This window comes from Siniperca chuatsi, linkage group LG22 (assembly GCF_020085105.1).
Source record: "Siniperca chuatsi isolate FFG_IHB_CAS linkage group LG22, ASM2008510v1, whole genome shotgun sequence".
Classification (NCBI taxonomy): domain Eukaryota; kingdom Metazoa; phylum Chordata; class Actinopteri; order Centrarchiformes; family Sinipercidae; genus Siniperca; species Siniperca chuatsi.
Window position 1 is genome coordinate 19371702 of NC_058063.1, and position 121896 is coordinate 19493597.

At 40.4% G+C, this 121896-nt stretch overlaps 9 protein-coding genes and 31 non-coding genes across 46 annotated transcripts; 5 read left to right on the forward strand and 35 right to left on the reverse strand.

Annotated features, from left to right (window-relative positions):
- Positions 1-5277: 5277 nt before the first annotated feature.
- On the forward strand, positions 5278-12155 carry LOC122869697 (Fc receptor-like protein 5). 5 transcript variants are annotated; one of them, XM_044182932.1, is made up of 5 exons: positions 5278-5455; positions 7092-7355; positions 7718-7780; positions 9176-9301; positions 10543-12155. In XM_044182932.1, the coding sequence occupies exons 1-5, from the start codon at positions 5425-5427 to the stop codon at positions 10593-10595; spliced, it is 537 nt and encodes a 178-aa protein (XP_044038867.1). In that variant the 5' UTR covers positions 5278-5424; the 3' UTR covers positions 10596-12155. The 5 variants fall into 5 exon arrangements, with proteins under 5 accessions (XP_044038867.1, XP_044038863.1, XP_044038864.1 ...); XM_044182928.1 differs by having other exon boundaries at positions 5279-5455; positions 7092-7367; positions 7520-7780; XM_044182929.1 differs by having other exon boundaries at positions 5282-5455; positions 7092-7367; positions 7520-7780; positions 9179-9301.
- On the reverse strand, positions 7908-7980 carry trnar-ucg. The gene has a single exon. It is a non-coding gene; the product is annotated as a tRNA-Arg (tRNA).
- Positions 11176-18339, reverse strand: LOC122869701. 3 transcript variants are annotated; one of them, XM_044182937.1, is made up of 8 exons: positions 18198-18339; positions 17139-17292; positions 16334-16386; positions 15235-15579; positions 15013-15093; positions 13709-13840; positions 13488-13603; positions 11176-11274 (listed from the first exon to the last, which is right to left on the reverse strand). In XM_044182937.1, exons 3-7 carry the CDS (start codon positions 16377-16379, stop codon positions 13530-13532), a joined length of 678 nt encoding a protein of 225 aa, XP_044038872.1. In that variant the 5' UTR covers positions 16380-16386; positions 17139-17292; positions 18198-18339; the 3' UTR covers positions 11176-11274; positions 13488-13529. The 3 variants fall into 3 exon arrangements, with proteins under 3 accessions (XP_044038872.1, XP_044038871.1, XP_044038873.1); XM_044182936.1 differs by having other exon boundaries at positions 11176-13603; XM_044182938.1 differs by having other exon boundaries at positions 11176-13603; positions 15000-15093.
- Positions 18340-20992: 2653 nt separating this feature from the next.
- LOC122870697 (mucin-2-like) lies at positions 20993-28637 on the forward strand. The gene is given in 6 exon segments (XM_044185059.1): positions 20993-21076; positions 22349-22689; positions 23437-24966; positions 25095-26510; positions 26513-28228; positions 28425-28637. Coding segments are annotated over 5 exon segments (5205 nt in total). The 5' UTR covers positions 20993-21076; positions 22349-22359.
- On the reverse strand, positions 28268-38839 carry LOC122869696 (low affinity immunoglobulin gamma Fc region receptor II-c-like). Its single transcript, XM_044182927.1, has 6 exons — positions 38792-38839; positions 37238-37501; positions 36311-36559; positions 35899-36012; positions 33424-33495; positions 28268-32303 (listed from the first exon to the last, which is right to left on the reverse strand). The coding sequence occupies exons 1-6, from the start codon at positions 38820-38822 to the stop codon at positions 32251-32253; spliced, it is 783 nt and encodes a 260-aa protein (XP_044038862.1). The 5' UTR covers positions 38823-38839; the 3' UTR covers positions 28268-32250.
- Positions 38840-42096: 3257 nt separating this feature from the next.
- LOC122869699 (myelin-oligodendrocyte glycoprotein-like) lies at positions 42097-46464 on the forward strand. Its single transcript, XM_044182933.1, has 5 exons — positions 42097-42264; positions 43524-43901; positions 44151-44243; positions 44992-45101; positions 45268-46464. The coding sequence occupies exons 1-5, from the start codon at positions 42168-42170 to the stop codon at positions 45280-45282; spliced, it is 693 nt and encodes a 230-aa protein (XP_044038868.1). The 5' UTR covers positions 42097-42167; the 3' UTR covers positions 45283-46464.
- A 2460-nt stretch (positions 46465-48924) lies between these two features.
- tmem185 (transmembrane protein 185) lies at positions 48925-59325 on the forward strand. Its single transcript, XM_044182922.1, has 7 exons — positions 48925-49153; positions 50277-50453; positions 51972-52179; positions 53169-53252; positions 53477-53653; positions 54668-54791; positions 55506-59325. The coding sequence occupies exons 1-7, from the start codon at positions 49116-49118 to the stop codon at positions 55754-55756; spliced, it is 1059 nt and encodes a 352-aa protein (XP_044038857.1). The 5' UTR covers positions 48925-49115; the 3' UTR covers positions 55757-59325.
- A 2757-nt stretch (positions 59326-62082) lies between these two features.
- On the reverse strand, positions 62083-62243 carry LOC122870802. Its single transcript, XR_006376690.1, has one exon. It is a non-coding gene; the product is annotated as a U1 spliceosomal RNA (small nuclear RNA).
- A 502-nt stretch (positions 62244-62745) lies between these two features.
- Positions 62746-62909, reverse strand: LOC122870789. The gene has a single exon (XR_006376677.1). It is a non-coding gene; the product is annotated as a U1 spliceosomal RNA (small nuclear RNA).
- A 498-nt stretch (positions 62910-63407) lies between these two features.
- LOC122870798 lies at positions 63408-63566 on the reverse strand. The gene has a single exon (XR_006376686.1). It is a non-coding gene; the product is annotated as a U1 spliceosomal RNA (small nuclear RNA).
- A 490-nt stretch (positions 63567-64056) lies between these two features.
- Positions 64057-64215, reverse strand: LOC122870804. The gene has a single exon (XR_006376692.1). It is a non-coding gene; the product is annotated as a U1 spliceosomal RNA (small nuclear RNA).
- Positions 64216-64715: 500 nt separating this feature from the next.
- On the reverse strand, positions 64716-64873 carry LOC122870806. The gene has a single exon (XR_006376694.1). It is a non-coding gene; the product is annotated as a U1 spliceosomal RNA (small nuclear RNA).
- Positions 64874-65371: 498 nt separating this feature from the next.
- LOC122870799 lies at positions 65372-65530 on the reverse strand. The gene has a single exon (XR_006376687.1). It is a non-coding gene; the product is annotated as a U1 spliceosomal RNA (small nuclear RNA).
- A 497-nt stretch (positions 65531-66027) lies between these two features.
- Positions 66028-66191, reverse strand: LOC122870800. Its single transcript, XR_006376688.1, has one exon. It is a non-coding gene; the product is annotated as a U1 spliceosomal RNA (small nuclear RNA).
- A 500-nt stretch (positions 66192-66691) lies between these two features.
- On the reverse strand, positions 66692-66854 carry LOC122870783. The gene has a single exon (XR_006376671.1). It is a non-coding gene; the product is annotated as a U1 spliceosomal RNA (small nuclear RNA).
- Positions 66855-67348: 494 nt separating this feature from the next.
- Positions 67349-67506, reverse strand: LOC122870805. Its single transcript, XR_006376693.1, has one exon. It is a non-coding gene; the product is annotated as a U1 spliceosomal RNA (small nuclear RNA).
- A 497-nt stretch (positions 67507-68003) lies between these two features.
- Positions 68004-68167, reverse strand: LOC122870811. Its single transcript, XR_006376696.1, has one exon. It is a non-coding gene; the product is annotated as a U1 spliceosomal RNA (small nuclear RNA).
- A 499-nt stretch (positions 68168-68666) lies between these two features.
- Positions 68667-68830, reverse strand: LOC122870823. The gene has a single exon (XR_006376707.1). It is a non-coding gene; the product is annotated as a U1 spliceosomal RNA (small nuclear RNA).
- A 501-nt stretch (positions 68831-69331) lies between these two features.
- Positions 69332-69493, reverse strand: LOC122870801. The gene has a single exon (XR_006376689.1). It is a non-coding gene; the product is annotated as a U1 spliceosomal RNA (small nuclear RNA).
- A 497-nt stretch (positions 69494-69990) lies between these two features.
- Positions 69991-70151, reverse strand: LOC122870790. The gene has a single exon (XR_006376678.1). It is a non-coding gene; the product is annotated as a U1 spliceosomal RNA (small nuclear RNA).
- A 500-nt stretch (positions 70152-70651) lies between these two features.
- On the reverse strand, positions 70652-70813 carry LOC122870787. The gene has a single exon (XR_006376675.1). It is a non-coding gene; the product is annotated as a U1 spliceosomal RNA (small nuclear RNA).
- A 501-nt stretch (positions 70814-71314) lies between these two features.
- On the reverse strand, positions 71315-71475 carry LOC122870791. Its single transcript, XR_006376679.1, has one exon. It is a non-coding gene; the product is annotated as a U1 spliceosomal RNA (small nuclear RNA).
- Positions 71476-71973: 498 nt separating this feature from the next.
- LOC122870792 lies at positions 71974-72134 on the reverse strand. Its single transcript, XR_006376680.1, has one exon. It is a non-coding gene; the product is annotated as a U1 spliceosomal RNA (small nuclear RNA).
- A 500-nt stretch (positions 72135-72634) lies between these two features.
- On the reverse strand, positions 72635-72795 carry LOC122870795. Its single transcript, XR_006376683.1, has one exon. It is a non-coding gene; the product is annotated as a U1 spliceosomal RNA (small nuclear RNA).
- Positions 72796-73293: 498 nt separating this feature from the next.
- Positions 73294-73455, reverse strand: LOC122870786. Its single transcript, XR_006376674.1, has one exon. It is a non-coding gene; the product is annotated as a U1 spliceosomal RNA (small nuclear RNA).
- Positions 73456-73956: 501 nt separating this feature from the next.
- On the reverse strand, positions 73957-74117 carry LOC122870785. Its single transcript, XR_006376673.1, has one exon. It is a non-coding gene; the product is annotated as a U1 spliceosomal RNA (small nuclear RNA).
- A 503-nt stretch (positions 74118-74620) lies between these two features.
- Positions 74621-74781, reverse strand: LOC122870797. Its single transcript, XR_006376685.1, has one exon. It is a non-coding gene; the product is annotated as a U1 spliceosomal RNA (small nuclear RNA).
- Positions 74782-75282: 501 nt separating this feature from the next.
- LOC122870803 lies at positions 75283-75444 on the reverse strand. Its single transcript, XR_006376691.1, has one exon. It is a non-coding gene; the product is annotated as a U1 spliceosomal RNA (small nuclear RNA).
- Positions 75445-75939: 495 nt separating this feature from the next.
- On the reverse strand, positions 75940-76101 carry LOC122870788. The gene has a single exon (XR_006376676.1). It is a non-coding gene; the product is annotated as a U1 spliceosomal RNA (small nuclear RNA).
- A 497-nt stretch (positions 76102-76598) lies between these two features.
- Positions 76599-76761, reverse strand: LOC122870784. Its single transcript, XR_006376672.1, has one exon. It is a non-coding gene; the product is annotated as a U1 spliceosomal RNA (small nuclear RNA).
- A 509-nt stretch (positions 76762-77270) lies between these two features.
- On the reverse strand, positions 77271-77434 carry LOC122870779. Its single transcript, XR_006376667.1, has one exon. It is a non-coding gene; the product is annotated as a U1 spliceosomal RNA (small nuclear RNA).
- A 504-nt stretch (positions 77435-77938) lies between these two features.
- On the reverse strand, positions 77939-78101 carry LOC122870794. The gene has a single exon (XR_006376682.1). It is a non-coding gene; the product is annotated as a U1 spliceosomal RNA (small nuclear RNA).
- Positions 78102-78604: 503 nt separating this feature from the next.
- LOC122870780 lies at positions 78605-78768 on the reverse strand. Its single transcript, XR_006376668.1, has one exon. It is a non-coding gene; the product is annotated as a U1 spliceosomal RNA (small nuclear RNA).
- Positions 78769-79264: 496 nt separating this feature from the next.
- Positions 79265-79426, reverse strand: LOC122870796. The gene has a single exon (XR_006376684.1). It is a non-coding gene; the product is annotated as a U1 spliceosomal RNA (small nuclear RNA).
- Positions 79427-79913: 487 nt separating this feature from the next.
- LOC122870781 lies at positions 79914-80077 on the reverse strand. The gene has a single exon (XR_006376669.1). It is a non-coding gene; the product is annotated as a U1 spliceosomal RNA (small nuclear RNA).
- A 501-nt stretch (positions 80078-80578) lies between these two features.
- On the reverse strand, positions 80579-80739 carry LOC122870793. Its single transcript, XR_006376681.1, has one exon. It is a non-coding gene; the product is annotated as a U1 spliceosomal RNA (small nuclear RNA).
- Positions 80740-81233: 494 nt separating this feature from the next.
- mus81 (MUS81 structure-specific endonuclease subunit) lies at positions 81234-93253 on the reverse strand. The gene is made up of 17 exons (XM_044182911.1): positions 93126-93253; positions 92702-92852; positions 91205-91334; positions 90377-90462; positions 89270-89401; positions 89078-89158; positions 88822-88910; positions 87765-87968; positions 87512-87682; positions 87184-87311; positions 86370-86482; positions 85692-85811; positions 84947-85042; positions 83999-84127; positions 83688-83791; positions 83043-83126; positions 81234-82594 (listed from the first exon to the last, which is right to left on the reverse strand). Exons 2-17 carry the CDS (start codon positions 92840-92842, stop codon positions 82528-82530), a joined length of 1875 nt encoding a protein of 624 aa, XP_044038846.1. The 5' UTR covers positions 92843-92852; positions 93126-93253; the 3' UTR covers positions 81234-82527.
- LOC122870782 lies at positions 81235-81398 on the reverse strand. The gene has a single exon (XR_006376670.1). It is a non-coding gene; the product is annotated as a U1 spliceosomal RNA (small nuclear RNA).
- Positions 93254-95779: 2526 nt separating the features above from the next.
- On the reverse strand, positions 95780-104891 carry ovol1a (ovo-like zinc finger 1a). Its single transcript, XM_044182923.1, has 5 exons — positions 104331-104891; positions 98220-98449; positions 97397-97609; positions 96595-96739; positions 95780-96501 (listed from the first exon to the last, which is right to left on the reverse strand). Exons 1-5 carry the CDS (start codon positions 104428-104430, stop codon positions 96161-96163), a joined length of 1029 nt encoding a protein of 342 aa, XP_044038858.1. The 5' UTR covers positions 104431-104891; the 3' UTR covers positions 95780-96160.
- A 7362-nt stretch (positions 104892-112253) lies between these two features.
- cmasa (cytidine monophosphate N-acetylneuraminic acid synthetase a) lies at positions 112254-120141 on the forward strand. Its single transcript, XM_044182920.1, has 8 exons — positions 112254-112620; positions 113637-113779; positions 114961-115116; positions 115789-115922; positions 116204-116298; positions 116804-116975; positions 117063-117228; positions 118144-120141. Exons 1-8 carry the CDS (start codon positions 112400-112402, stop codon positions 118353-118355), a joined length of 1299 nt encoding a protein of 432 aa, XP_044038855.1. The 5' UTR covers positions 112254-112399; the 3' UTR covers positions 118356-120141.
- The last annotated feature ends 1755 nt before the right edge of the window (positions 120142-121896 follow it).

Genomic DNA, 121896 nt, shown 5'->3' on the forward strand with positions numbered 1-121896 from the left:
CACTGACTCATCTGGTATCAAATTGGTCGTCATTTCATTTACTAATGGTTCATCGCAGTGTTCATATCATTTGTTCCTGGTTGCATTTATCTGCTCATTTGTGTGTCTAGTAGTCATTAGTTGTGTTTGTGTAGTCAGTAGTTTATTGTGTGTGTGTAGTTAGTAGTTAATAAACTTTTCATTTATAAAAGAACTTGGTTATTATGTGTTTGTATGTGAAGCATTCCGGTCCCTGTACACGAGAGAGAGAGACTAAATAGATTATTAATTAATTTATAAATCATTATAATTGACTATGAGATTTTTTCTTTGTAAAAGAGTGGTGCCCCCGAGGGGAATCTAACATAAGTTAGATTCAGTTATTTAATGTTAACGCTCATTTCATTCTGTTAGCCGGAAGTGAGCCTAAATCTGCTCCTTCCTCTTACCAAATTAAAGGTCATTCACTATGAGAATTTTAATGCCTTTTAAGCCTTAATTCGCTGTAGCCATCACGTATTTACCGTGATATAGAAAGAGGTCATCAGGATAATTGTAGGGGGTAATGTCATCTGGTCAAGTTTGACACAGCTGCAGGGCTATTCCCCCTGTTAAAAATGAACAAATCACTGAGACAGAGTAAAGTAATAACTTTTTCACATGAATGAATCTACATAAAGGAACAGCAAAAATAACTTGTATGGTTTAAAGACCAGAAACCTGAATCCAATTAATTGTATGGAGACTTTTGAAAGTCTTTGACAGGAAACAACCTTTTGTTCACAGTATGTGGCGCAATTTTCAAATCTGCAGAAGAACTGCTTTTTAAGCATATTGCAACAGGTGAAACATTTTCATGTTACAGTGGCTCATGGGTACCAAGCATTTTGTAAACATTTGTAATGCCAACTATTTGTATGAAAACCACACAACTGATGTGAGTCGTTCACCTCAGACTTCAGTTTCACCGGTCACATTTCTGTCCCCACTGTGTGAACACCAAAAAAAAAAAAAGTTCTGTTAGCATTTGCTTCATTCCTGACATTTCTGTTTTGTCGCTATACATTCTCAAACAGGACAGAAATAGAATATATTATTGGTAGCAGTCTGCACAGTCACACTCCTTGTGACGGTGAAACATCCGCTGAAGTCCAGACCACTCTTCGGGTTTTCCCTGTTCATCAAGAAATGTTATCTCATTCACTCCACCATCCCCAGCTGGCTCAGAAACTGCACCTAGAAAAACAAGAAATAAGATGTGACCTTTGAACTTTACATCCAACACTTCTGTCAAAATTTGTAAAAAATAAAATAACATCAGTTCAAGTCAGTAACCATTATCCTCTGAAATATTCAAAGTTCTATATTTCTTCTATCTCCCTGTTGACATTAGGCAGTATAACTCTGTTGGGACCTTTCAATCCAAACTTAAAAGGTTCAGTTAGCTGATAATTTTTGTACCTTGTACCTGTTACCATTACCCTTCCCGTGGCTCAGTCTCAGTCTCAATGAATCTATTAAGTACTGATAGTCCATGTTTTTCCTGCCGACGAGAATACTGTACAATTTCTGGAACTCACTGCGTCTCTTTAACCCTGTTTGTTTGTGTCTCACAAGCAGAGCTCTGTGTGTGTTTCTCTCTCCCTTGTTTCTCCTCCTTGTCCTTTCTTTTCACTCAGGCTTCTCTGTGCTGGACCTGGCTGTCGGTGCCTCATTCCTGATGTTTTAGATCTGGATCTTTGTCCTCCAGGAGATTCTGCCTCTCCTCTTGTCTCTGTCTGTCCCTTGAAATTTGTCTGTTTCTTTCTCCTGCCTGTGTGAATGGTGTGCGTTGTGTGTTTGTGTAGTCTGTCTTTAAATTAGATGATTCATTCAATTATTTGTTATTATTTAATTGGTGTTGTAATAATTTGGATATATTCTAATAACAGTTTGTGTTTTTGTTTGTGGTAGATTGAATGTTTTTTTCATCTTTGTTAAGGCTGCTTCATTTCCTGTCTACATGTGGACCCAGCATGAGGCTGATGACAGGTGTGAATTTGTGTGGGTGTGGAGAGAATGAGCTGTATTTTCATGGTTTCATGTTCACTTCTTATTCTTATTTTCAGGTGATTATACACTAATGAAAACATACTTATGAATATTATATTCCATTTCTGCCAATAGCTCCTCCTAAATGTTACGCACTGGACCTTTAAGTCACAAAAATGTATGAATTTCAAAAAGCCTGTTCTCAACAAACACTAATAATACTAAGTAACATTTGCATTTTGGAACAGGAAACAGAAAACACATTCAGATCAGCAGGGTTATCTAAGACACTGAGGTGATTATCAGAATGATCAAAAACACTATATACAAAAACGAACTTTAAATACTATTTACAATATGTGCAAACTGTGAAAAGTGAAGGGTAATGTTACTGGAGAGTTGACATGAAGTTAACAGACCTGCAGTTCAGAAAACACTTTACTTTAAGTCACACTTCATTGAGCAAGTAGAGAATTACACACACATCACACGCTGCCACATATATTATATACAGTGGTGGAATGTAACGGAGTACATTTACTCAAGTACTGCACTTAAGCACAAATTCAAGGTACTTGTACTTTACTTAAGTATTTCCATTTTATGCACTCCACTACATTTGTCTGACAGCCTTAGTTACAAGTTACTTTTCAGATTACAATTTTTCAGTCCAGTGAAAACCATTTAAAACCATTTTAGATGATTTTGAATTTGAGTGTTTCTGATCAACTAAAGGACAAAGTGTTCCTTTATGGGTTAAGGAAATGTTCCTCCTTCTTAAGCTAAACAAACAATGGCAATCCCCCTTGCATTAGATGGAAAATGCAAGTGGTCTAGATGTGAAAATGAAATTGCCCTTTTTTTTCATTTTCAGAAATAGTAAAAAGGTTTCACAAATCTGAAACTGTGTTTTATAGAATCTTTAGCCTCTCTGGGATAATCTAGTCCAGATTTGACAAGTCTAGATATGGTGGTTTTTAGGGATGCCCAGATCGACCCATATTTAGTAAAAATATGCCAACGGGAGATCAGGATTAATGCTTTTTAGTTGCCAGTCACGAAAACCGATGGAGGACATTACATTTGTTTACTACCCCTCCAATATGGCGACTGTGCAGACGCATATAGCAGCAACATTCTCTCCACAGGCTACCTCCCAGTCAAGATGGCGGTGAAGCTAACGAAAACTGAGACGTATTCATCTAGTATGGTGTCTAACTTTAGTGGCTCATAACATATCGGGTATTGAATTAATCTGCAGACGCTCCGGTTCAAGATGAGACCAAACCTTTCCATGGATGTCGGTTTTTGAGGCAAAATGTGGCCTGCAACAGACTAGGTAAGCCTCGTTTTGCCTGAATCTGCCTGCCTTTAATTGTGATTTTGAACAATGCTAGTTTTTTAGCTTTTTCCTGCCTTAACATAACCTGTTTAACCTTTTGGTGTCCTGTGTTATGCTTGCTGACAAAGTAAACTGTTTTAAGTTTCTGTGTATATGCTTTTTGATATGCCCCTATATGAAAACATTTTTTTCTAACTAATGCAGAAAGAAACACTTATGGTACTATAGCTATGTAAAATTAAACATTACAAAATTAATCAAACAGTTCAGTACAGGATGAGAAAGACAAGGCAGCTGTCAGTCACTTGTTATTTCACATGAGGGACAAGCTCCCTAGTCATCACTGTCTAATATCTCATTTGAAGTGTCAGTAATTAATTTAATACTAATTTCTAATGTTTTTATTGTTTAATTTATCAAAATATATAAATATCTCAAATATCTCCAAGGGTGTTCCAAGTAAGCCCACTTCATGATTTGTTGATAAATATATACAGTCTATATATATATATATACACACACACACACACATATAAATCTTAACAATACAAACTTGTTTTATTCAAATCTTTAATATCTTAGCTCTCGATAGCTATTTTCCTTTTGTGTTCACTCCTATTCTATGGTCTGTAAATTGCATTTGAAATAGGCGTGACCAGATTTTTTGCTGTGTTGTCAACGCAGAAAAAGCTAAACGTACAACATGTCTTCTTTGTAATGTAGCCAAAAAAATATTTACGAACAAAATCAAAACTATAGTGGAAATTATTCTCCAATACTTCTATTTTTCAGTATGTGTTGTCATTTTGTTCAGTTTCAGTTTATTTACAAAAAAGTTAAAATACAAGTACAGTCATATAAGACATAATGGACATGTGTGAAATGGGACACCCTGATAAGCTATCTGAAGCTTGAAAATAGGGGCCCAGACAATAGGCAGATAGTATTTAAAATATATGTTTAGACACAATTTCAAAGGGCCTGGAATCCCACACACCAATCACAGCAGATTCTGAGCGCACACCTCTTCCTCCCCAGTTGCTATTGGCTATCACGGGGTTTTCCCCTCCTCTTGTTATGTTCTGCTTGAGAGCAACAAGGCTTGGCAAACTGCAAAGCATTTGTCTTCAGGGAGATTTTAGACATAGCCACAGCGCTGGCAGTTTTTTTTTTTGTTCATCTGCACACAAGACTTTGGACATCCCTGCTCTGAGGAGAGCTGCACGGTCATTAATATGCTGAATCACACAGGGTTCTGATTAAGAATCTCATGCACATGAATAAAAGTGATATTATTATGTATTTACTATGAATTCCCACCACAGTTTACAGACACATTGTCTAGATGTGATAGAGTGCATTTATTATACTGTTTATTTGAGCTGTACATTTACAAGCTAACCAAAGACCCGAACAAACTGAAAGCTTTAGATCCTAGATGTGTTTTGCCAAAGGTCAGAATATGTTCATTTCTTGCGGTTTCATTTTAATCAAAGAAACAATGAATTCATGATCAGAAAGCAACACATGAACATTGGTCATGTGTGAACACCAAAAAAAAAAATGTGTGAAAATAAATGTAAATCAAATCATAGAACATTTTCCCATTACAATAACAACTCTCTTCATAATCTACTGCAGTATAAAACATTCTGTATAAAATATTTATCTTACATTTAAAATTGCAGTCAGAATCGGTCTTACAATATATCTATAATGGTTCTTTCCCACCTGTCTACATTACTGACAAACTTACTGCATGTCTGCAGGCACTGGACATAACCCTCAGTAACCCTCTGACATTAAAAATGAATTGAAATGTGACACAATCTAAATGTAATTATGTGATTAGAATAGTTTGAAACTTGTGATTTGGCCGTTATAAATTCATACACAGTGAAACATTTGAAATTTTAGGAATGAATGTAATTATTTGCACTGTAAAAATCTGCTTTGGAGGACACAGCAATGGCTCATCTTCACTTCTGCTGGTTTTAGTTTTGTTTTTGGTGATTTCATTTGAAGTCAGGATGTGGGCTGACTACTGGCTTTAAAGAAGACATTGAGACAGGATGGAGATCACCTCACTCTGCCTAATGCTCTGTAAGAAATTTAACTTCTTAAAACAATATTGCCTCCTGCTCTATTTTTCTCACCTGTTCTCACCCTTTAAAAACATCTTTTCTTTCAAATGTAATGTAAATGCAGTTGTGATTTGAAGAATAGGATCCAATCAGCTCCATTCAATCAGTCAACTTATGGCAGATTTTGCTTGTGGTACTGAAAATGTCTATTTGATTGTTTCTAAAATTCATAGTTTGCAGTTAGTTTCCTCCATTTTTCTGTTTCTGTAATGTAGCAATTGTGTGTTCCAATCACCTTTGTATCTGGTTTAGGGACTTTTACAGCTATGCATACATCCTGATTTGCGATAACAGTTCTCTTATTTCAGTTTCCCTTGCTCTGTTCCTGACCATTGCATTCAAACATACCAACAACATGTAGTTAAGAATAAGAATAATTCATTCATATTGTAATGATATACTAAGGAGTAAAGTTTAAAAGTGTTATATTAAAGCAAAGTCTGGACTCTGGATGTAATAAGAGCCATTCAAATTCTGCTGAAACCTTTTGGACTGATTTTAGTGACAGAGAGGGAGCCAAACAGGGCCAAATCCAGCAGTGATGTGTTAAATTGAGAAACTGTGGGCAATTTAGCTGCATTATGTTGAAATGATTTGTGCTTTTTGCAAAAAGATGAATTCAACAGCCAATTACAACGTAGTATAGGGAACTTTTACGACCTGCTGATACTTACGTTGATGACTTGATAGCAGCAACAATAGACAGCAAACAAGCTGGTGACCTGATCCCAAGAAAAACTAACCACAATAATTTAATAATTGCAAGATTTTGCAAGATACTCTCATCATAAAACCATATTATATTGCTATATTAATCTTGCTATCCCCTATGAAGTTTCAAGTATTCTTGCTAAAGTTCTGTTGGTAGTTACTGCAACTACTGGTAAGATAATTGCAGGCAAATCAGATTTCCAGTCACTTAAAATAAACTTAATATGTATTTTGGCATGTAAGTTTTTTCTTGATTTTTGGGAACAGTATGTGTGACCAAATAATCAAAACTCAAAGGTCCACTTGCTAGCTTTTGGAGCTTTCAACCTTTAGCTCACTTGTTATCATGTGACCAAAATGCAAACTTAGTTCATGTGATGAAACCCGAAACAGCTTATTTATGAAGACTGTGAGATGCAGTTAAAGCTGGTAAGTGTCTCAAGCTTAGATTATTTTGTCACACATAATTGTAGTTGTGTGTTTTGTAGTTTTGATTGCGTTTAAAATATTTTTTGTAACAACGCCCATGATATGCTTGCTTTTAACTAAATTAACATTGTGCATGTTCTCAAAAATGCAGTTATGTCAGCAGCAAACTCTAAACAAATGGCAACAACAATTGCAGAAAGTTTTGAAGAGAAACTAATCTATGATGATCTCAACATTAGCAATATAGTAATGTGTACTTTGTGCACAACTGGAAGTTCTCAAAGATGTTGGCCAGGGAAGATTCGGCTTAGTGCTTCTTGATCTGTGCAACTGGTGCTCAGATGGTTGAGTGGGTTGCAGCAACAGCAGCAGATCAAACACATTTGCCTCAAAGAGCGATGCTATCTGTACAAAATATAATCTGATGGTTTTACATTTGTTTTCATATTTTTCAGCCGCACTGAACATCTATCCCAACAGATCTCAGTTCTTCTGGTATGACTCCATCACTCTGACCTGTGCAGTGGCGGGATACTCTTGTGGCTGGACATTCAAGAGAAACACCTCCTCTCAGACTTCTGAACCATGCAGCTCCGGCTGGGGGATACCACATGAGTCCTCCTGCACCATTGAGGATGCCTATCCAGCAGACACTGGAGTGTACTGGTGCGAGTCTGAGCACGGGGAGCGCAGCAACACCGTTAACATCACCGTGACTGGTAACTCCAAATGTGCATGGAGCTTTTATCTATTTGTATTTGATGCTGACTTTATGCTGTGCATTTTTGACAAGGAACAGAAATGATTTATTTGTTATTTACCTGAACAATCTAAAGATTAAAATGGAGTTCATAAGAACAATGACAGCATGGTTTGTTTTTAGATGGTGTTGTGATACTGCAGAGCCCTGCTCTTCCTGTGACAGGAGGCGATAACGTAACACTTCTCTGTTCCTACAAAGAAGAAAACCACAGAAAACCCACTTCCGATTTCCCTGCAAAGTTCTACAAAGGTGATGTTTTCATTGGGACTGAACCTGCAGGAAACATGAGCTTCTTGACTGTTTCCATGTCTGACGCAGGTTTCTACAAGTGTGAACACCCAACGAAGGGAGAGTCACTACAGAGCTGGCTGGCTGTTAGAGGTGAGGATGGTATTCTGTGCTTAGCTTTAGTAATACAAGTGAAACATACATTTTGAATAAACACCATTGTAAGTAACAGTAAGAAGTTTCTTCATATCAGACTACAGCTAGTTCCTCAAATCACTTTCAACCACGAAGGGACTCGAACCCTTAATCTTCTGATCCGAAGTCAGACGCCTTGTCCATTAGGCCACGTGGTCACACAGACCTTTCCTTTTTGACACCTCAGTAGTGCTGTGGTTTATCTGATAAGTAGGCGAGTGCTAACCTTGGGCCAAAAAGGCACACTTATTTATGAGAGAGTTGAAGATTTTATTAATGAAATTTTATTGGTAGCCTTCTACTACAATGACACCATTCAAGAATCCATTTCTCTAATGCAAGTTGGGTGATTTTACATGTGTTTTATTCAGGACTGCAGTTAAAAGTTTGGTGATGTGATATGTAGCAGGGAATGGAGAGATGTATTGATTGCTTACGTTGACATCAGCAGGCAGATCACAGAAGTTTTGCTTACATGTTGCAACAGCTACAGACTTTCACTGTCCAGTACGGGAGTCAAACTCAAAAAAAGTATGGGGGTTGAACCACCACACACTAACCATCTGAGCTAACTGGCCTGCTCTCGAGGATTTCTTTTTGAGAGGCAGCAGACACACACACACACACAGAATTAAATTATTAATGTCAAGGAGTCATGAATTGAGCTTCTTGGGGAATAAAATGGAGATGGAGTGACATAATAAGACAAACAAAATATACACAAACCACAGTGGAGGTCCAGCAGCTCTGAGTGCAGCAGGTGGAGGAGACATGGTGTTGATATATATGTAAAAAAAGCTAATGCATTCAACCCAGAGTTACGTGTTTGGTCACAACGTTGTGTTACGTTTATATTTGTTGTGTTTAATCACCTGATATGAAAGGCTTTCCTGTCGTATGCTATGCCAGTCTGCACCAGTGGAGAATAGTTGGTTACTGATATCTGGCAGTATTTTTGGGAAATATCCTCTCTTCTCCTTTTCAGGAATCCGTTACTTTACCACTCTTTCTTTTAGCTGATAAAAAGTACTAAGTAACTGAGATGACAAGTACAAACTTCCCATTAGAGCCATGTAGGCACAAGTGATTTAAAGCTTTGGCACCAGGGGGCGAAATAACACAATGAAACATATTTAAATACATCTATGAACTTTTTGGCATAAAAATGTTTTACAGATAATTTCATCAAGGCCTGCTGTTTATTTGATTCAGACATCACACAGTTGGCAATTGGTGGCACTACAGTTCTTATAAGCTTAACTTGTATTTGGATGAAAACAGAACTAGTGGTGGTTGAATTATCTATTTAACCAATTTTGTATTTTGTTGTTTTGTTTGTTTTTTTCTTCCTAGCAGTCAGAGATGATCCTCCTCCTCTTCTCATGTCTGTGCCCAGGCTGGTGTGTACCATCCTGCTGATTGTCCTCTACACTGTCATGCTTATAGTGTGTGTGAATGTATACAGAAAGTGGGCTAAAGGTAGGGGGAACATCTATATCTAACATCTACATCTAACATTTGGAAATCATAAATGTTAAAATAAATGCAACCTTAAACAAAACGTTAACCACATCTTAACAAAATGTACAGTATGTGTTAGCAGCTCCATTTTTTATTTGACATAAATATAAATGTATTGTATTTTTACAAATAGTAAAAGGGGCATCACTTCACTGATACACACATTTATATGTTTTATTCAATAGGTATGAACTGAAGTTGGTGATGTTTGCCAGTCCCATAAGTTTCATTATATTTTTGATACCAATAATCTCTTATTCGTCGGGATGTAATCAGTGTCTTGCTCAAGGACACCTCAGCAGGTCAGAGAAAACTCACACTTAAAGTAGTTTTACAGGAATCAAAAAGAAAAGCTCCTTCAAGTTTCTCAGAAAACAGGATAATCTGTTTATAAAACGGATGGATGGATGTGTGGGGAAAGTCTTTAAAGGTGCAGCTTGATGCACATACTGTATGACAACAGTAATTCTTATCCCAATAAACACAGGAAAAAAAACAGGAACACACCAAAGCTTTACACATATTTTTAAGTGTAGCTTCTTGTGTCTGCATTTGTGTTCAAAACTTTGCTCAAGATTGGCTGTTTACCAATACTAGGCATGTTGTGTAGTCTTTTTTGGGGGGACACTTCAGTGTGGTCAAAGAACAAAGCTAAATATTCACTGAACACTGACACCCCCCACCTGAACCTTAAGGTATATTACAGCACATTGAGATGGCTGACAGGTGTGGAAAAGCTGGGACTTGACCACATGCTGGGGAGAATCTCAGCGAACAAAACAATGGATATGCTAGACAGCAAGGAGAAGAGAGATTTTTCTACAGGGCTTTAGCCAGGATTTTGGAAATGATCACAGGAACTCCCACTGACGAAATGTATGACTTGCCGCCAACCAAAGTCTGTAAAAGTTTTATAGTATTTAAACAAATGACAAAAATTCACATATTAGTCAATTTTTTTTGTCAAAACTTTATCGCTCTACACTACGGTCTAAATGTTGTGTCAAAGCCTTTTTCTACACTGCCATGTCTGTAAATCTGGGGTAGACTTTTTAGTCAAATTTTAAGGTACCAGAGGATGTGTCCTCAGTGGTATTAAGCCCTGGATGCTTATCTGGATTTAAATTCTTGGACATATGACAATTATTAATTTAAATGATGGCTCCTCTAAAATGCTCTCTGTTCTCCTCTTCCTGCAGCTCGAGCTGAAGCAAAGAAAAGAGCTTCTGATCGTCCCTTATCAGAGCAATGAGTCTTGTTTCCTGCTGGGATGAAGAAAAAGAGCAGCTGTACATGTTGTCACTTTTAATATGATGTTTATATATGACCAATATCTCCACAGGGTGAATTTTTGTTACAACCGTGACCTTAAAACCTGATCATCATGTAAAAGAGGAATAAGAGATTTCTTTGAACATTGCTTTTCAGAAATGCATGAGACTGTATTTTTGGTACGCCCAATAACCAAATGCTAATGTCAGAATGCAAACATGCTTACAATGACAATGTTAACAAGGTACAAAGTAATTTATTTATCATTTTGCAACACAAGGTTGTATAATGGAATGAAAGTTTGTAGTCCCTTCATGCTACACACAGAACATAATTCAATTCAATAAAATGTTATTTATATAGTGGCAATTCATAACAGAAGTTATCTCATTGCACTTTTCATATAGAGCAGGCCATGCCCTTACTCTTTATTAACAGAGACCCAACAATTCCCACCATGAGCACTTGGCGATGGAGGCAAGGAAAACCTTCACCTATTCAGGTGAAGATAGGGCCAGAGTTATCAAGCCAGTGTGTTGTAGAAAACAGGATGCCTTAGGGAAGTGTAGTAAGTCCAACTTTATTTTCCATTATGATAAATGATATGTTTGTAAATATTCCAATGGATATGGGAAGAACACTGTTTGCAGATGACAGGGCTGTGTGGAAAAGAGGGAGAAATGTTGAACACATAGTTAAGAAAATGATAAGGATTGGAATGGGGATCTGATGTTGCATCTCTGAAATATATTTATGTAGCCTTAATAAGATCAAGACGGAAGTATCGTATACGGATCAGCAGCAAAATCTATGCTAGCAGACCTGGATGTTATGCAAGCCCGGGCTCTAAGACTGCACTCCAAGACGAAGCAGGGGTTATGTCATTGGGGTTATGTCGAAACAGCTGGTGGCCAATTACTGGGATAACCTCCAACAAAAAGGGTGCTGCAGACATGTTCTACTCTCACAATAAGAATATCCCACTGTAGTTTTTACCTATATACAGTCAGGCTGCTCCTGGCTCATTCTCAGATGAGGTACCTCTAGAGTGTTTTGGAGCTTCTCACTACACTCTCCAAAGGTGCTCCACTCGGGTTATCAGGCCCGATCTGAGCCAGATTAGCTTAACCACTGCTCCTCTATCGTCAGCCACAACAATACTGTCTCAGCCTCCAGCCATGTCAGATCTTCTTCCTTCGTTTGTGCTCCTTTAACTCTCAAGAATATGAGGTGCCCTCCATCGTGATTGGCCTGGAAAACCTCTTGCCCCAACTTCCACTAGTAGGCACTTCACCTTCCATCTGTTGTCAGTGCATTCCTCTACCAGTGTATTTTGAGAGCTTTTGCTCAAAAGGTTTCTTCCGTCCTCTCTTCCCATGGGACTGTCAGCATAGATTGCTATGGCAGCATGCAAGTGTAAAGGTAGCAGAGAAACCTCACAGCCATAAACCATATGTTTGACCGAGATGAGCTTCTAATGACGATGGGAATGTCATGAGTTTGACAAAAAAAAAAAAAAAAAAAAAAAAAGAGGGATTGTGATAAAACGCACTGATAAAAACACAATCCATCCATGTTTCAAAACTTAAAACAGTAACATAGTAAGGCATACTATTCTTTCATATTGTAGAATAAATAAAAATATAGAATAGTGTGATATTTTATGTTTGAAAGCAAAGTTACTAAGTGCTTCACAGAGTTAAAAAGTGCTTTGCAGAATACTAAAAACATTTACTGTAGTTTTAGAGACAATTTAAAAAGCAGAAATAACAAAAATAATACACACACAAAGTAAATGAAAGCTTCAGATGAGGAATTTAAGGGTTCTGCAGCTAAGCCCTGCAGGTTTGTGCCCCCTGTGGATTTCAACAAATCTGACAGCCCATCAACATCAATCGTCACAATTTTTTGTGTTGCAACCCTGTTTACAATTCAATTTTATTTATATAGCGCCAATTCATAACAGAAGATATCAATGCGCTTTTCCTATAGAGCAGGTCTAGACTGTACTCTTTATAGTATTAATTACAGAGACCCAACAAATCTCACCATGAGCAAGCATTTGGCGACAGTGGCAAGGAAAAACTTCCTTTAAGAGGCCAAAACCTTGGACAGAACCAGGTTTACAGGGAACACCCAAATATCATGGTCAGAGGTGGGGGCTGGAACTGTGGTGCACAGTCTCAAATTTCAAGCAGCTGCATGGAAGGAAGTAAATCGCTTTTATAAAAAATATCCTGGGGTATTCTCTTAGTTTAGGGTTTAAGACACCAACCACAAACCCCAAACACCCCCTATTGGAGTCAGGTTGCAGCTCTCTCATTTCCTTTAACCTCTCTACTGTCTGTAATACAGGCATACAAATGCCCTAAAGTACTTAAAATATTCTGTATTAAATATATGAAATAAATACAGTAGAATATGTAAAAAATCATGTCTATACAATTACAGCATACTTAATAAAATAAAATAATAATAATAATAATAATAATAAGCAATAAAATATGTGTGATTAATAGTAACTTGGCTAAAACGTTCAGAAGTGCTAGTATGGAGCACAAGCTTGTTTCAGTGCAGTATGAGAATCAACTTGCAGAGACTTGCAGTAACTTAATTGACTTGTATGTACATCACATTTTATAAGTAGTTAGGCAAATATTTCAAGGTGATTCTGTATTATTGTTGCGATTATAGGTGTGGCGCTGTCAATAGTAGTGAAATGGAGCGGAGGAACTTGATAGACAGACAGAACACGTCACTTAGGAGGAAAATGGAATTAGGGGTGAAAGTATTTACAACCACTAAGAAACCAAACTATCGTAGCAGCAATCGACAGACAGAAGACTGTCCGTGCTGCCAAATGTCCACTCACTGCAGCAGTTTAGGATGGGGACGTAAGTCCAGTTGAATCAGCTCACTTGGTAAATAACTCCTCCTTGTTCTCGAACTCAATCGGGAGCTCGATGTAGCATCCATCCTGGTCTTGATCTGTATGGTTGACATGATACAACAGGAAGTGCAGATGAAGAATTGGCAAAAACAAATCAAAAACACACACCTTTTCATTAAAACAAATAAGAAAAGCAGACATACGTTTTCGTTGTTGATCTCCACAAACACATTCTGCCAGATGTGTCCAATTTGCCCAAACTAGAGCTACAAAAACTACAGCTACCAGTGATACTGGAGCTTTCCATTCTGGGCTTCCTGATGGATGTTCTGCACCTGCATGAAGACACAACACCAAAAACATTACAACAACTGAGGGAAGGTTGGAAATTAAGGGCAAATGCTTTAATTTTTATTTTTTTGCAGTAAAAAAAATACAGGTAAATATTCTCTTCACATAGGATGTGTGAATTTGTGAATGTGAAAATTGTATTTTTTTTTTTCTCTAATCTTTGCTTTGTTTCATTAAATACTGGATAATTTGACATTTGGGCCTCAAACAGTTATTTAAATTAATAATCTGAGAAGGTTAGAGGGAAAATGTCTCTTTAATGGAACGGATACCTCACAGACATCTGAAACATGACAAGGTACCACAACTTAATCATCTTATCCTGTGTTTTTATGTAAAATCTTTATCTGACAAGTAACTAGTAAATGTAGCTGTAAAATAAATGCAGCGTAGTAAAAAGCTCCACCAGTCAGTACTATTAAATGAGTTTGCAGAGATTTGAAAATTGGTTGAGAAAGTCAATCTGTCACAAGTAATATGTAGATGTATTTTTGCCAGAGCTGCATTATAATGCATACTACAGTGGTTAAAGAATAATTCCGGTTTAGGAAACATCGGATCTTTTGTTTTGTTTTGTTTTTTAAACACAAACTGTCGTTGTTGTAAACATCCATTACAGTTTACAGACCCACTTCCTGGTTACATTTTGACCCACCACACTTACCGGAGTTGTTTTCTCACACTTTTCCTGTGCAATGAGGGATCATTACCAACTTTTGCGTTATACCTCCAAATAAAGAGGTTTAGATAATCTGGCTAAACTGGTGGCTTTGTTTCCAGCCTATCTGATGGTCTGACTGCTCCTGTTTGTTGCCCATTCTAACGTCTTTTAGCGACGTTCCCGTGTTCCCAGATCTCAGCATTTAACTTGTTGAGTACAATGTTGTTAAAACTGGTAGACTGATGGACAAAAACTACAAAAATAAGACCCAAGTTGTAATAAACATGAATTCTTCTTTAATGTGGTTAAAAGAAGAATGTGAAAAAGAAGCAGCTGTGAAAATGCATTTTTGCCTTGAAATCAGATTTGAGCATCAAATAATAATAATAATAATAATAATAACAATAAATATTAATAATAATGTAAATTTGATGCATTATTTCTACATTGTTACTTAATGAGTAATCATGCTCACAGCTCACCATGTTGACCTACCTTTAGTAGGTGCCAGTTCAGGCTTTGGTGTGTCACTGTTCTCTCCATCATTGGTCTGGGCCACGTTCAATACAAAACGTTCTATGGGGTAAATCTGTATTAGTATTACAGTAACATTTCCAATCTACAGTAGTACTGCAGTAGGACACAGACAGTTTTCCTTTTAACCAAAGAACTCGATATGGACAATAAGTTCTCATACGTTCTGCTGAGTCAGCTTACCAGTGGTCTCTAGCACCCATCGTCTCATGATCTTGTCATAATTAGCAGCCAGATCACACCAGTAATGTCCAGAATCATCAGTCGTGACTCTGGACAGATGAAGTCTGATTCGTCCTTCTCTGAGGGCGTCTTTGTCACACTGCACCCGTCCTGCAAACTGCTGGTGCTGAGACTCTGGGACCTCAACGCTGTTAACAAGTTCGTACAAACGCTTCAGAGGCTCTGACTGGAGAAAACAAACCAGGTTGGTGGAAGACATGTCCGTTTTGGTGCGACTGTCCCATCTGATGGTGATGTTATCGTCCTCCTCTGCCTGATAGAAGGTCCTTTTCACAACAAACGCCCCTGTAGACGAGAGAGAGGGGAAAGAGAGGCACACAAAAGAAATTATGCAGAGTTAGACATCAACCTTTACCTCACTTCAGTGGGAAACAGTTGTATCTAGGAACTGACTGTTTATGGGAAATTATTTTAAAATTCAACATGCCAGAAGAGGCTCTGCTTGATATATCTGAGCAGTAAAGATGATTCTGCCACTTGAGCGTTCAGTCTGAACTAATGCAGTGCTTTAGAATCCGTGTATTATTCGTTCTTTTCATATTCAACAGGGAATCCAAAATCGGAAAATATAACTATTTCTTTATTCATTTATGAATCCAACACAAAAAAAAGAAATAACGGCTTGTTTTTTGTGCTTTCGATTTTTTTGCTCAAGTAAAAAAAAAAAAAAAATAGGAAATGAAAAAACGGGCCATGGACTGAATTTGATTTTGATATTTAATGTGTCCGATTTGTGTGACCAGGAAGTTGCTGACTTCTTCGTGTCTTGCACTTTATAAACTTGCAGCAAATGCACTTGGGCGATGGCGGTACCTGATTTCATGTAATGAATATTGTTAAATATTTGCTGCAGATTAGCAGTTTGTCTTCATAATATATAAAAGTGAATGAAATAATTTCTGGCTTTGGATTGTTGGTCGAACAAAACAAGCACTTTAAGGACGTCACTTTTTTTAAACATTTCATAGATTATTCGATTATTCAAATCATCAAGAAAATAATCTGAATGAAAATAATTGTTAGTTGCAGCCCTACTAACCACAGATGGAGGAGGTCAGGCCGGCGAGCAGAAGGATCCAGATCATCTTTTCCCTGTCAGAGAGGAGACAGTTTTATTAGAGGAAGAAGTGTTGGATTTTATTTTATTAAAAACAGGACAGATTGGTAAATCACTTGTATCCTGAATGTACTAAAATTAATCCTCATCATGAATAAGATCTTCCTTTAAGGTTTGTAATGTTTACACATCAGTCAAAAATGAAATTAAAGGCCACAGAAGAGCATCTCGGTGTTTTAGAAGTCTGCATTTCGGCTGTATAATTGGCACAAAATCTTTTATAAGTCAGAATAAAAGCACTCTAAAATATTTTTTTATTCTCTTAAAATTCAAGTGGTTGAATATTTTCTCAGTATTATATCCCACGTTCTGGCAGATCAAGTGACAGACTATTAAGTATAAGTAAAAAAAAAAAAACAATATTAAGGCTCAACAATTATTCATGTAATTACCACAACTGATATATTTCAGTTCTCACACTTTGTCTTTGTGTAGTATGTTATCATGACTAATTTGTTCAGTCTGCTTAAAGGCAACTGTATAATTTCACTCCTCGGATAATGTTTAACTACACACGTGGCTATAAATAATTAATAAAAATAAAATGTGTTAACTCGTGCTTATGATGCAATTACAACCAATGTTGTGTTTATGTGCTAATTGTTATGCTGTGCATACTGTGAGCTACTGAAGCACCTGTTAACATCAGAGTGCAGCGCTTTGTTTCATATAATCTCAGTGGAAATTTATTGCAGTTGGCAGTCTAAGTTTTAAAGTAACAAAGCACCTGTTCACGTGTTTGTGCTATAGGTGTATTCTCTGTCAGCTGTTCCCAGGAACCATGAGCTTCTCCAACAGTGCATGGACGAGGAGGAGCGAGGGAGGATGCAGTTTTCCTGAAGAGCAACTTGTTGGGTGCATTGCATCAGAGAGACGCGGACCTGGAAAAGAAACAATGTTGTTTACATATTTTCACTTCATCTTGGTTCAACTCTTTAATCCTCAAACTCATGTTTTTAAAAGACGCTCTAATCAACTTCCCATGAACACCAAAGACACAACATGCACATCAATGGTTGGCATCATCTGTACTGACAGTGTTGTTATTGTTGATGGTGTTCAGGTCAAAAGAGGAACTAACTAATGAAGATTTGTTGCAACAGAGAAGAAGAAAACGAAACACAACTCCACTGATGGTCACATGGCTGCACTGTGGACATCAAGGTCATGTCCTCACTCCTGTTTCTGGGAGTTTTTAGACAACAAAGTCATCAGATTCTGAAATACTGAATATGTTCGTTGTATAGTTAAAGGGACCTAAATCACCGCTGTTGTACCTGTATGTATTTCCTTGTTGCGCAATTTATAAAAACTCAGCAGCCACAAACTTCCTTCTGTGGAGAAACTGATTGCATCATCTATCCAAACAAATATCGACAAAGAAGCGTTAAAACAAAGTAAAAACTTAGAAAGTCTCTACGTTCTTCTCGCTTGCTTAATGTGTTGCCTTGTCAAGGAGTTGTTAAGAACTCTGAAGTTCAAATCTTGGAGGAGGTTTTCCAGGTTCAGATGGAAGTTCAATAAGTTAGATTAGATTCAACTTTATTGTCATTACACATGTACACGTAGGCTAGAAGACAACGAAATGCAGTTTATGTCTAACCAGAAGTACAATAAGCAAGTGCAGGAACCGAATTTAAAAACTTTGGGCCGGTTTGAATCAATTTTCTGGACGTTGGATTAATATGTGCGTCAGTCATGTTTAAACAATTAACAGTTAGGCTAAATGTACCGCAGTTGATCACAATTAAAAACACAACACAAATCGTAGGTTTTCGTTACTTACATGTAGGCGAACTGTCCCACTTTACGTTACCTGAACGACTTAACTATCACCTGAACAGACGAACTGTTCTCCTACGTTAACGTTTCCGGATATGGAGGATGAGGAGACACGTGGTTACTTTATATCATCAGCTCGTGACAACTCACCTGAGGGGGCGGGGCAGTGCTGCCTCCTGGACCAATAGCGCCGTATCAGCGCCTTAACATGGATGTACTATTAGAACTAATTGAGGTATGGTGGTATTATCTGTTCATCGGAAAACTCCGTAAATCACCGAGCGTTGAGGCAGAGCAGCCAGAGGACAGAGGGCAAACCACAAAATACTTTCTCCATAATATATGGTCCAGTTTCACCAGAAATAGTGAATAAAGTTGTTGTGTTTTTGTACAGTAACCAGAGAAGCCCGCCCCCGCAGAAACACTCTGCTCCAGGGTCTATCATTTTTGATAAACAGTAAATCCATCAAATTCAGTGGTTCTTGACAGGAGAAATGAAACTGTAGAAGAACCTTCACCTCCCCCACTTTCTACATAGCCTGTCTGTCTGTGCTTTAAATACAATTATCTGAATTTGTGCTGGATCTGACTTCTAAGCATATAGTTTCATTTCTCTCAACTAGAGATGCCACAGTTCATTTTTTCTGTGACCCCATGTAGCCTCAGTATAATGTTCCACTTTTTATGGCTATTCTGAGAAGACTTATTAGTCTTAACTTTGTATTGTGTTGTTTTAACTCCTCTGTACAGCACCTTGAATCTGCCTCTGTGTATGAAACATGCTTTATAAATAAAACTGCCTTGCCTTAAATGCAAGGGCGTAGTGTTTTGTCCCCATCACTTTAATTGTTTCAGGTTGATTTTCTTACTTGAGTCTCTCTGAACATTGTTCTCTTATTGTCTCCTTCAGTTATTACTGTGCGCTCAAAACAATGAACTTAACAAGCAGCAGAAAGTAGTGCAGCCAGCACTGAGTGGACTTTTTTTGCCATGACTATAGGTAAAGTTTGTTGGTGCTGTATGCAGCCTGAAATGACTACCTGCAGACACTACTCAGGGCTGAATAAACACTGCCATCATGGTTAATTTTTTTATTTACAGTTAATATTTTCCTTAAAAGAAACTAGTAGTGAACATCAGAGATAAGACAGTAAAGGTCATAGCTCTTTCTAGTACAGATGCAAACTATCTATCAAAGCATCAGGTATCTATAAAGGACACTAAACTTGATTTTAAGTAGAGTCAGTGCATTAACAACATAGAGGCTTACACAGCATTTCCATGTTTTGTTATTCTACCATTATTATGGAAAGCACAATAACCAATTTCACATCATTTGTTATTTGCTGGTTTGATTTAATGTATATACATGCAGGAAATAAATAGCATATATATATGTATATTGTGTCCCTCCACTTCTGAAACCACACCTACGCCCAATGAAATTGCTGAAATGATACAATTAGTTATTATACAGCATCAAAATGGTTACAGTCTGCTTAAAGGATTGAATTAAAGGTTGTTTTTTCCCCTGTTACAACTGTTTTTGTCTCCACAGGGTGAATTTTTGTTGCAACCATGACCGTAAAAGCTGGTCATCATGTAAAAAAGGAACAAGAGGTTTCTGTGAAAGCTGCTTTCCAGAAATGCACGAGAGATATATATTAAGCTCTCACTGAAGAAAACGATACCAGTGATGGGATGGGACAAGCATTTTCATATTTCTTTGAACTGGTCTCAGTTTCAATAAATCAGAAGATTAGTAATCCATCACAGTGAACTCCATGTCTGCATTTAGGCTATTGTTAAAGTAACATTATCATTTCATATTAGAACAATTTAAAGTATGAAAAGTCTGCATTTTGTTACCACATAATTAATAATGGAGGGGTTGAAGTGTTTCCTGTTGTGCTTGAAATGTAAAACACAGTAAAACAAAAAAAGGATCATAATGTCCATAGGAACTTTTTAACAACTCCGGCTGCATGACCTTCTCTTCGAACACTCAAAATTAGCCAAACTATAAAAACACAGCTTCAATTTGACACTAGCATATTAGCTAGCTGCACGCAACTATGTCAAATAATGTTGGTCAAGAGTGACTAGCATAAACAGCTAACTACATTAGCATTAAATGAAAGGTGTGTGTTTAGTCATATTTTGACATGAAAATGGCAAACTTAAAAAAAATAGCATTTTTGACTGAAATTGTCATATCTGTTGACATGGTGTCAACTTGCACTGCTATAAAGACGGCTTTCCAACAACAAATCCATCTCCACTGATATTCTGTCCTGAGGCGGCAGGTCCTTCTCCAACTCTTTCCATATATATATATATATATATATATATATATATATATATATATATATAAATAAAACTCTATAATCAGTTTTAAAGGTGTGTTTTGAAGAATTATATATATATATATATATAATTCTTCAAAACACACCTTTTAAAACTCATTATAGAGTTTTATTTTATGTCCAGCACTGCCAAGCTTCCATGGCTGTTTATCATGCTATTATTTTAAATGTTTTAGTTTTTGTGTTTTGTCATTTTATTGCTTTTTGTTGTGGTTTGTTTTTGTTTTCTATGCATGGTGTCTTTGAGTATCTTAAAAAGTGCTCAGTTAAAGGCTGCAGTCATCTTGAATGTGTGAATGTGAAGCACAGTGCTGCTGAGCTCTGTCAGCCTTCTCCGGATACAACAATGTTAATTAAGAGTAAACTTAGTACTGCTGGTAAGAGCACGCCCACTTTCATACACTGCTGAAGATAAAAATTCTTCCTCCTTGACATTTGAGGAAGACAGTCTTGTTTCCAAATGCTGTGTGAACCAAAGGACACTAACTTAACTGATTTTCAGGAAACCTGAAGAGCGGTAAGCTTTTCTTGGATTTTTCACCCCCCATTACATTTTATTCATCTTTGTATTTGAAATTTTAGTGAATACAAATTTGCAGAAAATACAAAACAGCACACATGTTTGTTTTGTACTAATAACAAGCTTCTTCAAACATATTGATTTAAATCTCTCTATGCACAAATAAACTGCAGTTTACAACAAATTTCCCAACTGCTACTTTGCTTATTGCATCTTTAAGCTCCAGTAATAATCATATTCTGAAATTTCCCCATAGCTAAATGTAAATTTAAAAAAAAAGATTTTACAAAGTCTTATGGGAATGTAGTGAAAAGTAATATATACATTGATGTGGACACATTCAAAGTAAACTGATTCCACAATATTACCACAACTCATGGAAGTAGCTACATCCATCCATCCATCCATGTTAGATATTTTAACTGTAAAATAGATGTAAGATAGATGTTTAGATGAGATTAAGCGCTAGATCGAAATCCATCAAGTTAAAAAGGAAATTAAAATTTTAATCTATTTTATTAGATTTTGCAAAAACTATTTTTAGCATGTACCTAGTCTAGAATCATTTATGCTATTTTCAATACTTTATAATAGTTTTCCTGCATTACATTTTCTTGGTTCAGCCTATTAGTCTTTTAAATTTGTTGAAACCACAGTGTAACAAGAGAGCATCATTATTCATTTCATATTGTGATTCTGGTTGCAGTAAAAGTGTAAGATACAGATTACTCATTTATGCACATAGCGTGAAACAGCGGCGGACTCAGGCTGTCTGAGGGGCAGGAGCAAAAAATAAATAAAAAGGGCACCAGCATGCAGAAAGTCGTGAGGCATTTATAGTGAAACAGTTACAAACCCGGGTTATAATTAAAATGGTTTTATTATGTGACTCATTTAAATTTAAAGATTTATAATATAACTATTAAATACTGCTAATATTCTAGCATGTCGGGCAACTTATACGGCACTGCATCACATTTTCTTCACTGGAAGGGCATCCTAGAATGCACTTAATCATCCACCAGGGGGGAGAATAACCCAGTTTTAAAATCCTGGATCTCCCCATCAGATGATAAAGCACCTGGATGAGTAGAGAAAAGTCTTCAACTCTACAACTAAAATCCAGTTAATTTATTTTGACTTGCAATGCAACAGTTAACTTTTCACCATAGTTTAAACTGAAAGAAATCAACTGGTAATGTAACTGCAGTCTCACTTAACTGTGATGCTTCATCATTCTTTTTGTTCTCTCCTCTGACGTAATGATAGAGTGTCTGACGATGGCAGTACTGAAGACGTGGTGCCTCCTGCCCCTCGCTGCTCTCCTCCTTCTATCCATCGTTACAGTCACAGTAGCTGAAGTGGTGCCATCGATGTCAGACTGTGAAGACTTTCTTCTTCAGCAAACTCCACCACATGTTCCAGGAATCTTGGAGGGAGGAAACATCCTGGACCAGAACAGATACAAACCCATTTGCCAGACTTGGAATAACATGCAAAGTTTTGTGACGCTCTACGACACCTACAACAAGATCCCAGTGTTTTCTGCTTACAAGTACAGAGGGAATAACAGCAACAGACCCACAACCAAATGGAAGAGAGAACCACAGGTAGGCTTTATTAAAAAACTTTGTTACTAACTCACAACTAAAATATTGTGTTTTTGGGTGATTTCTACATACCCATGCATAACAGTGCATCCACATCCATACCAGATTCCTCAGAACTGCTAAGTTTTTAACTAGGCACATTTTGCACAATATTTCACTAGTTGAAATATTATTTTTTTTAAACTGTGATGATACTGCAGTACTACATGGCTGAAAAAAAGAGTTATGTACTACTGTAAATCTGGTTACGCTGCTATAATCATCAACTGGCCACAGCGCCTAGTTGACTTGACTGACCCCTACCCGCTGTATACTGCCACTTCAACTACTACTAACAATAATCATAATAATAGTTGTTACTTTTTACTTTCATTTATTGAGTGCTCTACAAGTATTTTACATTGTATAATATTGTAGCATGTAAGGCCTGCCACATTGCCAAGGATAGTTCCCTAAATGACAATAACCTTTAAGCCTGCACTGACTGAGTTTGGCTAAAAGCTGATGTTATCACAGTCATTTAACTGGTGTCAATCCAAGTTTGTTTTGTAAAATGGAAATAAGCAGAATCTACCAAAATAAATTATAATAAGCTTACTGCCTGAGCTTGCCCAGTATCGTGTTCACATTGCATGAGATTGTGCAGTAAATTTAAAATTATATAACTTTTTTGAACAAATTGGTAACTTTAATATACTTTACTACTACCCTGCCCGCATCAGTAACTGAGCTTTCCTATTGTTACAGCTTGAGAACATACATGACAACAGGAACATGAGGAATGTAGCCAAAAACAGTATCTACAACCACCAGGCTGGGGACATTGATTACAAAAACAGCATGTATGACAGAGGGCATTTATTTCCAAGCTCTTATGCAAGGACCAAAAATGATAAGGAATCCACCTTTACCCTGACCAACGTTGTTCCACAAGTACGCACATTCAACCAGGGAAGCTGGAGTAGAATGGAGAGCTGTATCAAATGTGTTCTGGATAAATACTGCATCAACAACAACAATGATATTGAAGCCTTTTTGGTAACCGGAGCACAGCCCAGCACAGACAACACTCTCAACAACAGGATTAATATTCCTTCCATGCTCTGGTCAGCATTCTGCTGCTACAGTCGCAGTGAGATGAAGTGGCTAGCAAGTGCACACTGGGGCGAAAACATTCCAGATCAATATACATATCTGCAGACCAAGACCTTGGCAGAGCTCCATAATGTACTGAGAACAGGAAACAATTTGGCATTTGTGTTTCCTAGAACACAATGTCCTCTCCACACCACTGTTACTCAGTTCTACCCAAATCTTAATAACTGCAAATGCCCACCACCCATTTCAACTACTTCTGCCCCTTCCAGTACCACATCGTCCCCTCTTACTACCACATCTGCCCCCCCCAGTACCACATCTGGCCTTTTCACTATCACATCTGCCAGTTCCACCCCTGGCCCTCCCAGTACCACATCTGGCCCACTTTCTACCACATCTACTACCACATCTGTCAGTACCACATCTGACCCTTTTACAACTAACATCTGCTCCTGTCACTACCACATCAGTCCACATCTGCCCCTTCCAGTACCACATCTGCCTCTCCCAGTACCACATCTGGCCTTTTACTACCACATCTGCCACCCAGCCCTCCCAGCACCACATCTGGCCTTTTACGACAACATCTGCTCCTATCACTACCACATCTGCCCCTTCCAGCCAGTCTCCAGCACCACATCTGGCCCTTTTACAACTACATCTACTCTTCTCACTACCACATCTGGCCCTTTAACTACCACATCTGTCCCTCTTACTACCACATCTGCTTCTCCCAGTACCACATCTGGCCTTTTTACTACCACATTTGCCACTTCCACCTCTAGCCCTCCCAGCACCACATCTGGCCCTCTTACTACCACATCTGTCCCTCTTACTACCACATCTGCCTCTCCCAGTACCACATCTGACCCTTTTACGACAACATCTGTTCCTATCACTACCACATCTGCCCCTCCCAGTACCACATCTGACCCTTTTACGACAACATCTGTTCCTATCACTACCACATCTGCCCCTCCCAGTACCACATCTGGCCTTTTTACTACCACATTTGCCACGTCCACCTCTAGCCCTCCCAGCACCACATCTGCCTCCCCCAGTACCACATCTGGCCTTTTTACTACCACATTTGCCACTTCCACCTCTAGCCCTCCCAGCACCACATCTGGCCCTTTTACGACAACATCTGCTCTATCACTACCACATCTGCCCCTATCAGTACCACATCTGCCCCTCCCAGCACCACATCTGGCCCTTTTACAACTACATCTACTCTTCTCACTACCACATCTGGCCCTTTAACTACCACATATGTCCCAATTTCTACCCACATCTGCCCCTTCCAGTACCACATCTGGCCTTTTACAACCACATCTGCCACTTCCACATCTGGCCCTTTAACTACCACAACTGGCCTTTTTACCAGTACTCCATCAACTACTGCTACTACCACTTTGAGCACCACTACACCTACAACTACAGAAACACCAACAACTACTATTCTACTAACTACCACTCATCCAACCACCACTTTTCCTACAACTACTAAACCACAAACTACAAACATTCCACCAACAACCACAGTCCCCACAACAACCACCACAACTACTACTGTTACAACAACTACTTGCACTACAACAGTTACCACTCCAACCACAACCACCACCACCACCACAACTACAAAGAAGAAAGATAAGGATGAAAACAAAAAGGAAAGTGAGAAGGGAGGAGATCCAGCTCCACAATTACCTATTGCAGACAGTGGATTGCCTTTAGGAAGTCTAGGACTTGGTTTAACAGCATTTTTTAGTGGAATTGGAAGTGCATTTTTAGGAGTGGCAGGAAATTTGGTTAAAAACTTCCCTCCAATCAATCTGCCTCCTTTTGTCGTTGATCCTAAAACTACAACTACTCCTCATCCAAACTACAAGCGTTCTATTGCCACTACTGTTCCTAACACTATTACCACTCTTTTGTCTGTTATAACAACTCCTCGCAAGGTTATTTCTACTGTTCCTATCACTACCACATCTGCCCCTCCCAGCACCACATCTGGCACTTTTACAACTACATCTACTCTTCTCACTAACCCATCTGGCCCTTTAACTACCACATATGCCCCAATTTCTACCACATCTACCCCTGTCAGTACCACATCTGGCCCTTTTACAAATACATCTGCTCCTATCACTACCACATCTGCCCCTTCCAGTACCACATCTGCCCCTTCCAGTACCACATCTGCCCCTCCCAGTACCACATCTGGCCTTTTTACTACCACATTTGCCACGTCCACCTCTAGCCCTCCCAGCACCACATCTGCCTCTCCCAGTACCACATCTGGCCTTTTTACTACCACATTTGCCACTTCCACCTCTAGCCCTCCCAGCACCACATCTGGCCCTTTTACGACAACATCTGCTCCTATCACTACCACATCTGCCCCTTCCAGTACCACATCTGCCCCTCCCAGCACCACATCTGGCCCTTTTACAACTACATCTACTCTTCTCACTACCACATCTGGCCCTTTAACTACCACATCTGTCCCTCTTACTACCACATCTGCTTCTCCCAGTACCACATCTGGCCTTTTTACTACCACATTTGCCACTTCCACCTCTAGCCCTCCCAGCACCACATCTGGCCCTCTTACTACCACATCTGCCTCTCCCAGTACCACATCTGACCCTTTTACGACAACATCTGTTCCTATCACTACCACATCTGCCCCTCCCAGTACCACATCTGGCCTTTTTCTACCACATTTGCCACGTCCACCTCTAGCCCTCCCAGCACCACATCTGCCTCTCCCAGTACCACATCGGGCCTTTTTACTACCACATTTGCCACTTCCACCTCTAGCCCTCCCAGCACCACATCTGGCCCTTTTACGACAACATCTGCTCCTATCACTACCACATCTGCCCCTATCAGTACCACATCTGCCCCTCCCAGCACCACATCTGGCCCTTTTACAACTACATCTACTCTTCTCACTACCACATCTGGCCCTTTAACTACCACATATGTCCCAATTTCTACCACATCTACCCCTGTCAGTACCACATCTGACCCTTTTACAACTACATCTGCTCCTATCACTACCACATCTGCCCCTTCCAGTACCACATCTGGCCTTTTTACTACCACATCTGCCAGTTCCACCCCTGGCCCTCTCAGCACCACATCTGGTCCTTTAACTACCACATCTGTCCCTCTTACTACCACATCTGCCTCTCCCAGTACCACATCTGGCCTTTTTCCTACCACATTTGCCACGTCCACCTCTAGCCCTCCCAGCACCACATCTGCCTCTCCCAGTACCACATCGGGCCTTTTTACTACCACATTTGCCACTTCCACCTCTAGCCCTCCCAGCACCACATCTGGCCCTTTTACGACAACATCTGCTCCTATCACTACCACATCTGCCCCTATCAGTACCACATCTGCCCCTCCCAGCACCACATCTGGCCCTTTTACAACTACATCTACTCTTCTCACTACCACATCTGGCCCTTTAACTACCACATATGTCCCAATTTCTACCACATCTACCCCTGTCAGTACCACATCTGACCCTTTTACAACTACATCTGCTCCTATCACTACCACATCTGCCCCTTCCAGTACCACATCTGCCCCTCCCAGTACCACATCTGGCCTTTTTACTACCACATCTGCCAGTTCCACCCCTGGCCCTCTCAGCACCACATCTGGTCCTTTAACTACCACATCTGTCCCTCTTACTACCACATCTGCCTCTCCCAGTACCACATCTGGCCTTTTTACTACCACATTTGCCACTTCCACCTCTAGCCCTCCCAGCACCACATATGGCCCTATAACTACCACATCTGTCCCAATTTCTACCACATCTGCCCCTCCCAGTACTACATCTGGCCTTTTTACAACCACATCTGCCACTTCCACATCTGGCCCTTTAACTACCACAACTGGCCTTTTTACCAGTACTCCATCAACTACTGCTACTACCACTTTGAGCACCACTACACCTACAACTACAGAAACACCAACAACTACTAATCTACTAACTACCACTCATCCAACCACCACTTTTCCTACAACTACTAAACCACAAACTACAAACATTCCACCAACAACCACAGTCCCCACAACAACCACCACAACTACTACTGTTACAACAACTACTTGCACTACAACAGTTACCACTCCAACCACAACCACCACCACCACCACAACTACAAAGAAGAAAGATAAGGATGAAAACAAAAAGGAAAGTGAGAAGGGAGGAGATCCAGCTCCACAATTACCTATTGCAGACAGTGGATTGCCTTTAGGAAGTCTAGGACTTGGTTTAACAGCATTTTTTAGTGGAATTGGAAGTGCATTTTTAGGAGTGGCAGGAAATTTGGTTAAAAACTTCCCTCAATCAATCTGCCTCCTTTTGTCGTTGATCCTAAAACTACAACTACTCCTCATCCAAACTACAAGCGTTCTATTGCCACTACTGTTCCTAACACTATCACCACTCTTTTGTCTGTTATAACAACTCCTCGCAAGGTTATTTCTACTGTTCCTATCACTACCACATCTGCCCCTCCCAGCACCACATCTGGCACTTTTACAACTACATCTACTCTTCTCACTAACCCATCTGGCCCTTTAACTACCACATCTACCCCTGTCAGTACCACATCTGGCCCTTTTACAACTACATCTGCTCCTATCACTACCACATCTTCCCCTCTTACTACCACTTTGAGCACCACTACACCTACAACTACAGAAACACCAACAACTACTATTCTACTAACAACCACTGTCCCTCTGACCAAAACATCTATCGTATCAACTACCATCGATGCAGCCACAGCTACGATTCAAACAGCCATCATTTCTGAGGAAAGCACTTCTACCCAACCATCTATAGCTACTGCTACAGTTTCTGCTATGCCTCAAACTGCCATCACCACTTTCAGTGGCATTACTGTCACTTCAAACTCAACTGATCCTCAAGCACCAGCAACTACTTACCTTGCAAATATGACTACTGAGCCATTAACTTCTCCAACATCTCAGAATCGTTTGTCTGTTCCTTCAAGCACCACTGTTACCCTTTCAAATACCACTTTTTCTTTCAGTTTTTCTCCTAATCAAACAAGCACATCTGCCTTTCAAACCACGAATGCTTCTCATTCAACATTCAACTCCACTAGTCCTCCAACTTCAGTAGCTCATCGCATCATCTCCACTCATAGTCCGCTTTCCCCTTCAGCTCATTATCCAACCTCAAACCCTCCAATGATGTCTAACTCTCCTTTTCCCCTTTCAAATTCCACCATCCTGTGTCCTCTTACACAAATATCTATTTTTCACCATTACCAGAATGTCCTTGCCTACTACCAATTGTTATACCAATACCAGAATAACAACTAGCAGGTGTTTTGTGCTCAAGTATTCATATGTGGCATTACGCCTCAATCAAGCATTGATTGTACCAACTGTCTCACTTGGAAATGTGACATCTATTCTCATAAAATTAATGTTGACATAAATATAAATTAAAATACTAATAAGAGAAAACATACTCCTCAGATTCTCTTGCATGTCAAAATACATCTAAATGTGTTGTCAATGAAAATATGGCTTTGTATCAAAAAATTACTGTTTAAAATCTTTTACCACTGTGAAACTTTTCCCTCCTAAAACTCTCCTTTTTTAATTAAGGAAAAAAGTGTCTTTGTATAGCTTCAGATAGTATAGGGCCTCAGTACCTTTGTTACTGACTGAAATGTGTCTGTTGCAACTTGCACTGTGTATCAAACATATACAGAAAGTTGGCATTGAATGCCTGGTCATAATCTTCAATCATAATCTTGATTAGTCATTCTTTGATCAATTTCCTGATTTAAATTGTAATGTTTTCCAAATTTTGAACAGTATTATATTGAGGTGCTGATATTGAAACATTTCAAACAATGCAGCGGAAGTCAGTGTAAACTCACTGTGTTGGCCCATGTGCTTACTGTCTATGCTGCCATTTGTTTGCCGCACCTGCCTCTCATATCCATGCATTGCTTTCAGTGCTGTTGCTGCCGATTTCCATACGCAGTTGTTTGTTGGATGACTTACCTTTTAATAAATTACATTTTTTTTTAAGTTTATCTCTTGCACGGACTTTGAGGTCTAGGTAGTTGTGATGGTGACCCTATTGTAATGAATGGTTTGCTCATGGTGCTTTCAATCAGGTGCTTGAGTCTTGAGCCTGTTGCTTTTTTTTTTTTTTTTTTGCCCGCAAATCCTAATGAGGAGAAGAACGAGGAAGAGGTGAGTACTGGGAAATAATTCTCATTTATAGCTCAGCGTACTTCTCTTGGCTGTTGGTAAAATTGCAGAAAGAATCAACTTGAGTCCACAACAAAAAAACTACATCTGAATTGTGAAGGTTTGTTTTTTTACACAGGCAGGATGGCCAGTCTCCCTCTGCTTCCTCAATCAACATCTGCAACTCCAAACAATAACACAAGAATGCTTAAAATATTCAGTTAATTCAATAAAGAATTATAAGAATTATATTGTAAAATATATAATATATACCAATTCATCATATGAGGTTACATCAAGCCAGTTTGTGACAAACATCACCAAAGAGTTACAGTTGAAAATGTATTATTTTGTTTTTTTTATTGTCAATTTGTTCTCCTTTTGTTTCTAAATTCAGCACACACATCCATTATATCTGTTTTATTATATTTTGGCAACAGACATCTTTAATTGGAGTACCTCATTATAGGTATGTAGATCAGAGTAGGACAGTTGTCACAGTATAAAATGAAAGTGGTTTAGATCAAAATATCCACTAGGTGGCATAACCATCTCCCATTTGAGGACAGCTCCACTGAATCTATGGCACACCTAACTGGCCAAATTGCCCTTTTCACACCCATCAGTGCCAGCAGTCAGTTTGTGGGTTCACATCTTTGCGTGACCTCTCTCTCTATTTATCCTCCCAAAATACAATTAAATGGTTAAACTTTTGAATTGTCATCACCTCACAATAAGAATATACCACTATAGGAGCATTTTCATTCAGTTTGAGAACATTACTAAATTCAATTTAGTTGTCCTCTACTGTTAGCATTTGTATTGAAAGAACTTTGTGGTGGGGCTACTATTTATATTTTGATCACAGATTACACTTTTCAATTGAAAAGATTAAACGTTTTGATACTGAAAACATTGCTCATTATATTTTCCTAACTACCTACATCCTGTTGAGGGTCATGGGAGGGCTGGAGCCAATCCCAGCATGAACTGGGCAAGAGGCACGTTACACATAGGACAGAACACTTTATCACAAGGCTGACACATGAAGACCGAACCCCAGTCACATGAACAGGCAGCCTGTGTTTACACAACTTTACACTGTATAAGGAAACATGACACACCCGGAACAAAAACAAAGCATGCAATGGAAAGAACTGGGCTCTCTACAAGGATGTTATTTCAGTATTTCTTTGATGCCAGGACAGTCCCAAGATACTACTGATGAGAACACCACATATGTATTTACTGTATTTATTTTCCCTCTAACAATAATTAGCCTCACATGGAAGAGTAGAAGCCAAACAGGAAGATGAGTCAGGGTTTTGACTTTTTAGGTAATTTTGAGGTAAGCATTGACTTGCAAGTCAAGACATGCTAAATGTGTTTGAAAAGCTTTTTAGACATCTAGTTGAATGAAAATGGAATATAATAAAGGAAATGCATTTATTTGCTTTTTTGCTGAAAGTTTGATACTACTTTCATGTCTGTACGCCAAGTATGAAGTTTCCACCAGCAGCTGGTTAGCGTAGTTTAGCATAAAGACCGCAAAAAAGCAAATTTTTGTTTTTACACTTTGGTTTTTGTAGAGATTAAACAAACTACATATAGCACGGTAATAGAGGTTTAGAGGTGTTGGGAGGTGGATTTTGGTACCTTTGGATATAGCCATGCTAGCTGTTTCCCCCTGCTTCCAGTCTATATGCTAAGCTAAGTTAGCGGCTGTAGCTTTATACTTGTTTCTTAGGATCTGCTGTTAGAGAAGTCACAACTACACATTGAAATATAGTGATGTAATTGCAGTTGAAGCAAGGATTAGGTTTATATGTATCTAAATGTTTGAAAACATCATAAAAATCAGTGCCTTATGCTACTGGTATGAGAGTTGAACAGGTTTCATTCAATCATTAGTAAAAGGAATGAGGAAGTACCTGTTCAATGAGGCTATTGATAGTAAGCATTACATAAATAGATACTATGTGTCTGAGTCTGTTGTCACAACCGCCCACACTCCCACACTCAGGTGAGTATCTTCAGCAAGGTGGGGGAAAAAAAACCTGTAATCCACTGTGTTCTCTTCAAACAGACATTGAACATTTCTTCAGGTTAATTATATATATATATATATATATATATATATATATATATATATATATATATATATTTCAACACTGGTTCTGTTGTTTCCTCTCAGCTGGCTCCTGGTTTGATTGTTGAGTAGAAAGTTGTTGTATCATCCATTTCTGAGGAAAACACACACACATGCAAACTATTAAACTATTAACAAGCAAGCTACTAAACTGACAATTGATGAATAAAATGATTCAATAATCTAAATCTGCAAAGTAACTAGTAAGAAAATCTTTAATATAAATGTAATGGAGTAGAAGTATAACGTAGCCAAAAATATAAAGACTCAAGTAAAGTACAAGTACCTCAAAATTGTACTTCAGTACACTACTTGAGTGAACATAATGCCTTCATTGGTGTGATGGGAGATTTCTGGATATGTGATGTCTTTATGTAAGAGTTCTTTTAGATAATAGGCCTTTTGTCACAGCAGACATTTTGACTTGTCATAGTAGGGAAAGTACAGGTGTTACTAATAATATTAATGATGTCACCCATCATCCACCCCTAAAAACAACAACAACTTTGTTTTTCTAGTGAAAGCAATATTAAAAATAAAAATTTGTTTGGACTAGTTTCATGTTGCAGAGATCCAGAAAAACTCCCCAGTCCTTCCATGTTAGTAGAGCATGACAGTAGAGCAGGAAATGAAACACTAATACACTGGTTAGATTGGCTATAAACCATGAGGACATTTAGAGGTAAATCTTCTCCTGTTTTATCCTTTTGTTTCTATCTGTTTTATGTCTTTATTCTCCCATATGCATCTAATCCATATTTATGATTTTGTTTTTCCATGTTCAGGATCCATGCTCTACATGCTCTACTGTATGTGCTTTTTTTTGTCTACTGAAACTTATGTTACATTTCTGGACCAATAAGAGCACAAACAAATTAGGTGAGAGGGCAGGTCCTCTAGCAAAATCAGAACAATTACAAATGGCTGAATGGGGTATTTCACAAATATTTCAGAGTATGGTGTTTGCTGATGACACACATAATACAGCACAAAGGTTAATTTTACACCTTTCTGATGAAGACATGAAGAGCTGGTGTAGTTTTGTAAACTGTAAATGTCTTTCCTGCCATTTCATCTGAAGTTCTATATATGAATATTTGTTGATTTATGTCCTGCTATTTTTTTTACATTCATTATATCATCTGATGCTAATTTATTTTGGGACAGTGGTCTATAACAATGTGTTTGTATTTGTGTATGTGTGTGTATGTTACCTCTGTCCCTCTTTGGTTGCACTTCCTGTGTGATGGTGACGTCTGTGTACAACACATCAGAGTCGATTTTACCTGCAGCACAACACTTCTCACTGTTACAAACCTGCTGGGTTTATACCTTCAAGTTCACATGTTTTTAGGCAAATTACAATGAAATATTGTAGGAAAGTTTTGAGCTTTTGGACAAATGACACAAAAATCAATAGGAAAGTTTTGAGCTTTTGGACAAATGACACAAAAAAAAAAAATCAATAAATGTCAGTCTATTGATTCAAAGGGGAAAAAATTCTACAAAATGTCTGTTTAGCAGCATGACGTTAGTTTACATGTTATTCTAATTTATATACAAGTTGTTATTGTCTATGGTCATCAGTTGGTTCATAAGAAAATTGTCAGTTTTTTTTGTCATTACATCTTCCTGAAAAATGGCCAACATTAAATGATGAATAAAAACTATAATTTTGAGAAACATCTTGTTTGTCGTATTGTTTTGTTTTTCCATTCAGGAAATCTGCACAAGTCACAAAAATACTGTAATAATGCTTTGAAACAATTTTGTTTAAAGTGCTATTAGTGGATACTTTCATTTAACAAAAAATTCATTCAAGGCAGCTTAGGAATTTAAAAGGCGCCATAAAGGTCTAAAATTAATGATTCCACTAGTTTACGTCATATCCCTTTCTTTAGCTCTGTCCATGCTGCTGTATATATTATAAATATATGAATGACATACTATTTAGCTCACTACTCTGATGTATCCAGTTTTAAAACTTTTTCTCACTTAAAGGGCTGGTTTGCCCCAAAGAGCAAAAAAAAAAATAAATAAAATAAAATAAAAAATGTCCCCAGTTCTCTTTTCGTGGTATCCGTGAAGAAATGTTTTGTTTCATTTGTCCAGGCTTTGAGAGACTGTCTCTGAGATTTCTGTTTCCACCCAATTCAAATTTTTGGAGTCTTGTTTGTGGTGCTCATGCCATTTGAAAATGCAATTGTAAAGAGAATCAACAAAAATCTACTTCTCTTTCCGCAAACGATGTCCCAGATACTCCACATAACAACACACTGTCAACAGTTTTTTATAGGGACTATTTCTTTGGTAGAAAGTAGCTCCAATGAAAACTGCACACATGAGGTCTGTAGATTATCCAGAACAAAAGGGACACTGTTCCTTTAAAGAGATGTTTCTGTAGAATTTTTTTAAAATGTCATCTTTCAATGCTCTGAGCACCACAAATCAAACTCCATTCACTTCCATTGTATGTATTCCCTCTGTATGAATACCACTAGAGGTAATCTCACTAACATTTGACAATAACTTACATTTAAAAAAAGCAGGGGAGAGCTGGTACAAAAGTAACACTTTTCAGATAAACGTCATTTTAAAAGAAAACGTTACAGGCAGAAAAAAATTTCTGTGATCACCAACTCTCATGTTGTTCTATCAAACCCAGGTGCTATTTTGTACAAATGTGAAATGACTTCGGTATAATTTGACTTTGAATGGAGGTTGTGCATTGTTACTTTCAACCCCGTCAGCCGGGATGAAGGTAACTCACGGATGGTTCAAAAGAAACACAACAGTTAAAACTTGAATTGTTTATATTATTCTTGTATGGGCTCGAGAAAATCTACATTGTTTAAATGTGCACACAAAACAAATGTTGCACAAAACAAAAAGTGAATTTCCTCCTTTCAGATCAAACTGGTGTACTGATGTACATCCGCTGAAAGCTCCAGAAAAAGATTTAAGTAGATTTTTTTTGTCAAACTACTATAACTATGGTACTTTCATGTTAAATATTAAAGGATGAGGATGGTATTATTCTGTATTGTTTGTATCATCAACAAATCCTATGAAAAGACTCTTTTCCAGTCTGTGGCTCTCAGCCCCGAGACAAATATATTGTTTAATTTTTTTAAAGACTCAGTAATTTCTTAAAACAGCTGGGCACTGTAGTTTTTAACAAACGTTACTCAAACAGGAGGAAATAATGCTTTTGTTGGGGACTATTTTCAGTGGTGGACTGATACACATTTGTGCGCTAGTGAGTAATTATAGCAGCAGGACGGTGTTTGGGAATGAGTCAAAATAAAGTGTGTGTGTTCATGGTAATGAGGGAACATGTCACCCAGTGCAACAGTGTGGCTCATTGATATGTTTTTAATAGTTTATGGACAACAATGGAGCTCTATGGCACAGAGGAATAAGATTTATCAGGCTTTGGTACACAGCAAATACTTGTTAGTAGGACACATTTGTTGTTGGTTTTGGTGTTTTCAAGGAATTAGGAAAAAGCAGAAATATCACCAGACTTATCCTTTATAATGCATCACTCCTGTTGTTGTCTTGCGCATTTAAAAAGAATCATAATCTGCTTGAAATAGGTGTTTTGTGTGATTTTATTTCTTTGACAGAGGCAATTCTGAAACATCAGTATATAAAATGTCATCTTATTTACATGAAAACAGGCTGACCTTTGCGGCTCCTCCAGAGGCACAGCAGCATCACAGAGGCCAGCGAGAGGCAGACGCCCACCACAGGAAGTAGAATGTATACAAGAGGGGAGTGAAAAGATTCAGGATGCCTAGCTTCAACACAACAGATGAGAAAAAACACAGTTTTACCTCAATGCAAACACATCAACATCTCTGTCTACATGGTTGGCAAGCTTTGTGCTAAGCTAGGCTAAAAGCACCCTGGCCAGATCTCTACAGTGAACACACAGAGATTATATTGGAATCTCCTCATCTAACTTCTGGTATTCAGCAAACCATCGCTCTCATTGTTTTATCTTTTTGTAAATATCTAAATAGCATGCCATATAAAACTAAATGCCACACTGCAGTTGTATTTTAAAGACTATAACATGGCTGAAGCTCATATTACCTCTGACAGCCAGCCAGCTGTCTGGTGATTCTCTAGCTCCAGAGATGTTACACTTGTAGAGCCCTTCATCGGACTTGGAAATGTTGTGGATGGTCATGTTTCCTGTAGAACTGCTCCTGATGAGAAGGCCATCTTTATAAAATTCAGCTGTGAGATTGGAGGAGGAAGTCATCCTATTTGTGCAGCGCAGAGTCACAGCTTCTCCCTCCTGCACAGGAAGGACAGGACTCTCCAGGATCACAAAGCCATCTGAATGACACAACAGCAGGGGGATCAGAAAATAGCTTAGAGCTCAAGTAGCCTTGTAGTGTTTTTATGCTAGCGTCATGGCTCTAGGAATGCCAGTGTCGGTCAGTTGGTCTGTCTGTCAGTCCACCACTTTGGTTCACATTGCCATGAAATTTTGTACAGACATTCATGGTCCCCAGAGGATGAATCCTAATGACTTTTGTGATCTTCTCACTTTTCCTCTAGCACCACCATGAGGTTGATATTTGTAGTTTTAAGTGAAATTTCTCAACAACTATTGGGTGACTTGTTGTGAAATTTGGTCCAGACATTCATGTTCCCTAGGACGATTCGTTACTTTGGTGATCCCCTTACTTCTTCAGGTCAAAATTTTATTTGTCTGATACGTTTTGACCAAATACCTGCAAAACTAATTACATACCCATCAGCCTCAGCTGTGCTTTTTGTTTAGCGCTAATTAGCAAATGTTAGCATGCTAACATGCTAAACTAAGATGGTGAACATTGTAAAAATTCTATCTGTTAAACCTGAGCATGCTAGCATTATCATTTGAGCATGTTAGTATGCAGATGTTAGCATTTAGCTCAAAGCACCACTGTGCCTATATACAGGCTCACGTAGCTACTGAGGTGCCCTTGCACACTTAATGGCTACAGTTGGTAGTTTGGTAAAACCCACCAGTCACAGTGATGTTGACGGCATTGCTGCACTCTCCAGCTCCAGACTCACACCAGTACACTCCAGTGTCTGATGGGTAAACGTCATCAATGAAACACTGGGACTCATTTCTGTTCCCCCAAGTTACGGAACACTCCTCGTTTATGTGTGTGGATGTGTTTCTCTTAACCTTCCATTCAGATGACTTTTCATGCTCCCCACAGCTCAGCTTGACAGACTCATACCGAAAGAACTGGGTACTGCTGGGAGTGACTCTCAGAGAGGCTGCAAGAAACAGAGAGACGATGACAAAATCAATGTGCACCCTGTCACCTTTATTACATGTTGTTGCTTGTTTCACTAAGGATGTGATTTGAACAATAAGTAGATTTAAGCTGCTCAAAGCGTCACAGTTTCTGCAACTTCCAAACAATGGTTGGAGATTCCAGAAGTTGTGAATGAATTTTATTGAGTTTATTTCCCATTAATAATCAATGCTTTCTATCTAACTACAATGCAACATAAGAACAAAGACCCATTGTTCACATCATTTGCATCTTCACAACTTTTGCAGTTGCACAATGTGATGTAAAGTAAATGTTACCAATGCTTCACAGATCACCCACATATCAAACTAGCTGTTGTAAGTGTGAACTAACAATAGCAGATTTAAAGATAAGGCTGCATCTCCTTCTTGCAGAGGCAAACACGGTTTCGTTCCTTTTTAACGATGCTACTTAAAACTGAGTAAGTGATCAGGGTTATTTGGTTGTGAGGGGGAGTGGATGCTCTTGTGTTGGTCTGATTACGGTTTTGTTGTCCTTTTGTTGCAGCGCTTCTCTGACACAACTGTAATTAACTAGCATTTGCTTCAACTTTATCGACATTATAACATAGTTGAATTTGCTTGGGTGAGCTCATATAAACTAAAAATAAACAAAAACCTCCAGACATCACATACAATGACTACAATGAGAGATAGAACAATTGATGAAAACATAAAACGTCAACAAGCAAGCATGGTAGTTATGAAATGAGTATTGGTACAAAAGGATGCTTTGCAGTAATAATATGAATTATTTTTATTTTCATAAGATCATTTCTATAAACTTTTGTGAGTACTAAAAAATACTATAGTAGCATGTACAGGCATTATTTAGTAGAACTATTTATTTATTTATTGTAAAATAATAACTAAAGTCTATTTTACAATAAATGTTGAACGCAACATTTAAGCAAAAGGAAGTAATGAAGGTTTTTGACACAGGCACCTTCTACAAACAGGGCCTCAAGGTTAGTTAAGACCAATACCACTCGTGTGAAATACAGTAACATCCTTCTTGTTTTCTGACATTATGTTAAAATATGCATTTTAACTTCACACACTGGGTTTTTTTTTTTTAATCTAATCGAAAATCAGAACACGAAGTAGATTCAATAAAACTTTTTAAATCGAAAACATATGCTAACATCAAAAGGTGCTCTTAAACACAGATGCACACACAGATACACACACTTATAATCACATATTAGTCTTGTAAAATCACATAAACACACATATAGTAGGCACCTCACCGACAATAGTGCACAGTGCTGTGATCTCCATGCTGTTTGGCTCTTGAACGTCTGACAGACTGAAAAGCAGCAGAGGGGTTGCATCACACCCCTGAGGTGACTTTATGTCATATACTGTAGTCATGTAGACCTCAATTGTGCAGGATGTGTCAGCGTTACATTTTAAAACCGCAAATGTCAAAGTCTTATTTTCTTTAACCAGATGACCTAAAATATGTTATTGTAAAAATAGTGTTTAGAAATGTTTAATTTGTTTCTAAATAGTGACAGAAAATCATGCTGCTTTTTGGGGAAAACCTAAATCCTGCAGAATCCAGAGAATCTTTTGGCTTTGTACAAGGATGCAATGTCAAGCGAGTTAGACTCGTAACCACAGAGTTATGGGCATTTGCATTTTTCAGTTTTTGTTGCACCACCCATTGCTGGAATATCATCAAATTTGGCAGGGCCACAGAGTTTATGTGTGCAAGTGTTACCTACATTTGACTCGTTTCACTATATGAATTTGATCCATTCAGTCCGATAGCATTTGGAAAGTATGGAAGAGCTGCACGATTAAATTATTTTATCCCAGAGGTCTCAGGTGCACAGCTCTATGGGCGCTGGGCCCGGTGAGGGATTCACCAAGCTCTGGGTGACTGACTTGGTGACTCAAGTGACTTGATAACCCGACTCTTTTGACTCACATTAATTCAAGTAAGCAAAAAGAGTTGAACCTCCCATCTTTAATTTTTATGCAATATCTTGTGCAATAATCCAGCATAGTGAGCATGTGTATGAAAGTATAGAAAAAACGTGGCGCTAACTAAGATGTAGAGAAGTCTGCAAATTAAATCTAACCAGACTCATTAAATATTTATCCTGCCTTTGAGTATAAAGGTTCAATTTACATGGAAGTTGGATTTAATTAAAACTAAACGTATATACCATCACATTTATTTGTAATGCTGGGGCCCTGTCATGTAAAGGGCAAAATCTTGTTTCAACACCTTATCTTCTATTATCTTGCATGGCGCATATAAAAAAAAAAAAGTTGTCTTAAATCAAAGTGACAGAAAGTAATGGACTTGGTGAAGCTGGGAAAATGCACAGACTGTTGTGTGCATTGTACATACCCCAGTGGATATGCCCAGTACTGAAAAGTACATTTTTGCCACGGGGCTCCCCCAGATCAGTTTAGGCCAGCCATGTGTAACATCACAGACATGATATCAAACATGTACACTTATATACTTTAACATTTACACCTGAGGCATTTAGAATAACAGATGAATCACCTTTTACCACATGACACACAATCACATGACACACAATCATAAAGAAGTTAAAGGCCATAGTGTGTGACCAGTGACTCAGCACTATCACATGTAAACATGTGTAACATGATGATGATACAGCAGACACTTTGTGGAGCACGAGTGCTTTGAAACATGAAAACATGGCCCGTTTACAGTCAGTTTGCTTTACAGGGTATTACAGGGTAATCACTTGTGGTACATTGCAAATTATATGTCATGGGCCTGTTCTGTTGGAGTTTTGATTTGGCAGACTAGTGGGAAATGAGAAATGAAGTTCAGCCAGAGTTTGATGAGTTTCTTTAAAAAGGTGATTATATGTTTAAAGGACTTTCCTGGACTTAGATTTAAGGTTTACCAGCGGACTTCCCAGAATACCTGGGTTTGATGGTGCTTTCCATTTGACAGATTGAGAGTAAAGCCACAAATTCAGTTAATACAAAGTTTTGTTTGGAAAATACAGTTCACCATGATTTTGTCTCTGAGAGTAAACCTAAAAAGTTATTTTTTTTCAATCCCCAAAAATATGACTTTGCCTGCTGAGTCATAACCTCACAATAGTAACAACTTGTGATCGTGATCATGTGAGAGAGAAGTGGAGAGACACGTGACGAAATAGGTAGCCTAATTAATTTCATCCACCCGTTGATTTGTTAAAACTTCAAATTAATGGATCGTTTTATTAAAAATAAAAAAATTAAATTGCATTTTCACTTTAATACTTCTAAAATAAATAAACAAAGATCTAGACTTAGCTCAAAAAGACTAAAGGATAACAAGACAATACACAAACATTAAACAAATAAATCTCAAATCAAATTTTAATCCTGTTAAGACACTCCCCCCGCCGGCTCTCTCTCAGTGGCATCTGAGAAACTCTCAGCATCAGACAAGGAAGCGACTCTGCGAGTCTTGCGGAGATAAAGCACTTTATCCTCAACATAAATTAGATCTCATGAAGTGTATTTTCCGCCCGGGACTGCCATCCGCGGACTGTCCTAACCAAACAAACTATTCGCACCGTCCCCAGCACAGGTGAGCCTGTTCCCTGCACATAACCAGTTCGTTATTTAAACAAGTTTCTGCTTAATTACAATTCATATTTTCATCGTTTGTCATTTCTTTGCTAGAAAGTAGGACAAGGAAAAGTAATTAGGCTACCATATTGTGCTTTCATTGCTATCCATTGCCACGGGGATTCCCAAACTGGAGATAGTCTAAGGCTCACTTTCATCGAAAGTCATTTCCCCCAGTTTTGGTTTAGTTTTCTGTAGTCTACCGCTCAGAAGGCCGGTGGGACCAATAATGATTTATGATAATGAATAATGATTTATTATAGACTACAGAGTAGGCTCATGCCGCCGACAATCCCTTTGAGAGTCATGTTTGAATTTCGTTATCAGACTGAATAGTTTCCGACAGGACATGCAACTACACAATGACGCATAAAGCAGGAACGTTTTTAAATAAAAAAAAAGGCTGAATTTAAAAGAAACATTACAGAGAAAAACGGAAATGCATAAAAGTTATATTTATAGAAAACTCCGTGGCGGCTGGTGGAAGATTTTCTAGGTTGGGCTCCAGTCAAGTTCAGCAAACATCCCAGTATGATTTAATGCAAAATGTAAATGTGTCAAAAACGCATTACTGCTTTGCAGTTAAATATTTAGTAATTATTTTATTCCAACGTGAAATAAAGCAGTAAGTAACGCCTTGACAAACACATCAGGACATCTTATTTTGGTCACCCACACAGGCGAATTCAGTAGCCTATAATATAATAGAAAATGTATATTTCTTGAGATGCCCCAATGGACCTTGTTCTATTGGGGAAACCAATAGGGAGATAAAGATGACATGAAGTGCAATTAGGAATAATGAGGTTAAGTTCTTGATACTCAGACACTTAAATGGACATAAGCGAGGCTGCTGTTGGCGTTGATGTAGCTTAGCACAAGCACACAGTGGGTGGAACAGTTGTCTCGTCTGCTTGAAATCAAATCAGCTTCCTCCAGAAGTAAAGAGGCGGGATTTTCTTCTTACAAGTTTTCTGCCTGTCTGTCATTTCACTACACGTTTAAATGGACTTGGAGGAGCTCGGTTCCAGTTTCTCTCTCTCACCTGTGACCTTTACTCTCGTTGTCTTTTTGCTGCTTTTCGCCTACACGCCTGCCGAAGGTAAACTCATAGCCTGCGTTATGTATTGGCTCATTTTTCCGATTCATTTCACGTTGTAGCCTAACCTCACCTGAGTGATGCACACGTGGCACTCTTAAACCATCTCCTGTGCTACTAGCGGTTAAAGGGCTACTATTGATTGATTGATTGATTGATTGATTGTTTACCGTTTGTCTATAGGAGACGTGTTAACGGTTAATACAAAGTGGCAAAGCGCTATGTTGTTACCATAGCAACGACTACAAACTGTTACTCATCCATAAATGTCGATTAACTTGTAGTCTGTCATGGAAATCAGATAATCTCTTCGTAGATCACAAATTGGGTGGGTTCAGGTTGAATAGGAAACCATTTTTAATAGCCTGTGATGTAATGTGACGTTAGAGTCTCTGTAAATTTGGCACTTGTCATGTTATTCTCTGAGATGGGCTATGTGTAGGCCTAGTGTTTTCTTACATTTGGTAGGACAGTAGGCTACTTAGATTTGATTTGCTGAAATGATAACATTTAAAAAAAAAAAAAAAAAAACCAAAGTAGGCTAAAAGTAAAATCAGATGCTCTGTCATCGGAGGCTGTGGTTTAAACTGCACTTTTGGTTTAGTCTAAACCTGGTTGTTGTGTTCTGTGCCACACACGTGGTTTGACAGAGTTTTAAGGTCATGGGTTCAGTATAAGGGGAGATTTCTACTGTTAAAATCATTTTATTAACTTCTTACTTCAACAGTGCAAAGAAAACGGGCTTAGAGCTGAAACAATTGGTTGATTAATCGATCTACAAAACAATGATTTGGCAACTATTTTAAATCGATTTATCGTTTGAGTCATTTATGAAGAAAAAACTGCTTGCAGTTTCTCCAGTATCTCGTATTTTTTGCTTTTCTCTGTTGTAGATCATAGCAAACTGAATATATTTGGGTTTTGGACCGTTGGTCAGACAAACACATTTGAAGACATCACGTTGGATTCTGGGAAACGAGTTGTGACATTTTGTGGATCAAACTATTAATCGATTCAACGTGAAAATAATAGATTAATCAATAATGAAAATAACCGTTAGTTACACCCTTAAACTGGCTAAAAGTGGTTCCAAAACAAATTGGTGCATTTATAAAGCTTGATGTTTAGCACCACTGTTGTAAGTTATTATTAATGGAAACTGGGTTTGAATTTATGGAAAGTTTCGACTAATTTGGGAGTAATTATGTTTTAATCAACATATTCAGCTTTTAATGGTTTTAAATGTAGCCTCTATTTTCCAGGTCAGCCTCAGGTGATTGGTTCACTTCAGCCAGTTGTGGCTGCTCCGGGTGATGACGTCGTCCTGCCATGTCACGTGGAGCCTCAAATCAACGTGGCGGGACTGACGGTGGAGTGGTCGAGGCCCGACCTTCAGCCTGACCCCAGTGACCGGCTGAGCCGGGTCGAATATGTGCATGTTTACCGGAACACCCGCGAGATCCTGGACATGAAGCTCTCATCGTACGTCAGGAGGACGGCGCTCTTCACAGATGGCCTGAGACAAGGCAACATATCGCTCAAGATCACCAACGTGACGCTTGCAGACGAAGGGAACTACAAATGTTTCATCCCGAAGTTAAAGAGCCGGATGCAGTATTCAATTGTTTATCTGGTCATTGGTGAGTTAATCTGTTAAAATGTTTTTTATGGTCCAGATTAAAGTTGCAACAAAAAGGTTACTTTCATTGTTTGAATTCGATTTATTATATCAACATTTTGTTTTGACTATACAGTGCCAAGAAATAATACACCTGTAAGATCGGTGCCTTGGATATCTGTAAAACTTTGTTTGTTGCCCCATGAAAAACGACAATTGTCTTCTTTAAATATTGTGTTGTAAGTCATTACAAATCTTATGATTTTCCCAGAGCCAAACTCTTTTAAAACCCAGACAACAGAGATGCCACTGCAAACCACATGTCCCAATACTTTTGATCTGGAGGAAGAGATTGATGTCAAAGGTAAGAAAATAAATAAAACTCTGTGTGTAGAGAATGGCAACTTTTCAACGTTATCAGCAGAAACTTTTTGTTTCATGTTTAAAGTAATAATAAATTGTAAGATAGTCATGAAATCAAACCCCATTTACTCTTTTTATGGTTTTGGAATATATTTACATTCTGTAATTACCTCTCTATAGTAGTTTTCATTGTTAGTGGCGAAGTCTGCCATTTCTGTGCTGGATTCAAACTGTCTTCTCACACGCACAAGGGATTCACAGGAAATGATGCATGCATGTAATCCAGTGTAATCTGCTACACAAACTGAACATTTCCTACTGCCGCTGCTTCACATTGAAAGTGTTCAACTGGCAAAACACAAGGCGCTTTTTATTGTGAAGAAGTCACAGGAAGCTATATAACTGTCATCAGGGTTAGCATCGACAGTGGTCATTGATCAAAAACACATCTACAAAAACAAGACAACCGACATTTTCAGCATTTTGTGCACCATGAAATCAGATTGCGGTTGCAAAAGTACAATTGACAAAGTGGCAGCAACGAGTGTTTGTTGTGGTTTTAAACCACACTTGCTGTTACCACCAGTAACCACGAGTGTCCCCAAATCAACAGGACTGAAATCTTAAGGATTATAACTTTTGTTTTTTTTGTGCTTTGGATTTGATCAAACCTGACACAGAAATATTGTGTGTTTATTGTATTCCAGTTACAATAGCTCTCATCATCTCTGTCTGATTGTTCCTGTCAGGTGGTTTGTCCAGGCGCAACAGGCTAATCCCAGTTGTGGTGTTCTGCGTCTTGCTAATCATGGGTGTTGGAGTCACAGGATATTTGACACAGAAGCGTCAAAAACAAAAAGTCAGTCACATGTATTTTCCTGATGATGGTGATAATGGTTAAGTTCTGCTAAATAAAAAGGAAACAAAACATACAATTTATTCCTGTATGTAAATAATAACAGATTTTGTGGGAGACAGTTGACTAATTATTCATTTTCTTTTAAATGTCCCTCCATCTTATAAAGGCACCTCCAGTCTAGGTGCCCTGCTCAACAGCGCATTGATAGACGTTAACAGAGATGAGAACACTACCCACTTGTCTCGCCTGGATCTTTCTAATTAATTCAAGGACTCAAACCAGCAACCCTTCCTGCCACAGGTTTCACACACTGGATCTGTAGACTACCACCAGAAAATCTTGTAAATTGGTCTGATTTGAACATGACCTTTGATCCCTGTACTGACGACAGTGGCTTAAATTATTTGACCATGTGACATCTGGAGAACTTTACTACAAAATGAGAGATCTGTTATTTGAACAAACGCATGTTGCACTGAAGCCCTTTATTATTATTATCAGTTGTGCCCACACTGACACTGGACTGCTTTTGTAAAACTTCGACCTAGAATTTTATCTCCAAAAAGCTTTGCATGTGGCCTTTAGTTGGACGTGGACAGAAAGAAGCATTTCATCTCTATTTATATAACTTTGCATTGGAAATCATTTGATAACACTGGACCTGTCTTCGCCTGCAGACGTTTGGGCATTTGGATCCTAAATACACAGCTAGTTATTCATCTTATACTAACGTTTCAATGTACTTTGAACAGCTTAGATGCAGGTCACTACCAGGTTATGTAGCAGCCACAAAGTACCAAAAAAAAAAAAAAAAAAAAAAGGACAACTTGGTAAAGAACTTTTTTTAAATATAGGATACATCACCGTAGTGTTAAAATCAGTGTGATTTAGAGAAGGATGGAGCCTTGGTGGGGGAAAAAAGAATTTAGTGGCACATTTTGGGGGTTATTTCAGTGAATGATTAACTTCACTTTGATGACTAAAGGTTTCCCAATACACAATTGGTTAAGCATTGTGCTTGTTGTGATCTTAAAGATTAAACTACATCTTGTTCATTTTGCACTTTTTGAATATTCAAATGTGTTTGTTCATCTTTTAGGTTATGTTTTGAGGATGTATCATGTGCTCAGTTTAATCTTAGAGCATTTCTTTTTTTCTGTTGTATCCTTTTTCATTGATTAATGTATTTGTCCATGCCCCTGTGTATACACATAAGAAGCTGTAAATTATTTTGTAAATGTTTTTGCACTTAAGACTTTTTCGAATTGTACTTGATAGTTGTTTTAAATATCAATCTGTTGAGTGATCACATTTGAAGTGAAGTGGTTTAATAGTTGCCAAATAAAGAACATTTTTGAATGATTACAGTGTGTTTACATCACATGTGCTGTGACTAATGTATCTGTGCTGAAGTTCGGTGTTTACTCATACTGTTGTCAGCCACTTGAAATGATAAGTTATCGCTACGCGATCTGACAGTAATTACCTAACACTCCCTGTTAATATCCTCTCAGAGAAGCAGTATACATTTGTATATCATATTCTCAATTTATATAAAACATTGGTGAAACCTGTCATATTTGAGCTCTTGGCAGCAGATTCATACATAAATACCAGTTGTTTGGTTGGACTACATTGCAGAAAATGACCTTTGAAGTTCAGATGAAAATATTTGGTGGATCAAAACTTTTATCACTTAAAAAGCTACAAGGGTGAGCCTTTAAGTTCATCTTCTGCATCAAAATCTGAAACTTAAACCTCTACAACACAGGGTCAAGTGCGTTATAAACAGGCTAAAATCAGTACACCAATGATATAGATCATGGATTGGATCCCCTAACCCTAAGTCCCAACATTGATGCCAATTTCCTGGTTGTACACTAATGGCAGAAAAATTGATTGTATGTGATCTGAATCCACAACTTTTGGTTTATGAAATCTTCTACTTATAGCCAACTGAGCTATCAGGTGTTTTGCAGCAACATCAGCTTTTACACAGATATAATAATTAGATATGTAGTGCAGAGAACATCAGCTGGGTAAGATCTTTCAGTAGTCATGATAATAAACAGACTGACTCTCTACATTAGCACTCTATGTTAACTACAGTATTTGTGTCTGCATGTTGCCATTTTAGCTTCATTTTTGTCATTTTGCCAGTGAGAACATGTTTCAGACAAAAAAAAAAAAAAAAACAGAATTTGAAAGTGAAAGCTGACATTTTGGAAAGTCTTTTTATTTCTTTATATTGATATGGTATGGTTAAATAATAAAAAGGTGTTTTCTCTCTGGTTGTTTGTGTTCATGAGTGCTAAAAATATCTACAGTAGGCGTATCTGTTGGGACATCACCCAGGCAGAAAAGCAAGGGACATCGTGGTTTAGCTACTTAATCAAATCTCAGAAAGTAGGCTACAAAGTGTAGCCTATGTAATACACGTAACAAATGGAAACTGAGTGTGTGCAAAAACATAGGAATAAATGAGAGGAGCAACTGAATCACTTCCTGCTCCAGAACATCAACATCTGTTCTCCAGAGTTGATGGAAACTCAGTGATGGAAACTAGTATGGTGCAGACATCAGTGTGAACCTACGCCTCGCTGGCTGTTTTTGTTTTTTAAGAAACCCTGAGTTTCCCCAACAATCCAACGGGTGTTGAATGAGTTGTTGGACATAGCGTTTCATTTTCTTGATGATCCAGCCAAAGCTCAGCTGTTTTTTTGTTTTGGTTTTTTTTTTGCACAGGTTTACACCAGAGAGGGATGTTATTGTTCCTGAGATTATGTTTTGGGCATTTTTGCCTTTATCAGACAGCGACAGCTTCAGAGAGAGAGAGGGGATGACAAGCAGCTTCCCCACCCATCTCCACACCTGGATCTCTTTCTCTAATGTATTTAAACATATGCTTTACTGTGATTGTTTTTGTTTGCTTGTTTTAACTTACATGCTAGTTATGGAAAGGGTTTATGGACATTTGAAAAAAAATAAATAAATATACAGTATATCTAATATATCTAAAAACAAAGACACACAATTTCACATCATTCTCCCATTACCTGCAGTGGTACCTTTCTAAAAGTCTCAGTACAATACAATGCCAAACCTGAATGAACAATAATTACAAACTTCATTAAAACTTAGTAAGAAAAATAGGCTATCCAAATTGTTTAAATCATACTGCAAACCATGTATGACATACCTGTATCAGTGAGGAAAGTTTGCTTGTTCACTACAGCAGGCACACATAAATTCTACCAAAAGCCTTTCATCATCGTGACTTGTGTTCATAAATCGGTTATAAGATAAGTTAAGATAAGATAAAATAAGATAAGATGAGAAGAAATAAGATAGAAATTGAGTAATCCCAAGTGTGTTTTTTGTGCCTATGGTACACAGTATACATAGTAAATAAGATATATTCATAAAATGTTTATGTAAGGATGCTTTGTTCAGTAATATGTATGCATGCATGGGCTGATGATATGACCCAGTGACCCAGAAAGGTACATTTGGTTTGTCCTTCAGTAATGATGAGAAATAAAAATTTAAATCACAAAAAGAAGATTCATCTGGCCTCCAAAAAGTGGCACTGAGATATACAGATACACACAATAAAAATGTTTTTGGGATCTAATTTTGTTCTTTTAAACATATGGTTGCTGTACCCATATGTTCACCATAATGATGAAAGTGCCTGTCACATAAAAAAAAAAAACTTAAGTGTCATCCTGGAAGAGACCACATATTATCATTATGTTTTATATTTTTAATGTTCTTTTCTCATCTCTCCGCTCACGTCAAGTGACTGTCGGAAACAGTTCGGCTATTTTCGTATGGTCACGTGACTTCCGAGAGCAAAAACAAAACACACGGTCTCGCAAAGAGCTGTAATGAAACTGAACCAAAAAACTCAACTACGACCGAAATTACAATGTGTAGCATTCATATTGGGCGGTGAATTAGCTAACGACACGGGAAACTAATGTTGGCTAGGTAGCCAGCCTTTTTTACACCATGAATTTAAGAGGACTCTTTCAGGACTTCAATCCCAGGTAACGTTAGCTGCAACCTAGCACTTTAGCTAACTATGTAGTTAACATTGCTTGACTGGACAGCGTTTGTTGCGCTTCCGTACGGAAACATGCAGAAAATGTGTGTTTTATACGTGAGAAATTGTATAAACCTATTCCTTGTAGCTGAACAGAGCTATAAGGTAACTGTAAGTACAATTTTTAAAGCGTATCTGGCTAAACAAGGCCTGGCTAACATGCTAGCTAAGATAACGTTTGGAGTTGCTAGTTAAAAGGTATCTGTAACGTTACTTAACTGTAACACACGTAAACTGCAGCTGTAATTCCTTTACGCATGTTTTCAGTAATCATGCATCACATTAATGAGGCGAGGCACGTTTTTTTTTTTTTTTTTTTTTGGTAGCACATACAGTTATAGTATAGCAATTAGCTTTACAGGCCCTCAACATCAACGGCTCCATACTTAAATTATCAAGAAGTCAGGGAAATACTTTACAAAAAAACATAAATTAAGATTTTTTTAAAAAGTCATTTCAACAAACAAATGTAATGGGAGTCAAAACGGCAACTAAAAAATTAGCCAACAATACAAAATACATCAATTATGGATTCTAACAATAATGGATAAAAATAGAGTACAATCCAAGAATAGTATTGTAACATAATATCTAATGACAGTCATGGTTTTAATGCAAGTTGGGAATATAAGCTGCTCTCCAAGGTCAATTTTCCAACCTCTTTTTCATCCAATGATACTCATATCCGTTCATTTTATTTGCACCTACGACTATCATACAGTCTTCTGTCTCCGCCATCCGAACGTTCAAGTTCGGCTTTTTGCGTTATCCTACTTTTTCTAAAATGTGGACACTGATTACAGCAAGCTTTTCCCCCCACATACTCTCTCTCTCATTCCTGTTTTTAGGCTTCTCTATCTTCAAGAATTGACACTTCACTCACACACTCTCTCCACACATTCCATCTACTTATTGTTTTTAAGAAAATCATTATTGACCTGATGAGAGTTGCCCTCCAATGCCTGTAACTGTCAAAACTCCAAATAGTAAGGCACACACAGGGTACATAGAGGCATCCTTTACATTGGTGACAACTATCAAAAATGTCTCTCTTACCCCTGTTGCAGTAAGTTCCTGATCTACTCCTGCCTGCTGCTCTTCTCTGTGTTGCTGTCCTTGAGGCTGGATGGAGTCATCCAGTGGAACTACTGGGCTGTGTTCACCCCAATATGGCTGTGGAAGCTGCTGGTCATCATTGGGGCCTCTGTGGGCACTGGAGTCTGGGCACACAACCCCCAGTACAGGTAAAAGTGATCACATTTGTGGCTTAGTGGTCAGCAGTCCGGTATTAATGGGGCAACTGGGGTTCACTTTCAAAGAGAAAGGGTCTAGGGTACGCACGTTCAAAAAAAACTTTTATAGGTGCTGGATCCAAAAACAAACTGAAGGGAAGAATCAAACAAAAGATCCGCACACTGTACTAATAGCTCCCGTCAATGTTTATTGAACAAAGTTTCTAACAGATCTTTGTCAGGCATTGTCAAATCACTGTCATAAACCAGAGCTAACAATATATAGGCACAAACACATTCATCACACAGGTGGTTGTGATAAGCATGATTGAGAGTCAATCTACTCAAGCTGGACCAATCAGAACAGAGTTGGTCCAACTTGAGTAGTTGTTCTTGCTTCCAAGAGGGCAAGAACAACTAGAAACAGCAGGATCAAATATATATCATAAAAAACATAAATCAAGGGAAAATACAATATAAAGAAATACATTAAAAAAAATAGAAGAGTAGAAAAAAGTGATAAATTACTCATCCAAAAAAATGTTCTTTAGCAAAAAAGGCAAATTCAGTCTCGCAATCAGCCAGAACCTATATTGGTACCTATACAACTAGAAACACAACAAAAATGAACAGATAAATAGATAACTTTTAGGAGAAACAATTGATTAAGATATATTTAAATAAAATATAGGGTCTGTCAATCATCATACTTAGAGAAAATAGATTTTGTTGATTCCAGCTATAAATCACTTACAAAAATGGTTCAAGGTCAAAGTCTAAACTTAAGGGTAAAAATATAAAATGCCTCTCTTTGTTGTTGGATGTAGTTGATGTCCTCTCCCCTTCTGGGGTTTTTCACCTGTTCATTTCCAGTGTATCTCAATTTAGATAGGTTGTGTTTGAATAATTTGAAATGCTCAGCCACACGATCGATATTTTGATCGTTAGTATGTATGCTGCTGCTGCTGCTACTGGGGTTCGCTCCCATTAAGGCTACCCATGCTGCAAAAAAGTCCAGCACATGAAATTCTTTACACACACATGCATCTACTGTACACCCACTAACTATGTATGTTATTAGAACACCAGTGTTTAGGAAAGTGGAAATTAGTTGTAAATGTTTTTTTTTACTTGCATGCTAACAAGTCTTGCTGTGTTTGATCTCATTCATAGCTGTAAATTCCTACAAATTCTATATTAATTTCATGATTTATGTTCAGCAAGTTCAGATATCACAATCATTTTGACAAAAACATATATTTTGTCGCCCTAAACTGTAATACAGCCTCATAAAAAGAACACACATTTAAGATGTATTAAGAAAATCACATTATTTTAGGTCTCATGATATTGATCATATGTTTATAATATCTCCCTGGTTTATGTCTTTACTGTGTGTGATTTTGTCTGTTTGGTTAGCTATCTAAATCATGAAAGTAAAGTGTGCACCATGAAATTTAATCGTGGGAATCATTAGTGTGTGTATGGAGGAACTTTCTGATGTCGTGATTTCCGTGTATCCTCTGTTAGGGCTGAAGGGGAGACATGTGTGGAGTTCAAAGCCATGCTGATCGCAGTGGGGCTCCATGTCCTGTTACTGATGTTCGAGGTGTTAGTGTGCGACCGCGTGGAGAGAGGAAACTACTTCTGGCTTCTCGTCTTCATGCCTCTCTTCTTTGTGTCGCCCGTTTCTGTAGCAGCTTGTGTCTGGGGGTTTAGACACGACCGCTCCCTCGAGGTAAGGAATGTGACATGTATGAGGATACACTGAGAGAGTAGGAAATCAATACAAACCCACAGCCAAACACTTGTAACTGTGGTCAGATAGTTTGAGCTTGTCTGTGTTTGGAGGGGGTTCAGAGATCTGCAATCTGTGAATATGAACACAACGTAACATGCCTGTCTATGAGCAGTCCCTGCATGTAGAGAAAGGTAAACACTAGGACTGGGGTTGAATATTTTAATTTGTTACAGTATGTTTTCATTAAATATGTTTCGAGCATGCTATTTAGTGTTGGCAGGGAGATCCATTTGCAACAACAGCTGCTCATTTGACATAATAATAATAATAGCTTGCATTTTTATAGCTCCTTTCAGGGGACCCAAGGACGCTTTACACGTAAGCAGGCAGTCAAAACAAATAACACAAGAACATAAAATGATAGTAGCAATGTAGCAACAGAGTTAATTAAGTCCATAGGCCTTGGTGAAGAGTTAGGTTTTCAGGAGTGTTTTGAAAATGTCCAAAGATGCAGCATTGCGGATCTCTGCCGAGAGAGAGTTCCAAAGGGTGGGGGCTGCCACACTGAAGGCTCTGTCCCCAAAAGTCTGCAGGCTGGTGTGGGGGGTGGTGAGCAGACCCGTGTCCGAGGACCACAGATTCCGGGACAGGGTATAGGGGTGGAGGAGGTCTGATAGGTAGTGGGGGGGCAAGTGTATGGAGGGATTTGTAGTCGTCACAATGAATACTGTAATCCCTTTTGTTCCCCATGCAAGACAACATTTGACAAAGTAAACGGTAAAATTTCTGTGTCCTTGCCTATATGCAGAAGATAATTTCAGAACATTTCAAAGAAAGGTACTCATCCAAAGTTGTATATATGATTTGTTTTGTTTGAATTTGACACTTCAAGTATTTGTGAGAGAAAATTATCACAACTGCTATTATTGTTAAAAATTAGTACAGTGCTGAACTTTTGTCCTGATCATCCCTCTTCCTCTCCTTAGCTGGAGGTTTTGTGTTCAGTAAATATTCTTCAGTTCATCTTCATCGCTCTGAGGCTGGACAGGATCATCAACTGGCCTTGGCTGGTGAGATACACAAACACAAAATAGATCAGAAAGTAGTAATTGCTTGTTTTTCACACACTTCAATTCCACATGTATTATATATGTTCATTATGCTTTCACAGTATGGGATGCTATCTGTATTATTCCTCAACCATGTGTTAAAATGTAAGGTCACTGTTGGTGATAATATTGTCCTTACCTTCAGTTTCTTTAATGATACCTGTGTGTGTTTGCGTGTGCTGTAGGTGGTGTGTGTTCCACTGTGGATCCTGATGTCCTTCCTGTGCCTTGTTGTCCTCTACTACATCATCTGGTCTGTCCTCTTCCTCCGCTCCATTGACATCATCGCTGAGCAACGGCGAACTCACATCACCATGGCAATCAGCTGGATGACCATTGTTGTGCCCCTCCTCACCTTTGAGGTGAGTTTCAACTACTAATATTTAGTTAATGTTCTGTATTCTCAGTTGCATCGTTAAACCTGTGACATCAAAGCAAGCATTTTTATAGAAAAGTCTTTCTTATAAGGTCGACTTACCTGCTAACCAAATATGTAGAAAACAGTTGACAACGTATAACATTTGGTGTATTGTATTTGATATGATTATATTTCTCCAAAACAGTTAATTACTGTAGAAAATAGGCTAGTTATTGTATTTACAACTTAATTTTAGACTTTTCAAACCGAAATGACACTTTTTAATCTTTATTTTCTATCTATGTATTTCTGTCTATCTATTTTCTATCTTTATTCACTATCAATTAAGTCCACACACACACCAATTAAATAATCCCCTTTGTGGTGCCTCTCTTACTAAATTAAATAGGTAAGTTGCATCTAAAGCAAGTTGCTGTAATAATAAAATTTGCCTGCCCTGCCCTCTACTGGCCTAAATGTGTACAGACCTTTTAAATGTCAATTTAAACTGCATACAGGATGTCCTGGAAATTATGAATACCTGATGGCTTGATCTCAGACAAAATGTGAAAAAAAAAAAATCTTAAATGTTCAGTTGCTGGGTGAAAATTAACTAATGACCATAAAGACTGTAAATGTATAAATCTTTCAATACCCATCCTACTACTTTGTTTACTTTTGTATTTTGTTGAAACTTTCTGTTAGCGTAATAAAAGGTTTTATCAACAGTTTTTAACCCAATTTCTAAACCTCTTTATATTTATTTTTGTTTTTAAACTTAATTTTTGCACATGTAATGATCTAATTGAATTTTTAGGATCATTACAAACTGTCTTCGGTCATCTTAAATCAATAAATGCCACCAGTCTTAGGCAGTGATTCAGAATACTCTGTGTAACAGCACTCCATTTAACCCATACCTCCTGCATGTGTGTGCACATACACGCACAAACACGATGCGAGCACTTTTACTTCCCAATGACAGCCTTTGACTTATGAAATTCATGTGTCTCTTCAGATCCTTCTGGTGCACAAGCTGGACGGCCACAACAGTCTGAGCTATGTGTGTGTGTTCGTCCCACTCTGGCTCTCCCTGCTCACACTCATGGCCACCACGTTTGGTCAGAAGGGAGGGAACCACTGTGAGTATTTAAAGCCAGTAATGTGCTGTGGCCTGCTGAGTGTTTCCACTGCTATTCTTTTCTGTTAAACACTACAGTGCTTCTGCTTACAGTAGTGATAATATTTTTTAATAACTTTCCCTTAATATAGCTTTTTGTAAAATCTTATATAAAAGTATTAACTAATTCGTACTTTTTACAACATTTCTTGCCGACACAGCCGAAGCTGCTGATCATGTAACTTATACTTCTGTCATGCAGAAATCTTTGTTTCTCAATTCTCTTCAGTTTACTATCATAGAAAAGTCAGAACAATTTAATTTTTTGTCAACCAACTAAGTGATTAATCGACTAATTGTTTCAGCTAAGGTGATGTCTTCAAATGTTTGGGTTTTTTTGTCTGACCAACTGTATAAAACCCAAAGATATTGAGTTTACTGTCATGTATGGCAAAGAAAAGCAGCAAATCCTCACCTTTGAGAGGCTGGAGCCAGCAAATTGTGGCATTTTTGCTCCTTAAGAATGTCTAAAACAATTATTAATTTATCAAAATAGTTGCAGATTAACTAGTCAATCAAGTAATTGATTAGTTGTCTAATCACTACAGCTCTAGTTCTACTCTTGGTACCAATTAACGGGGTAAGTTTTTGTGCACCTTTTTAGTTGTTGGCAAGTAAAAATGATTGTTATTGTTGCTGCACTGTTAAGCTCGGCTCTGTGCTCATCTTCCTATAGGGTGGTTTGGCATCCGTAAGGACTTCTGCCACTTCCTGTTGGAGCTCCTCCCCTTCCTGCGAGAGTACGGTAACGTGTCCTACGACCTCCAACGCAGTGAGGACCCTGAGGCGGCCGAGGATCTGCCTGTCCCTGAGCCGCCACCAAAGATTGCTCCTATGTTCCACAAGAAGACCGGCGTGGTGATCACACAGAGCCCTGGGAAATACTTTGTCCCGCCACCTAAACTTTGCATCGACATGCCTGACTAAATGTATCTCAGAGCTGAAGTAGGGGCTGCTGTACTGAGGTGTTTAAGTCATAAAGCCAAAACAGCAGAGGACACTGTTTGGTTTTTATCTGCTGCCCTGAAGGATTCGGTCCCCTCACCTAAACTCTGTATCAGCATGGCTGGCTAGGGTGACACATAAGTGCCAATATGGTGATGGATAACTAATGGATCCCGAATCCTCACATTGGTTTCACTGGCTGTTGAAGTAAAGACCCCCCTGCCTAACTCTGTCCAGGATTGAATCATGGAACCAAAATAGCAAAATTGCTTTCTTTTTCACCTGTAGGTGAAGTTTCACTGTGTTGCTTACTCCCATTTTTATCCATTCTGAAGATGGACATTTTTGGGGGAAACTGACCACAGAAGCGTCTCAGATGAGACGAAACAGAAGAGCTGGATCTGCGTGGAATTAAATATTTGACTCTGTAACAGCAGTAGATCTTTGCTTTAGGTTCTGAATCAAAGATGACGCTTGCCTTGCTTTGTGATGGGGACCATTGGAGAGACACTCTAGCTTGAATTTGGGATCAGTGTACCCTTACTGCTGCTGTTCTCACTTTTCACCATGCAGGTGGAGAAAACAAGGGGGTTGGGGTTAAAGGAAAGGTTCAGGTTTTTTCAGGTCTGTCTTGGTACAATACTCACATGCCCATATAGACATTGAATAAGTTATTGGTCTCTTTAATTATTCCTCCTGTTCATACTGGCTGTGAAGTGATATCATCCTAATGCAATTCCAATTTAAGAGATGAGGGGCAAGATCCACAGTTCTTGTTATGTGTAGAAATCCATTCAAACGTGCAACCAAACCTAACGCGAAGCTTCAGCAAAGTGTATCTTCCAAAGTTACAGTCCTTTTAGTATGAAATGTTTCATTGGACAGTGCTTTCTTGCATGGATAGATAGTAAGACAAAGAGGCAATTTGGTACTAAAAAGATTTTAACTTTTGAAAATACCAACTTGATTTGTCTAACTCTGACTACTGAAGCCTCATTAGCTTCAGCTGGAAGTCATCATGCATTTTTGCACAAAACTGGATTTTGCCCCACATGTCGTACATTAGAGTTGAGCTAGGAAGGAATCACTTCACGGCCAGTATGGACAGGAAGAACAATTACAGCAATAAATAACTCCTTTAATGTACAGTACATTGTATCAGTTTAAGGCAGATCTGAACAAATCTGGGCCTTTTCTTTAAAAAGAACAATGGAAATGGCACTTTGTTACCCTATCTGACCTGTCAGTTTTTTGTAATCTTTTTCTTTTTTCTTTTTTGATGATTTTGTAAATAACTAAAGTTGTCAGGTTAGGGACCAGAATGGAGATGGCAGGGTTGAAGGTTGGAGGCAGACCTGGAAAAAAACAAAAAAAAATGTGTATTTGCAAACAATCATCCACTCCTATTTTAATGTAACTTGGGTAACATTTGTGAAGAAATGATCAAGAGTCATCATATTAAATCAAGACAGTGTCAAACAAGTTGTACCACTGAATATGATTCTCACTTCACTTTTTGGTTTGTCCCAAACTTTCTGCCATTCATAATATAGAGACTCAAAGCACCCAATTCAATAAATACATTTTTGGGTGCAGAAAAATTACAGTTCCAGTGACAAACATGTATTTGCAGTGTATTTTGGGGGGCGTGCTTTGCCATCAGCTTTGATATGTATTCAAAAATCCTACAGACATTGGCTTTAACTAGTTGAAACAATGAAAAAAACTCAAATACTTTTTTCCCCACATCTGATTGAGTAGAGAGTATAACTCCTGAGATTTCCTGTTTGTGTGCACATTATCAGATTTCCTCAGTTTATCAAAATACTCTTAAATAATCATCCCATCTCTTATTTTATTTTGTTGGACAACCTGATTGCTGGAGTGTCCAGCATGCTGTGTAAACATTTATTTTTCTACATATTGTCTTTTTTCCATTAAATTGGTCTGATTTGCTTATTACGCTCCCTTAATGCTGCAAGTAGAGCAACCCGAGTTTATTCTGGTGGTAGCCGGTGGATTCCCAGGAATCACCAGACATCGTCACTGTTTTGTCCATATATTTATTTTACAATTAAACTTAAGAAAAAAACTTAAACTGCATGATGTCATTATGTTACATCAGTTAAACCATTTTGAACTTGACTCATTTGCACCAAATAATGTGATTTATTTAATTTCCCAGTTTCATGTGCAATAACAATTGTAATGCAAGAGTTCATTGTGGTCAATTGAGGCCACAGTCGGTGTATAAATCAACACCTCTGCCTCTTCTATAATCAATTAATTTCTCCCTGTATGATAGTTGAAAATAGGTAGTGATTCTATGGGGCTGACACCAAAATCTGACATTCATTAAATTCATTTTTTTAAATAAGAAGGATACTCACAGTGATTGGTGCTGCTGTGAATCTCCTATGCAGGGTTATAGGCCTCATTCCAGCTTCTGCAAAGTGAGCATAGGTGAAGAAATGTATCAGAATGATGCACTGGTGATTTACAGGTGTTTACTGAAAACATCTGGGTCATGTTAAATGTTTGAGTTAATTAGCTGCATAAACTTTACACAGCGATTAAAAAGGAACATATCAGTGTGTTTGCGAGTTTTAGCTCTTTAATTTCAAATTATATTCACTGACCATTTTCAAGTGCAACTTTTATACTTTTGGGTGTATTTTTCCTACTGTCCCAGGCATCTATTTGTTTCTATTCATTTCAAGGATGATATAAAAATCATTCAGGGTCTTGAAACTTTGTTGAGTTGAGTAAGCTGTCACAATAAACATCAAGTCTACATTCAATTTGTCTGTACTAAATACTATAACTTTGACAAAAATGTATGCAGATGTGATGTTTATTACGATGGATCACAACTCAAACAAGTTCAATAGTTGGCTAAGATTTTTATATCATACAGAAACAAATGTATATTTCTAAATAATGGGAGCATTTTTTGTAAACTGGTTAGCTGAGATGGTAAATATACATGGTGTCTAGAATGTCAGCTAAAATATGCAAAATCACAGTATGGCCCTTTAGAGCTTTTTATTAACAGTGCTAAAGGCGTCAAGAAAAAAGGTGGCAAGCTTTGACTTTGCACTCATTTCTCTTGTTGCTTGTTAATGTTACTGTGACAGGAATTCACTCTTATTCTATTGATAAATTCATTTCATTTATGAGGCAATACACTGAAACATTCATATTCAACTTAAAGTTCCTGAGGAGTATCATATGTGATTAGACACAAAAAGAGAATTGTACACATTTATTCTGTTTGTGTGCTGTCAGTTTAAAAAAAAAAAAGCCTCTTTAGTAACATCATTTAATCGGACTGCTCTGTTAGACAATTACATTTAGTTAATTCTACTTTGGGATTTAGCTTACAATTTTTAAGTTTACCACCTGCTAGGAAACGCATGGCACTCAAGGAGATAAGACTGGAGGCAGTATACCATCAAAATGTACTAATGATGGAGGGGTGATGCCTTATGAAGCTTTGGAGTTTTCTTCCTATTTGTGCCAAATAAAGATTTGAAGCTTCGGGACATTCATTTCAGCAAACACTGTGACATCTGGTGGTTTGCAGAAGTTATAGCTGCTCTTCAAGATGGGCCAAAGCACTACAACACCTCACTGATTTCAGACTATAGTTCCAGTTCCATAAATGTTCAATAAAAATAAGAAGGCTATGTATTGTTTAATTTATAATATTTTTGTTCAGAAGTGCTGCAGTAAATGCACATATTGTGCAACATGCTACAATAAAATAATTAATGTGTTGTGAAAATAGCGTACATAATCAAATAATTGTCTGCATTAAATATTAATGCACCACATTTCATGTGGGTGGCAACGTAATATGATGTGATTGGTGAATGATATGAATTAAAATATTACTTTTATTACTTTGTATCATGGCGAAATATTCCAAAACTTTTTATCTTTTGTGTTTTGAGATTTCTCAATTATTTTCCTCTTTTCTTATCCCACCAATGTTACAGTATGTATCACTTGAGCAGATAGTTAAGCAGAAAAACTGTCAAAGTAATGAAGCCAATTCTGAAGCACTAGGGACATTTGAAGCTTCAGATGTCTTCAATCACCAGGTACTCATTTGAAGAAAGCTCTGACGCAATGTATTGAAACAGTGCCTCAGTATTGTCTATCCAACACTCACAAGCAGAGGTGGGACAAAGTTATTGTTCAGCAAAGCACAGATATGTCTTAAGTCTTAGCTATGAAGTCACAAGTCAAGTCCATGTTTGTGTCTCGAGTCCTAGACAAGTCATAACGTGCCCCTGATCAAATTTAATACCATTTTAAATGTTTAAACTGAGTAAAAGTTAATTAAGTAAATTTACAGAAATAACTAATGCTTTTAATACTTTATAACATTTAAAAGGTAAATAATCAGGTGTGCCTTTACTATGCCATTCCTGCGACACAATTAGAATAATTTTTAATGTCCAAGCTAAATATTTTACATGTTGGTGTTTGTTTTTTTGTTGACCACAGCATCTGAATGTTATAATACCAGGTATCATCTGTTGTGTGTCTGCTGGTATGAACTGCCAAACAAATCTTTTCGTCCTGCTTGCACAACATGATTGGCTGCTGTCAAATTTATTTAAAGCATATCTGTTGTCTGAGTTGATTTGCATACATCATTTGAAATCTTTAGCCATTGGTACTACAGTCAAAATCTTTTTGATTTTGTCAAGTCTAAAGTCATCCGATTTATGACTTGAGTCATGAATCTGTCATGTGACTTGAGCTTACACCTCTGCAAGTAGCTTAAGTATCAACACTTCTCTCACAGAGTACAAGTTGACTCAGGTGTGGTGATGCCACTTTTCTCAAGCTAGCAGTAAAAGGTAAAATTATCATACCTGACATTCAAAGATTCATCTTTACATTTCATTCTTGTATAAACTGACAAACAGCTGGTAAGATAAGGCACAATGACAGTAGGCCACCATTAGATGTTTAAAAACACAATGCTGTAGCAAGCTGACGTTTGCTGTTTCATCAAAAAATTGCTATTTTAGCTAGCTTAGCTACATCATGAGCCGTTTACTGTCCCACAGATAAACTTAAGGCTAATTAAGTCTATGTGGTTTAGGTGGTCTGGGAGAATTGAACTTTTGAACCAGTAACTACACAAACCTGGGTGAGACCTGTTTGTTAAATAAGTGATTGAGGTAAAAGAGTAGTAACAAGTATAGATCAGCAGCACATGTGAACCCCTGCTAAAAAATTATTGTCCTTTAATGAAAACAGTCAGTGAAGACAAAGAACCAGTAAAATATAAGTGATAACACCTTTAAAGACCAGCACCTTGTCAGGAATACTTTGATTGGTTATCATGCCACCATTTAGGCAGAAAGACAACAAACTTTTTTTTTTCTGTACACAAACACACACATGCATAAAAATTATAAAGGCACAAAAACATATAAGTTCTGTCACCCTCCCTTCAACTTACTGCAGGAGGTACACCACAGTCCCTGGTAGAACACAGTCTTTGCTGATTGATCCCAGCTGCAAGGAGGGCAAGATAATCAAGCCTCCCACCATCACCTGTGTGCCTCAATTAGGCATTATTTTCAGGCTCCAGTTCCAATCCCATCGTCATCAGATAGCTTGGTGTTCCCCAAATCCATCCACTACAAAGTTACAGCAAAATCACAAACATTATTATCAACACATTGTACTATATTTTCATGCTGATCACATTACATATATTGTGTTCAGTTTCATAACCTATTTACACATTAAAGTGCTAGACGTAGAGAAAGAAATATCTCTATCAGTTAAACATGTTTTGGACAATTAATAACTTTTTCAGAGGTGTCTCTTTTTTCATAAGGTTGGTATAAAAGGAGTAGACATGTATATTTTAAGGCCACTCACTTTGTTTCCATCTCTATCAGTTAATTAAACATTTATTATTTTCATCAACACATTTCATCATATCTTATTTTAATTTTCCAATGTCTTCATCCACTGAAAATCCAAGATCAAGGAGGCTCTAGTAACGTTGCAATTTATACATACCATACATATTAGGAACCCACTTCTCGCTGCCATCGGGATCTTTGCATTACACCAGATGCTGCTGCTACACAGCAACACTGCCATTGCCACAAACTGAATAAGTAAGCAAAGGCCTCAAAATTAACATTGCCACCATCACACGCCGCCTCACAGCGGGATGCCGTTGCACTCCAGCACGTTAAAAAAAAAAAAAAACGCAGCGTGGCAGCCACCGACTCGCTTTGTTTTCGGTTTTCCTTCGACACAATGATCAGGGAGAGCGCGAACGCAGTCCCCACTACCAGAAATTATGCAGTCGAGATTCCCACATTTGGGGAATTCGCGAGGGGTCAGCACAACCGAGTGCAATGGCTGAGCCTCGCCTGGGTGAACCACCTTCTTGATCATGGTATCTCCCCTGCCAGGTAAGTATGAGTTGGAACGGTCAGAGACAGGGCGGTCACTCCCAGACACGGCACTCTGGCTGACGGTGCCTACAATGCATAATCCCAGAGTTCAGTGCCTTTCCGTCTCTGAGAAAGCAAACGCAGCCCAGCAATCGCTCAAAAGCCTAAGACCTAAGCATGCTAGCAATGGAAGAATGTCTAGAGCGCATTTCTTCCGCAAACAAAGAACAATCTCAGAGAGGAGAACACGCAATTCCTTTTGGCCCCCATCTAAAAGGCCACACCCACTTCTCGCTGCCATCGGGATCTTTGCATTACACCAGATGCTGCTGCTACACAGCAACACTGCCATTGCCACAAACTGAATAAGTAAGCAAAGGCCTCAAAATTAACATTGCCACCATCACACGCCGCCTCACAAGCGGGATGCCGTTGCACTCCAGCACGTTAAAAAAAAAAAAAAAAAAAAAAAACACGCGTGGCAGCCACCGACTCGCTCGTTTTCGGTTTTCCCTTCGACACAATGATCAGGGGAGAGCGCGAACGCAGTCCCCCACTACCAGAAATTATGCAGTCGAGATTCCCACATTTGGGGAATTCGCAGGGGTCAGCACAACCGGAGTGCAATGGCTGAGCCTCGCCCTGGGTGAACCACCTTCTTGATCATGGTATCTCCCCTGCCAGGTAAGTATGAGTTGGAACGGTCAGAGACAGGGCGGTCACTCCCAGACACGGCACTCTGGCTGACGGTGCCTACAATGCATAATCCCAGAGTTCAGTGCCTTTCCGTCTCTGAGAAAGCAAACGCAGCCCAGCAATCGCTCAAAAGCCTAAGACCTAAGCATGCTAGCAATGGAAGAATGTCTAGAGCGCATTTCTTCCGCAAACAAAGAACAATCTCAGAGAGGAGAACACGCAAATTCCTTTTGGCCCCCATCTAAAAGGCCACACCCACTTCTCGCTGCCATCGGGATCTTTGCATTACACCAGATGCTGCTGCTACACAGCAACACTGCCATTGCCACAAACTGAATAAGTAAGCAAAGGCCTCAAAATTAACATTGCCACCATCACACGCCGCCTCACAGCGGGATGCCGTTGCACTCCAGCACGTTAAAAAAAAAAAAAAAAAAAAACACGCGTGGCAGCCACCGACTCGCTCGTTTTCGTTTTCCCTTCGACACAATGATCAGGGAGCGCGAACGCAGTCCCCACTACCAGAAATTATGCAGTCGAGATTCCCACATTTGGGGAATTCGCAGGGGTCAGCACAACCGAGTGCAATGGCTGAGCCTCGCCCTGGGTGAACCACCTTCTTGATCATGGTATCTCCCCTGCCAGGTAAGTATGAGTTGGAACGGTCAGAGACAGGGCGGTCACTCCCAGACACGGCACTCTGGCTGACGGTGCCTACAATGCATAATCCCAGAGTTCAGTGCCTTTCCGTCTCTGAGAAAGCAAACGCAGCCCAGCAATCGCTCAAAAGCCTAAGACCTAAGCATGCTAGCAATGGAAGAATGTCTAGAGCGCATTTCTTCCGCAAACAAAGAACAATCTCAGAGAGGAGAACACGCAATTCCTTTTGGCCCCCATCTAAAAGGCCACACCCACTTCTCGCTGCCATCGGGATCTTTGCATTACACCAGATGCTGCTGCTACACAGCAACACTGCCATTGCCACAAACTGAATAAGTAAGCAAAGGCCTCAAAATTAACATTGCCACCATCACACGCCGCCTCACAAGCGGGATGCCGTTGCACTCCAGCACGCTAAAAAAAAAAAAACGCGCGTGGCAGCCACCGACTCGCTCGTTTTCGGTTTTCCTTCGACACAATGATCAGGGAGAGCGCGAACGCAGTCCCCACTACCAGAAATTATGCAGTCGAGATTCCCACATTTGGGGAATTCGCGGGGTCAGCACAACCGAGTGCAATGGCTGAGCCTCGCCTGGGTGAACCACCTTCTTGATCATGGTATCTCCCCTGCCAGGTAAGTATGAGTTGGAACGGTCAGAGACAGGGCGGTCACTCCCAGACACGGCACTCTGGCTGACGGTGCCTACAATGCATAATCCCAGAGTTCAGTGCCTTTCCGTCTCTGAGAAAGCAAACGCAGCCCAGCAATCGCTCAAAAGCCTAAGACCTAAGCATGCTAGCAATGGAAGAATGTCTAGAGCGCATTTCTTCCGCAAACAAAGAACAATCTCAGAGAGGAGAACACGCAATTCCTTTTGGCCCCCATCTAAAAGGCCACACCCACTTCTCGCTGCCATCGGGATCTTTGCATTACACCAGATGCTGCTGCTACACAGCAACACTGCCATTGCCACAAACTGAATAAGTAAGCAAAGGCCTCAAAATTAACATTGCCACCATCACACGCCGCCTCACAAGCGGGATGCCTTGCACTCCAGCACGTTAAAAAAAAAAAAAAAAAAAAAAAACGCGTGGCAGCCACCGACTTCGCTCGTTTTCGGTTTTCCTTCGACACAATGATCAGGGGAGAGCGAACGCAGTCCCCACTACCAGAAATTATGCAGTCGAGATTCCCACATTTGGGGAATTCGCAGGGGTCAGCACAACCGAGTGCAATGGCTGAGCCTCGCCTGGGTGAACCACCTTCTTGATCATGGTATCTCCCCTGCCAGGTAAGTATGAGTTGGAACGGTCAGAGACAGGGCGGTCACTCCCAGACACGGCACTCTGGCTGACGGTGCCTACAATGCATAATCCCAGAGTTCAGTGCCTTTCCGTCTCTGAGAAAGCAAACGCAGCCCAGCAATCGCTCAAAAGCCTAAGACCTAAGCATGCTAGCAATGGAAGAATGTCTAGAGCGCATTTCTTCCGCAAACAAAGAACAATCTCAGAGAGGAGAACACGCAATTCCTTTTGGCCCCCATCTAAAAGGCCACACCCACTTCTCGCTGCCATCGGGATCTTTGCATTACACCAGATGCTGCTGCTACACAGCAACACTGCCATTGCCACAAACTGAATAAGTAAGCAAAGGCCTCAAAATTAACATTGCCACCATCACACGCCGCCTCACAAGCGGGATGCCGTTGCACTCCAGCACGTTAAAAAAAAACAAAAAAAAAACGCGCGCGTGGCAGCCACCGACTCGCTCGTTTTGGTTTTCCTTCGACACAATGATCAGGGAGAGCGCGAACGCAGTCCCCACTACCAGAAATTATGCAGTCGAGATTCCCACATTTGGGGAATTCGCAGGGTCAGCACAACCGAGTGCAATGGCTGAGCCTCGCCTGGGTGAACCACCTTCTTGATCATGGTATCTCCCCTGCCAGGTAAGTATGAGTTGGAACGGTCAGAGACAGGGCGGTCACTCCCAGACACGGCACTCTGGCTGACGGTGCCTACAATGCATAATCCCAGAGTTCAGTGCCTTTCCGTCTCTGAGAAAGCAAACGCAGCCCAGCAATCGCTCAAAAGCCTAAGACCTAAGCATGCTAGCAATGGAAGAATGTCTAGAGCGCATTTCTTCCGCAAACAAAGAACAATCTCAGAGAGGAGAACACGCAATTCCTTTTGGCCCCCATCTAAAAGGCCACACCCACTTCTCGCTGCCATCGGGATCTTTGCATTACACCAGATGCTGCTGCTACACAGCAACACTGCCATTGCCACAAACTGAATAAGTAAGCAAAGGCCTCAAAATTAACATTGCCACCATCACACGCCGCCTCACAAGCGGGATGCCGTTGCACTCCAGCACGTTAAAAAAAAAAAAAAAAAAAAAACACGCGCGGGCAGCCACCGACTCGCTCGCTGGTTTCCCTTCGACACAATGATCAGGGGAGAGCGCGAACGCAGTCCCCCACTACCAGAAATTATGCAGTCGAGATTCCCACATTTGGGGAATTCGCAGGGGTCAGCACAACCGGAGTGCAATGGCTGAGCCTCGCCCTGGGTGAACCACCTTCTTGATCATGGTATCTCCCCTGCCAGGTAAGTATGAGTTGGAACGGTCAGAGACAGGGCGGTCACTCCCAGACACGGCACTCTGGCTGACGGTGCCTACAATGCATAATCCCAGAGTTCAGTGCCTTTCCGTCTCTGAGAAAGCAAACGCAGCCCAGCAATCGCTCAAAAGCCTAAGACCTAAGCATGCTAGCAATGGAAGAATGTCTAGAGCGCATTTCTTCCGCAAACAAAGAACAATCTCAGAGAGGAGAACACGCAATTCCTTTTGGCCCCCATCTAAAAGGCCACACCCACTTCTCGCTGCCATCGGGATCTTTGCATTACACCAGATGCTGCTGCTACACAGCAACACTGCCATTGCCACAAACTGAATAAGTAAGCAAAGGCCTCAAAATTAACATTGCCACCATCACACGCCTCTCACAAGCGGGATGCCGTTGCACTCCAGCACGTTAAAAAAAAAAAAAAAAAAAAAAACACGCGTGGCAGCCACCGACTCGCTCGTTTTCGGTTTTCCCTTCGACACAATGATCAGGGGAGAGCGCGAACGCAGTCCCCCACTACCAGAAATTATGCAGTCGAGATTCCCACATTTGGGAATTCGCAGGGGTCAGCACAACCGGAGTGCAATGGCTGAGCCTCGCCCTGGGTGAACCACCTTCTTGATCATGGTATCTCCCCTGCCAGGTAAGTATGAGTTGGAACGGTCAGAGACAGGGCGGTCACTCCCAGACACGGCACTCTGGCTGACGGTGCCTACAATGCATAATCCCAGAGTTCAGTGCCTTTCCGTCTCTGAGAAAGCAAACGCAGCCCAGCAATCGCTCAAAAGCCTAAGACCTAAGCATGCTAGCAATGGAAGAATGTCTAGAGCGCATTTCTTCCGCAAACAAAGAACAATCTCAGAGAGGAGAACACGCAATTCCTTTTGGCCCCCATCTAAAAGGCCACACCCACTTCTCGCTGCCATCGGGATCTTTGCATTACACCAGATGCTGCTGCTACACAGCAACACTGCCATTGCCACAAACTGAATAAGTAAGCAAAGGCCTCAAAATTAACATTGCCACCATCACACGCCGCCTCACAAGCGGGATGCCGTTGCACTCCAGCACGTTAAAAAAAAAAAAAAAACGCGCGTGGCAGCCACCGACTCGCTCGTTTCGGTTTTCCTTCGACACACAATGATCAGGGAGCGCGAACGCAGTCCCCACTACCAGAAATTATGCAGTCGAGATTCCCACATTTGGGGAATTCGCAGGGGTCAGCACAACCGAGTGCAATGGCTGAGCCTCGCCTGGGTGAACCACCTTCTTGATCATGGTATCTCCCCTGCCAGGTAAGTATGAGTTGGAACGGTCAGAGACAGGGCGGTCACTCCCAGACACGGCACTCTGGCTGACGGTGCCTACAATGCATAATCCCAGAGTTCAGTGCCTTTCCGTCTCTGAGAAAGCAAACGCAGCCCAGCAATCGCTCAAAAGCCTAAGACCTAAGCATGCTAGCAATGGAAGAATGTCTAGAGCGCATTTCTTCCGCAAACAAAGAACAATCTCAGAGAGGAGAACACGCAATTCCTTTTGGCCCCCATCTAAAAGGCCACACCCACTTCTCGCTGCCATCGGGATCTTTGCATTACACCAGATGCTGCTGCTACACAGCAACACTGCCATTGCCACAAACTGAATAAGTAAGCAAAGGCCTCAAAATTAACATTGCCACCATCACACGCCGCCTCACAAGCGGGATGCCGTTGCACTCCAGCACGTTAAAAAAAAAAAAAAAAAAACACGCGTGGCAGCCACCGACTCGCTCGTTTTCGGTTTTCCCTTCGACACAATGATCAGGGGAGAGCGCGAACGCAGTCCCCCACTACCAGAAATTATGCAGTCGAGATTCCCACATTTGGGGAATTCGCAGGGGTCAGCACAACCGGAGTGCAATGGCTGAGCCTCGCCCTGGGTGAACCACCTTCTTGATCATGGTATCTCCCCTGCCAGGTAAGTATGAGTTGGAACGGTCAGAGACAGGGCGGTCACTCCCAGACACGGCACTCTGGCTGACGGTGCCTACAATGCATAATCCCAGAGTTCAGTGCCTTTCCGTCTCTGAGAAAGCAAACGCAGCCCAGCAATCGCTCAAAAGCCTAAGACCTAAGCATGCTAGCAATGGAAGAATGTCTAGAGCGCATTTCTTCCGCAAACAAAGAACAATCTCAGAGAGGAGAACACGCAATTCCTTTTGGCCCCCATCTAAAAGGCCACACCCACTTCTCGCTGCCATCGGGATCTTTGCATTACACCAGATGCTGCTGCTACACAGCAACACTGCCATTGCCACAAACTGAATAAGTAAGCAAAGGCCTCAAAATTAACATTGCCACCATCACACGCCGCCTCACAAGCGGGATGCCGTTGCACTCCAGCACGTTAAAAAAAAAAAAAAAAAAAAACACGCGTGGCAGCCACCGACTCGCTCGTTTTCGGTTTTCCCTTCGACACAATGATCAGGGGAGAGCGCGAACGCAGTCCCCCACTACCAGAAATTATGCAGTCGAGATTCCCACATTTGGGGAATTCGCAGGGGTCAGCACAACCGGAGTGCAATGGCTGAGCCTCGCCCTGGGTGAACCACCTTCTTGATCATGGTATCTCCCCTGCCAGGTAAGTATGAGTTGGAACGGTCAGAGACAGGGCGGTCACTCCCAGACACGGCACTCTGGCTGACGGTGCCTACAATGCATAATCCCAGAGTTCAGTGCCTTTCCGTCTCTGAGAAAGCAAACGCAGCCCAGCAATCGCTCAAAAGCCTAAGACCTAAGCATGCTAGCAATGGAAGAATGTCTAGAGCGCATTTCTTCCGCAAACAAAGAACAATCTCAGAGAGGAGAACACGCAATTCCTTTTGGCCCCCATCTAAAAGGCCACACCCACTTCTCGCTGCCATCGGGATCTTTGCATTACACCAGATGCTGCTGCTACACAGCAACACTGCCATTGCCACAAACTGAATAAGTAAGCAAAGGCCTCAAAATTAACATTGCCACCATCACACGCCGCCTCACAAGCGGGATGCCGTTGCACTCCAGCACGTTAAAAAAAAAAAAAAAAAAAAAAAAAACACGCGGCAGCCACCGACTCGCTCGTTTTCGGTTTTCCTTCGACACAATGATCAGGGAGAGCGCGAACGCAGTCCCCACTACCAGAAATTATGCAGTCGAGATTCCCACATTTGGGGAATTCGCGAGGGGTCAGCACAACCGAGTGCAATGGCTGAGCCTCGCCCTGGGTGAACCACCTTCTTGATCATGGTATCTCCCCTGCCAGGTAAGTATGAGTTGGAACGGTCAGAGACAGGGCGGTCACTCCCAGACACGGCACTCTGGCTGACGGTGCCTACAATGCATAATCCCAGAGTTCAGTGCCTTTCCGTCTCTGAGAAAGCAAACGCAGCCCAGCAATCGCTCAAAAGCCTAAGACCTAAGCATGCTAGCAATGGAAGAATGTCTAGAGCGCATTTCTTCCGCAAACAAAGAACAATCTCAGAGAGGAGAACACGCAATTCCTTTTGGCCCCCATCTAAAAGGCCACACCCACTTCTCGCTGCCATCGGGATCTTTGCATTACACCAGATGCTGCTGCTACACAGCAACACTGCCATTGCCACAAACTGAATAAGTAAGCAAAGGCCTCAAAATTAACATTGCCACCATCACACGCCGCCTCACAAGCGGGATGCCGTTGCACTCCAGCACGTTAAAAAAAAAAAAAAAAAAAAAAACGCGCGGCAGCCACCGACTCGCTCGCTTTCGTTTTCCCTCGACACAATGATCAGGGAGAGCGCGAACGCAGTCCCCACTACCAGAAATTATGCAGTCGAGATTCCCACATTTGGGGAATTCGCAGGGGTCAGCACAACCGAGTGCAATGGCTGAGCCTCGCCCTGGGTGAACCACCTTCTTGATCATGGTATCTCCCCTGCCAGGTAAGTATGAGTTGGAACGGTCAGAGACAGGGCGGTCACTCCCAGACACGGCACTCTGGCTGACGGTGCCTACAATGCATAATCCCAGAGTTCAGTGCCTTTCCGTCTCTGAGAAAGCAAACGCAGCCCAGCAATCGCTCAAAAGCCTAAGACCTAAGCATGCTAGCAATGGAAGAATGTCTAGAGCGCATTTCTTCCGCAAACAAAGAACAATCTCAGAGAGGAGAACACGCAATTCCTTTTGGCCCCCATCTAAAAGGCCACACCCACTTCTCGCTGCCATCGGGATCTTTGCATTACACCAGATGCTGCTGCTACACAGCAACACTGCCATTGCCACAAACTGAATAAGTAAGCAAAGGCCTCAAAATTAACATTGCCACCATCACACGCCGCCTCACAAGCGGGATGCCGTTGCACTCCAGCACGTTAAAAAAAAAAAAAAAAAAAAAACACGCGTGGCAGCCACCGACTCGCTCGTTTTCGGTTTTCCCTTCGACACAATGATCAGGGGAGAGCGCGAACGCAGTCCCCCACTACCAGAAATTATGCAGTCGAGATTCCCACATTTGGGGAATTCGCGGGGTCAGCACAACCGAGTGCAATGGCTGAGCCTCGCCCTGGGTGAACCACCTTCTTGATCATGGTATCTCCCCTGCCAGGTAAGTATGAGTTGGAACGGTCAGAGACAGGGCGGTCACTCCCAGACACGGCACTCTGGCTGACGGTGCCTACAATGCATAATCCCAGAGTTCAGTGCCTTTCCGTCTCTGAGAAAGCAAACGCAGCCCAGCAATCGCTCAAAAGCCTAAGACCTAAGCATGCTAGCAATGGAAGAATGTCTAGAGCGCATTTCTTCCGCAAACAAAGAACAATCTCAGAGAGGAGAACACGCAATTCCTTTTGGCCCCCATCTAAAAGGCCACACCCACTTCTCGCTGCCATCGGGATCTTTGCATTACACCAGATGCTGCTGCTACACAGCAACACTGCCATTGCCACAAACTGAATAAGTAAGCAAAGGCCTCAAAATTAACATTGCCACCATCACACGCCGCCTCACAAGCGGGATGCCGTTGCACTCCAGCACGTTAAAAAAAAAAAAAAAAAAAAACACGCGCGTGGCAGCCACCGACTCGCTCGTTTTTCGGTTTTCCTTCGACACAATGATCAGGGAGAGCGCGAACGCAGTCCCCACTACCAGAAATTATGCAGTCGAGATTCCCACATTTGGGGAATTCGCAGGGGTCAGCACAACCGAGTGCAATGGCTGAGCCTCGCCCTGGGTGAACCACCTTCTTGATCATGGTATCTCCCCTGCCAGGTAAGTATGAGTTGGAACGGTCAGAGACAGGGCGGTCACTCCCAGACACGGCACTCTGGCTGACGGTGCCTACAATGCATAATCCCAGAGTTCAGTGCCTTTCCGTCTCTGAGAAAGCAAACGCAGCCCAGCAATCGCTCAAAAGCCTAAGACCTAAGCATGCTAGCAATGGAAGAATGTCTAGAGCGCATTTCTTCCGCAAACAAAGAACAATCTCAGAGAGGAGAACACGCAATTCCTTTTGGCCCCCATCTAAAAGGCCACACCCACTTCTCGCTGCCATCGGGATCTTTGCATTACACCAGATGCTGCTGCTACACAGCAACACTGCCATTGCCACAAACTGAATAAGTAAGCAAAGGCCTCAAAATTAACATTGCCACCATCACACGCCGCCTCACAAGCGGGATGCCGTTGCACTCCAGCACGTTAAAAAAAAAAAAAAAAAAAAAAACGCGTGGGCAGCCACCGACTCGCTCGTTTCGGTTTTCCTTCGACACAATGATCAGGGAGAGCGCGAACGCAGTCCCCACTACCAGAAATTATGCAGTCGAGATTCCCACATTTGGGGAATTCGCAGGGGTCAGCACAACCGAGTGCAATGGCTGAGCCTCGCCCTGGGTGAACCACCTTCTTGATCATGGTATCTCCCCTGCCAGGTAAGTATGAGTTGGAACGGTCAGAGACAGGGCGGTCACTCCCAGACACGGCACTCTGGCTGACGGTGCCTACAATGCATAATCCCAGAGTTCAGTGCCTTTCCGTCTCTGAGAAAGCAAACGCAGCCCAGCAATCGCTCAAAAGCCTAAGACCTAAGCATGCTAGCAATGGAAGAATGTCTAGAGCGCATTTCTTCCGCAAAACAAAGAACAATCTCAGAGAGGAGAACACGCAATTCCTTTTGGCCCCCATCTAAAAGGCCACACCCACTTCTCGCTGCCATCGGGATCTTTGCATTACACCAGATGCTGCTGCTACACAGCAACACTGCCATTGCCACAAACTGAATAAGTAAGCAAAGGCCTCAAAATTAACATTGCCACCATCACACGCCGCCTCACAAGCGGGATGCCGTTGCACTCCAGCACGTTAAAAAAAAAAAAAAAAAAAAAAACACGCGGGCAGCCACCGACTCGCTCGTTTTTGGTTTTCCTTCGACACAATGATCAGGGAGAGCGCGAACGCAGTCCCCACTACCAGAAATTATGCAGTCGAGATTCCCACATTTGGGGAATTCGCGGGGGTCAGCACAACCGAGTGCAATGGCTGAGCCTCGCCCTGGGTGAACCACCTTCTTGATCATGGTATCTCCCCTGCCAGGTAAGTATGAGTTGGAACGGTCAGAGACAGGGCGGTCACTCCCAGACACGGCACTCTGGCTGACGGTGCCTACAATGCATAATCCCAGAGTTCAGTGCCTTTCCGTCTCTGAGAAAGCAAACGCAGCCCAGCAATCGCTCAAAAGCCTAAGACCTAAGCATGCTAGCAATGGAAGAATGTCTAGAGCGCATTTCTTCCGCAAACAAAGAACAATCTCAGAGAGGAGAACACGCAATTCCTTTTGGCCCCCATCTAAAAGCCACACCCACTTCTCGCTGCCATCGGGATCTTTGCATTACACCAGATGCTGCTGCTACACAGCAACACTGCCATTGCCACAAACTGAATAAGTAAGCAAAGGCCTCAAAATTAACATTGCCACCATCACACGCCGCCTCACAAGCGGGATGCCGTTGCACTCCAGCACGTTAAAAAAAAAAAAAAAAAAAAAACACGCGTGGCAGCCACCGACTCGCTCGTTTTCGGTTTTCCCTTCGACACAATGATCAGGGAGCGCGAACGCAGTCCCCCACTACCAGAAATTATGCAGTCGAGATTCCCACATTTGGGGAATTCGCAGGGGTCAGCACAACCGGAGTGCAATGGCTGAGCCTCGCCCTGGGTGAACCACCTTCTTGATCATGGTATCTCCCCTGCCAGGTAAGTATGAGTTGGAACGGTCAGAGACAGGGCGGTCACTCCCAGACACGGCACTCTGGCTGGCGGTGCCTACAATGCATAATCCCAGAGTTCAGTGCCTTTCCGTCTCTGAGAAAGCAAACGCAGCCCAGCAATCGCTCAAAAGCCTAAGACCTAAGCATGCTAGCAATGGAAGAATGTCTAGAGCGCATTTCTTCCGCAAACAAAGAACAATCTCAGAGAGGAGAACACGCAATTCCTTTTGGCCCCCATCTAAAAGGCCACACCCACTTCTCGCTGCCATCGGGATCTTTGCATTACACCAGATGCTGCTGCTACACAGCAACACTGCCATTGCCACAAACTGAATAAGTAAGCAAAGGCCTCAAAATTAACATTGCCACCATCACACGCCGCCTCACAAGCGGGATGCCGTTGCACTCCAGCACGTTAAAAAAAAAAAAAAAAAAAACAAGCGTGGCAGCCACCCACCGACTCGCTCGTTTTCGGTTTTCCTTCGACACAATGATCAGGGAGAGCGCGAACGCAGTCCCCACTACCAGAAATTATGCAGTCGAGATTCCCACATTTGGGGAATTCGCGGGGTCAGCACAACCGGAGTGCAATGGCTGAGCCTCGCCCTGGGTGAACCACCTTCTTGATCATGGTATCTCCCCTGCCAGGTAAGTATGAGTTGGAACGGTCAGAGACAGGGCGGTCACTCCCAGACACGGCACTCTGGCTGGCGGTGCCTACAATGCATAATCCCAGAGTTCAGTGCCTTTCCGTCTCTGAGAAAGCAAACGCAGCCCAGCAATCGCTCAAAAGCCTAAGACCTAAGCATGCTAGCAATGGAAGAATGTCTAGAGCGCATTTCTTCCGCAAACAAAGAACAATCTCAGAGAGGAGAACACGCAATTCCTTTTGGCCCCCATCTAAAAGGCCACACCCACTTCTCGCTGCCATCGGGATCTTTGCATTACACCAGATGCTGCTGCTACACAGCAACACTGCCATTGCCACAAACTGAATAAGTAAGCAAAGGCCTCAAAATTAACATTGCCACCATCACACGCCGCCTCACAAGCGGGATGCCGTTGCACTCCAGCACGTTAAAAAAAAAAAAAAAACAAACACGTGGCGTGCCAGCCACCGACTCGCTCGTTTTCGGTTTTCCTTTCGACACAATGATCAGGGAGAGCGCGCGAACGCAGTCCCCACTACCAGAAATTATGCAGTCGAGATTCCCACATTTGGGGAATTCGCAGGGGTCAGCACAACCGAGTGCAATGGCTGAGCCTCGCCCTGGGTGAACCACCTTCTTGATCATGGTATCTCCCCTGCCAGGTAAGTATGAGTTGGAACGGTCAGAGACAGGGCGGTCACTCCCAGACACGGCACTCTGGCTGACGGTGCCTACAATGCATAATCCCAGAGTTCAGTGCCTTTCCGTCTCTGAGAAAGCAAACGCAGCCCAGCAATCGCTCAAAAGCCTAAGACCTAAGCATGCTAGCAATGGAAGAATGTCTAGAGCGCATTTCTTCCGCAAACAAAGAACAATCTCAGAGAGGAGAACACGCAATTCCTTTTGGCCCCCATCTAAAAGGCCACACCCACTTCTCGCTGCCATCGGGATCTTTGCATTACACCAGATGCTGCTGCTACACAGCAACACTGCCATTGCCACAAACTGAATAAGTAAGCAAAGGCCTCAAAATTAACATTGCCACCATCACACGCCGCCTCACAAGCGGGATGCCGTTGCACTCCAGCACGTTAAAAAAAAAAAAAAAAAAAAAAAACGCGCGTGGCAGCCACCGACTCGCTCGTTTTCGGTTTTCCTTCGACACAATGATCAGGGAGAGCGCGAACGCAGTCCCCACTACCAGAAATTATGCAGTCGAGATTCCCACATTTGGGGAATTCGCAGGGGTCAGCACAACCGAGTGCAATGGCTGAGCCTCGCCTGGGGGTGAACCACCTTCTTGATCATGGTATCTCCCCTGCCAGGTAAGTATGAGTTGGAACGGTCAGAGACAGGGCGGTCACTCCCAGACACGGCACTCTGGCTGACGGTGCCTACAATGCATAATCCCAGAGTTCAGTGCCTTTCCGTCTCTGAGAAAGCAAACGCAGCCCAGCAATCGCTCAAAAGCCTAAGACCTAAGCATGCTAGCAATGGAAGAATGTCTAGAGCGCATTTCTTCCGCAAACAAAGAACAATCTCAGAGAGGAGAACACGCAATTCCTTTTGGCCCCCATCTAAAAGGCCACACCCACTTCTCGCTGCCATCGGGATCTTTGCATTACACCAGATGCTGCTGCTACACAGCAACACTGCCATTGCCACAAACTGAATAAGTAAGCAAAGGCCTCAAAATTAACATTGCCACCATCACACGCCGCCTCACAAGCGGGATGCCGTTGCACTCCAGCACGTTAAAAAAAAAAAAAAAAACACGCGTGGCAGCCACCGACTCGCTCGTTTTCGGTTTTCCCTTCGACACAATGATCAGGGGAGAGCGCGAACGCAGTCCCCCACTACCAGAAATTATGCAGTCGAGATTCCCACATTTGGGGAATTCGCGGGGTCAGCACAACCGAGTGCAATGGCTGAGCCTCGCCCTGGGTGAACCACCTTCTTGATCATGGTATCTCCCCTGCCAGGTAAGTATGAGTTGGAACGGTCAGAGACAGGGCGGTCACTCCCAGACACGGCACTCTGGCTGACGGTGCCTACAATGCATAATCCCAGAGTTCAGTGCCTTTCCGTCTCTGAGAAAGCAAACGCAGCCCAGCAATCGCTCAAAAGCCTAAGACCTAAGCATGCTAGCAATGGAAGAATGTCTAGAGCGCATTTCTTCCGCAAACAAAGAACAATCTCAGAGAGGAGAACACGCAAATTCCTTTTGGCCCCCATCTAAAAGGCCACACCCACTTCTCGCTGCCATCGGGATCTTTGCATTACACCAGATGCTGCTGCTACACAGCAACACTGCCATTGCCACAAACTGAATAAGTAAGCAAAGGCCTCAAAATTAACATTGCCACCATCACACGCCGCCTCACAAGCGGGATGCCGTTGCACTCCAGCACGTTAAAAAAAAAAAAAAAAAACACGCGTGGCAGCCACCGACTCGCTCGTTTTCGGTTTTCCCTTCGACACAATGATCAGGGGAGAGCGCGAACGCAGTCCCCCACTACCAGAAATTATGCAGTCGAGATTCCCACATTTGGGGAATTCGCGGGGTCAGCACAACCGGAGTGCAATGGCTGAGCCTCGCCCTGGGTGAACCACCTTCTTGATCATGGTATCTCCCCTGCCAGGTAAGTATGAGTTGGAACGGTCAGAGACAGGGCGGTCACTCCCAGACACGGCACTCTGGCTGGCGGTGCCTACAATGCATAATCCCAGAGTTCAGTGCCTTTCCGTCTCTGAGAAAGCAAACGCGCAGCCCAGCAATCGCTCAAAAGCCTAAGACCTAAGCATGCTAGCAATGGAAGAATGTCTAGAGCGCATTTCTTCCGCAAACAAAGAACAATCTCAGAGAGGAGAACACGCAATTCCTTTTGGCCCCCATCTAAAAGGCCACACCCACTTCTCGCTGCCATCGGGATCTTTGCATTACACCAGATGCTGCTGCTACACAGCAACACTGCCATTGCCACAAACTGAATAAGTAAGCAAAGGCCTCAAAATTAACATTGCCACCATCACACGCCGCCTCACAAGCGGGATGCCGTTGCACTCCAGCACGTTAAAAAAAAAAAAAAAAAAAAAAAAAAAAACACGCGTGGCAGCCACCGACTCGCTCGTTTTCGGTTTTCCCTTCGACACAATGATCAGGGGAGAGCGCGAACGCAGTCCCCCACTACCAGAAATTATGCAGTCGAGATTCCCACATTTGGGGAATTCGCAGGGGTCAGCACAACCGGAGTGCAATGGCTGAGCCTCGCCCTGGGTGAACCACCTTCTTGATCATGGTATCTCCCCTGCCAGGTAAGTATGAGTTGGAACGGTCAGAGACAGGGCGGTCACTCCCAGACACGGCACTCTGGCTGACGGTGCCTACAATGCATAATCCCAGAGTTCAGTGCCTTTCCGTCTCTGAGAAAGCAAACGCAGCCCAGCAATCGCTCAAAAGCCTAAGACCTAAGCATGCTAGCAATGGAAGAATGTCTAGAGCGCATTTCTTCCGCAAACAAAGAACAATCTCAGAGAGGAGAACACGCAAATTCCTTTTGGCCCCCATCTAAAAGGCCACACCCACTTCTCGCTGCCATCGGGATCTTTGCATTACACCAGATGCTGCTGCTACACAGCAACACTGCCATTGCCACAAACTGAATAAGTAAGCAAAGGCCTCAAAATTAACATTGCCACCATCACACGCCGCCTCACAAGCGGGATGCCGTTGCACTCCAGCACGTTAAAAAAAAAAAAACAAAAAAAAAAAAACGCGCGTGGCAGCCACCGACTCGCTCGTTTTCGGTTTCCTTCGACACAATGATCAGGGAGAGCGCGAACGCAGTCCCCACTACCAGAAATTATGCAGTCGAGATTCCCACATTTGGGGAATTCGCGAGGGGTCAGCACAACCGGAGTGCAATGGCTGAGCCTCGCCCTGGGTGAACCACCTTCTTGATCATGGTATCTCCCCTGCCAGGTAAGTATGAGTTGGAACGGTCAGAGACAGGGCGGTCACTCCCAGACACGGCACTCTGGCTGGCGGTGCCTACAATGCATAATCCCAGAGTTCAGTGCCTTTCCGTCTCTGAGAAAGCAAACGCAGCCCAGCAATCGCTCAAAAGCCTAAGACCTAAGCATGCTAGCAATGGAAGAATGTCTAGAGCGCATTTCTTCCGCAAACAAAGAACAATCTCAGAGAGGAGAACACGCAATTCCTTTTGGCCCCCATCTAAAAGGCCACACCCACTTCTCGCTGCCATCGGGATCTTTGCATTACACCAGATGCTGCTGCTACACAGCAACACTGCCATTGCCACAAACTGAATAAGTAAGCAAAGGCCTCAAAATTAACATTGCCACCATCACACGCCGCCTCACAAGCGGGATGCCGTTGCACTCCAGCACGTTAAAAAAAAAAAAAAAAAAAAAAAAACACGCGTGGCAGCCACCGACTCGCTCGTTTTCGGTTTTCCCTTCGACACAATGATCAGGGGAGAGCGCGAACGCAGTCCCCCACTACCAGAAATTATGCAGTCGAGATTCCCACATTTGGGGAATTCGCAGGGGTCAGCACAACCGGAGTGCAATGGCTGAGCCTCGCCCTGGGTGAACCACCTTCTTGATCATGGTATCTCCCCTGCCAGGTAAGTATGAGTTGGAACGGTCAGAGACAGGGCGGTCACTCCCAGACACGGCACTCTGGCTGACGGTGCCTACAATGCATAATCCCAGAGTTCAGTGCCTTTCCGTCTCTGAGAAAGCAAACGCAGCCCAGCAATCGCTCAAAAGCCTAAGACCTAAGCATGCTAGCAATGGAAGAATGTCTAGAGCGCATTTCTTCCGCAAACAAAGAACAATCTCAGAGAGGAGAACACGCAATTCCTTTTGGCCCCCATCTAAAAGGCCACACCCACTTCTCGCTGCCATCGGGATCTTTGCATTACACCAGATGCTGCTGCTACACAGCAACACTGCCATTGCCACAAACTGAATAAGTAAGCAAAGGCCTCAAAATTAACATTGCCACCATCACACGCCGCCTCACAAGCGGGATGCCGTTGCACTCCAGCACGTTAAAAAAAAAAAAAAAAAACACGCGTGGCAGCCACCGACTCGCTCGTTTTCGGTTTTCCCTTCGACACAATGATCAGGGGAGAGCGCGAACGCAGTCCCCCACTACCAGAAATTATGCAGTCGAGATTCCCACATTTGGGGAATTCGCAGGGGTCAGCACAACCGAGTGCAATGGCTGAGCCTCGCCTGGGTGAACCACCTTCTTGATCATGGTATCTCCCCTGCCAGGTAAGTATGAGTTGGAACGGTCAGAGACAGGGCGGTCACTCCCAGACACGGCACTCTGGCTGACGGTGCCTACAATGCATAATCCCAGAGTTCAGTGCCTTTCCGTCTCTGAGAAAGCAAACGCAGCCCAGCAATCGCTCAAAAGCCTAAGACCTAAGCATGCTAGCAATGGAAGAATGTCTAGAGCGCATTTCTTCCGCAAAACAAAGAACAATCTCAGAGAGGAGAACACGCAATTCCTTTTGGCCCCATCTAAAAGGCCACACCCACTTCTCGCTGCCATCGGGATCTTTGCATTACACCAGATGCTGCTGCTACACAGCAACACTGCCATTGCCACAAACTGAATAAGTAAGCAAAGGCCTCAAAATTAACATTGCCACCATCACACGCCGCCTCACAAGCGGGATGCCGTTGCACTCCAGCACGTTAAAAAAAAACACGCGTGGCAGCCACCGACTCGCTCGTTTTCGGTTTTCCCTTCGACACAATGATCAGGGGAGAGCGCGAACGCAGTCCCCCACTACCAGAAATTATGCAGTCGAGATTCCCACATTTGGGGAATTCGCAGGGGTCAGCACAACCGGAGTGCAATGGCTGAGCCTCGCCCTGGGTGAACCACCTTCTTGATCATGGTATCTCCCCTGCCAGGTAAGTATGAGTTGGAACGGTCAGAGACAGGGCGGTCACTCCCAGACACGGCACTCTGGCTGACGGTGCCTACAATGCATAATCCCAGAGTTCAGTGCCTTTCCGTCTCTGAGAAAGCAAACGCAGCCCAGCAATCGCTCAAAAGCCTAAGACCTAAGCATGCTAGCAATGGAAGAATGTCTAGAGCGCATTTCTTCCGCAAACAAAGAACAATCTCAGAGAGGAGAACACGCAATTCCTTTTGGCCCCCATCTAAAAGGCCACACCCACTTCTCGCTGCCATCGGGATCTTTGCATTACACCAGATGCTGCTGCTACACAGCAACACTGCCATTGCCACAAACTGAATAAGTAAGCAAAGGCCTCAAAATTAACATTGCCACCATCACACGCCGCCTCACAAGCGGGATGCCGTTGCACTCCAGCACGTTAAAAAAAAAAAAAAAAAAAAAAACGCGTGGCAGCCACCCCCGACTCGCTCGTTTTCGGTTTTCCTTCGACACAATGATCAGGGAGAGCGCGAACGCAGTCCCCACTACCAGAAATTATGCAGTCGAGATTCCCACATTTGGGGAATTCGCAGGGGTCAGCACAACCGAGTGCAATGGCTGAGCCTCGCCCTGGGTGAACCACCTTCTTGATCATGGTATCTCCCCTGCCAGGTAAGTATGAGTTGGAACGGTCAGAGACAGGGCGGTCACTCCCAGACACGGCACTCTGGCTGACGGTGCCTACAATGCATAATCCCAGAGTTCAGTGCCTTTCCGTCTCTGAGAAAGCAAACGCAGCCCAGCAATCGCTCAAAAGCCTAAGACCTAAGCATGCTAGCAATGGAAGAATGTCTAGAGCGCATTTCTTCCGCAAACAAAGAACAATCTCAGAGAGGAGAACACGCAATTCCTTTTGGCCCCCATCTAAAAGGCCACACCCACTTCTCGCTGCCATCGGGATCTTTGCATTACACCAGATGCTGCTGCTACACAGCAACACTGCCATTGCCACAAACTGAATAAGTAAGCAAAGGCCTCAAAATTAACATTGCCACCATCACACGCCGCCTCACAAGCGGGATGCCGTTGCACTCCAGCACGTTAAAAAAAAAAAAAAAAACACGCGTGGCAGCCACCGACTCGCTCGTTTTCGGTTTTCCCTTCGACACAATGATCAGGGGAGAGCGCGAACGCAGTCCCCCACTACCAGAAATTATGCAGTCGAGATTCCCACATTTGGGGAATTCGCAGGGGTCAGCACAACCGGAGTGCAATGGCTGAGCCTCGCCCTGGGTGAACCACCTTCTTGATCATGGTATCTCCCCTGCCAGGTAAGTATGAGTTGGAACGGTCAGAGACAGGGCGGTCACTCCCAGACACTGCACTCTCGCAATCTCAGAGAGAGTGCGAACACAGTCCTCCACTACCAGAAATTATGCATTGCTGGTGGTGTGCTGATCCCTGTGACTTCCCCATAACCAAAGATTTCATCTGATTTTGAGTGTAAAGATGGCATGCATCAAGTACTTATGCCATAAGCAAAAACCTAAAACTTAGCCAAAGGAAGAAAAGCTTCATCTGGGGAACTTTGACATTTCCTCCTTTTCCTTGCTGTGTGCTAAAAGGGTATCAATGACCTGTTGTACACTAACGTTGATTGTTACATGTTGCTGTTGGTGGTGTTGTTGCTGCTGCGTTATTGTAAGTGTATTTCAGTTTCTACAACTGAAGATGGTGACCCCAGTAATCTGTGTCGTCAAGCCAGATGCCCCTGCAAATCGTCGACAGGCCGTACTGATGGCGACCAAAGAGGCCCATTTCAATTGAGACAAAAGGATGGTCTCCCCCTCCCCATAGGAAATACTCAAACCGACCACTGCTTGTGACTAGACTTTCACACAGGGTCCCACTACAAGACATGTCCACAATATTAGCTAATAATCCAGAGCCCACCTTAGTTGATACCGTACTTTAGTACAGTAATTACCAAAACCATTGGACATGCAGTGAATCCAGGGGCTTTGGGGGCCTCTCTGGGTCTGGGGCCCCAAGACAGTTGACCACTTTACTTGGTTGGTTATCCAGCCTTGCCAATCTAGTGTTGTTTTTAATAGTTTTCCATTCTTCTAAGAAGTTAGAAATTGTATTTGATCACTTGACATTTGCATTAAAACAACAGAATACTATAGAAAATAATAAACTTTATTGATGCAGTATCAGGGTACATTTGTGAAATTCTTCATACAAGTAGCAATATTTTACAGTAACCAAAATATAGCAGCACCTTACATTTACATAAACATGTAAATTACCATCCTCAAATTAATTATATTCAAGTAAATTAGGAACTGAAAATGAATGACAAAATGTATTCACATTACAAGGTGAGTGAGCTTGAGTTTGCATTCGTCTATGAGACAGAAAATATCTGAATGAGTGAAATAGTGTTCATCAGTGACTGTGTGCATCTATGACAGTGCTCCTTGAGTACAGTACAGCTGATAAACTGTTCTGCTAAGAGCTGGACCCAGGTTTCTGAAAAACAAAGAAAGACAATAAAGTATTAACCAATTACTCCTGGTAGTGTCATTAAGTAGCTCCCGTTTTATCTTATTTAGCATGTTTTGTTTTTCAGTTTATCCCATAGGTGTAGAAAAGGTTTCATACCCAAGTAAGAATTTACAGGTGAACATAATCCTTTAACTTAAGTTAACATGAGAATGATCAACATTAGAGTCATAAGTTTTACACCGGACATCGCTAACATGTAACAATGTTCTTTTTTGTTATTAAAAGGCTGTTCATAACATTAATGTGTAATTTTCGATAGTAACTTAACTTCTAGTTCAGTATTTTTTCAGTGAAGTTACAATACTTCAACTCAAGTATGATATTTTGTCTGTTTTTCGACCTGTTAACAAATACTACATGAATCATTGGAACTATACTAGGAAAAATATTAATCAAACTACACTCTACAAACCTTTTGAGCTTCCCATATCGGATGGAAGAGAGGAGTCTCTCTTTCTCTGCTTCACTTGCACACTGTTCATAGGCTGTCAGAAGACTGAGATTGAGAGAGAAGAGAGATGCAGAAAGATTAAAAAAAAAAAAAAAATACTCAGCAGCAACATTTTGGATCAGTCTGGTCTGTGAGTGTGTCTTGATCTGTATGTACACCCTTCACTTCCCAACTCGTGTGAAGCTCTCAACTGTGAGCGTTTCTTTTCGAAGCAGTTGGCCAAAACTTAACCTTAACCTTGTCTTTGCCTGTTGCCCAACTGTTATTAACCTTTAGTTAACCCAGAGGAACACATGGAAATGGCTTGTCTACCTTGTACTAAAGTCACATCATCTTTCTTGAATGATGAATGTTGTCACTTATGGCCACAAAACATAATCTGCACTTCAAAGTATGTGCTCATGTCATGGAATTATGTAGCAGTGTTGTCTTGGGTGCTAAGTGCTCAATTCTGCCGTTTCTATACAAAACTTCCCAGACATCACCTGTCTGTCAAAACGTAGGCAGAAACTTGATTTGAATCCATTAGGCAAAAAAGGGAGATAATGGGTAAGAATACTTGGTGAGTGAGTGAAATGTCTGTACATACAATAACGTACACGTTACCTGTGTGGAGTGTTGTAGTGCTCCAGTATCGCAGCTGCCTTGTCTCCAGACAAACCACTAATCTGCATCAACTGTCTGGCAAACACTTCTCTCACTGTCTGACACTAAAAGGACAGGGAGGGAAACAGGGATTTATATTTTCACAAACACATCTGTAACACAGCATTTAAAGAAAAGACAGAGATGAAGGTCCCACATTGGCATCACTTAAAGTTTTAGCAGTATTTATTAATTTTTTTAAGTGCAAATACAAAGTGCTGGTCAAAACAGGTGAATGAAAATATACTTGGTGAGGGCTTGTACATACACACCTTGTTTTTGACTGCACCATGGTTGAACTCTGCAAAAGAAATGAGAGAGCAGGAGGGGGTCCCTCTTTCCTCCTCATCACTCCCTCCATCACCCTCCAGCTCTCTGGAGCGACAGATCAGTGTACAGTTCTGAAATAAAGATTAAAAAGGACAAAAAGTGTAAAGCAGATGTTTCACAAAGCAGCATTGTAACAGTGAAAAAGATCATTAAACTCTATCTTGGTGATGATCCTAACAAGTATTGTCTCTGTAGCCAAAGCCTGATAAATCTTCTTCCTCTGTGTCATAGAGCTCCACTGTTGTCCAAAAAAAATTAAAAACACATCAGCGAGCCACACTGTTGCACTGGGTGACATGTTCCTTCATTATCATGAACACACACACTGTAGTTTATTTTGACTTAGTCCCACATACACTGTCCTGCTGTATGGAGAGCCATTTCATTCAGAATCTCACCCAAACTGTACACCACCTATCCACTTACCAGACACCACCTAGCCAGTCATCCTCTGCTGCCACCCAGTGAACATTGCGTGCCACCCAGTCTTGTGCAGTTTGGGAGGGGTTTTAAATGAAATGGCTCTCCATACTGCTGCCCCAATACTCACTAGAGCACCAAATGTGTATTAATCCACAGTTGAAAATAGTCCCCAACAAATGAGCCACAGATAGGGTAGGGGAGTCATAAAGTACTGAGACAGACTACATTGTTGGTTTTGTTCTTTCCATGTGATTTCTTGACAATAAGAAAAATATAGAATAACACCAGCCTCATCCTTTAGACAGCACTCTTAAAAATGAGCAAAAATGTAAAGTATGTCTATTAAGGGGCAGCCAGTTGAATTTTAAGCAAGTGAATGAAAAAATGAATGTTTATTTCTAAAAGATAAGGAGAGAGAAAAATGTACTCTGTGTGTGTGTGTGTGTGTGTGTGTGTGTGTGTTTCACCTGGTACAGTTTATTCAGATATCGCGTCATGACGGTGAGGTAGGCCGCTGACTCCCTCACATCCTGGACTCTCTTCACAAAGAAGCCATCCACTACCTAACACACACACACACACACACACACACACACACACACACACACACATACAAAAACGACAAGTAAACACACACTGGTTAGATTGCTTGTAACAATTGGTGTTTGCTTATTTGGACCACAATTGATCTAATAGTCGCGTGGTGATGGTATGGTGTTTTTGTGTATCTGTGTATTATGATATAAAAAATTTGATGACAATATAAATTTTTTACATAAACTTGTCATAAAAAAAGATTTTTCGAATTTTTCGCTCAAACTTGGCTATCAAGAATTTGTGATAGAGATACGTTATTGTAGGGGATTTTTCCACTAAAAATCAGAGTAACAGTATCCATTGTCAATTTTAAACAATAGAAATTGCAATATAATAAATAATAATTAAAAATAAAAACACAGATACAACAAAAAATAGATGAGCTAAGAAAATTTTGGGTGAAATATACATAAAAATATACTGTAGTCTATAAAACATATATGTACTGCAAATTATTATCATATTTTGCATATTTGCCAACACATATGTTGATTCCAATATACAGTACCTGTGTTAAGTCAGTATTGTTCAATAGTATCGGCCCATATATTGGTATGGATCTAGTGTAGTCTAAAGTCAACTGATTTATAAGTGTGAAATTGTGTTTATGCGCACCTGTGTGTTGACTATGGCCTGCTGCAGTGTAGTTTCAGGTAAACTCAGGTGGGAGGCAGCCGTCCCACACTCCTCTACAAGATAGACGGGCCTACGAAGACCACACCTCTTGAGTCGAAACTGATGCAGGGGAGAAAGAGAAAAAGTTAAATTATCGTTATACCCAGTAAGACGAGACATAACAAGACAGACGTAACAGAAGGAATTTTATTAACTTTTGTTAAGAACCAATATGGTAGAAATACAATTAGTTTTTTGAGATAAGAAAAGACATACAGATGAAAAACTTGCATTATTAATCAATAGATACTGGGAGTGAAAGCAAAGGGTTGGGATTAATGCTGAAACTATTAGTCAATTAACAGAAAATGTAATGAATGATTAGTGATTCATTGTTCAAGTTATTCATCAAGTACAAATACCAAACAATTGCTGGTTAGAACTTCTCAAAAATTATGCTTTTCTTGCTTTTCTCCATTTTATATTGTTATAAATCGAAAATATCTGTGGGTTTCTTGGCTAAAAACAAGCAATTTCAAGTCATCATGTAAGGCTCTGGTAAATGTGACTTGGATTTGTCATAGTTCTTCACGTTTTACAGATTACCTGACTAATAATTTGAAGAAATAAATAATCGATAAATTAACTGACAAAGAAGAATATGCACCACACACCAACCTTCTGTTCCCTGAAGCGTCCATCGATGATGCTGCCACACAGGTCGTCCATCCTCTTCCTCTCAATGATGTAATCAAGCACGAGCTCCCTGCCTGCAGGCGCACGCAACTGACCTAGAGAGAGAGAGAGAAAAACAGAAAGAATGAGATTATAATGCATTCTCATGTTATGTACATAGTTGGACAACATGCAGATAACATAAAGTGACGTTCATGCCCCAAGTAGGTAAGTATGTGAGTAAGTAAACTTTCTCCTTTCAAAACCAGAGTTACAAGGTGCATTGGCTCCCTATTCATTTTACAATTCAGTTTAAGATTTCGTTGATTATTCTTAAAGCTCTTTTGGCTCTTTTGTATATTTCTGATCTTCCTTATTCTGCACCAAGACCCCTAAGGTCAACCATGTTGTTAAAAGTTCAAACAAACAAACAGATCTCATCCTTTTACATAAACTTGACGCATGACATACTGTATAAACATGCTTGATGACACCATTTTTGACAGAAAGAAACTGTAGGTCTAGATACAGAGGCTATGGTTAGTTTTGGTCTGTATTTGACTGCTGTCTCTCTTGACTTCTTCAAATAAAGAATAGGTCATACTCTACAGCAGTTCTACAGCCCCCCTTTGGAAGCCGAAAATATATATTTTTTTAAATGTCGTTTTGGAGAGAAATTTGCAGAAATATGCGTAGAGTCCTGCTTTAAAGTTTCTTTATGTTATCTAAAAGTAGGTAAAGTTGCATCATTCAGGGTTTGTTAACTCTTTCTCTCTTATATTTCTCAACTTGTTTTGTCTTCTTGTGTGTGTGTTACCTGGAACAGGTGTCACTTTTTCTCGAGCAACCCACAGGAAGTCTCCAACGTTTAGCTTCCTAACATCGAAGGTCACTCCATTTCTCTGAAGCTCTTTGACCAGCTCCTGCTTACGGTGGTTGCTGCCGCTGCACAAACAAATCAAGATGTCATGAAATATACATTTATGCTGACAAAAACTTTCAGGATGAGGAGACAGATTTATAAACACACTAAATTCAACATAAATAAAACTACACATACATACAAATTCACAAGTCACAGATTCATAAATGATTACTGCATAGTAGTTCTTTGATTCACACAGATATCCAGACAGCTCTCTTACCCAGTTGTCTCAATAAAGTCAACACAGAGTATAATTTCATAGGTTCCCGGTAGAAGACATCCTCCATTCAGTTTTCTGCTCATTGCCTGTGAATTCTGGGGTTTTCCTGAAAAACCCATCCCATCAATCTCACTCCTCGGCTGGGCAACACAAGTCGGCTTCTCTGCGGGGCTGTGAAGAGAAGATGATTCTTTTTGTTCCAGCAGGAAAAGGAGCAGAAGATAAAGACTTCACTTATTCAATGTACACTCACTGTATTCTGTCTTCTTCCTTCTCTTCTTCATCATCATCACTACCAGTAAGGTCCACAACCCTTAGACCACCTTCCTCTTCTTCCACGTCCTCCTCTCCTTCACTTCTAACCTCCTCTCTGTCCCCCTCTGGGCCATCTTTAGTCCCTTGTTCTACTGACTCCAGTCGCTCTGCCAAAGCCAGACCCTCTTCTGTCAGAGAATACCTAAGCGAGCAAGGAGAGTGAAGAGGACCTTCAAAGTTGAAGATCTGACCCAGTTACATCACTGTGGCAGGAATGACTGTCTGGAAAAACTGTACTCCACTTAGGTTCGAAGTTCACTGGCTAACCATATCTGGCCACCATCATCTTCATCAACAAGGAGGAGGAGTGCAGTTAGCTGTATGCAAAGTGAGAGTTAAACTATTATATTTAACATGTTACATATACACAGTATAACTGGGCAAATTTTGTCTCATTTTCAGCCCTTGTATCCACCCTGAGTTGGTAAACTGAGTCAGTTCAGTTAACCTGAATACCACAGTTAGTTTTGGCTGTGCTTGATTAGCTTCACATATGTTGGGGCTCCATTGTATTTATATTATTAACAAGACTAAGAGTCTACAGCCATGCTAGCAGCTTCGTACAGCTGTAATTAGGCACAGCGGTGCTTTGAGCTAAATGCTAACATCAATACAACTAACATCCTCATGATGACAACGCTAACATGCTGATGTACCTGATGCAGGTACAATGTATTGGACAAACTGAAATTTTGACCTGATGGTAGTGCTAGATAGAAAGATCACCATTGTTATTACAATTCATCCTGAGGGGAACATGAATGTTTCTAACACATTTCCTGGCAATCCATCCAACAGTTGATGCGATATTTCATTCTGGACCAAAGTGGTCGACCGACAGACAGACACCGCCATCTCTAGAGCCATGCCGCTAAAAATAAAATCAACAAACTCAACAAAAATGAACAAAAAGAAATGAACAGAGATGAAAATCAACAGACAAAACATGTTTGTTTGAAGTGTGTTCGCTTGCATTTGTGTGTGCTTCTGTGTACCTTGCAGGGTTGTGGGTCTTTATCACCAGGTTCTTCTGAATCAGAGTGCTCACTGAAGACCAGGCAGTGTACTTACTGCCTAGATCTGGCTACAGACAGACACACAAAATAAAAGGAGGGAATCTAAGTAAAAAACTCAATTTTTAAATAGTCCTACTGCACAAGAAGATATGCAGAGAGCAAGACCAATCCCAGGGATTAACATGAGCAAAAGAGTCGGTTGGGTATGTTGTGTTATAAACAATGTTTCACTTACAGCAGTGAAAGACTTATCACAGAGATGCTGAGCTTCTGCTTGTAGCTCCATCTTAAACATATAATCTTTACTACCTGGGATCTAGAGAGAGAGAGAAATAATGATACAATGTGATTTTTACTACGGAGGCCACAATGCAATACTTGGAAATATACTGTACTAATAAACTAAGTGTGACGGAAAAAGGTGTACCTGCGACTGTCTGTAAAGGGTAAGCAGTACAGCATAACCCCCAGACCTCTTCTGGGGCATGTACTCCCTCTTCTTCTTCCTCCCTCCTCCTCCTCCTCCTTTGTCTTTCCCTTGATCCCCTGCTGCATTCTTCTACAAGGAAAGATGGATCACATAGGAAAAGAAATGAAAAGTTAGAGGTCTCATCGTGTCACTGAAATAACCCACAATAAAGACATATGTTTTACTTTCCTCTCATCAATGGATGAAATAACACAGAATGATGCAACATTACCTGTTCATAAAAGATTTTATAATTACTATATTTCCTCTTTGATTAGTGGTGGTAGTAGTAGTAGAGGAAACACCCTGATTCTTTGAACAATACCATCAACCAATCAAACAATAAATTCATGGACAAAGGTTCCCTGTTACACTTTTTCGTTCACATTTTTCAAGAGATATCCCAGTTTAGGAGAACACACAATAACATGATCACATTGTGGGTACATATTTAGAGCTGTGGGAGGTATGACGAGATATTGTTTGGGATTTTTGCTAAAGCAATATTGTATGATAAAGCTTAATAACTGTGTTTACTTAAAAGGTTGCATTACAATTAAGTGACATAATTTCCTGACTATTATTAGACTGTTTTAGCTGAATACAATGAACAGCAAATTCCTCTGCCTGCTTGGTCATCATATCATTTTTTGTGTGTGTACGCATCTGAAATACTCAGGCCAGATACTGTCTCTTCATTTGAAACCCTGAAGAAGACCTGTAAATTGTCATGAAGAAGCCATGTAATCACTAAAGGCTTTTTATTAAAACTCCAAATACTCCTGCTTGACTGCGTGAGTAGTTTGCTCTTTTGCACATGTTTGACTAATATGCAGGTATTTGGTTAAAAAATATTGATTGGTTTGACTCAATAGTGCCCAGCCGTAGGCAGATTCTACTTCGTCACAGTTTTCATAGATATTTACTTCCTTTACCAAGGAATGTATACATTTCCATGAAATTCTCTGTTTCGAAATGTTGGGATTGGACTACTGGTGTAAATTGTGTCTTACACAGTGAAGCAAACTTACTCACTCCCTATTTAGCGAACATTGCCCTATTTACCTTTCTGGAGGGAGCCAGGCTGTTGTTGTCCTGTCTGCCAGGAGGGGGCGCTCCTTCAGGGAGAGCGTGAATAGGAGCGTCTGGACCTAGAGAAGAGGTAAAGAGGAAAAAAAGTGAAGACAGAGGAGCTGGTGTAATTGCCTACTTAAACTGAAAACTTCAATATACTTTAAGAATACCTTGTCTTAAAGATCTAAAGAAAAATCTCCTACTGTAATATGAATAGCTTTAGACAAATTAGATGTGCGTTATTTTGTTTTTCTGATCTGACTGGTTGCTTGTGATTCTGGTGATCTATGATGTGAAGTTAATTCTACTGTTGCTGTAGTCTATCTATCTATTCTCTTCTAGCTTATCATGTTTTGTGTAATGTTTTTTTCTGTTCTTCCATCCACCCCTTTCTTAAATGCTATTTTTTTTAGTTCATATATGGATGATATTTCTAGTTCTATTGATTCCTTCTACATTCCCTCAATTTTGAAATATTTTCTAATATCACTAGTTTCTCATCTTGTATTTTACAGTCTATCCCTCTCTCAATGCAGCCATCAATCCATTTCTTAAATTCTCTCTATGACATCAGCACTTTATCTAATATTTTACAGAATCCTTTTACAGTACCACTTAATCCATAGACTGATCTTTATTTCTCTTCAGGCTCTCTGTAATGTCTTTTTAGCTTTCTGTCTAGCGTTTTGCAGAAACACCACTCCATAAAATCACAACAGCTCTGGCTCCTTGCAAAGTCATCTATGTACAAGAGCAAGAAACAGCTAAAATGCAATCAATCAGTCAATTAATACATAAATCCATCCATCTGTCCCTTACCGTTCTCTCTATAGTATCGTTGTAGTTTTTCATCCAGTATTTTACAGATGCCGTCTCCAAAGTTCTGGAGGATCTTTGCCTCTTTTGCGTTTTGAAGTGGTAACGGATACTTATTCAAAGAGCTGATGGCCTGGAAAAAGACAAAAACATACATAAATGAAGATAAATGAAGATCTGTTTCTGCTTTCCACTGATTTCCTCTACATTTTTCAATTGATTATGAACGTGGCTGCAGGGATTTGCTCCCATTCAGCAACAAGAACTTTAGTGAGATAGGCCACTGACTTTGGGCAATAAGGTCTGTCATGAAGTCGGCGTTCCAGTTCATGCTAAAGGTGTTGGATGAGTTTGAGGTCAGGGCTCTGTGTAGGCCAGTCAAGTTCCTCCACACCAAACTAGGAAAAACATTTCTTTATGGCTTTGTGCACAGGGGCAGTATTATGTTGAAACAGTAAAGATACTTTGCACTAAGTTTTTATTTGTTTTCATGTAAATAATAATAATAATAATAATTAAAATACAGCTTTTGTAAAAGTTATAATACATACACATCAATCTTATATAGAGTCTCCTAAAAACTCTAGGCAAAATAAAAAGGCTCATATTAATTCTAAATGAATGACAGACGGAAAGGCAATTACAAAACAAAAAAAGAAATAAGGAAATAAAAACATTAACAATTACTTCCCATTCAAGCTGCCCAACAGTTAATAGTGACTAAAGACATGCTAAAGACATTTAAAAGATTAAGACAACAGAAAAGTGGTATTGATGATTTATGACTGAGAAGAGGTAGCTAATCTAACAAATTTATTGTGTACTATAAATAGTTTGTTAAGCTGTGGGGTATACGTACTTGCAAATGCAATATTGCAGTAATTTAAATAAAGATAGATTAAACTATGATGCATTGCAAGAAGGCAAGACTGATTTCTTAAGCGAGAATTGTTTTCTAATAATAGCAAAGATCTCGTTATTTCTAAGTTTAAAAAAAGTCAATGTGATGCTTCCATAAAAGTTTGTCATCAGTTAACACCACTAGGAATTTTGTAGAGTTAACTTTCTCAATTGCCTGTTGATCAATCTATAATTGAAACCAAGAATAATCAACTTGACTATGATACTGGAATAACATAGCATTGATTTGTTTAATATTAAGTGACAGCTTATTCATTTGAAACCATATTGCATATTTCCTCAGACTTTTGTTTGCTTCAGACATAGGTATTTATATAATGTGATGTGAAATTATGAGATTTGTATAATCTGCAAAAGGTATTGTTGGAAGCACACTACTGTCTAAAATCTCATTGTATGCTGTTGCATTAAAATTGCACCCTATTTGGGGAAAAGAAAATATTTTAGCTTCTCAGTTTTTACTATTAACAGAGCTGCTTCCTACTCAGTAAGTAAATAAATACAGAATAGGTAAATGCACAAAAAACAGAATGGGAACTGAAGTCTGATCAATAGACCTGAACTGAACACCCTGTTTACCTTCTGGTAGGTGTACTGGATCTTCAGTCCCTTCTCTCTAGCCTGGTCCCGGAGCTCGGTGAGCCACTTGAGGAACAGAGGGTTCGGGCAGGGGGGCAAGCCGCGTTTCCGACCCAACCGGACCGGCTCGGACGCTGGCATCCCTTTGGATCTGACAGGAGAGAAATGGCACGGTAGACTGTTAGAATAACATGTGGCAGCTTCCACCTACCACACCATGACATGATAAAACACATTTACAACGCTAATTTGGTGCTAATAACAACTGTGTCCTGCAACTTTAGCTAACGTTAACAGACCCTAATTAGCTATTTGAAAGCTTTCGGCAACAAGCCACCACATTTAAAAGTAGCAAGCAACATGTAGAGAAATTTAGCAGAGAACAGTCAGGTAAGTCGTGTCTGTGCCTGGAACTGCGGCTTACCTTTGACTTGTAAATTTGCAGCAGTTGCTGGTGCTTTGTATTCAAAGGCAAAGCGCACTTCCTTGTTGACAGCAGTCACGTGACCGGAAGAAGAATGCGGGAAAAGGGGCAACAATATGAACAGTGACATCTAGCGGCGAAATCAGCAATAAAAAGAATAAATAATGTAAATAAAAACATATGGATGAACCATAGACTATAAACGAGTAAATGAATAAATAAATGTATTGGAAAATTAGAAAACAGACAAATAAACGAATTAGTTGGTATCATAAATAAGTAGTTAATAATTAAGTAATAATTAATGAAATAACAAATTAATCAATTAATAAATATTGTACTGGTATTTCTAATTTCAATTAATAAAATTTTCCCCCCTGTATAGAGAAAGCACATTAAAGAATAGATTCAAATGTTTTCAAGTTTATCTTAAAACAATACTCACATGTCCATATGTATGTTGAAAAAGTTAATAGCAGCTGTAATTGTCCCTCAATATTTTGCACATTCCTGCACAAACGTTCATTTTAAAAAACAGCCAAAGCTAATATGAGGCTTCAACAGTCTGAGTTAGCCAAATCAAGAGGGTATCTTCCAAAATTACAGTCTTTTTAGTACAAAATACCCTCTTTGTGTTACTATCCCTCTGCTGCAGCTCAGTATGGAAACACATGGTGGACCTAAGTTATGTTTTCCAAAAACACATAACAGTAGTTAATGAGTTAGTTAAATGTGATTTATTTAGGCACGTTAGCAGTTCAGTCTGTACTGCATATTGATGCTTTTAGCTCATGACAGTTCATCCAATAGTTGTCAAGGCATTTCACTCAAAATCACAAATGCCAACCTCACGATGGCACTAGAAGAAAAGTCAGTGGATCGCCACAGTTAGTAGGCTTCATCTTCTGGGGACCGTGAATGCCTGTACAAAATTTTATGGCCATCCATCCGAAAGTTGGTAAAACTGCAAATGCATTCTTTTGCAATGCTTAAGTGTTGAAATATAGCTTTAAAATATTCTAATGTATCAGACGGGATTTTATTTGCAATATGGATGATGTGAATGACAAAATGACTCAATGTCAAGACCGTTATCTGGTTGTTACCTGAGTCGGCCTCCATGTATCCTCAGGCTGAAGGGAGTTTGCAGGAATCCTCCAACAAGACCTGACAGAGACCAAGAATCCAACCTCACCCTCCCAACCACAACCTCTGTTTCTTAAACACACAGTCAAAAGGTTGGGGGGGAAATAGCATAATTAGTGCTTAACAGCCATCTTTCATGCACTCACACAAAGTTTGAGGGAATGTAAAGCATAATTAACGTACACTTTTGTATTGAAATGAAACATGGTTGCTGAGGCCATAGAGACGTATTTAATGTTGTAAAAAACTAATATAACAAACTCATTATTGGCAATCTATGCACATGCAAGCGTGAAAATGGATTTACTGTTGCGTGTATCTATTAATATAAGGATATGTAGGCAAATGGGTGGCAGGGACTGCATTTTTAAGTGACAGGAGGATTATTGTTGGGTATTATTTGTTAATGCAGAAACTTGCAGTGTACAATTATGTATGAATAGGTCAGTGAATATTACTTCTTAACTAGTGCAAAGCTACAGTAAGAGAAAAGAGAAACATTTTTAGTGTTCATAACAAAGCATGAATAAACGTCCAGATTCTTCTTCAATCTCACCCCAAGTTAATCACTTTTCCTGCCTGGAAACCAGACGGTGACGACAAGATTAAAGTTGTTCGGCATATAACCACCATAAAACTGCAATGTGACATTTTCACATTTTGTACGGGTTTAACAAACAAGATAAAATAAATTAGTGAGCTTCAGAGGTGCTGGTAGGTGTATTTTGTTACCTTTGAACAGGGCAAGACTAGCTGTTTCCAGACTTAATGCTAAGCTAAGCTAACCAGCAACTAGCATTAGCTTTATATTTACTGTACAGACATGAGAATTTTGCTGAAATGGAAACATTTCCACCCGAGCTGACACCCTCACAGGCTCTAAATTAGAGGTGGAGGAGGTTGGAAATTAAACACAACTATCCAATTAACCTCAGTAAGGATTGTTTCTACAAGAATTTATCGTTCAGTGTCCGCTGTCTTTGACCTCAGTTATCTTTAGACATTGAGAGAACAATCATATCAAGCATTAGTCACAAATTAGTCTACATTGGCAGGTTTAATTGTTTCAATAAAAGTAACGGTTTCCAGCTAATCATTTACACCATGGAGCATATTATTGGGCTTGGGTGTTTCTCTAATATCATCTTGGCAGTTAGATATATTTGTGAAATCATGAGAAAGGTCAGAGCCACAGTGGGTTGGCAGTATATTTTTTATGAATGTGGCTTCACCAAATAAGGGTAACTTTTTTAAACTAACCAGTAGCGCCATTTCTGGCGGTGTTTGTTTTCAAACTTTTAGCCAATTAAATAGCCTATTTTAAATTTCAATGGCCTTATGCAACAATATTGTTTCAGATTTTCACTTTAATGGCACTTCAATGGCCTTGAACCACACCACTTATCAACTAATAGGTCAGACATCTAACTGCAAACACTGTTGAACCAGAATGCCTCAATAATGTAGCTTACAATGAAAGCACAATTTGTGACAAAAAAGAAAATTCATTCTTGTGTAATATATTACTCCCTTTAATAAACAAAAAGTACTTTTTTCATAGAAAAATTCATATTTTTTGTTGTACAGAGAAGCCCACAGGTAATATTGCATGCAATACAAATGAAGAAAAATATGTTGGTATTGTCAGACATGTTAGTCAGATAGTCAGACTTGGCTTTGTTGGTGCATTATTTCATTTAACGTTGTAGTCTGTGTTATATACAGATACCCAAATCCATACACACATATACAGACATAAATTTTCCCCACTGCGATGTAATCTGACTTGTCATCCACCATCTTGTGTCACTTCACCTTTATGTCCATCAGTTAACACATCCATCCTTCATCCATCTCCCCTGAGTCGTTTTGATGAGCTTCCCTCCAACCTACTGCTCTCCTGATCCAGTGGTATCATCACTATCAGCTCCTTGAGGAGAGCTTGGCGTTGATCCTCCGACTGACCCTCCTTCTCTTCCTTCTCCTCCTGCTCTCCTCGCAGCCTTCCCCTTCAACAGGTGACTGTTGGGGTGAAGCGAGTGGAGGTGGATCAGCAGCTCATCCTGAGTTCCCGAGGTGTGGCCGCACTCCTCGCAGACGTACAGCTTGTTGCGTCGCTCCTTGTAGGCGTACTTCTGGGTGACACTGTGGATCTTCTTCATGTGGGACTCTAAGGAGCAGCGCTGGGTGAAGGCCTTGTCGCAGAGGGTGCACTTGTAAGGACGGACTCCTGTGTGAAAATGTGAAAAATGTCATATGCTTTCTTGCATCAGTTACCTCTGTCTTTATGCAGGTGTGTGTAAACATGAAAGTGTGTAGCTACCTGTATGTGTGCGTACGTGTCTCTTGAGGTCAAAGGTGTCGTTGAAGCCTTTGCCGCAGAAGCTGCACAGGTGTCTCTTGGTCTCATTGTGACACTTGACATGTCTGTTTAACATACGCTGGTGGTGGAAGGTCTTCTGGCAAACCTACAAGCAGCAACAATACCATCAGGGCCATTTCACTTTACTTTTACATTCAACCATCTTAGGGACTTTAAACATTGAAGGTGCCCTGTGGAGTTTTCTTGTAAACAAACAAAGTTATGTTTACATTCAGTGTTTCTCACCAAAAGGAATTGTGTGTATCCTTTGTGGGCACATTGCTACAATTCTTTACACCGCACAATTGTCGCTCAGCGGAATAACAAAGTACAGCGGCAGGAGTATGAATCATGTTGCTCTTGTGCATATGCACGATACAAACAAAACGGGGACCCACTCTGAAAAACATTGCTCCATAGCACTACTATTGGTCAAAAACTCCACAAGGTACCTTTAAATTGTGTTTTATAAAGTTTTTCATTAATTGCTATTTCAAGTATACAGGTCTTAATGCAACAAATGAAGGGGTGCAAATCATGCAGGTGCAACGCTATTTATTTATTTATGTTTTTTGACCTGAAAAAGATCCGATTTGGATTGAAACGTTAACGTTAATACATTTTGTGGGCAGGCATCTGCTTTCCAAGTATTTCCAAGTTGGCATTATTGAAATATATAATATATTATAAAATATAAAAAACCATTCAGGATTTCAGTTTTAAAGCTTCAACCAAAACTGTTGTTCCGATATTGTTGGCATACCTGGCACACAAACATCCCTGTCATCCCAGTCGATGAACTCTGACTTTGACCTGTTGATCTGGTCACCATGGAGACCGCTTCCTGGGGGGCAGGGGTTGTCGTCAAGGCAACTGGCATCTCAGTGGCATTTGGAGTTAAGGATGGCAGGGTGGGAAAGGGAGGAGGAGAGTGAGGAGGAGTAGAAGAAACGGTCAGTAACTCGCCTGTAGTTACCTGTGGTGGAGAGAGTGAACAAAAAATTACTATTACATTCTAACTTAATTCATCAGCAATTATAAATCTATTGTTTTATATAATTTTCACCACTTTGAGCGCAACACTGAGCTGCAGTTTAACAAAAAAGTTTAATTTCAAAATGAAATCATTATTTGATGTACTTGTTGCACTTGCAGAGAAAGAGAAATCATAGCTGATATGAAAAATAAAGCTAATATCTAAATAATATTGAATATATTAGTTACATTGAGCTGTTCAATAAGAAAAAACAGTTTAAGGGTTTTAGCCCTATGTGATTCTGAAATGTGTCATTTGTGTACCCCCAACCCCTCCTTCCTTATTGCAATTGTGCAGCAAATCAAGAATTAGCATTGTGAGATTTGACAATATGAGGAAATACTGTGCTATCAGTCTTCATTTCTAGAAGAATAAACAATCCAAACTTCTCTACAACAAACAGCTGTAGGCAAATTTTCACTGTTTGAAAGATGTCTAGATGTTTTGTTTCATGTCCACAAAATCCACAAAAAAAATACATAAAAAGTTATTAAAATGCTCTTCACTTAAGCACCAGCAATACACCATCAGTCACTGCTTGTTTCCTCACCTTGATTTTGGATCGGAAGTATGTAGGGCCACCCTGCGACCTCCTTCTGACCTCTGACCTCTCCTCCGGTGAAGCCGCCGGGCTCTGTGGTCGGCCCAGCATCGTGCTGGATGGCAGCTCGGCGTGTGTTTGCGTGTCAGAGAGAGATTGTTTGGTGAGGCAGAGTGGTGTCGTCTCGGCAGGGCTGGCTTCAGCTTCCATCATCAGGAGGGATGGAGGGAAGATGGAGACTGGAGGAAGAGAGAGGAAGAGTCAGTGTCACCTTTTAAGTCTCTTCTTAAACCTGCAATAATTGATTTTTTTGGCAACTTGGGGACAGCAGAAACCAGTTGGAGTCGTGTTTCTGGCTACCTGGCAAATGTAGGTATAATATTCAGTCTCTTTTAGCTCTGTTTTGGTCTCTACCAACTCCTGAGGGAAATATCTGATTTTTTTAGCTGCTAAATGCTCCACTGTGTTCACCAGCTGGCCTCTAACTGTGTCTGTCTGCTGTTTGGTGCTGAGCAGATAGTGTACAGTGGGTTTTTAGAGCTTTTTCACTGAAAACAGCTGCCTGCTTCAGCTTTGTAAAGTCTGAGAAAATAACCCCTGATGATGGCTTGAAGACTAACAATTTTTAACAAAAAGCCTGAGTTACAAGCTGTGGGTGTGGAGTTAAAGGATGTGGACATTTACCAGGAATGGAGGGTCTAACTAAACACATAGTTGCATTAAGGGAAATGTAGGATCCAGTGATTTTGTAGATAGAGGCATTACTAAGGACTAAAAGTCACAATATCTCAGCATCTGCAGCTTCGATTTTGACCGTCCTTTTTTTATTCTTTTTTATTATTATTACTTAATTATTCTGATCACTAAATGAGATTCTGTATGAATGCGCACTGGTTTATACAGTAGCACATCAGATCCTACGCATTGGTAAATCATGAAAGTAATGAAAATCAAGCATTTCTTTACATTTACCACACTTTCATTTACTTCATCCTGATGTTGTTACAGTTGCCACTGCACAACATTTGATTTAAAATTTAACTGCAGGCTAAAAAGACAAGAAATCTATTTGACAGATGGTGAGAGACATGTAAGAGAACAAGGGAAAGGGAGACAGAAAGAAGAAGACTGAGGTAGAAATGTCTTGTACAGTTTCACAGTTTCTCAATAGGCAGCCGGCCTCATATTTGCACAATCTCTCAATTAGCAAACATGCAGAGTTAAATATGTGTATTTATGTATTTGTGTGGGTGTGGGTGTGTACATGTTTGGCCTATTGTTTAGTGCGATTCATTTTGCACGCACACACATGCCCGACACATACACACCACATTACCATTGCAGTTAGACTTGTTTGACCAGACAGACTTGCAGCACCAGCTCTGTACCTTCCTAAAACAATCCACCTCCACAGGGGTGGATGCCTTTCTGTGTGTGTTTGTGTGTGGTGTGTGTATGAGCACAGTATAACAAAACACCACTCAAAGAGAGGGACAGAAAGAGATGTAGGTTCTATTGAAACCTTTGAGCCTCCAACATACAGGTGTGTGTGCATGTCTTTGTGTGTGTGTGTTTAGGTAGCCCAAAGGTGTGGTCCAGCTCAGTGACAACGAATCAGTTGACTCTCCAGGGCCTCAATCAGATAAAACACAAATGAGAATGCAAAGCTAGCCTCACAGTGAGGTATAAAGATTAAAACAAGAAGAAAAAACCATCAGAGTTAACGGTAAGCTGTGACACACAGTGACAGCACTGTGTACACTGTGAAGGCATCAACAGCTGCTTCCTTTCATATTTGGTACAGAGATATCACTCACAGAGCGTCTGCGGATCTTAATAATGTGTTTACTGTGACTTGGGCTGGGTACTCTTTTTTTATTTTTCAATATCGGTACTTTGCCTTAATCAAATACAGCTCAAAATAATTGGCAAAATTATAATTTAAATTAGTAACTACCTGACCAAAGCATAAACAAGATAATGCTAACATTTTACAGTTCACAGTTTTTGATGCTTGATGCATTTGGTCAGTACCAAGAAAAGTACTGCCTCATTGTATTTATCGCCATATTACTGAAACTAAAAACATTTAAGTCTCAAGTTCTGACCCGTAAAAATCTCAATGAACAACAAACAACATAGTGACAAGCAGGTATTGAGCCTGCACTTGTTATGCCTATGCCTTGAATGGACTTGGTCTCAGCTATGTAAAGAACACCATCAACACAGCTTGTGTCAGTTCACTGGTCAGCATTTTCAGAGACCTAAAAGAATTTTGATTTCTGAATTTCACATTTACATTTCATTCATTTGGCACTTTTGTACAAAGCATCTATTTTTTCCGGGAGCAATTGGGGCTTAGTGTCTTGCTCAAGGACACTTCTAGATGTAAATAGGAGAAGCTGAGGATTGAACCATCAACCATACAATTGATGGTCGAACAGCTCTTCGAATCAGGGCTACGTGAGGAACTTGCAGTGCTTATAGCAGCCAGTTTTAGAAGTGATATGATGGTCCATTCTTAAATATGTCTTCAGCACTGAGTTTGTGTAGAGAGATTATGCCTCTTGTGCCTTTTCATTATAATTCCTAAGCTATTTACAAGTATATAATTTATAATTTTGCTGCAAAATACACATAAAGAATGTTTTGTGAGGGAAAGTGAATTTGGGAAATTTGATCTTATTTAATGGCTTATTTAGAAACTGTTGACCAGATCATTTCAGTGTTTCTCACATGTTTTTAAATCTTTCTTAATTATTCTTGTGTGGTGATAGTTTCTGTGGTGACGGCTGCTAGCTGGACATTTAATCTCATCTTGTATTGTTTGTTCACCCCTCCTTCCCCCTCACCAATGAATGAAGCGAGTGTGTGCTCGGGTAAATGTGTGTGTGTGAGTTTGGGAGGTAGAGTGAGGGGGTTCAAAATATCCCAACTGTCTCAAGAGAGAGCGAGGGGTAAAGAGAGAGAGAGTTGTGTTGTTCTAAATGCCCTTCTTTAATATTTCCATATTCTATCCATTTAACATCGCTCAGCTGGGAGAAAGAAAGAGTCAACAATAGGTAGATAACTTTCTTAAACACAGGGTGTGTGTGAGTGTGTGTGTGTTTGCTAAAGGTGTACTGTCTGCAGCAGTAAGTTGTGTGTAGGGTCCGTTACATTTCCTCCCATCCAATAAACATTAACCTTGCATCAGCCTTATAGACCAAGAGTGGAAACCCTCGGTGTGATACGACGAACTCACAAACATAATTAGAGCCCAACTGATGGGCTGGGATTAGCTTATCCAGGAATAGTTTGACATTTTGGGAAATGCGCTTATTATTATTCGCTTTCTTGCCAAAAGTTAGACGAGAAGATTGATAGCACTCTCATGTTTGGGTGGTAAATATGAAGCTACAGCCAGCAGCTGGTTAGCTTAGCTTAGCTTAGCTTAGGAAACAGGGGAAACAGCTAGCTTGGCTCTGTCCAAAGGTAAAACAAATCTACCTAGCAACACCTAGGCTTTATACTTTGTACAAAAGTATAAAAAAGACAATTTTCTTAAACTTTTAGATTTTAAAGACAGAAGAGTAAAACCATTTTAATCTTGGACTTTTTGTTTTTTATAAATTACATTATTATTATTATTATTATTATATAATTATTAAAGAGACAGATAACCTGTTTCTATATACCTATCTAGAGCCTTGTTTTAACTGAAAATGCATAGATCCCAAAATCAAATTTCAATCTGCAAAATTGTTTTAATCATGGTTTTATTCATTATTTTATGTTCAAATTTCTTTCTTTCTTTTATTTTCTTTCCCCCACTGAAACACCTTGGTTGCCCCATATGGTTCAATAACATTTTAATATTATCTTTAAAAACCACACATCCACTATCAATACAGACCTACATTTATCAATAACAGTGGTTCAGTTTCAGTTTGTAATACGTCTTATGTTTGTACTTATGTTCTTTTTTCCCTACTTTGTATCTTATAGCAGTCTTACACCTGCTATAAGAAGTTTCTCTGGTTTGTTCTATATTAAACTCCATTTATTTATTGTATGTATAAGCAATGGTATGCCTGATCTCACATAAACCAACTGGTGTGAGTGATAATAGTTAATATAGCCTACACTTGTTATGTGTGTCTGGAAGTAAGAGGAGCAATAAACCAGCCTATACAATAGAAGCTGATTTGGGACTGATGATCCATCAGAAACAGGCCCAGGCACAAGTTTGTGGGTTACATGTAGGAGATAAAAATAAACTCACACACACACACACACACACACAGAGAGAGAGAGAGAGAGAGAGAGAAAGAGAGAGAGAGAGAGAGAACTGTCGAAACTGATGGCATCTGGTGCCTCATAAAAGTATTCAACTTGCCTGTTTCTGAGGGCAATTATCATACCTCTCTGTGTGCGTGTGTGTCCTCCTGTCACCCGCACACAAAAACACACGTTAGGCAGGTACGTCAAGTAACGGCACATACCAGAAACTAAGACCGTTGCTGGGTTTTGTGAGGAGTGTTAACGATGCGTAATCACTGAAGCTCAGGGTTTTTTTAATCTTATAGATAGGTTATCATGGCACATTGGATATTTTGATTCAAAAAATGGGACTTTTCGACAACTGATTCTCATTTTGGGTGTTGTTTAAGGGCAACAATGATTAAAAGTCAGAGTTAACCAACAGTTTTCAGAATCTCATTGAGTTAAATAAGTCAATTTGTCTCTTTTCTGTGCGTAAAATTAGCTTCCAAAAGCTTCACGTGTGCTGTTGATCAATCCAGAAATACCTGTATGCTTCTATTAAGAATATTCAATGTTATTTGGCAGGATTATTAGTTGTTTCCAAGTTCCTTTTACACCCGTTTAAACCCACTTGAAAATTATGTTCCGGTTTCAAACACCAGAGAGGATGTAAAAGTCAATGATTAAAAGTTAACGGTGATGAGATGTGGAGGAAAAGAGACACACAGGGAGAGGGGGGGAGGGGAGAGAGAGAGAAGGAGCGACAGAAAGGTTTAGGGTGTAGTCCGTTACTTGTTATCTGATACCGACGTGGTCTTACAATAAAAACTCCGCCGATGGCAACAATGGGGATTGTTCTCAAGATGAGAGAGAGAAAGAGTTTTTGGGCAAGAGGTGAACTCCTTTAACTTTTCATTTAAACGTAAAGTCGGTCGTAAACACACCATAACTGAAGCCAACGACGTCAAGCTCAAATTTGACAGTTAAGACATGTCAGCTCTTGTCAGGGCTCACAATTCAGAAAACGTTATTTTCTATGGGACAGACCGCAATGAAATCAATAACGTTATCATATGAGTGGGCCACGAATACATTTCATGTCTGAGCTCATAGTTCAAGAAGACATATGTTTTTATTTTTATTTTAAGGATGTGAGGACAACTTGGTTCAGTAATAATCATCTCCATCAAGGTTCAACACACGATTCCAAAATCACAACCCTGTAGGCCTAAGATTTAAACTCAGTCCCTTACCGACAGGCCAGACCTGAATAAGGAGGCTGTATAATAGGCCTATATTTGGGCTACATAAGTCAATACAGTGCTAAGCTGTACAAGGAAGAACGCTGCAATCAGGGGTTGAAGGTCGATATGTGAGAAGCAACGGGCCCTTGTGATAGCTTGATAGGCCGCAACACACAATGAGCTAATAAATGACAGGTCTGGAAATTAAATATACCGACGTTTGCCTATGTTCTATGTGAGCTTTAAATATTTTTTACAATTAAATATTTCGATTTGGATACAGTCAGGTTTAAGACTTTATTTTGACTCAAACATTAAAATGAGGGTTAAATAGGCCAAAAGACAAAAATACGCAACTTCACCCTGGAGCAGGAACTACACTTTCTCTTCACGGCCCGCTGTGTTTCCCGTTATTCCGTGGCCCCGGACTGCAGCCGCCCCGTTACAATCACAACCCCCCCACCCCCCACCCGCCACACTGACATTCCTGGTGGCTCCAAAACCGCACGAAATCCACAAATGTGTGCGTAAACGCACCCAAAGACGCGTCGGGACCTGCCACCGCCTTCGTTTTTGGTCGTATTTTTTTTTTAAACAACAAATATGGCTCATTACAGCAGCGTGGACTCACCTGGGATGTAGACGTCCCCTCGTTCATGATCAGGGAGCTCACTCCAGTTCCGCTTTCCCGGCGAAACATTCGCCTTTTTCACCAGAAAGGCCCTCGGCATGTTCAGTTAATACCTAATATCCTTAATGGAGGTTTGTGGAGAAGCGGCTTTTCACGACGTGAAGTCAACTAAAAGATTCAAAAGCAGGAAACTTCAAAGTTGGAAGAAAAAAATGGAAGGTGTCGGTCCCTTATTCTCCTTCCTCCTTGCACCTTTCTTCTCGTTTCGCAAGCTGTGTACCGCTTCTGTCTCCTTTTACCCCCACACACTGCCTCAACCTTATTTTCTATCCAGCTCTGGAGCAAAAAGGGTAGAAAAGTCTTTCGGCGTCGGGACAGGTGAGTCCACTTAGGTGTGCAACCTGGGCAGGTAGAGTCGAATATCACCTAACAGCGTCCTGGAATAACGGGAGAGGGTGGGAGAGCGGGCGGGCGAGAGATTGTATCCTGATCACACTCACAGTCGACAGAGGTGGGTCCAAAAGCAGCACAGGTACTCATTTGAAAAGCAGGAAACAGACGCTAGCACGCATGCGCGTCAGAAATAACGGTGACAACAAGCTGGGGAGAGCCTGGGTTAGGCCTCTGTATACCTGCTGAACCGGTTTACTCCTCCTTTCTTGCTCTCTGCCTCCACCTCTTCGCCATTCCGCTTTAAGGTGTGGGGAAAGGTGGAAATGACAAGAAGAAGGAGACAATTTGGGGATAGAGAGTGTGTGGGGAGGGCAGTTACACAACACTGGAACACACTCACACATATACACACACTACCCCTGGAGCTGCATGAACAAAACAGTCAAAAGAATAAGTTGTGCATTGTTTTTAACCCCACACAGTAAAGAAAAACCTCAAGAACAAATTATGATTAAACTCCTCTGAGTGTTTGACAGGTGATTGTTAGACACAGGTGTACATCATCTTTTGTTTGATCATTTTCATGCTAAAAATGTTGAGGATTCAGAGGGTTTTTGAGGATTCTTGTCATGTTGGGAAAGGTGACTAAAGTGTGAAGTCCAGACAACATGAAACTGATCTCTGTAACTCAGAGTGAAACAAGTGATCCCTGACATATTCAGTGGCAGTGTAACATCCTGTGCATTAGGCCTGTCTGCGGATCAATTCACTATAAATTAACCTGAACATTTAAATGAATCAATGTGTGACCGAAATCAAATTTCATTACAGGTATTGCACACTGTGTTTAGAGAGGACTCTTTTTTTCCACTGTAAATTCTCACTCATGGCCCATGGGAATGTATTTTCACGTATATTATCAAGCAACTTTGAGTCTTTCTTTACTTTTTGGCTGCCTATAATGTTATTTGTTTTACATTCTTTAGCTTTTGCACTGAAGCTCATCTTCACACTGCATACTAACTCTGGATGAAGGGGTTTCAGGTGCAAGCCTGTGCAGGTCATTAACATAACATAGCATAATATTGTAGGCCAGTAGCTTCTGTAAGAAACCTTCAGGAGAAATTCACTGGTAAAGACAATATAAAAGCTAAAGAAGCCTTCTGTGTTCCTCTATAGTGAATGTAGTGATAATACACATAACCTAAATCTAACTCTGAAATAATACAAAATATTCATATAGAATGTACATGATAAGCTTTTATTCTAAGATATTGGAAGTCTCAAGTATCACATTCATTTTAGGGTGAAACACAGAACTCATGTATTAAAATAGTTTACTTTTCTCATGAGTAATAATGAGAGAAATTCTGTAGTTTTAAGACAAGCGATGACTTTTTCCCGTAATGACCATAACACTGACTATTCGTCACTTTACTGGACACCCACAAGAACCCACTAATCAGCGTAAATATGTGTGAAATGCTGCATGTAGATCACAACTAAAACAATTAGTCGATTGATCAATTAGTTGAGTGACAACAAATAATTCAGCAACTATTTTGAGAAAATTGTTTCAGTGATTTTTCAAGCACAAATGCAAACACTTCACAGGTTCCACCTTCTCAAATCTTAGGATTTGCTGCTTTTTTGTTGTTTATGATAATAAAATGAATATTTTGTAGTTTTGGATTGTTGTTCAGACAAAAAAAGCAATTTGAATAAGTTTGGGAAATTGTAATGGGCATTTTCAGACATTTTATAGATAAAACAATGTTAAGTATATTTTTAGCTGTCACTGAGGACATTAAATTAATTCACATAAACATATTTTTTCTGCCTTTCTGTGTGAATGGTGTGAAAATATAATAAAAAAGTAGGTCAAAGGCACATAGAGTGTCAATTATAGCATATAAACTGCACCTCAAAGGACTCAAACCCCCAAATTGTGATAAATAAATTACTATCTTGGGGCAGTAGACGCTACAACCCTGGTTTCATTTAATTTGAATCAATATACCAATAGTATATCAATTGCTTTACCCCTGATAATACTATTGTCATGTGGATCAGGAATACGTTGATGTTTTGTTTTCAGTTACTGGTTGCAAATGCCTTCTACTCTAACAATTCCCAAGGGCCTTAAACTACAAATATGTTTTAAGCAGTAGGAATGTACCCTCTAACCCTGGCAGAGAGTCATACTTATTGTTGTTTTAATTAACGTCATTCAGTTTCTGTTTACTCGAGCCTTTAGATTTGTTTCCTCTCTGCTCCCTCATGGTGAGGTGTCCCTCAGCGAACTCCTGTGTGCCTTCACTTGGAAAGTTTCCATTTGCATGTGCAGATAAACAAAATCTAGTATCAAAAATAGACACACTAACAATATAAAACGTATGCAGCATTTGTCAGCTGTTAACGCCTCTGGTTGAACAGAGGACGAGAAGTCAGAGCAGTTATGAAAAAGAGCTGTCTGATGAGAGGAGTGGTGCAGGATGAATGAATGAATGAATGGTATGCTGTCTGGGCTGTCGGAGTAGTTCGGGCAGATGAGCTACCCTCCTCCTTCCTTTCTCATCTTCCTTTTACAGCCCCTTCCTAACTGTCAATGACACTGTTATCTTTTTTGTCGCATCGCCTTTAACCCTCTTACAAATTTGAGGTAATTGTTCTTTAGTTCTTCAGAGTATTTCCATTTTCTGCTACTTTATATTTCTATTCCACTATACCTCAGAGGGAAGTATTGCACTCCACTAAATTTATCTGATAGCTTTAGCTACTGGTTACTTTGCAGATTCAGATTAATAATACAAAATATAATCAACAAATAAAATATAATGTATTATTATAAGATAAGATAACGAGGGAAATTCACAAGCTAGCAGTGTACAAAGTAATTAAAATTAGCTCCACTTTTAACAGCTGCAACATTAAAGTGATGAACACATTAATGCATCAGTAATTATAATCAAATAATATATACTGTAGTATTCTGAAATGGTCCATTCTGCATAATGAGTACTTTTACTTTCGGTACTGCAAGTATATTTTGACTCTAATACTTTTGTACTTTTACTTGAGTAAATTTTGAATGGAGCACTTTTACTTGTAACAGAGGATTTCTACACTGCGGTATTGTTACTTTTATTTAAGTAACTGTTTGGATGTGTGTTTTGCTTAGAAAGATCTATAAACGAGAGGAAAGCCTCAAACATCAGTGTGTTACCTTTGCTTCCTCCCTGTATATCTCTTAATCAGCCCACAGATAGATTTAAGTCGGTTAAACGAGAGATGAAGATGCAGAGAGAGAGATGAGAGACAACAGGAACAGCAAAGTGTACTTTACACTGGTTCAACCTGATTTGGTCTCTCTTCCACATTACTGTTATTTCATTCTCTTTCTCCCTCTCTCTATGTTTCCCTATTAAAATAACAACGTTTTTTTAGATATATGAAATTGATGGATGAGGTTGAGACATGGTAACATGCTCACAGTGACAATCAGAATCAGAAATCAGAATCAGAAATACTTTATTGATCCCCAAAGGGAAACTCTTTGTTACAGCAGCTCGCCTTTACGTCAGTGCACACAGGAGAAAGTACTAGCAAAAAACTTAATACAATACACTATAAAACAATGCTAACATGCTGATATTTACCAGGTAATGTTTGCCGTGTTTGCCATCTTAGTTTAGTGTGTTAGCATGATAACATTTGCAAATTTGCACCAAACAAAAAGTACTGCTGAGGCTAATGGGAATGTCATTAGTGTTACAGGTATTTGGTCTTACATAAAGTACCGGATGAATTGAAAATTTTGACCAGAAGATGGCGCTAGATGAAAGGTTAACACCATAGATCAGAATGGGTCATCTGTAAGTGCCTTAGATTACCCCATCTATTACAAGTCAAAAATTTTAAGTCATCACAGAACTTTAAAAATAAGAGAAGACATTTATGTTTGGGACTGGGAAGATTTGAGCTACTCCCTCTGGCTTTTTTAATATCTGGTGAAGAAGAAATGGCTACTGATATGTGATAGGAGTCTGGTTTTAGACTGTGTGACCAGACTGTGCATGGACACTTTTTTACTGACCTACTTAGTTCTTAGACTTTCGATTCTTTTCAATTGCCTTTCTTTCCCTCCCTCCCTTCCTCTGTCAACGTCATGCTAATAGGCCTGTCTTTTTTTATAGGCTTTGTTTTTTCAGCAAAGGGTGAGAGCACTGGTCAGGTAGCATACCTATGTGCGTGTGTGTGTCAGCGATTGTTTAGACAGAGAAAAACCGATGTGATAATACAGTATGTGCCAATATTTACTCTAGTAGACACTGTCTAGTGTACAGTAGCAAACTGTGACCTGTTTGTTGTTATGCATTTGGGTGAAGCTGTTGATTGACGGATACAAGCTGAATTTATTTTTCCCAGGAAAGAAATGAAAACAAGAACCTGCAAAGGAAGCGGAAAAGGTTAAAAGACTCAACAAGCTAGATGAGAGAGAAATTATTAATTCAATTCAATTCAATTTTATTTATATAGCGCCAATTCATAACAGAAGTTATCTCGTTGCACTTTTATTAAAACTGAGGAAAACAAACCTGGGATAAACGAAAAGAAAAAACATGGTGTTAACTATGAAATGCCTCATTTCTACTGCATATGGCTCAACTCGCTTTTGGTACCAGGTACTATTCTTGATTTGTTTTCCACTGCAGATAGTACTCCCTCAATGTAGGCAGGATTCTTGGCTGATCGTCATAGCGACGCCACGTGACACTGCAGTGACATCATCTTCAACGCGACACAAACACACAAACACAGGAACAATGGAGGATATCGAGGGGATTGTGTTCTTGATTCTCAGTATGTGGCTGTTTGTTGGTGGCTGTTTGTTGGGCTGCCATTTTTAAAAAATCTGGGTCAAGTGAATAAAAAAATTGCGGCTGCTATTGATGGTAGCATGGCTACTTAAAAATGGCGGGTTTGTGCAGGATGTTTATCTGCAGAAATAAATATGCAAAGTTCCTCCAAAGGTTCTTGGTCCCTGGGGAAAGTTCCTGCGGTTGAAACGTAGCTTTTGTGTGCCTGCTGTTTGGTGCTGGGCTGGCAGTGTACAGTGTGTTTATCAGAGCTCATTTCACTGAAAACAGCTCCCCACTGCTGCTGGAAAGGACGCTGATGAGAGCAGTGAGAGTGAACCACAATATTAAAGTTGCTGGCCATAAATCCCAAACAATGAGCTTAAATACATTAAAAAGCTGAGGGGAGATGCGGAGTCCAATGATAATTCTCTGTGGGTTCATCAATACAAGTGACCCCTTTCAAATTACACACAGTCATTTGATCCGTTGTTAATATAAAAACATCAACCATAGCAGCTTTAAGTGATGCAGCAGCGATACACTGAAACCAAGCTAATTTTAAAATAAACTCCATGAGCTCACAGTCAATTGTCATTATCAATTCAAGTTATTGAAGATTTCATTTTCAGTTTAAAGACGAAGAAGGAGAGGAGGAAGGTGTGTTCGTAGGCAGAGAGAGAAGAGGAAAGCTAAGAATGTAGGACTGACAGTAGGGACTTTGAATGTTGGGACTATGACAGGGAAGGCTAGAGAGTTGATTGACATGATGCAGAGAAGGAAGGTGGACATACTGTGTGTCCAGGAGACCAGGTGGAAAGGTAGCAAGGCTAGAAGCTTAGGAGCAGGGTTCAAGTTGTTCTACCATGGGTCAGATAGGAAGAGAAACGGAGTAGGAGTTATCCTGAAAGAGGAGTTTGTGAGGAATGTTCTAGAGGTGAAAAGAGTATCAGACAGGTTGATGAGTCTGAAGCTGGAAATTGAAGGGGTGATGTTCAACGTTGTGAGTGGTTATGCCCCACAGGTAGGATGTGAGTTAGAAGAGAAGGAGAAATTCTGGAGAGAGTTAGATGAAGTGATGCAGAGCATCCCCAGAGGTGAGAGAGTGGTGATTGGTGCAGATTTCAATGGGCATGTAGGTGAAGGGAACAGGAATGGAGGAGAAGTGTACTGGTGCCAATTTTTAAGAACAAGGGAGCTGTGCAGAGCTGTGGCAACTACAGAGGAATAAAGCTGATGAGCCATACAATGAAGTTGTGGGAAAGAGTAGTGGAAGCTAGGCTAAGTGCAGGGGTGAGCATTTGTGAGCAGCGATATGGTTTCATGCCTAGAAAGAGTACAACAGATGCAGTATTTGCTTTGAGGATGCTGATGGAGAAGTACAGAGAAGGTCATAGGGAGCTGCATTGTGTCTTTGTAGATTTAGAGAAAGCGTATGAGAGGGTGCCGAGAGAGGAGCTGTGGTATTGTATGAGGAAGTCTGGAGTGGCAGAGAAGTATGTTAGACTGGTGCAGGACATGTATGAGAGCTGTAAGACCGTGGTGAGGTGTGCTGTAGGTGTGACAGAGGAGTTCAAGGTGGAGGTGGGTCTGCATCAAGGATCGGCTCTGAGCCCCTTCTTGTTTGCTCTGGCGATGGACAGGCTGACAGATGAGGTTAGACAGGAATGTCCATGGATTATGATGTTTGCGGATTACATTGTGATTTGTTGTGAGAGCAGGGAAGCAGGTGGAGGAAAATCTAGAGAGATGGAGGTCTGCTCTGGAAAACAGAGGAATGAAGCTTAGCCGCAGTAAGACAGAATACATGTGCGTCAATGAGAGGGACCCAGGTGGAATGGTGAGGTTACAGGGAGCAGAGGTGAAGAAGGTGCAGGACTTTAAGTACTTAGGGTCAACGGTTCAGAGCAATGAAGACTGTGGAAAAGAGGTGAAGAGGCGAGTGCAAGCAGGTTGGAACGGGTGGAGACAAGTGTCAGGTGTGTTGTGTGATAAAAGAGTATCAGCAAGAATGAAAGGAAAGGTGTTCGAGACGGTGGTGAGACCAGCGATGTTGTACAGCTTAGAGACAGTGGCACTGAAGAAAAGACAAGAGGCAAAGCTGGAGGTAGCAGAGCTTAAGATGTTGAGGTTCTCTTTGGGAGTGACGAGGATGGACAGGATCAGGAATGAGCACATCAGAGGGACAGCTCATGTTAGACGTTTCGGAGATAAAGTCAGAGAGGCCAGATTGAGGTGGTTTGGACACGTTCAGAGGAGAGACTGTGAATATATTGGCAGAAGGATGCTGAGGTTGGAGCTGCCAGGCAGGAGGTCTAGAGGAAGACCAAAGAGGAGATTTATGGATGTAGTGAGAGAGGACATGAAGTTAACTGGTGTGAGTGAAGAGGATGCAGAGGACAGGGTTAGATGGAGGCACATGATTCGCTGTGGCGACCCCTGAAAGGGAACAGCCAAAAGGAAAAGAAGAAGAAGTTTGACCTTGTTGTAAAAATCTAAAAATTCAAAGTTTTATGCGACTGTAGTTAATTAGAAAAGAGTACACCAGAGATACTTTGATGATGGAGAACCAATAAAAAAAAATCGCCGACTGTCACGGTGATTCTTTGGTGACAACTTCATCCTCCGGAGCAGAAGGTGGCGGTAGTGAGTTCAACTCGAATTAGCAACCAGAATTAAAGACCAGAAGAAGAAGAAGAAGCCGGAACCGATTCATATAAATAGTCCACTCGCTCTGTTACAATTCTTTCTTCTACAGCGACATTTTGGCGATAACGTTACCGTGTTGGCTCAAACTACTAAATTGCCGCAGTCGTTATGGCTTCCCGTAAAAGAAGTCTCGTTGATAATGGTCAGCAGGATGGAGTGGTCCTAGCCGGCAAGCAGATGAAGGCGGGTGACAAGAGACACGTAGCTGCCTTGGTTCTGGCTAGGGGGGGAAGCAAAGGGATTCCTCTTAAAAACATAAAAATGTTAGCGGGAACCCCCCTCATTGGATGGGTGCTGAGAGCTGCTGTGGATTCCGAAATGTTTGACAGGTAGATCAAATATTTGTAGGGTATGTTACTAACTGTGAGAATCTCCAAATGTCCTGCCCATGGCTTACTTAGTCTGTTTATATGTATTTACTTGTTTATTTTATAGACCTGTTTCACTTTTTCATCATTAAGGTATTCTTTAATACTACACAGACTACTTCAAGTGTGTTGTGTTAATCTCGCTGAAGTCCATCTGTTTTCCTTTTGAAGATGTGGGAATGTAACTCAAGCATCACACGTCAGTTAATCAATCAGTCAATCTATACATTTTATTTCAAACATGTGGTCCATATAGAGGAAAAAGATAGGAAGAAAAAAGATGTACATAAGACATTACTATACACATTTTAGGAGAGAGTTATGTACAGATAATTCATGCTGAAATGATTAGTCGATAATAGCCAACTATATTGATAATAGATTAATTGTTTAAGTCATTTATCAAGGGGGGAAAAAGGCAAAATATTGGCTATTTGACTTCTCAAATGTGAGGATTTGATGCTTTTCTCTGCTTTTATGTCAGTGTATTTTTCTATTTTAGTTTTATACTGTTTAACAAAACAAGCTACGGTATCTGTTTGATGAAGATTTGAGTTTGTGATGAGCCATTTTTCTATTTTCTGATCTTTTTATAAACTTAAGTCTTTAATAAACTAGAAAATAGTTTGTATTATTGTGCTTTCCTTTTAAAATGGCATTTAATAAATTAATCTTGCCAGTAATAATACACTAGTAACTGGTCATGCATTGCGAACTAGCTTTGGCTATAATTACTGTGGTATGTGACGTTGGTCCATGCTATGTATTTGTCACTATAGAAATTAAATGATTTAGTTATATTGGACATGTGGTTCATAGAAGAAAAAGATTGAAGATAAGAAGAAAACTATGTAAGACAAAGCATCAAAACACGAGTTAGATAAATAATAGATACTGAAGTGTACAGGTATGAAAAGAGATAATTACAAATATAATAAAATGAAAATAATAATGATAAAACACCTTAATTTTCCTAGTGTGTGGGTATCGACAGACCATGATGATATCGAAAAGGTGGCAAAATCCTGGGGTGCCAAGGTGCACCGCAGGAGTCCTGAAGTCTCCAGAGACTCTTCTACATCACTGGAAACCATCCAAGAGTTTATGAGGCTCAACCCAGGTACGTGAACCATACCAGGACAAGTATATGCAAACTGTAATGTCACAGCAGATAAGGCTTATATACTGTATTAAAACTGCCACAGGGCGATCTAATCTACAGTTATGTGTCTGTTTGACTAGTGACAAAGTACCGTCTTGTCGCCGATTGGAGAAAAAGCAGCTGTTTATTTTTATACAATACATCTTAAGTACAATATACTACTCAATTATATATAACTTTTTTCTTTCATATTGTGTTCAGAATAAAACAAAACATGACAAAAAATAGGCCTACCAAGGGTTTTATGCAACTATATGTCATTAAAAAGACCAGATCAGAACATTTGCAGTTGGCACTGTTGATCATTAAATACAAGCTCAAACTCAGCAAACATTACTTGCTGCTCCCCTTTTCACTAATTACATAAACAGTTTCGATCAGCAGGTTCAACGGCTTCTCCAAAACGGCCATTTTAATTGGCTCTTTTTGTATTTAATCATGACATAATCAAATAACAGCATTCAGTCCCATAGTGACTCATTCACTACACTGTAACATAAATAAATACAATTATAAAGAAATAAATGTGTGAATTAGTAAATAAACAAATTAATATACGAATGAATAAATAAATATACAAATTGTGTGTGTGTGTGTGTGTGTGAACCTTCCTCCCCTTGTGCATTCAGGGGGTATTGGAGGGGAGTGGCGGTCCCGTGGGAGAGTTTCTCTGAGCACAGAGATTCCACTGGGACCACCTAGAACCACTACCCTCCCGAACCAACATCACGGGCACACTGATTAGGGGGTAGGCAGAGGTACACTGTACACTGTACACAGTACACTGATAATGATGACATGGAACTACAAATTATCCTACTGACTGTTATGTCCAGACTACAGGGACACTCCTCTCCCCGGGCTGAGGAGTCTGACCCTGAAGACTGGATAAATAACTGATGCTCTTTTTCCTCTGTACTCATTCAGAGCAGATTATACTGATGTATGTTTTGCTGCTGTGAGTCCGTCTGCAGACGCTTGAAGTAAACCTACAGAAAGACAAGCGATTGCCTTGAGTGTTTCTTTATTCCGAAGGAATTGCCACTACAACCTTGTTATAAAAATATTGGCGATAGCGTTAACGTGTTGGCTTTAGTGCTACCCATAAAGCACACCCTTTGTTGACTTTGTTTTCACAGAGGTGGATGTGATGTGTAACATTCAGGCTACATCCCCGTGTCTCCATCCGTTCCATGTGAAGGAGGCCCTGGAGATGATCACACTGCAGGGCTTTGATTCAGTCTTCTCGGTGGTCAGGAGACACCAGTTCCGCTGGGAGGAGGTCAAAAAAGGATGTAAGTCAACAGATGTAGGGCTGTTGTCAGAGTGCACTAAGAGTAGTTCCACCTTTTTTTAACCTTTTCTCGTACATTTTTTTTGCCACAGTTGATGATGTTCATGTCTTCTCTCCACTATCACTATCAAGGGTGGGGTTAACATTCCAGGGGGAGGCGGGCAATGAAATATTCACTGTGCCCGTCGGTAACTTAATCAACACTTTAACCATCTGGAAATTACAGGATATGGCCTGTAATAGAGACAAACATACTGAGTGAGATGAATTTGAGTCAAAAATTGTTCTCCTCCTCAGAGTCATAACGCAGTCAAATCATAACACAGACATGAAACGCATATTGATATCATTCAATGTGACTTAAACTTCTCGAGGATATAAAAATCTCTGATGTCCATCACAAAAAATGTCCATAAATCTGTTAAAAAATCATAGAAAAAAAGAGACTTCAAGACCTGAAAATCATCACATTTTTAACTTTTCTCCAAGTATCACAGTAATCCAGTGATAGCTGTTTGACTGCATAAAAACCCAAGTATTTGGATATTATTAATCAGCTGTTTCTTTGTCAGCTCAGCCTCTTCATTTAAATAAATTATGGATGCAAAATGACGTTTTGTTGAAGCTGTTTATTATATGATGGACCTTTAACCCTTAACATGCCTCCTTCTAGCTGCTGAGTTTACCAAGCCGCTCAATCTGGCCCCATCCAAGCGGCCGCGGCGTCAGGACTGGGATGGAGAGCTGTATGAGAACGGCTCTTTTTACTTCACCACTAGGGACCTCGTGAACGAGGGACTTCTGCAGGTAATTGGACAGCACAGTTAATTGCAGTATTTCATAATGTTTCCATTCTTTTCAGTTCTCCTAAACTTGTCAGTATGGTTTATCATGTGCCTCATGCAACACTACATGTGACCAATGGTGACCTTAGAATGTGCAGCATGCATCCATGCAAGGATTTGCACCTTCTTTCACAATTTAATTCTAGTTTCATTATTCAGTTTGTGTAATGGCTGCTGCAGTTGTTGTTACTGTTTTGTGCGCTTTCACATTTTTATGCTATTTCTCTGTTTCCCTCTCTCCAGGGTGGTAAGGTTGCCTACTATGAGATGCATCCAGAGTACAGCGTGGACATAGATGTGGACATCGACTGGCCTGTGGCAGAACAGAGGGTTCTCAGGTGAGATAAACACAAAAATGTAATAATAACAGCGAGTTACATACCATACATTTGTAGATGGATTACTGTTTGTGCTGACAACAAGCTTTCAACTAGCTTCGAATGCTTTAGGGACTGTACAAAAATGATAAGGAGTGGAGGTAGGTTTTTTTTTTTTATTCTTACCCCAGATTTATTTTTTATTTCAGCCTTCCCTTGTGAAACTTGTTTTGTAAAAGGGGAGTCCAAAGAAACTTAACACTGGGTAGGGCCCTATTCTGTTTCTCTTCTTTAAAATTTTTTTTTTCCTATTCTACCTTTCTGTACATCCTCCTCTTGACCTTTTTTTTCATATGCAGACAGTCAGATTAAATCATGACTGTTTTGTTATGTGTTTGTCTGATTTGTATCTGTGTTTCCATTGTGTACATGTAATGGTAGTTGAGATAAGACTCTGCATACAGGTATCTGTATTTATTTAGTGAATTTCTTCCTCCTTTTTTCATCCGATCAATTCTTTCCACAGGTATGGTTACTTCGGGCGGAACACGCCAGAGGTGGTTCGTCTGATGTTCTGTAATGTTTCCGGATGTTTAACAGATGGAAGGATCTTCTTGGCTGTATCCGGAGAAGAGATGGTGTCTATTAACACCAGAGACACCACAGGCATCCACATGCTGCAGAGAGAAGAAGTGGAGGTTGAAATTTGTCAAACACTCTAAAAAGCACTGGTGGATTGGCTCATATTGTATGGCCACACACTGCCCTCTGTGTTGCTCCACCAGGTCGTGCTGTTGACCTCCAGTGAGGACCTCGTGGTCCAGTCGTTGGCTGACAAACTGGCCAAGAGGACGGGCTGCCAGGTCATGCAGGTGGGAGAGGAGCCGCTGAATGATCTGAAGCCGATGCTGGCACAGAGGAAGCTGCTTTGGAAGGATGTGGCATACATGGGTAAAGCAGCTATACCTTTTAAGTATTTACCATAATATAGTGTGGGTCTGTATTTGCTCCCATGACACATGGAAGCCCCAGGGCTCCATTCTTGTGTCTCTTCTGTTCAACATCTACATAGATTTATTTTTATTCTCATTCAATAAGCCTTTGCTGTTTAAGAGTGAACTTTAACTGCGTTGGTTACCACCTTTGGTGGGTCAGGTTCCATAGACGTAGACTAATATACTATGTGAGACAAAGAAACCTCTGAGCAATAGGCAGCCATTGTTAAAAGAAATTGGAAGCTTAGCATTAAAATCTGTGCAGATTTAAATGGGAACAGGTTCCTGTTTCAGTGTCAAGTGCACAATAATGCCTATAACAAGCTGGAATTAACAGGCATGTTGCTTTAGCAAAGCTATTCTTAAAACTTTGAAATAGTAAGTTAGTCGTTAGTAGTAGTTAGTTGGCGCTATTGGAATTGGATAATGGAATATCAGCTGAACATATGGACTGACAAATCAGTTTTACACACATTCAGTCTAACCATTGAGTAAACTGCTGAGGACCCAGAGAAAAACAGGTTCCCAAACGTACGCTTTTCTGGACTGGAAAACTAATTAAAAATCGAGTGTATTAAAAAAAAGTGTATGGGGGGTATTACTGTATTACAACAGTAATCTCCCCTGTCATGCAACACTGTGGGGACATCGACTAAATGGAAGTTTTTAATCATTGAATTATTCTACAACGCTTTCAAATGGAAATAATACATTTGGTGTATAATTATACTGTTTTTATCTATGTTAAAATAGCCATTCTTGAAGGAAAGAAGAAACACATCAACATAACAGGTGACTCCAAACTTTTGAGTGGTAGTGTATATGTGATGTTTATTTCTCTGTCTTTGCTCCCCGTGTTTTCTCCTCTCAGGTAACAACAAACCAGATGTCAGCTGTCTGAGCTTGGCGGGTTTGAGTGCAGTACCTGGAGATGCTCCGGTGGTAGCCATTAATGCTGCAAAGTACACCTGCCACAGTGTCGGGGGAATGGGAGCATTGAGGGAGTTTGCCGAACACATTCTCCTGCAAAAAGAGAAAGCAAAGTCGCAAATGAAGCAGGACCGCATCGACAGCACCTTCTAATTTTACATTATATCTACATGGAAAGGTTTTAGAGTTAGTGCAGTTTACGCAACTGATAGAAGTAATCAAACAGTGCACATGTACATAAAACATATTACAATATTATCTGAGATGTATATCTAATTAGTTAGTAGAATTAAAATAATTCACTCTGTTTACAACCAAATCTCACGCAATCATGTTTTCCTGTTGTTACCTTTTTTTTTTTTTTTTGCATCAAAATATGAGATTCTTACACATGTTCTTCAGTAATTTTCTAAATTAGGTTATGCTGTGAATACTACAACGGAGTCAGTAGTTAGCGAACCTTAGTTTATTGTAGCACTTGGGGTTTGAGACAGAATTGCTTCCTTGTCAGTCGAGGTTGAGCGTAAAGATACAAAATGTTGCTCCAAACGCACAGGATAAAGAACCCACTACCAAAACCCAAACCACTAGACTGGAAACTGCTAATCTTGTCTTTTAAAACAAGAACACAAGGACTAACATACACAACAACCAAATCTAAGTGTGGAATGATTAGATGGAAATTTAGATTTTTAAAACTTAAAATGCTTTGGTATTTTATATATACATTAAAGCGTTTTAAACCAAAATATAACTAGTTGAATGTATCACTTTTTGACAAGTCTTCTGTACTCCCTTTACTTTATCTGTCACATGAAACAGTCAAAGGAAAAACTGTCCCTGTCATGCTGTATTTACCCCCTTGTTTATATTTCTCATGTGTTGGATATTTTGGGAAATATGCTTATTCGCTTTCTTGCTAAGAGTTAGATGAGAAGCTTGATACCACTCCAATGTCTGATGGGTAAATATGAAGCTACATACGTAGGTGGATTTTGTTACTTAGAGCCAGGCTAGCTGTTTACCCCTGCTACCAGTTTTTATGCTAAGCTAACAGGCTGCTATCTGTAGCCTTATGTTACTAGACAGATGTGAAAGTGGTATCGAACCTTTTATCTAACTCTCAGCAAGAAAGCGAATTAAAGTATTTTTGCCAAAACTGTTGTGGTAACTTTGCGGATCTAAATGGGATTAATGACTAGCTTGTAGCTGCTAGTTGTTAAGAGATTAGTAGGTGACCTGAATGGTCAGTTTACTGTTTGCTGGTTGTCCGGTAAATAATGGGGTAGGGGTGGGCGGATCAATACCAGAATATCGATACTACAGATACTACGTCGCATTTTGAAGATGGATTCTAGCGTCAATAAGAAGTTTCTCTCTTCTACGTTGTACCCATCAAAGAGTAGAACTGTCTGTGCAAACAACGTTCAGACGTCGTGAACACATCTAAGTGGATGAAGTCTTTGCTTCTCCACTGCTGTTGTCATGTTGTGCGCACTCCAACAACATACACACTGTGCACACCTCACTAGTTTAATCGAACACATAATTGCAGTGATGGCTGAGCGAAAGACAATCATCGTTTGGAGCTATTTCACAGCTGTGAATGGGGGGGGAGTATCGGTTTTGATATCGGCGATACTGGCCCTGTATTACTTGGTATCGGATCAAAACCAAATTTTGCAGTATCGCCTACCCCTACAGTGGGGGTGGTTTCATATGGTGCAGGGCCTGCATTTGCACTGTTAATCAGTCAGTGGAATAATGCCTGTGTGTGTTCTATTTATTGATGTACGGCAATATGTAATTATGTATGGGATGTCATTTGGCTCATTTACATGATTTTAGTTCATTTATAACTGTGTATCATGTAGTACCAAATAATTTTGTGTGTGAATAATTATCAATGAAGTTGTCTATTAAAGATTGATTGACTCTGTCTTGTGTTGGACGGTGTAGTCCCTCATTCGTCCAGGAGTGTTCTATCGTAGAAAAGGTTTCAGTCGTAGCCATCTGGACACTGTTTTCAGAATCAAGACGTTTCGGCTCCCATCCGGAAGTCATTCTCAATTGTGAGTCTTGTGTTTTTAATATGTGGCAAAGGCTTACCAACACAACTCAGCAGGAACACAAAACACCAAACCTTGGAATCCCTTAAAGGAATCCAGGAATTAACTGGCCCAGTTTAGAAATAGTTGTAGCACACGACGCCCGTAAAACCACAACTTGTTTTAACGTTTCTGTTTGTGTAAAGATTAAAAAAACAAGATCACATCTTAAGCTCACTAACATAATTAGTTAGCTTTAAAGGTGCTTTTAAGCTAAGCTAATAGTTTCCTGGCTCTAGCTTTATATTTAGCATGCAGACATGAGAGTGGTAAAAAGCTGTACACCATTAGGAAACAAAAATTGTCTTTGGGTCTTGTCAGATGAGGTATTAATTAATTAAATAATTAAGATTTGTAGCAACTATAAAGCATAGTAAAGAACACACACCAATACAGTAAGAAAGAGAGAACATGCTAATGCTTTTTGTAAACCAAAACTTTCTTGTGCATGTGCAGCATCCCCCTCATCTCACACATGACTCAGTGTCACACAAAACCAAAAATAAAATAGTTCCTCACGGAAAAGCATTTTCACGCAGGCAAGTCAGGGTGTGGTGTCATAGTTTAATTTCTCTCTTTGCTGAAGCCATGAGTGAATGGCTGCACATGCGAACGCTGATCAGTAAATACGGCAGCCAGGGCCCCCCCAAAGTCCCAGGTTCACTGTGAGTCGGTTGTTGGTAATTTCTTTGATTACTTGCAAATTTGCACTACTAAAGGACAAAATTGACTGCATTATTATGTAATCTTGTGGATTGTTACGTATATTGTGCTCACCTGGTGCACTGAATTTGTATGAATTTGAATGTGCATGTTTGCAGTGTTAATGGCTACCTGGAGACAGCGGGAGTCATTGTAAGGACCTCCTCAGGTGCCGAATTAAAAACATTAAAAAAAAAGGTGGAGGTTTGGATTGAGTCAAGGGTGCATGTGGAGGACTTAAGTGTTGTTACCACTTCCCTGAGCATTTCACTGTCAGCTGGGCTAAAAGTGTCCAGCAGGGCTTCACACTGTATGCTGGATGTTTCTTCAGTTGTTGTGGCATTGTGGAGTTGACAGATGTTAGACCTGATGTTGGCTGTCTTCTCTTTGAAGTACTCCGCAAATTCATCACCTTTAGAAGCGATAAGATGGTTGCTATGGTCTGTAACAGGGTTAATGAGGTGATCAATGGTGTTAAAAAGCACTCTGGGGTTGCTTATGTTAGAATTTATCAGGTTAAAAAGATAAAATTGCATAGAAGTCTGAATTGCTTTATTATAAAATGTATTTTTTCTGGTAAATTCCCTTTATGCACATGTAACTTAGTTTTGCGCCATTTTTAGTGGTTTCATAATTCTTCCATTGCATGCTTTCATCTTTTTAATAATTGTTCTAATTTTTAGTGGTGCAACAGCATCAAGGGCTGTAGCCAAGTTATTGTTAAATGCATTAAGGAGACTGTCACTTGAGGAGTGAGTAGATGTAATCTGGTTTTTGACAACATGTGCTCAGAAGTTTGAGGTTGCTTCAGGAGTAAGAAAGACAGTGTTTGTTTGTTTTTTTACCACTTGCTCTATAGAAGTTTACAGTGTACAATAAAAGAC

Excerpts from the sequence above, each read along its gene's own strand:
- cmasa (XM_044182920.1), top strand. The coding sequence starts at position 112,400 with ATGGCTTCCCGTAAAAGAAGTCTCGTTGATAATGGTCAGCAGGATGGA. Across the intron at positions 113,780-114,960 it reads GTTTATGAGGCTCAACCCAG|AGGTGGATGTGATGTGTAAC; the intron begins GTACGTGAACCA and ends TTGTTTTCACAG. Across the intron at positions 116,299-116,803 it reads GCAGAACAGAGGGTTCTCAG|GTATGGTTACTTCGGGCGGA; the intron begins GTGAGATAAACA and ends TTCTTTCCACAG.
- ovol1a (XM_044182923.1), bottom strand. The coding sequence starts at position 104,430 with ATGCCGAGGGCCTTTCTGGTGAAAAAGGCGAATGTTTCGCCGGGAAAG. Across the intron at positions 98,450-104,330 it reads AGGGGACGTCTACATCCCAG|TCTCCATCTTCCCTCCATCC; the intron begins GTGAGTCCACGC and ends CTCTTCCTCCAG. Across the intron at positions 97,610-98,219 it reads ACTTCCGATCCAAAATCAAG|GTAACTACAGGCGAGTTACT; the intron begins GTGAGGAAACAA and ends TCTCCACCACAG.
- LOC122869696 (XM_044182927.1), bottom strand. The coding sequence starts at position 38,822 with ATGGAGATCACAGCACTGTGCACTATTGTCG. Across the intron at positions 36,013-36,310 it reads CAGCTGGCTGGCTGTCAGAG|CTAGGCATCCTGAATCTTTT; the intron begins GTAATATGAGCT and ends GTTGTGTTGAAG. Across the intron at positions 33,496-35,898 it reads CCTCTGGAGGAGCCGCAAAG|GTAAAATCGACTCTGATGTG; the intron begins GTCAGCCTGTTT and ends GTTGTGCTGCAG.
- LOC122869697 (XM_044182928.1), top strand. The coding sequence starts at position 5,425 with ATGGAGATCACCTCACTCTGCCTAATGCTCT. Across the intron at positions 7,368-7,519 it reads CGTGACTGGTAACTCCAAAT|ATGGTGTTGTGATACTGCAG; the intron begins GTGCATGGAGCT and ends GTTTGTTTTTAG. Across the intron at positions 7,781-9,175 it reads GAGCTGGCTGGCTGTTAGAG|CAGTCAGAGATGATCCTCCT; the intron begins GTGAGGATGGTA and ends TTTTCTTCCTAG.
- tmem185 (XM_044182922.1), top strand. The coding sequence starts at position 49,116 with ATGAATTTAAGAGGACTCTTTCAGGACTTCAATCCCAG. Across the intron at positions 50,454-51,971 it reads GCACACAACCCCCAGTACAG|GGCTGAAGGGGAGACATGTG; the intron begins GTAAAAGTGATC and ends ATCCTCTGTTAG. Across the intron at positions 53,654-54,667 it reads TGCCCCTCCTCACCTTTGAG|ATCCTTCTGGTGCACAAGCT; the intron begins GTGAGTTTCAAC and ends GTGTCTCTTCAG.
- mus81 (XM_044182911.1), bottom strand. The coding sequence starts at position 92,842 with ATGCCAGCGTCCGAGCCGGTCCGGTTGGGTCGGAAACGCGGCTTGCCC. Across the intron at positions 90,463-91,204 it reads ACGATACTATAGAGAGAACG|GTCCAGACGCTCCTATTCAC; the intron begins GTAAGGGACAGA and ends CCTCTTCTCTAG. Across the intron at positions 87,683-87,764 it reads AAGGAAGAAGACAGAATACA|CCCCGCAGAGAAGCCGACTT; the intron begins GTGAGTGTACAT and ends TTCTCTTCACAG.
- LOC122869699 (XM_044182933.1), top strand. The coding sequence starts at position 42,168 with ATGGACTTGGAGGAGCTCGGTTCCAGTTTCTCTCTCTCACCTGTGACC. Across the intron at positions 42,265-43,523 it reads CGCCTACACGCCTGCCGAAG|GTCAGCCTCAGGTGATTGGT; the intron begins GTAAACTCATAG and ends TCTATTTTCCAG. Across the intron at positions 43,902-44,150 it reads AATTGTTTATCTGGTCATTG|AGCCAAACTCTTTTAAAACC; the intron begins GTGAGTTAATCT and ends TGATTTTCCCAG.
- LOC122869701 (XM_044182937.1), bottom strand. The coding sequence starts at position 16,379 with ATGATCTGGATCCTTCTGCTCGCCGGCCTGACCTCCTCCATCTGTG. Across the intron at positions 15,580-16,333 it reads CCTGACCTCCTCCATCTGTG|GGGCGTTTGTTGTGAAAAGG; the intron begins GTTAGTAGGGCT and ends TCTCGTCTACAG. Across the intron at positions 13,604-13,708 it reads TGGAGATCAACAACGAAAAC|ATCAAGACCAGGATGGATGC; the intron begins GTATGTCTGCTT and ends TCAACCATACAG.